Source organism: Pseudorca crassidens, chromosome 5 (assembly GCF_039906515.1).
Source record: "Pseudorca crassidens isolate mPseCra1 chromosome 5, mPseCra1.hap1, whole genome shotgun sequence".
Lineage (NCBI taxonomy): Eukaryota > Metazoa > Chordata > Mammalia > Artiodactyla > Delphinidae > Pseudorca > Pseudorca crassidens.
Genome location: NC_090300.1, coordinates 146,099,726 through 146,221,621, shown reverse-complemented (window position 1 = coordinate 146,221,621; position 121,896 = coordinate 146,099,726). Strand labels below are relative to the sequence as shown.

General features: G+C 50.3%; 2 protein-coding genes across 14 annotated transcripts; one reads left to right on the top strand and one right to left on the bottom strand.

Moving 5' to 3' along the window:
- Nucleotides 1-4,430: 4,430 nt before the first annotated feature.
- On the bottom strand, nt 4,431-86,086 carry SLC37A1 (solute carrier family 37 member 1). Of its 11 annotated transcripts, XM_067739564.1 has the most exons (22): nt 85,958-86,086; nt 83,678-83,796; nt 80,654-80,717; nt 64,119-64,308; nt 55,345-55,426; nt 48,649-48,781; nt 47,924-48,002; nt 44,137-44,272; nt 42,384-42,460; nt 41,292-41,458; nt 36,478-36,515; nt 30,395-30,475; nt 25,334-25,465; nt 22,035-22,125; nt 20,327-20,389; nt 19,794-19,879; nt 19,243-19,291; nt 18,072-18,145; nt 15,268-15,346; nt 9,624-9,721; nt 5,837-5,901; nt 4,431-5,407 (listed from the first exon to the last, which is right to left on the bottom strand). In XM_067739564.1, exons 4-22 carry the CDS (start codon nt 64,172-64,174, stop codon nt 5,392-5,394), a joined length of 1,602 nt encoding a protein of 533 aa, XP_067595665.1. In that variant the 5' UTR covers nt 64,175-64,308; nt 80,654-80,717; nt 83,678-83,796; nt 85,958-86,086; the 3' UTR covers nt 4,431-5,391. The 11 variants fall into 11 exon arrangements, 10 of the variants coding, with proteins under 10 accessions (XP_067595665.1, XP_067595662.1, XP_067595663.1 ...); XR_010943866.1 differs by lacking the exons at nt 80,654-80,717; nt 83,678-83,796; nt 85,958-86,086 and adding exons at nt 6,033-6,264; nt 70,374-70,565; XM_067739561.1 differs by lacking the exons at nt 80,654-80,717; nt 83,678-83,796; nt 85,958-86,086 and adding exons at nt 70,374-70,475; nt 71,154-71,280.
- A 1,542-nt stretch (nt 86,087-87,628) lies between these two features.
- On the top strand, nt 87,629-101,876 carry RSPH1 (radial spoke head component 1). Of its 3 annotated transcripts, XR_010943867.1 has the most exons (10): nt 87,629-87,822; nt 90,296-90,409; nt 90,512-90,617; nt 92,671-92,761; nt 93,466-93,601; nt 96,928-96,999; nt 99,008-99,164; nt 99,935-100,078; nt 100,882-100,993; nt 101,097-101,876. XR_010943867.1 is itself a non-coding variant. In XM_067739572.1 (9 exons), exons 1-9 carry the CDS (start codon nt 87,769-87,771, stop codon nt 100,932-100,934), a joined length of 927 nt encoding a protein of 308 aa, XP_067595673.1. In that variant the 5' UTR covers nt 87,629-87,768; the 3' UTR covers nt 100,935-101,087. The 3 variants fall into 3 exon arrangements, 2 of the variants coding, with proteins under 2 accessions (XP_067595673.1, XP_067595674.1); XM_067739572.1 differs by lacking the exon at nt 101,097-101,876 and having other exon boundaries at nt 100,882-101,087; XM_067739573.1 differs by lacking the exons at nt 87,629-87,822; nt 101,097-101,876 and adding an exon at nt 88,438-89,974 and having other exon boundaries at nt 100,882-101,087.
- The last annotated feature ends 20,020 nt before the right edge of the window (nt 101,877-121,896 follow it).

Sequence of the window (121,896 nt, the reverse complement as noted above, 5' to 3'; positions counted from 1 at the left end):
TAACCACGCTTCCTTAGAAGCATATCAGGAAGGCTGAGCCTTCAGGGGACAGTGACACCAGGCTGAGTGGTGAAAGGGTGACTTGAAAGGAACTGACTGGCTCAGCTGGAGAGGTAGGCCAGCCCAGCACCTGGAGGGACTGAGACAGGCTGGGACTCGGGACCCTTTGCTGCAGGGCTTCCACCTGGACAAACGTCTTCTCAAGCAACAAAATACAAAGAAAGTATAAGGGACTAAAAATAACTGCGTGCACGCACAGCTGGGGCAAATTAATGACAGCAAGATATAAAAAGACCAAAACCCAAGTGCCACTTCTGAAGAGCCTGGAGCAAAGGCGGGGCACTGCGCGTGCCCCCTGCACACACCACTGCACAGGCCCCCTGCACACACCACTGCGCATGCCCCCTGCACACACCACTGCGCAGGCCCCCTGCACACACCACTGCGCGTGCCCCCTGCACACACCACTGCACAGGCCCCCTGCACACACCACTGCGCGTGCCCCCTGCACACACCACTGCGCGTGCCCCCTGCACACACCACTGCACAGGCCCCCTGCACACACCACTGCGCGTGCCCCCTGCACACACCACTGCGCGTGCCCCCTGCACACACCACTGCACAGGCCCCCTGCACACACCACTGCGCAGGCCCCCTGCACACACCACTGCGCGTGCCCCCTGCACACACCACTGCACAGGCCCCCTGCACACACCACTGCGCGTGCCCCCTGCACACACCACTGCGCAGGCCCCCTGCACACACCACTGCGTGTGGCCCCTGCACACACCACTGCACAGGCCCCCTGCACACACCACTGCACGTGCCCCCTGCACACACCACTGCGCAGGCCCCCTGCACACACCACTGCACAGGCCCCCTGCACACACCACTGCGCGTGCCCCCTGCACACACCACTGCACGTGTCCCCTGCACACACCACTGCGCGTGCCCCCTGCACACACCACTGCACAGGCCCCCTGCACACACCACTGCGCGTGCCCCCTGCACACACCACTGCACGTGTCCCCTGCACACACCACTGCGCGTGCCCCCTGCACACACCACTGCACAGGCCCCCTGCACACACCACTGCACAGGCCCCCTGCACACACCACTGCGCGTGCCCCCTGCACACACCACTGCACAGGCCCCCTGCACACACCACTGCGCAGGCCCCCTGCACACACCACTGCGCAGGCCCCCTGCACACACCACTGCGCAGGCCCCCTGCACACACCACTGCGCAGGCCCCCTGCACACACCACTGTGCGTGCCCCCTACACACACCACCACCTAAGGGGTGGGCAGACCACCTAAGCTGCCCTTCCGGCCTGACCCCTGGACACACCCCTCCCCTCACCCCATGTAAGGAACAGCTCGCCCCCCCCTCGGGGAGCAGGCAAGCAAGGGAACCTGGGGTTTGCTGCCGATCCCGCCTGCTGCAGCAGGGGCCCCAGGAAAGCCCTGCCTGAATTTCTCGCCTGGCCTCTGATCAACTTCTATTGGTTAAGGAGACCAAGAACCCTGATCGGTAACAGGATGAGCCCAGAACCCGTGTCCGTTCCTGGGGTGGGGGGTGGGGGGTGGGACATTTCAGACACCCTACAGGAGGACGCCCACAGGCCACCCTAACCGAACGGGCTGCACGACGTGCAGGGACCGCACAGTGGCAGGGAGAGCACGCGAGCCCCCTCCTGCTGACTCTGGCCCCGGGCTCCCCATCTGGCCTGCAGGTCCTGTCTAAGCCTGGGGGGGGCCGCGGCGTCGCCATGATGGCTTCACGGGCTACGGCCGCCGCAGCCACGGGGCCTGTGCTTGGGTTTACTGCTCTGCCGTTGCTGTGTTGAGTCCTGCAGGGTGTTCTCTCTGGATCTGTGTTTGTGGTGAAGTCCGGCGGGGCAGTGTTAAGGGGCTGTAGGACTGGATCCTCAGCGGTCCCGTGATCCTGTCTCCTACCGCCCCTCCCCAGGGAAGAGGGAAAACGTTTCATATTCTAGTACTTTGAACAGCACTTTCTTCTGACTTTTGAACAAGGGGCCCATGTGTTCGTTTGCCACTGGGCTCTGGTTGGAGAAATAGACGCCTGCAGCCCGGCCAGTGAGCAGAGGAGCTGCCGGCACTCCCCAGCCCGGCAGCCCTGGGGCGCCCCGGAAGCCACACTGCTGGCGCTCCTTGGGGACACTCCACGTGACGCACAGTGTGGGTCACTCACAGCAGCCCCTGCACCCCCACAGCCAGCCTCCAAGCCATCCACCCTGGAGCCCCCATCCCCGGGATGGGGGGGCAGCCACGCAGCTCCCTGCCCTGCAAGCTTCCCTCCTATTCCGGGTGTGTCTGGTGGGTCACTGGTTACAGGTCACGATAAGATGAGCAGATTTCGAAAACAAATGGATGGTTACTGAAGGGGAAACGTGGGCTGCGGGGCGGGGAGGGATGAATTAGGAGTTTGGGATTCACATACACACGACTATATATAAAATAGACAGCCAACAAGATCCTACTGTAGAGCACAGGGAACTCTACTCAATATTCTGCAATGACCCATATGGGAAAAGAACCTGAAGAAGAATGAACGTATGTGCATGTATACCTGAATCGCTTTGCTGTACACCTGCAACTAACGCACTGTTGTAAATCAACTCTACTCCAATAAAACTTTTTAAAAAGGCTGAGCAGAGAGGGGAGTCAGCGTTCACAAACTCCTACAGCAACGCGGCAGAGTGCTTGCATGTGTATTGAATCTAATGATAAAAAGTTATGACATATTCTTTTTCCAGTTCATTTTTTCCAATAATTTATTCTTACTGGATTTTACAAGCTGGTGATCGGAGGGGGCTCTTTATCATGGCGAGTTTCTAGGACCAGTTTCTCTTTCATTTGTGATTGGAGGGCTGTAGCCCCGCCCCTGGCTCCTTCACTGCCCCTGTCGCAAGCTTGCATTTCAATCATCCTGGGCATTTTTTATGGATTGGAATAGGAAAATCTTACTGACATATACATTCAAGAAGGGCAGAGTTACATTTCCACATGAATACGAGCACGTAGGCACCACGGCTGGCTACTTGCAGAAGGATATTATCCCAGCTACTGCGCGGAATGAAACGATGATGTATTTTTATACTGAAACCGTATACTTTTTTCCTTAAAAGTCAGGATGAAATCTTCCATTCACGGATAGAGAAGGCTTCAGCCAAGCTGCTTTAGAAAATAGCCGTGTGCGAACCTCCTTTCCTAAAGGGGTCCACTCTCCCCCACAAGGGCGCTGTTTGCTGTCCCTTTGCAGGCTCAGGACGGCCGCCCCTCTTCCTCTGTGGGTTGTGGAAGATTTTCTTCTAATACCTTAGTGCCCTGGGTTGGGAAAAACAACGATCGCCTCCTTAAAAGCTTTCTGTTGCTGAACCACAACAGAGGGTAGCTATTCTTCGGGGAAGGTGCAAAATTGAATTGGGTCAACTCAAGACCTCACCTGGGCATCTGAGCAGCTCAGGCCCCAGACAGAACTGTGCTCTCAGGCGGGAGCTCTGAGTCTTTTCCTGCCCTTGCTGATGCAATTTAGTAACGAAAAAAGGACAGAGGCTGTATGGTAGCAAGGGGGCCGCAGCCTGCAGGGCACAGACAAACTCAGGCCACCACGATCCCTGGAGGCCGGGCGAGAAGGATGCTTACAGCCAAGGGCAGGGAGGGAGAATGAGGACGTGTGGGCCAGAGGCAGAGGATGAAACACAGGATGCCGGAGGGACAGAAGGATGAGGCTGAGTGAACCGTGTGTGCGAAACCGTATGGAATCCACTTAGCGTCGATGGAAATTTTACCTTTAGTAGGAGGAAGCTTTCTAAGTGTGTAAGTAACTGCGGTTAACAAAAAAAGCAAGCTCCCTGTGAGGACCAGTGTGCTCAGAAGGGCCCTCACCTCACCTGCCCGCCACTGGAGAGCGGGGACAACAAGACGGCCGTGGTCTACGGCCAGACCCTGACCACGGCCCCAGGGACAGCCTGCCTTTCAGTGCACAGGTGTTAACACTCGGCACCCTGTCTGACAAAGACGTGTGTCACCTTAGAAGATGCCTGTTCTGAGAAGGACGTCTGAAAGCCTGCCCTGAACTGTGCAGTTTTCAAGTGCAGCCCTGCTCCTGCCGGTGTGACATTTCATGGTCAAGGACAAACCTTGGGGTATTCCTTGCATCACATGATTTACAAAACATCCAGCCGCTGGGTTTGCTGGGGCCTGGGCACGACCTTCTGTGTAGACTGGGGACTTGTCCACAAGCAGGTGACCCCCTCTCTGCTGGAAACGGTCTCTGCTTCCAGCTGCAAAACCACGGACTGTGTCCGACCCTGAGAAAAGCAAGAGCGCGAAGCTCTATTTGGAAGTTTTCTTTTTTGAATGTAATGGAGACGTGAGCAGAAATAACCGACATTCTGCCTGAGTTGGTTTTTCTTTTAAACGTTTTATTTCAAAGGTCAACAGCCGAGAGGCAACACCCGAGGAAACAAGTCGTTAGAGAACAATCGGAGCTTGTCTGAATCAACGACAAGATGCCACGTATGTTCCCTAAGCTTCTGTAACACGTCACCCATTTCAGCAAATAAATCCGCTCCAGTGCTGTGTCACCGAGGACAGGCCCAGGTCTGCGCGTGGCGTCATGGGGGGAGACACAGGGCTGGGCTGGGGGCCGGGCCTCGCCGCGTCCTCCCCGCGACCCCACCCGGGGCCAGTGGCTTCGGGGCCCTTGGGGCTCCGGTGACGGCAACCCCCGGGGTTCCGGGGCGGCCGTCTGTCCTCCAGTCTGTCCACAGGCTTTGACGGCTTCACCGCAGTCCACCCTGGACCGTTTCCGGGTGGGTGCAGAGCAGGGGGAAGTGCTGGGGACATCTTTTGGGTGACATGATGGGTCTGAGCTCTGTCTTGGTTTTGATGCAGGTGTCAGCTCTGTCCTTGCAGAGGTGTCTCTGCGGTCCGCACCCCGACTGCCTGCAGCATCCTGACTGTCCCCCGGCACGTTCCTGCCATCTGAGCTCCACCCACTTGGACGTCCCGCGCTGAAATACGTGAGAGAGACCGAGGCTCCCCTGGGCGCTGCACACCAGTCCCGGCCGCTGCCACTCAGGATGCAGAGGGGCCACCCGGCGCCCCGAGATGCCAGCTCGTGGGGTTCGGCGGGCGGCAGCCAGCACCGCCCACGAGCTGCTCCACCACTGCCGGGGAGCTCCACGGCCCGGCCGACACAGTACCAGGATTTCTCAAAGTGGCTTGTGTGTCTTTCCCAGGTGAATGTGCAAAAGGCAAAGGTAAATCACTCTTTTCAACACAGGATCCTTTATTTGAACTCTTCCTTGAAAGACAGTTTGTGAAGGACTGGCCCAGCCTCCCTCCACGGGACTCGAGGGGTCAGTGCTCCTTAAACCTGCAAGAGGAGGGTGAAGCAGCAGCTGGTCTCCCAGCCTGCAGCGCTCAATTCACGCCCAAAGCGCAGAGCCTGGAGCTTCTCCCTTCCTGTCCCGAGGCCTTGGGGACAGAAAAGGGGAGAGGACACAGGAAGCGGGAGCAGAGCCAGGCTGAGCCTGGGAGCTGCTACGTTTGTCTGAAAGCTGCAGCCCAAAGAGCAGAAAAGAGGCGAATTTCCCGCACATTGTTCCCCTCCATTTTGAGGAGAGGTTGCCGGGATCGCACCCACACCAGGTATTGATTAGGGAAGGAAAAATGAGCGTGAATGAGGCGTGCAGTGCCAGGGACCACGGGTGAGCTGTGGTCTTTTAGGAGAAGCAGGTGTGGCGGCAGACAGGCCGGGCTGGCGCTCAGAGGCTGAGGGGCGCAGGGGGCAGGGCGCACTTACAGAGCTTGGTTTCCCGTCGCCGACCCCGGGCAGCTCAGCTCCTTGTGTATGAGGCGGAGCAGGAACTGCACCCAGAGCAAAGACAAGGCCACGGTTACTGCTGGGAGACCCTGCGGGTGGTGCCCTGCTGGCAGCGGGAAGGTGCCCGAGCAGCCCCGCCCCCCGGGAGCCCAACCCAGCGGGCGCTCAAGTTCACCGTGTCTGCGGCTCTCCCGTGGGGCGCGGGGGACCAGCTGCCCACGGAGGGGCCTCTTCCTCAGAATGTAAAGAACTTAAAAGCCTCAAGCAGAGCGGTGGGAGTGCCCCGCACAGCTGCCCACGGGCCGGGTCCCAGGGCAGGGCTGCTGGGCACCGAGTCCCGTGTGTCACTGCGGAGGCCGTGCTCCTGGGAATAACGCCCTTAGGACAGATTCCAGCCAGAAGGATGTCTGTTTAAAATGAAACCAGTCCAGTCATAAAGTGTCCAAATGGGAAGAAGACAGAGAGTGAGGACAAGGTGACCCATGGTCACGGTGACACTGGGGGAGGCCAGGGTAATGGAGGAGGCGAGGGTCCGCAGCCAGCAGCACCGGAGGCTGCCCGGCCACCCTTGGAGCAGCCCTGTCTCACGGGGTAGCTTCTGCGAGAGCCCCGGCCCTGCCGCCTCAGGGCCTGCTGGTCGCCCCACCAACTTCTCAGACGTGACAAAAGCGGCCGTCTGTGTGCACTGCCCAGCAGGGAGAGGGCCTCTTGGCCCCAGAGCCCGCCCAGGTGGCTGCAGCCCCGTGTGACGGGGGTCAGAGGGAGAGGGGAAGGCCCGGGGCTCGGAGAGCAGGGCCCCAGGCGTGATCACAGCCAGACAGTCCGCAGGCCCCCAGAGTCACCTGCCGGGTTTGTGGAGGTCCAGCCTCAGATGTGGAAGGTGGTGAAACTGGCCTACAGACCCCAGAAGAGAAGAGGCATGTCTGGGTTTTTTTTGTTTTTTTTTTTTGCGGTACGCGGGCCTCTCACTGCTGTGGCCCCTCCCGTTGTGGAGCACAGGCTCCGGACGCGCAGGCTCAGCGGCCATGGCTCACGGGCCCAGCCGCTCTGCGGCATGTGGTATCTTCCCGGACCGGTGCACGAACCCGCGTCCCCTGCATCGGCAGGCGGACTCTCAACCACTGCGCCACCAGGGAAGCCCGTGTCTGGTCTTTAAGGCCGAAAAGACTGTCCTCAGTGGAACCACCGAGCCGCCTGCTGGCTGTCCTCGCTCTCTCTCCTGCAGCGATTTTGGCTGGAGTCTCTCATCTAACCTAGCCGGTGCCGCGGGCTCGCAGTTATTGTTTGCCTGTTACGTGTTTTCCCTTTCGTCCTTTCTGACATTTCAGGTGTGTTTCCTGTAAGTAACTGGAGTCGGGGTTTCCAAGCCAGTCTGCCGTCCGCTGGTGACCGCAGACCCGCTGGGATCCTCTCCCACACCCCTCACTCCCAGCTCTTTTCTCTTCAACGACTGCTTCGACCTCAGGTTCTCCAGTTTCTTCCTCTGGGACTCCTGCTGGACGGTGCCGGGCCGTCTCCTCTGAGCCTCCAATCTCTATCTGCTCCCTAGTATTTTCCATCTTCCCCTTTCTGGGCTCATTCTGGATGATTTCCTTATACCTGTATGTCACCAGCTCCGTCTGTTTTAGTTCTTGTTCTTTGCACGTGAATTCAGTTCCTTCTTTGCCATCTTTAGTCATTTTTTTTCATCTTTTTTAAACTGGAGTCTGGTTGATTTACAGTGTAGTGCCAATCTCTGCTGTACAGCAAAGTGACTCAGTTATGCACATAGAGACAATCTTTTTTCATATTCTTTTCCATTACGGTTTATCCCTGCAGGTTGGATCTAGTTCCCTGTGCGCTACAGTAGGTCCTTGTTGCTTATCCATCCTCTGTATAATCGTTTGCGTCTGCTGACCCCGAACTCCCGACACTTCCCTCCCCCACTTCCCCTCCCCCTTGGCCTCCAGAGTCTGTTCTCTATGTCTGCGAGTTTGTTTCTGTTTTGCAGATGGTTCATTTGTGTCATATTTTAGATTCCACATACAGGTGACATCACATGGTATTTGCCTTTCCCTTTCTGACTTACTTCACTCAGTATGATCATCTTAGTAATGTTACAAGTGTTTATTTTGACGGTTTATGCGATAACCCTTTTACCTGCCGTTTGGGGGTCTGTTTGTTGTGCCTGTCACTGCATCACAGCGGGCCGTTCCCTACTGTTTCCTGATTTGGGAGTGTGAGCTCATCTGCAGCTGGGTGTTAGAGGCCCCACGCGGTGGGGGGTGAACTCTGTTCCTCGCACATGGTTTGGGATTTGCTTCTGCCGAAGAACCAGGTACATCACCACCCTAGAACCAACTTAATTTTTTGTAGGTGTTACATATTTACATAATGCTAAGTTAAAAAATGGAAGGTTACTGTAAGCAGGTCCATGGCTAAAAGTTCTCAGGGCAGACTTGCCCCCAGTCTGGTGTGTGGGCTGAGACGGCACACATCCTGGCTGTCTTCTGTACCAGTGTGCAAACGTGCATGCTTTCACCACACGCAGGGACCCCCGACGGTCCGGCCTTGACGAGGGGTCTCCACTTCCAGCTCCGCACCCTGGGCCAGCCCAGCACCGCGCCTTAGTCCCAGGGCTGTGGGAGGGGAGGCATAACCACCCAGCCCCTCAATTCCTGAGACCGACGACTCACCCTGGCTGCTCCAGCATCAGCCTGGGTACTTATTTTAGTTATCTTTACATTCTGGGGTCCTGGGGATAGCCTTTCCTCTCTTACGAGTTTAGCTGTGCTTTAAAAGGAAGTTTAGTGTATATATTACCTGGTATTTCTGAAATTGAAGTGTTTTCAGCCTTAAACAGCCATAACGATGAAAGTGTCACTGCTACTTGGCGGAAATGATCTGGGGACTTAATTGAAGAGCTGCTTTTAACACCTAACAGGTTCATAAGTTGAGAGTCGGTATTTGATTCTGTATGAAATGGGGGGAGCTGTGTCTTAGGGCTTCCGGGAATGAAAACATAAAGGTTTCATTTAATTGATGGAGTTGATATTTCCAAGATCCTCAACTCATTTGTAATGGGATCAACATTCGGTTTTCCGGGTGATGCGAGAGGAGACGGTGGCTTCAGGTCTGGGCCCCTGCGCGGGGTGACCATTCGGGGAGGCGCGGTGGCCACTCTTGCAGGTGGCCGCTGCAGGGCTGTGCCGTCGGGACCGGCCTTCTCCACCCTGGGGAAAGCCTCCGACCGTCGCATGCAGGAGGGGACAGACGCGGGGCGCAGAGACCGCAGTGCTCAGTGCTGCATGGGCGGCCCCGGCTCCTGTTCTGAACTCTAGAACAGTTTGGGTGCGGGAACCAGCTGCTTCCCCAGTGCGGCCGGCTGGGGGCAGGAGGGGTGTGGGAGCAGTCACGGCACCGGGTAGGAGGCCAGCTAAGGGCACCGTCCCGTTTAACCCCCACAGTAAATCCCGCCCCTGGTGCCGTTATTCTGCCCACTGCACAGGCGGGTGCTTCGGAGCAGAGGGGCTCAAGAACCCGCCTGAGGCCCACACCAGCCCCCTCTCGGCCTCTTTCCCAACCTGCTGGAAACCACCCGCTGCTGCTTCAGACATCTGTTTAAACCAGAGAAAGGGCCTAGGACCACGAACATTTAGGGGTCTGTCACCGGCCCAAACTCTGCGAAGAGCCGCAGGAGTCCGCAGGAAAAAGTGCCCCCGGTGTGTGGCTGACAGCCGCAGAGACACTCGTGAAAGCTGCCTGGCTGGAAAGCAAGATGACTCACCACTAAGGCACAGGCGTCTGCAAACACCAGCATGTAGAACACGTTGCTCCACCCCGACGGGGAGAGGAGCCCGGCCAGCAGTGGGCCCAGCGCTGCTCCTGGAACGAGGCAAAGGGACACGCGTGGTGCTGTGTGCAGAAAACTCTGGAACGTGACTACCCAAAACACCCAGGCCCAGTAAATACACAGGAAGGTGCTCGACACCTTACTCCTAACTTAAAAAAGCACGTTAAGGGGACTTCCCTGGCGGTCCAGTGGTTAAGACGTCAAGCTTCCACTTCAGGAAGTGGGTTCGATCCCTGGTTGGGGAACTAAGATCCCGCAAGCCACGGAGCATGACCCCAAAAAAGAAAAACCACATTAAACGCTAAAATCTCACTCTCACCTGTCAGACTGATCAGGGATAAAAAAGCCTGGTACTTGTACTGGTGAAGGCAGGTTTGGTCCAAGCTGTTTTTGGAGGCAAATCTAAAAATGTGTCCTCACTTTACAATATCCATTCTTTTGACCCAACAATCCCATTAAAAAATTATTATAAAGCAGTCAGAACCTAATGCACAACCTTAGACATTCTTATGCTATAAAAATATTTGGTTAAATATGAATAAGGTTCGTAGATGTTAATACTGTATCACTGTTAACTTCCTGATTCTGATCATTGTACTGTGGCTATATCAGGAATTCCTGGTTTTGGGGGAATACACGCTGAATACATAGCTATTGGTAAAAGGGGCAGCATGTCTGCGATTTACTCTTAAGTGGTTTGGGAAAAAACATGCACGTGTATATTCATAAGTATACACTCGTGTGTATGCATATGTGCCCGTGTGTGGGTGTGTACGTACAGAGACAGAGAAAAGAGAGAGGGAGGGAGGGAGAGGGAATGATAAAGCAAATGTGATTTCTTTGTACTATTTTTGAAACCTTTTTGTAAGTCTCAAATTATGTCAAAATAATTTTTAAAAAAATGATAAAACAAAAGAAAGCAAATATTCCTCAAAATATCCAGAAATATCTGTTTAAGAATGTTTGTTGCAGCAGTTGTTTATTTTCCTAAGAGAGACTGGAATAAGTTATGAAATGTGTGGAGGATGGCTCAGTGGCTCGGAACAGGCAGAAGCGTGGAGAATTCCCACCAAGTTCCTGACTGAGCTTTAACCTCTGAGAGAGAGGTTGATGAGGGTCTTTCCTACGTCAGACGTGCTAGTGTTAAGTGTTCACAAAGGGCGCTTACTACTTTTATAATCGGAGAAGCAATTGTGTTTTTTGAAAGTCACAGAAGGACTCCAGGTCAACGTGCATTGTTCACACGTGTTTCTGTCTTCCCTCCCGAACACCCCAGGATGAACCATAACTGAGTTAAAAAAAATGAAAACCCACAAGGAGACGGGTGGATGAGAGAAGGCACTGCTTTTGAGGATGGGATTTAAAGGGCGTGACTGGCATGGTTCTCCTTGCTCACGAGAAGGGGCCGGGGACTCCCAGCTCAGAGCCAGACTGCCCAAGTGCACGAGGCAGGGCCGGAGGGGCGGTAGGAGAACACGGGATCTGCCTGAGACTCTTCTATAATGAACGGTTAGATACGACCCTCCGGCCCCTCTGATCCCAGGTTTCTCCCCTCAGCATCACTACTCAGTGATTCCCCCCCCCCCCAACACCCCAGGAGAGCAGAAGCTTAACCTTGCCTCCCAGTGGCAAGAATGCTGGCCGTGAGGTCACACCCCTGTGGGTCCTGGGGGGGCGCGTCTCCTCCTCCAGACCCCAGTTGGACCCCAAAGACCAGCAGTTGACATGCGCCCCGTGCAGAAAGGGCTTCTGACGAGTTCTTAGTGGCTCCGTCTTAAATATGAATATATGATGGGATGGCCAAGGTTCACCCGTGAAGAGGAAAAAGCCTCAACGTGAAAGCAGACAAGCCGGGAGGAGGGGGAATCTGGAGGAAATAAAGAAACCGTGGAGAAGAACATTCCCCGGAAAATGTCATACCCTCGGAGAACTAACAGAAAAAGGAGTTGAATCATGCGAAACTCCCACTTTTGTGTCTGAAAACCATCCAGCTTCAGCAGTTTCACAGCATTCAATCTCACAACACCGCATCCAAGAAGAACAGGATGCACTGAAAGGGCAGGATGACACAAATGAATGTAACATGGTGATGCCTGAAATTAAAGGTTCAGCACGGAAGTTGGGAAGGAAAGCCGAGGACATCTCGGAGAAAGCAGAGGAGAACAAAGACATCGTCAGGCAAAAGGAAAAAAGAAAATTGAAGGATGAATCCAGAAAGTGAAACATCCGACTAATGGGTTTTCTAGGAAGACAAGAACAGGAGAGGAGACTTGTCAAAGAGGAAACACAGCACACTTTCCCAGGGATGCAGGGCATGTGTTTCCAGGCTGGGTGGGCCCCAGGTGCCCAGGGCATGGGGGATGCAAAGAGGCTGCAGAGGTAAAGTGAGCCTGGGGGCCTCCAAGAGGAAAGACCAGAGGTCAGAGGTGGAGGCCTGGGCTGAGGGTGACAACGGGCTTCTCTGTGGTGACAGCGGGAGCTAAAAGACACTAGAATTCTGGAGAAAAAGGACTCTCGGCTAGAATTCTATACCCGAGGGAGAGAACCGAATCCAGACCCCACAGACTCCCGAGCCCTCAAATCTGCCTCCTGCAAACGATTCCTCGGAAGCTACTAGGAGACGGTTTCCACCAAAGAGGAGAAGTAAACACGGGGTCTAGGAAACAGGGGTCCACCGTGGCCAAGACATGAAAGGGGCTTGCAGGAGGGCAGTACAAGCAGCTCTGGGATGAGAGCCGTGTCCTAGGCAGAGCACAGGGGTCACGTGGCTGCAGGGCCCCTCGCAGGCTGCCGGCCATGCTGGAGAGGAACAGCCGAGACAGAAAAGTAAACAAAAGGGAAAACAGGACGTTTGTTACTCTGGGGAAAACCAAAAACGTGCATATTAAGGGTGTAATAGTTAAAGTTTATTTCTGGGCTCAAGAGTGAGTGAAGTCAAGCAGTCAGGATGGCTGGGGAGGACGAGAGGAGGGGCCGTGGGGAGCAGGGGCCCCAGCTTCCTCACCAGGAGGACAGCAGAGAAGGTGACGGATCAAGAAACGTGTGAATGTGTGTGTGGGGAAGACGGGACAGAATGGTCGAAAGCGATGGCTTCTAGAAAGAGGGGGCGGAGGGGGCGGAGGGGGCGTGGGCAGGGGACTGTCACTTTGCATTATAATACGTTTCTAAGACTACTATCTGGTTTCTAAAGTAACACCGTGTGTTACTTTGAGAAAATAAAAATTAACTTGAAGAAATTCAGGGCTCTATTTAATCGCCCTGCATAAACATAAAGAAACGGCCAGGCTTGCAGCCCACCGGGATGCAGTTCTCAACCCTGTGAACGCACCAAACACGTGAACTGGTGTCCCTGCAACCGTCTGGCTCTGGTGAATTGAGAGAAGGCACCAGCTTGTTCACAATTAGTGGAGCTCTGTCTCCGTTGGAACCAACATTTACAACATTTAATAAACACATCAGGGTAAACGCCCTTGTGAGCAGAACTTCTGCTGGAACAGTGTGCATCTCTGCCTGAGCCTGGCTTTGCTTCCATCTACTTGGGCAGCACTTAAGCAGAGAAACAGCGGGGGAGAGACACAGTGGTGGACGTGCCTGCCTGCCGTTTCCATGGCGACCACCTCCTCTGTCCCGGTGCACTGGGGTTGCCAGAGCCCGTGGAGTCCGAGGCTCAGCCAGACCCAGGATGCAGGACCTGCAGCGAGTGCAGAGGCCGGGGATGGTCCGAGTTAGCCTCTGCCCTCCTTCTGTGAGGGGTGACAGGTGTCCAGAGCTGGGCTTTGGTTCCTCCTGCAGCTCAGAGCCTGCCCCCGATTAGACACGCAGAGCCTCTGCCCTGGGCCAAGAACTTCTGCTTCCCTCTTGTTTTGAGAAGATCAAGAAAAATGTGTTCTTTAGGCTACTTCATAATTTCCTTCTTTTTAATCCCCCATCTTCTGCTTTAAAATGCGATCAGGGCTGCCGGCCAAGCTCCCAAGTTGCTTTCAGAAAAGGGTGTCACAGTGGGCGCTGGACTGACTCAGACAGAGGCCTCTGTGGACAGGAGGTAGAGAGGATGCGGCCGGGTCACACAGCCCCTCAGAGCCGTGCTCAGCCCAGGGGTCTCCCGACAGCGCATCTTCCAGGCTGTGGGAAACTTCTCAGGGCCCATGTGAGCCCAGGGGGGCGTGCTGGCAGACCGCGGACACCCGTCACACGACACGGCCCCCTGCCCGACCTCCCTAACCCCAGACCTGTACCCCGGCTCCCAGGAGGCGCCCCCGAGGGGATGTTCTCACCGAGAACCTCAGGGTGGTGAGACCAGTATCACAGTGCGGCCCTGTCCCAGTGAGCCGTGCAGGCTGAGGCCTCTGCTACCCGGCCCCTCATCTTCGAACCCGACAGCCTGGATGGGAGACCGCCCCGCCCACCTGCGCTCTCCCATCTTAGAGCCACCGGGCAATTCCTTCCTCACCCACTTACTGAGTGCCTGCTCCATCCCAGGCACCGTCCCGGGGCTCAGAGTACAACCGAGAACGAAACAAACTCCTGTCCTCCTGGGGCTTCCATTCAGGTGCAGGGAGAGAGGACAGTACAGAGCAGACAGGTGGACGGTGCTCCAGAGGAGGGCGGGCCAGCGGGGAGAGGCCCTGAGCCTGGGCAGGGAGGGGTCCTCACGCCCCAGACAGGGTGGACCGAGGAGGGCCCAGTATTGGGTGGAACTGTGCTTACAGAGCCGCTTCTGTCCGGCAAGCGCTTGGTTTACTGCTACAAGGGTGCTCCAGACCCCCCAGGGCCCCGCCCCACCTGGCCTGCCCTCTCTCTCATTGTCCCCCTACTCCAGGGGCCTGGGGCAGCAGGTGACACATCCGCAACAGCCAGCGGGGCCACTCCAGCCCACCTCCCAGCTCCAGTCCCCGTGTCTCCAGAAAGGGGCCCTCACCGACGCAGCAGCCCGGGGCAGGCGGCTCTGGGGGCTTGGCGGGAGGGGTCCCGGTCTGTGTGCTCCTCCCAAGAGGCTCAACAAGGTCATGGACGTTGCTGTCAGCCTTCTGACTCACGGGTCAGGACAGGCTTGCTGTTGACCAGCTCCCAGCGGCCCAGCTCAGAGCCGTGAGTTGCTCCTTTTTCCCTCTGGAATATGCTGCTGCATTCTCTCCAAGATCCTTTACGGGGCTGGTAACACTCGGAGTCTTGTGCGCCACGAGACCCACCAGTTCACCTGTCATTTATATTGACATAAGATCCTATCTCCCTTGAAACGACTGTGAGAAACACTCAGCGGCCCAGAGGCCCGTGGGCCATAGTCTGCCCACCACCGGCTTGGAAGGAAACCTGGGTCCACCTCCTTTCAGACCGAGGAAACCTGGTTTTGCCAGCCACGCGCGCAGGTCTCCTCTGGAACCATCCGACCAAAGAGGATAGGCAGGGCCAGCCGCCTGTTTGCTCTGGGTTTGCCCGTGCTTTTGATCTGCTCACATTTTAGGAAGGCCAGCTGATCCTGACATCACCAAGGCAGCTGGAATCCTGGGCGGCTGTTAACTAGGATGTGACCATGTGTCTCCCCTAGGGCCACAGTGATGGGCTAAAAGCATCCACGTACCTACAGACCCAGTTCCGTCAATGATGGCGGTCACGGTGGCCAGGGCGTGGGAGTTTCCCTTCAGACTTTTATGAGTCCCCTAGAAGAGAGGGAGACACAATTGTGAGACACGTCCCAGCAACAGCAGAGGCAGAAATAAACCTACACCTCCTCTATGACAATTCACCCAAATCACTTTGCAAAGCAAAACGGGTATTTCCATCAGAAAATTTAAGTTCTGTTCCATCCCAATCTCACCTTGGAAAAAGATGCAAAGTTTCAAGTGCTTTCAATAGTAAGAACTCATCAGAAATACTTGTCCAAATATATTCTAGTTTGAAAAAGGTCTTAGAATTCTCTTCAGTAAGCAAATCTTTCCTCGGCACTATCACCGAGGCACCGTATCGGCCAGCGTGGAAAATGAAAAGATGAATATGGTGTTCGTCCGGTCCCTAAGCTGTACCAGTGCTAACGCCTGCGTCCACGAGTCTGCCTGGGGCTTTCTGTGCCGTGGCTGAGACGCCTCTGCAGCGTCTAATTAGTGGCAAGTGCCCGGGGACGGGTAACAGGGCAGGACCCAAGAAACCAACGGAGGGGGCACAAGTCCTACATGAAAAACCAACAGGACCTCTGGTTTTCAGAAAGCACACGTACAGGCTTGGGGGGAAAAAAATCACAAACTGAGGACAATAAAAGGAAAAAATGAAGCAGGAAAAATAGTGCCTGGAAGCCTAAAACTGTACAAATAAACCAAAGCTTGTAAAATACAAGTGCTTGTGTGTGTACGCAGACATCTACAGCATAAAATAAAGCACACACACACACGACGAGTTAATCCCCCAGGATCCACGTCTTCCGGAATCTGTGAAAGTCCCTCCTCCGCCTCTAACTCCATGAGGGCAAACACGCTGCTGGGCCGGTGTACACCCTTCCCGAATTCTCTGTGCTCACACAGACAGGAGCCTGGACACGCTTTGTAAAGGCAGTTTTAGGAGCCGTCTGTCAACGTGAGGGTGGGCCAGAGCCCTCGTGGGGACGAGGAAGAGAAAAGCACCCCCTCCTTCCTCTTCTGCTCTCTGCTCCCCTGTCAGGACAGGACTTCTGGTCCTGCCTGGAAGCAAAGAGCCTGGGATGCTGACGACAGTGCGTGAGGGCAGGCTGGTGGCTCTATGAGGGCCGAGGGCCAGGCAGACGCACCGCCCGCGGCCCTGAGAGAAGGGGACGCGGGAGCAGGTGTGGGGACTGCAGAGACATGGGCTTGCTGTGGTTTCTAAACGGGAGAGTGAGCTGGAGGCTGGTGGCTTCTGGGTCTGATGCAGAAAGGACTTGAGAGACGCCGAAGTGAAGAGGGGGCCACTTGAGCTGGCAGGAAAGTTCAAGGGCACTCGGGAGCTGGCTGGGGGAGGGGACGCAGGACCACATGGCTGAGACGCCCGGCCGCCCTGCCCACAAGTCTGTAAACCACTTCTGGGGAAATGCTCGCGATTTTAAATACGCTTTTAATTTTGGAATAGTCTTAGAGTCACGGAAAATTTGCAAAGAGAGAGCAGATTGTGGCACACCCTGCTGCCACTTTCCCGTGTTAACACCTTACACCTTTCGGCTGTGTTCACCGTGACGAGTGGCCCACTACCGATGCAGTACTCGTGAAAATCTACACTGGATTCAGACCCCCTGGGCTTTTACCTCGTGTCTAATTTAATCTCTCTCTGTCCCAGGATCCCACCCAGGACACTGAATAACATTTAGTCCTTGTGTCTCCTGGGGCTCCTCGTGGCTGTGACAGCTTCTCAGACTTTATTTCTGGGACTTTCCTTGTTTCTTGTGATTGGATGGGGTGTGGGTTCTGGGAGGGGGACCTCGGGCGTGAAGGGCCGTGCCCGTCACCTCTTACCCGGCATCCGTGCACCAACATGGCGCATCCCTGCTGGTGTTGATGGTGACCCCTGGTGGAGGCGTGGCTGTCAGGTTTCTCCCCTGCGAAGTTACTCTATTTCCCCCTCCCCACGCTGCCCTCTGTGGGAGGACATCCCTGTGCGCAGCCTGCACCGTAGGAAAGGGGAGGTGCTCTCCCTCCCCCAGGGCAGAGGAGCTGCATAAACCCTTCTGTGCAGGACGCCTGCCTCTTCTCTCCCGTTTATTTAGGGAAACTGCCTTCTAACGGGGATTTTGTATGTCAGTGCAGTGTGTCCTTCAGATGTCCGCGCGTGGCCACTGCACGGAGTTGACTGTCTTTCCTCTCAGGTGGATGAGACAGCCCTGCTCTCTCAGGGGCCCTAAGGTCGACAGTCAGATGGCATCTGTAAGAAGCCCCCCTCCAGGGAGAACGGGTCAGGAGCCCCCGTGGATCCCAAGGCCCTGGTGGCCCTGCCGTGGCACTACCACCCTGTACCAGAACCATTTCTCTACCATGTTGGCCTGCTACCTGGAGTGTGTCCTCCCAGGGCCAGGACCCCACTGGGCTTGTCCCTAAAGTCCTCAAGACCAGCAGGGGGCTGGGCACAGAGGGGGCAGCCGGGGTGGGCGGGGCTCTGGGGCACACGGCCACCAGCCTCCGGGGCTGCCAGGGCAGCTCGGAGGAGCGAGCCAGTTGCTGGCTTCGGACCTCGGGCCTCAGGCCATCTCAGCCCACTTGTTTATGGGACGGGACTGCCATGTCCCCTTATTTGCTTCAGAAGACTCTTGGCATCCTTACTGCTCATCTGCAAAAGAGTGCTTATAGAAACAGACCGTTTTACTAACAGAGACCACTGAGTCATGATGGACGGAGCGGCCGCCCCGGGCAGCACCTGGCCCCGGCTCTGCGCTGAGCTGCCCTCACTCACCAGGTCGGCAGAGACGGCGGTCGTGATCAGTGCGTACGGCCCGCTGACCAGGGCCCCGCTGAGGAGCAGCATGGCTGCGGGAAACAGAAACCGGGAGGGGGGGTTCAGCCAGCAGAACAGGGCCCTGCGGGAGCCTCTACCGTCTTAGCTACTCCTAGGTGGGCATCCCGGCATCACACACGGGTCGGGACGCAGGCCTGTGCGGGGAGTGGCCACTGCTGGGGCAAGCGTCACAAACATCTTCCTTCAAACTTGCCCTGAGATGTCTCTAAGTCCAATCACACTTCCCAAAGATCCAAGCGCCGTTCAGAGGACCTGGTCCCCGCCTGCTCAAACGTGATGGGCAGCGGTGTTGTCAAAAGCCAAGAGGAACTGAGAGCCCCGGCACCCGGGCACAGACGTGACGCGGGTGAGCGCCTGGATGCCACCACCAGCCACAGCCTCGTCTGTAGCAGACAGGGCTTCCTCTCTGCACCCACAGCTGCACAGCCCAGCTCCGCATGGGCGGGACCACCGAGCTCATAACCTGTCCCCTGGGCTCACTTTCCCAGACCATCCCCTGGTTCACATTCCTCCGTGTGGAAGCTTCTGGACCGAGGGGTCCCAGGAAACTCCATGGTCTCCTTGAATCAGGAACCTGCCCTGTGGATAACTTTTAACGGGGTCCCTGCCAATCCCCACTGCTGTCACGTGACAACAGAAGAAGTAGTTACTCAGTGTCAGAGCCATAATTTGATAGCGCTCCTTGCAGGAAGTTAAAAATAGCAACTGTGCCCAGGATGGCAGCTGACAGAGCAGCTAAGAGGGGACGGTGCCCCTGGGCTGGTGATGCTGGGGGTGCAGGTCTCCGCAGCCCCACCTGCTGCCTTCCGGGGCACGTGCGGCTTCTCTGAGTGCCTCCTGCACTGGGCACCCAGAGCTTCTCACCGCCCCAAGCCCAGGGGCCTGCACCCTCCCACGCTGGCCCTTAAACCTGAGGCCTCAGGTCTGGGAGCAGAAGTCTCTATGGGCCCCTCCCATCTGCCCCCCCATCCCCCAAAGAGGGACACAGGGACAATTGTAGCTACGTCGCACAAACTGCTTCTTTGTTGATTTTTAAGTTTCATTTCACAAGGCTGTGTGGCCAAAAAAAAAAAGTGTGTGAAAGTAAAGAAAGGCCTCATAGACTCACCGATGGTGGCTTCTAGACCCATTTTGCTGATGGCAGAGAATACGTAGAGCTGTGAACGGTGTCAAAACCAGAGAAAGACAAAGGTTTACTACGACTAGCTGAGAGATTACCCAGGAATGTGTATTTCTGAAAAGTGATTCTCAGGCAGCCAACCAGACAGTGGAAACCCCTACAAAGGAAGGAAGACCACGCCGCCCTGGCAGGCTACCCAGAGACAGGCAGCCAGAGTGCTCGGCCAACTGCCCCCAGGCTTGTCCCAGACACACAGGGTCTGATCACCCTGTGAGCTGGGAACCCAGGGGGGTGGCCCCACTCTGAGCTCCCAGGGGAGGGGCCTGGGTTTGGGGCAGCTCCCCCTGAGCTCCGTGTCCCCTCCCAGGCTGTCTGTCCCGAACACCAGGGCACTGATTGGGGTTGAGGTGATGCCCGTTCCCAGAAACCAGAGCCCTGAGAGGAGGGGGCCCGGGAAGCTGGCGTGTGTGCTGCGGGGAAGACAGAGAAGCTGTTTCCAGAGGCGAGGGTGCCCTGACGAGGTTGGGGGCTGGTCTCACCGTCGGGGCTGCGAGTAGCAGCATGAGGCCGCAGGTGGAGGCCCTCTTCTCCAGTCGATCGGAGATCACACCTGCCAGGATCCCACCTGCAAGGGAGAGGGAGGGTCCTGAGGGGCGTGTGTGGCCAGGGCAGGACCCCGTGGAGAGGAAGCAGGACCCGTGCTGCAGCAGTGGCAAGAAGAGAACGACCTCCTCTCTAGACCCGTTTCCACAGCCCGTGAGCAGGAAGCCGCCTCAGCGCTGCTGACCCGTGACCCGAGGGCACCCAGGTCTAGGGGTCAGCTTTCAGGCTGGCCTCAAAGCCCCTTTGCCTGTGAGGGTCCTGACACCGCCCGTCTGTCGCCCACATGAGGCGTGCCCTGGTCCCCAGGGAGCAACGCTCACGGCCCAGGATGGGGAGGGACCTGCCCTCAGAGGCCTGGCTCGGGGGCCTCCTGGTTGGAAGTCCACTCCAAGAGCGCGCGGGCCACGGGCGTTCACGCAGCGCTGCGGCGGTGAAGGCTTCAGTCAAAGTAGAACAAAAATGAACTCACCGAAGATCCCGCCCACATCAAACAAGGTGGAGAGCTCCCCGGCCTTCTTGACATCGAGGTGATCTATTAACGTGACAGCAGAGCGTCACCGCAAGCACGTCGCAGCAGCGTGCGAGCTCACACAACGCTCTTTTGTTTCAGAAGCATGATTTAAACCAGGCAGCAATGAGATCCATTATCAGATTAGTGTCAAGGCAGTAAGTACAGAGGAGAAGGAAGAAAGAGTCCGCTCTGTGGGCAGACACACAGAAAGGATGGGAACCGAACACTCTTCACCTAAAGGTGCGGATTCCCCTGGCTCCGTCCAAGCAACACCCAGCCTTTGCTCTGGGTCCCCCTCGGGGCAGCCGTGAAGTCAGACACAGCCCGAAGGCGAGGCAGGGCCTGTGGGGCACCACCTGGGGAAGGGGCTGGCCGCAAGAGCGCCCTGGACACGGACCACAGGACCCCCAGCTTTCAGGCCAGGGGCGGCTGGAACCTTCTCCTCCAGAGGAGGAGACCGAGGTGTCCTCACGCTCAGCTCAGGACCCGTCGCTGGACTTAGCCTGAGTTTCAAGCTGGATTCCGGCTGGCCAGCGCCTGGAGGTGGAGCCTCCGGACCGTGAATCAGGTCCTGCCCTTCCTAGAGGCCCAAACGGCACATACCGGGAACTCTGCTCTTTTCAAACAATCCCTCGAACGGTAAACGCCGGTAACTCACGATGTGAGCCCTTCGCAGTCACAGGAGACCGCTGGGGTGGAAGGCGCAGGGCCGGCCTATCAGGCACCCACGTGTCTACACTGTGTGCGCCTTGCCTGCGGTAACGAGTGGAGGTCTCTGGCCCGGGAAGGAAGCTCCCTGCTAACACGGGGTGGTCCCCTCGCCGCCTCCACAACCTCCATCCCCGAGAAACTCAGCCCTGCGGCCTCGGGCTCACATCCACCTCTGCTGGTCCCACGACACTGCCGGGAGTCACTGGTCTGTACTCTGGAGCCCCCATGTCCCAAATGTCTCCTCTTTTCACGTTCGCTAGAGCCCGCTCCTCCGGGGGACCCTGGTTTCTTCACTTTGTCCTCACACTCCCTGACCCCGGGGCCCAGAGCTCGGGGCCCTCCTTGACCATCCCTGTCCCCATTTAGCCGCGGCTGCGGTTCCTGCACAGGACCTCTCCCCGGAGGAGCTGCTGGTCCCTGCCCATCTTCCCGTGTGCTCACGCACGGGACAGGGAGTGGGCGTCACTGCGGGGCGAGTCTGCTCTGTCAGAATCTCCGGCTTCAGCGCCTGCTGGACTGGAAATGCGAGACAAACTGTCTGCTCCCCAGAATTAGAGCTCATCTCCAGGAAGCAATTTCCAGGCCAGTTACTCAGCCTTTCTTATCTCACATCCCTCAGGCCTCTGCTCCTGTTCACCAGCGGCTGTGACCCAAAGTCCGACGCAGCCTACATTAAAAGTATGCTGCCCCAGATAGGAAGAGCCCCATGGAGTTTGTAGCCAAGCTGGGATATGCCATGCCAACCCTTTAAACCCCATACAGGTTGCCATGATGGCAATGAAACGTTGCTGTCTGAATTCTTTCTGTCCGTACATTTCTACTAATCATGTTGTTTGATTCAAAAGCATCATGCATCCCTTTCCTTTCCAAGACTACAGACACCAGTGGATAAAAGGGAGTCCCGGTCACAGACCCCGCACAGAACTTCCCAGCTGTGACGCTAGCTAGTACTCACCAACATTTGTGATGTACAGTGGAAGCCAGAAGAGGAAGGTATAGCTGACCAACTTGGCAAACAGGAGACACAGAGAGAACTCTATCACGCCCTGAAAGAGAGAGAGAGCAGGGGTTCACCCCGAAAGTGGACTCAGCAGGTTTGCTGAAATATGCAATAGAATTGCACAGCACTTCATTCCCATAAAAACAGCCCACGTCCTGGGTCTGGTTTTAGCACCTCCAGATGCACGGATACTGTACTGCTGTGGAGGACGTGAGGTAACTGGAGAACTGACCGATATGGACTCTTACCTTTTAAGGTTGAAATTCAATGTCTTTACATCAGATCAGAGTCAATAAAAATACTACTGGTTTAATTCTCACACCATCTCTCTCTGGAACTTAGCTATTAAAGGGGTTCTCAAAGGGCACAGATGTCGTGCAGGGTCATCTAGTTACTGAGTATTTACTGGCTATTTCTTTTCCCCTAAAACTGAAATCACTGCAAAGGACAGAGATCTGGAAACACACAGCACAAACGATTCCTACCATCCTGTAAGATACACAGGCTACCTCCGCCTGCCTGGGACTAAGCAAGCTAGTGGGTGTTGGGGAAACACCCACGGAACCAGGCAGAACCCTGCAACGCCCCCTCCCCGTCCAAGTACAAAGGCCCCTGCATGCCCCTGCCTCTTGTTTGTAGAGAAGCTGAAGTCTCCCAGGCCTCCCTGAGTCACAAGGGAATAGGTTTGAGCTGCTAGTAACCAGGAGAACAGAGTCACAGAATCTTTCAGTAACTGATGCACATTCCCGAGTTGTTTTACAGATACTGTAACTGCCACCAGAGGCGAAAGCTGACTGCATGGTGACCAGACTGTAGCCATGACACAGCTGCTGCATCTTCAGCTGTACTGGACCTACGGTTAGCAGAGTTCTGAGAACTGGCCTCAAGAGAATGGGATTAACACTACTGCACATAATAATCTCTGTCTTTGTGGGCATCAGAATATTGGGTTGACCAAAAAATTCATTTGGGTCTTTCCATAAGGTGTTATGGAAAAACCTGAAACGAACTTTTTGGCCAACCCAATAACTGTAGATTGTTCTGCCCATGCACATAAGCAGGCAACTAAAATTGTCAGCAGAGAGGTGCCGCATGTCAACTTCTCCCACTCTGAGAATATGGCATCCTATGTGAGCATGAAGAAGTTATAGAAGATGGACCTTCCCCCATGAACTCATAGAAATGGGATGATGTTCTGACAAGGGAGATCTGTCAGCAGCTTTTGGAAGGAAAGAGCTCTCTGCAGGAGATGCCCCTTCTCTCGTCACTTTAGCAGAGCTGTACTGTAACTAACCTTAAACCAGGCACCCCCATGGTCTACGTGTCTCTGGCCTAAGCACACCTGTCAAATCTTTTGATTACACAATACCTTGCCTAACTTGTTGGTTCTTTCCTAGATCAAAGAAGTAAAAATGAAGAATAAGTAATTAACATCAATGGATGACCAGATCTCTTCCTTAGCTTCCCTGTCCATAAGCCTGTGAACAAGATAGCATCTAAAGAAAGATCACAAGAAGTCAACAAGCCTGCACACAAGCCTGCACACACTGGGGGATGGTGACAACTCTGACCCCTTATCTCAATGATTAACTGAGATTTCTTCTCCTTTTCTCTTTAAAAACGTTCATGGCCAAGCAGAATCTTTGGAGGTGGTTTTGGGGACATGAGTCCGCCTTCTCCCCGGTTGTCAGCTTTTCTGGTTAAAGCGACTTTCCGTTCTAACCAACACTTGCCTCTCGAGTATTGATTTTCGAGGGCAAGCAGCAGAACTGGAGTTTGGTTAACACCCAAAAGGGAGACGTAGCTCTCAGCGAGGACACTGAGGTTTGGAGTCTCACGGCTACTGTGAAACGCTTGTTTGTGTTCCATCTTATGTCTGCGTTTACAAAGAGGTGGCCCTTGTGAGACAGTAAGTCCAGATATCACTTGGGAAATTTGAGTGAGAAATCAGGTAACACTAAGGTACTGACTCCCTCCCCTGCTCCTCCCAGGTTATACTGCATAGTTACGAACATCCCTCGAAACTAGGCAAAGCACACAATATGCAATTCATGGCAGTGCCTTTGAAATTAAGCAAGTTATGTTTTCACAGTCAGACCCAGTATGAGGGTGTGTGTGGGTGGGGTACTGCATGCTTACCATGTGCCTGGCGTTGTGCTTACTGTGTAGTTAATGATCTCATTTGATCCCCAGAACAGCATTAAGTAGTAATTCAGGTCCTGAGCCTGTATTACAGTGAGGAAATGGAGGCCCAGAGTGGTTAACACCCTTGCCAGGCACACCCAGCTCGTCTGCAGCAGGGCCAGGTCAGGCCAGGCCAGGGCTCTGAAGCCTGTTCTCTCCACCACCCCACTTCTACTTATAGCGTGCACCCTACTTTTTAGCAAAAGTATTTGAGGTGGCTACACAATAAGGTACAACAGAAAAGTTACTTGTTGTTATTAGCAACATTTAAAAAATAACTTTTTAATTTAGAACCAGCATGTCCTCTGGCCAGCCCACAGAGATGTCCAGGCCTGGCCTTCAACATTCTCTTCTGGCAGGAAACCGGCAACAGGGTCCTCCACAGCCCAGTTTCATCTGGGCACTGGCAGAAGTTTCTGTTCTACAGCCGAAGTTCTCAGTTCTTTCGTTTCTGGGCCGTGAGTCTAAGGCTCTGGGTGTACCGTTTAGTTTCCAGCTCCCACACAGGCGCTACGGAGCTTCTGGGTTCTCTCTGCTGGTTTTCCCCGAGGCCAGCGTGAGGGAAGCGATCTTGCTGTATGAGACCCACGTCTGTTCCCCGGGATAGGACCCAAGGGCAGGAGCCCAGGTGTTTCTGAGTGTGGCCCGTGGGGCCGTCCATGCCGGCCCCCAGGGGCGGGGTGTGTTCCCTCCTCCCATCCTGCCTCTGTTCCTGGCTCTGTCTTCAGCACCCTCCACGGCTCCCCGTCAGCAGAACACAGCTCCTCAGGGTCCTCCGCATGGCTCCCCAGATGCTCTGCTGAGGGAGCCCATGAATTTCGTATACATACTATACACGTTCAATATATTTTATAACTAGTAAGAGGCTAACACAACTCTGCAGCCTTATTCGTTCCTGAGCTGACCTGTCTGCAACTTCTGGTTCATGCTATGGATTTCTAATTTATGGATTACGTGATCCGGAGAATCACGGATTTCTCTTTTTAAGCTTGGTTATCAACAGGCCAGTGTCTGTTCACAGGGAGCATAAATGCCCCCTTTTGAAACTCTCCTGGACACGTGTAACTCACGGGAATTTTCAAGGCCCCTACGAAGCTGATGGCCGCGACGCTGCCGCCGCCGTCTGCCGGGAGAACGACCACGTGGTTCTGGTGGCCGGAGCGCTTTCCATCCGACAGCAGTAAGCACTGCATCTCTGGGTCCTGGAGACAGATCCCGTAGAAACGATAAAAGAAAAGAAAAGAAAAGGTGTCACCAGGTAGTCTGCTTGGTTGAGGTGTGGTAAGCTGCCCCACTAAAGGCCTTGGGGAACGCCTTGGGTGACATCTGCACTGTGGCCATTGCTTTATGACCATTAACATTCACGTGGTTTTGGGAAATACTAACTAAAAACACACAAAATCCTATCCTTTGACCCAACAATTCTAGGACTCTGTGAAAAATAATTTGGGAAGTGGAAAAATACTTATGTGATAAAATTAATGTCACACCATCATTGAGAAAAATTGCTAAAGTACATCCATATAAATATCTTGCAGTTGTAAAAAAAAAAGTTTGTGAGATTTGATGACATAGGAAGGTGCTTATGATACATTAAGTAATAAGACATCATTCAAAAGCACATTTTCATCACGATCTCAAAGAATGTTTAAATATGTGCCTCTGTAAGTAGGTGGCTAAAGGATCTATTTATAGGAAGAAAGAAGCTAAATTCTAAACCGACAATGGTTATCACTGAATGGTAGAATTACATGTAATTTGTATGAAATGTCGATAAATTCTTTCCATGATCCTGTATTTTTTAAGGAGTTCACAAAGGACATACATGATCAAAAACAATATTATTTTAAAATTCATAAACAAATTCCACTATTTCATAAATTCTGATTCCAGACATCCCTAAAGGACAAAGTTTATCTTCATTAGGGCTTCCCTGGTGGCGCAGTGGTTCAGAGTCCGCCTGCCGACGCAGGGGACGCGGGTTCGTGCCCCGGTCCGGGAAGATCCCACATGCCGCGGAGCGGCTGGGCCCATGAGCCATGGCCGCTGAGCCTGTGCATCCGGAGCCTGTGCTCCACAACGGGAGAGGCCACAACAGTGAGAGGCCTGCGTACCGCAAAAAAAAAAAAAGTTTATCTTCATTAAAACAAAGAACTGTGGTCCTCAACTCTGGGTGGGATATCAAGTCAGAGCAAGGATGATCTAAAAGTGTCCTTCGTGAGTGCACTATACAGGTCAAGGATTGAAAAAGCAATGTTTCTATGTATATTGGACTTACCACAAAACCAAATAGGTTTTATTGTACTTATCTCACTATAATCTACACGAGTTAGATTAAAAAATGCAGTTAAATTAAAAAAAAAAGGCACTGCATTGCGGTATCCCACTGTTGATATTAGAATTCTCTTCCGGTGAAAGACAGAAATTGGGCAACAGGCTGGCAGGTTACAGCAACCGCAGCCCTACGGGCACTGAGCACGCAGCGCCTCAGCTCTCGGGCAGCAAGGGCTGCATCACCGAGAAGCCCAGTGCCCGCCATGACTCAGGCATTGAGAACCGGCCTTTGGTGAACATGGTCGCAGGTAGCCACGTGCTCTGATGTTTCAGGACGCAGAACATCCTCCTGACGACCATTCCGCAAAGGTATATGAAAACTGAGAATTATGATTTGCGTTTGGAAATAAAGTTTTCTCTCATGAATTACGCCGGCTGTCCAGTGTAGGAGATGAAATCTTTAGTTCTCAACCCTGGCATCTCCTGGGGGCTCTGGGAGACCCCAGTGCCCAGGCTGTACCCCACACCGAATACAGCAGTCTCAGGGGCAGGCCCCAGGAGAGCCCGATGTGTAGTCCAGGCTGAGAACCACAGGACAGACTTTTTTAACACTAAGTGGTCTGACTGGTAGACCATGAAATACAGCCAGATAAAGAGAAAAAAGAAAGTCAAGAGACTCTGCTCAGCCAGGACAGTAGTAACTGCAGGTCCAGCACAGAAACCCACCAGGTCACAGCCCTGGGTCAGCACCTGGCCCTTCCTTGCTCTGTAAACTGGCCTGGTTTAAAGCCCTGGTCCAGCCCCTCTGCTCTAAGCCACGAGCAGCCCCTCAGGCAGGCAGGGAAGGCCCTGTCTTCGTTGAGGATGGGCCTCCTGCCCACACCTGCTCATCCTTTATGCACAGTCTGGGGGGTGGGGGCCGTCCCAGCCACCCAAGTCCAGTCTTTTGCAGTGTCTGGAGGAGACAGAGGGATGTGTGAGGTCATGGCGGGTTTTCCAAAGCAAATCAGGAGAGCAAGGCTGCCTCTTCCTCGGAGCCAACAGGGACCTGCTGGGAGGACAGGGCAGGGGAAGCGGTGTGCCTGGAGCCCCCGGGGGATCTGCTGGGATGGGGAGCCCTCAGGGGGCTGGGGGCTTATTCAGCTGGGGACCCTCCTCTGAGGTTTATACATGCACAGAGTGAAAGGGCTTGTGTGATGAGAGCAAACGCACACGGGGCGTTTGCACGAATGACGGCTCAGCCCTGCCTCACCGCGTGCTGGCCTCAGATGGAGTCGCACTGGCACGCCGGGTGGAGAAACCTTCAGCGTCAAAACACCCACTCAGCGGTCTTGAAGTGGCCGCTGAGCCACAGCCAATCAGAAAGGCCCTCAGAGGGGTGGGAGAGGGTTGGACTGGGAGGTTGGGGTGAGCAGGTGGAAACTGGTATATAGAGAATGGATAAACAACAAGGTCCTCCTGTAGAGCACAGGGTACTCTAATCAATATCCTGTGATAAACCATAACGGAAAAGAATATGAAAAAGAATATACATGTATGTATAACTGAGTCACTTTGCTGTACAGCAGAGACTAACACGACGTCGTAATTCAACTATATGTCAAAGAAAATAAATTTTTTAAAAAGATAAACAAAAATAAAAATAAAAAATAAGAACACAAAATGGAAAGAATTTCAAAAGAAAAAAGATAAAGACCCTCAGAGAAGCCAAGGATGACGTGAAGGACATGCGACTACAAAGACGACAGAGGTCGACATCCCCAAGACGACACGGTAAACGCCCACGAGGGCTGGACGCAGGTCCGCCGCGTGGCGAGAGACCCCGGAGCCTCGTTCTTTGTTCACATTCTCTTCCTGGCCCACCCCCTTCTTTACGTATTTCCCCACAGAGTCTAAGAACCATGCCTGGCATAGAAGGGAATGACGCAGTCCCAGGTGAAAAGCAGTGGGGATCAGGGTCCTGGGTAAGGCTCCACTCCGAGCCCATGGATCTGAGCCAGGTCACGCGGGGAAAGGTGACACCAGCGTGTCTTGCCAACCGTGTGGGACATCCTGCCTGTGACCCAGGAGCCACCTCCAGCACGTGAGCTCTCCATGCTGCGGAAGGGCGGGGGCCACATGAAGCCTGATGAGCGCGCAGGGGCCAGCTGAGAGGGGACACCCGTCCACTGCGGCCAACACCTGCCCGGTCACGTCCACATCAAAGTCAGCCTGTGGCGTGGCTGGGCCTGAAACAGGACCTACGGGGCCTCTAAATATGTCACTGTCTCTTTGGTGACATGTTAGTAAATAGACTAATAGAAGGAGCAGAAAAGAGGAAGAGGGAAGCTATGCTCAGAAGAGAGCTAGCTTTACTGGTCAGTGACTACATTAGAACACAGAGAAAAGATAAGTCTTCAGTAACAAGCGGAGAGGAATTATAGCCATTTGGACATTGATTAAGACCTGATGCTATGGACTGACATTTGTGTTCCCCCAAAATCTGTATGTTGAACCCCCATCTCTAATATGATGGTATTAGGAGGTGGGGTCTTTGGGAGGTAATGAGGCCATGTGGGTGGAGCCCGCATGATGGGATTAATACCCTTAGAGGAAGAGACCGCAGAGAACTTGCTTCTCTCCCTGCTCTTTCACCTGAGGATCCACAGAGAAGGCGGCTGCCTACCAGTCAGGAAGAAGCCTCTCACCAGACTTCAGATCTGCTGGTGCCTTGATCTGCGACTTCCCAGCCTCCAGAAACAAACGTTTGAAATGCGAGAAGTAAATGTTTACTGTTTAAGCCACCCAGTCTAGGGTATTTTTGTTACAGCAGCCCAATCTAAGACACCTGCTTCTGATGCAAACTCAGAAGTGAGTAGAGATTTTAAAGCATTTCAGTTGAATTTCACTAAGATCTAAGAATCAAGATGTATGAGACACCATTTTTCCCTCTTCCATTATTTCAACCACCAGAAATAACTTCCTGGGCACTAAAGAAAAAAAGTAAGAAGCCTGTTTAGCACATTTATCCTTTAAGCTAACTGATTTAAAAAGAAAAGAGAATATCTTATACTTTCAAGAATTAAAACCAAACCTAAAATGCCCTTGCGGCTCCATGCGGTCAGCTAGGCAGAAGCAATGGGAGGAATTTCTTGGAAGGACAGTCATCCCTTGGTACCCGGGATCTGCAGGGGGTTGGTCCCAGGGATCCCCCGCGGAGACCAAAATCTGCAGACGCTCAAGTGCCTCACGTACAATGGCTCAGTACAGTCAGCCCTTGTATGGGCGGGTTCGCATCTGTGGATACGAGGCTGACTGCATCCTGAAAGGAGAGGGGAGGGTGAGCCCAGCGCTGGGGAAGAGCCCTGGACTGCATCCTGGCCTCCCCACTTGTGAAGGGGTGGAAGGCTGGAGGTCGACTTTCTATGTTGCCTTCGGGTCGCTCTTATTCCCAGACCACCTACGCTCTCTCCACCTGAAACCCCCTTGGGCCACGTGGGTGCAGACTCACTCCTCACCTCCTTGACAGCTCCACGCAAAGCCACCAGCTTCGGGAAGCGCCCAACACCAGGCCTGAATTAGTGCCTGCTCAGTCCTCTGGGTGGCTCTGTCTGCTGCTGGTTTTCTCTCTACCCCACACGCGTCCCGCCCCAGGATGTGAGTTCCACAGGACACTGGGACTGATGTCCACGGCACCGGTGCTGCAACCCTGAATGCTGCAGACAGCTGTCGGATGAATGAATCGCTTACAAATTGGATTCACAAACTAACAAAGGCAAACTGAAGAAACACAAGACCCTGGATGTCTGCGACAGATGTCGCTGAGGCAGGACTCTGCCTTCCTGCCTTCCTGCCAAGCGGCCTCGTGTGCAACTCACCAGAGATTTGCTCCTCTCCTCGGTTAGCGCTTGCTTCTGCAGCCGGAATCTGTGCGTGCCGTTCTCGTAGCTTTTTGGATGCTGGGAGAAAAAAATGTAGCTAGAGCAATTACCGAATCAATGGACAGAAATTACACCTAGACTCACTGCAGCAAGGACACGAAATATCTTCGCAAAAATGCTATCAAGGGAAAATAAGACAAATGATTAAAACAAAACAAAGGCTAATCAGTTTAATCTCAAGGCTCCAGACCCTCAGATAACGGAGGGTGAAAATCAAATCCTTTCCTGAAGAATAATCCAAGACCGAGGAATAAAGAAACGTAAAACTGCCGGTGAATGCAACTTAACTCTCCTTAACGGCTTTGACATTTCTAAACGACTTTTCCTCTAACCAGTGAAAAACACAGTCACTTCCTACAACAGCAGATCGCTTCAGAAGGAAGAAAACACCCTCCATAGAGAAGGAGAGCATGGCTTGCCGGACAAGACAGAGCTCGACCACTGGAGCCATGGGGTGCGCGCGTGCGTGTGTGTGTCTGTACAATGAACGTATGTTTTAATTTCTCTTGGATATACCTAGGAGTGAAATTGCTGGGTCATATGGTGACTCTATGCTTCACCTTTTGAGGAATTGCCAGACTGTTTTCCAAAGTGGTTGCACCATTTTAACATCCCCACCAGCAGTGTATGAGGGTTCCGGTTTACTATTATCTGTCTTTTTGATTCTAGCCATGTTAGTGGGTCTGAAGTGGTATCTCATTGTGATTTTGATTACACTTCCCTGATGGCCAATGAAGCTAAACACCTTTTCATGTGCTTACTGGCCATTTATTTATCTTCTCTGGCAAAATGTCTCTTCAGATCCTTTGCCCCTTTTTAAACTAGCTTGTCTTTTTATTACCGAGTTCTAAGTGTTCTTTATGTATTCTAGATACAAGTCTTTCATCAGATATATGATTTGCACATATTGTCTCCCATTCTTTGGGCTGTATTTTCACTTTCTTGATGGTACCCTTTGACGCATAAAAGCTTTAAATTCAGTGAAGTCCAATTTATCTATTTTTCCTTCCACCCCTTGTGCTTTTGGTGTCATATCTAAGAAGGCTTTGCTTAATCCAAGGTCATGAAGATGTCCTCCTATATTTTCTTCTAGGAGTTTTATAGTTTTAGCTCTCACATTTAGGTCTTTGATGCATTTAAATGTTGTGTACGCCGTGACAAACAGTTCCCAATTCACTCTTTGCCTGTGGATACCCAGCTGTCCCAGCACCACATGTTAAAAAGATTATTCTTTCCCCACTGAATGGTCCTAGCGCCCTGTCAAAAAACCGACCGTAAGTATGAGGGTCTAATTTCTGAATTCAGTTCTATTCCATTGATCTGTATGTCTACCCTTACGACAGTAATACAGAGTCGTGAATACTGCAGCTTTGTAATAAGTTTTGAAATTGGGAACTTGGTTCTTTTTCAGGATGCCTTTGGCCTCTCGGGATTCCTTAAATTTTCATATGAAATCAGGGATCGGCTTGTCAATTTCTGCCAAGAAGCCAGCTGGGGTTTCGATATAGATTACACTGAATCCGCAGATCGATTTGGGGCAATCCTGCCATCTTGACAGTATTAAGTCTTCCTGTCGGTGAACACAGGGCGCCTGTTCATTTATTTAGGTCTTCCTTAACTTCTTTCGACAATGTTTTGTAGTTTGCAGCGCATCAGTCTTGTGCTTCCTTGGTTAAATTTATCCCTGAGTGTTTTATTCCTTTTGATGCTGCTGTTAATGAAGTGTTTTTATTTTCGTTTTTGGATTGTTCATGGCTAATGTACAGAAATAGAATTGATGTTTATATACTGATCTTGTATCCTGCAACCTTGCTAATTTTTTAATTAGCTCGAATAGGTTTTTGGTGGATTCCTTGGGATTTTCTATATACAAGATCACGTCATCTGCTAACAGAGGCACTTTTACTTCTTCTTGTCCAATCTGCACGTCTCTTATTTCACTTTCTTGCCTAAATGCTCTGGTGGCTAGAACCTCCTGTACAACGTTAAGTAGAAATGGTGAGAGCAGGTATCTTTTGTCTTGTGCCTGATGTACAGGGAAAGCATCCAAGCTTTCACCATTAAGTATGACGTTAGCTGTGTTTTTTTTTTTTTTTTTTTTTTTTGCGGTACGCGGGCCGCTCACTGCTGTGGCCTCTCCCGTTGTGGAGCACAGGCTCCAGACGCGCAGGCTCGGCGGCCATGACTCACGGGCCCAGCCGCTCCGCGGCATGTGGGATCTTCCCGGACTAGGGCACGAACCCGTGTCCCCTGCATCGGCAGGCGGACTCTCAACCACTGCGCCACCAGGGAAGCCCAGCTGTGGCTTTTTATCGTCTTTATCTGGTTGAGGCAGTTCCTTTCTGGTCCTAGTTTGCTGACTGTTGCATTAGGAAGGGGTGCTGGATTTTGTCGAATGCTTTTTCTGCTTCTACTGAAAGGACCCTGTGGTTTTTGTCCTGTATTCTATTCATGTGAAGTATTACATTAATTGATTTTCAGATGTTAAACCAACTGTATATTCCTGGAATAAATCCCATTTGATCATGATAGTTAATCCTTTTTATACGTTGCTGGGTTAGTATTTTGTTGAGTTTTGCATGTACATTCATAAGAGAGATTGGTCTCTAGTTTTCTTGTGATGTCTCCTTACGTTATCAGGATAATACCTCAGAGAGTGAATGGGGACTGTTCTCTTATTTTTTGGGAGAGTTTGTGAATAGTTGGTGCTAATTTTTCTTTAAATGTCTGACAGAATTCACCAATGAAGCCATCTAGTCCTGGAATTTTCTTTGTAGTCAATTTTTAAATTAATAATTCAGTTTCTTTCCTTGTTATAGGTGTATTCAGATTTTCTATCTCTTGAGTCAGTTTTGGTAGTTTACATCTTTCTAGGAATTTTCCCATTTATTCTAAGTTATCTAACTTGTTAGCATACAGTTGTTCATAGTATTCCTTTATAATTCTTTTTCTTTCTGTGAAGTTGGCAGTAACGTCCCCTCTCTCATTCCAGATTTTGGTAATTTGAATCTTTTTTTCCTGGTCAGTCGAAAGGATTGTCAATTTTGTTGATCTTTTCGAAGAACAAATTTTGGCTTGTGGACAAAAAATGTTGTCTGCCATTTCAGTAAACAAAGAATGTTGCTGCCACCAAGCTATCAGCCGCTGCAGTCCCCACCTCAGCCCCTCCCAACTGTGTGCCCTGAGGGGAATTCAGGAAGGAGAGAAACTGGATACTGGCCCTAGATCGTTAAGATGCATATCTAAGGAATAATTTCAATGAGCCCAGACCCCTGCATCTTCCTATAGAGACAAGCAATAAAATCATTAACTTGAGATGTCTGCTTTTTGTGATTAACAGTAATCTTTCTCGATGTTTGACTACATGGCCTTTTTTTTTTTTTTTCAGCAAAAGCTCCTATACATCCTGGCTCCTACCTTACCTCTTTGGAACAGTTCCTCAGAGCTACGGAGAGGCTGTCTCCTGGGCTACAGTCCTCAGTAAGGTCCCTGAATAAACATTACTCACAACTTTTAGGTTGTGTGTTTTTTCAGTTGTCAGGCTTAATTGATTACCTCTATTTTTTTTTTTCTATTCTTTACTGTTGGTCTCTAGGTGTGCTAATGGTATAGTAACGTTGTTGTTTTTTTTTTTTTGCGGTACGTGGGCCTCTCACTGTTGTGGCCTCTCCCGTCGCAGAGCACAGGCTCCGGACGCGCAGGCTCAGCGGCCATGGCTCACGGGCCCAGCCGCTCCGCGGCACGTGGGATCTTCCCGGACCGGGGCACGAACCCATGTCCCCTGCATCAGCAGGCGGACTCTCAACCACTGCGCCACCAGGGAAGCCCCAGTAATGTTTTTTGCTGTTTGTTTGTTTTTAATAAAAGAGTCCTTAGAGTTTAGAAACATATACTGAAATAGTTGGAGACAAAATAATATGATGATCGGTATTTGCTTACAAAATAAATCATGAGGAGACGGAGGGAGTATTAGAAGGGGTACTGATGAAATAAGACTGGCAGGGTGATGGGCACATGCGGGTTCATGATACTATTCTTTTTACCTTTTTACGTGTTTTAAAATTTCCATAATGAAAACTTTAAAGAAATGGAAAGGAGAAGAACTTGATGCTGAAAATAACACCTTCAGATGGGAAATTCCCAGGACACGGCTCTACTTAGAAGTCAGCACCTGTGAGATGTCTTGCAAGTGCATCCGGCTTTGCACGGAAGCTCTGCTTACGATAAGGGGGAGGTGCAAACGGACAGAGCGGACAGAGAACCAGCCCAGCTCGCCCTCACTTCCCCAGGCTCTGGGGCCCCTCGAGAAGGCCCTGTGACACCGGTCTCTCCAGGGCCCTACAGGAAGTGAGTAGAGTTCCTGTGGGAAAGAGAACTTTGGGGCTGTGGCAGAAGCTGATGAAACGCCCCCAGAAATCAGTCCAATCTCTCCCTCTGACTGACCCCTGTGAGGAAGAAAGAGGAAGAGGAACCCCAGCTCCGTGGGCCACCCTACCCCATGTACCCTGGGGAGGCTCAGTGAGCTGTCAGGGAGGATTCAGCGGGGGAAGACGACACAGCTTGGGCCCCAGGTCACACACACAAGTGCAGGAACGCCTCTAGCACAGGTACGCTTTCCTGTACGTCTGAAGCTGTGCACAAGGATGACTCCACACACACATGTGCACGTGCACGCATACACACACACACACACACACACACACACACACAGCTGACGGGCCTGGGGATGGATGGGCCACGGGGCTGATGGAAGGAGGAGTTGGGACGAGTCCTCTGAATCCAGCCTGTCCAACGGGCGGACAGCGGTTCTCTGACTGACACGGGGAATGCCAGGGGCCTAGCAAGTTTACGGGGTGAAATAAAGAGAACATTCTGGTCATGTTAAGTCTGGGAAGACACCCAGACGCCTCTGTGGGGATGTCAGGTGGGCAGTGTGACCTATGACCACGGAGCTCAGGGCAGAGGACCATGCTGGGACTGCACATCAACGCACACAGAGGTGCCGTGAGGATGCTGAAAGCCCCAGGCCCACGCAGGATCTCCTACGGTGAGAGCAGGAACGAGGGGAGAAGGGGCCAAGGACCGGGCTGGGGGGGCTCCCATGTTTGGGGGTCTGCCAGAGTAGGGCCAGCAAAGAGCTCTGCATGTTACCAGAGAAGCAGGAGAGCATGTTACGAGCCCCCAAAGGGAGCATCGCATGGAGGGAGGAGACCACCGCATCACACGCTGGTGACAGGTCAGGGGTGAGGCCAGAGCGCTGACCACATGCGGCCAGACCGTGCTGCTGGGGGCCCTGGCGGGTGGCTTTGGCAGAGCGGTGGAGGCCAGAGGACAGGAGGGGAGCCGGGAGAGGGAAGTCAGGGAGCACGACTCGGGGGGTCTACTCTAAGGTTAAGCAGGAAACCGGGTGCAAGGGCGACACCCCTGCTGGGAGCGACACAGGAGAGAGGGCAAGCCGAAGGCCAGGGGCGGGGAGCTGGCCTGGGCAGCTCCCAGAGTTAGTTACCTGGGGGTAGGCAGAGACCTCTGCGGACGCCGGCGGGGCAAGCGCCCTTCCAGGGCCGCGAAGACCGCAGGGTTGCTCACCAGCTGGGCGTGAGCAGGTCAGGGGCGGTGAGCAGTGACAATGACTCAGGGAATGTGGTCCTGGTGCTGGGCGGTCCTAGCGGGCCACCTGCCAGGTGTGGACGCCAGGTTCAAGTGACGTCAGCCAGCTTAGCTTTGCGTCAGCCTGTAGTCACACCCGCCCAGGAAAAGTGTGATGTCCCTGCTCCTCGAGAGGCCCGGCCAGTCCCCAGCTCCTGGTTGCTCTCTGAGTCCCTAACCCAGACCGCACCAAGCTCCTCGTCTGGTTTTGGCTGTTATCATTATGATTCATCTTTTTCTAAAACTGCCCGTATTTTGAGGGCAGGACCTCTGTCCACACTTTGTTACCCACTGACAGGACAGGCAGGGCCAGGCTGGTGACAGTCATCATCACAGCACACTGAAGACACGAGAAGCAGGGAGCACGTCCTTACCATGGCCGGGGAGGAAGAGCAGGCGACGTCCTTCGGATCTGAAACACCAAACACGGAACAGTGTGAACCAGGGCTGGCTGCTTCCTCTGACACAAGAACGTAAACCAAAGCAAGGCACCCTCTGATGCTGTTACTACATCAGCAACAATTTCAGAAAAAGACAATGCACGAGGCAGCACGTTTGGTGGGGTGAGGGCGCAGCTCAGCCACCCCCGCAAGAACCCACACGTGCCTCTTCCCTCACGCGGGCCCCGTGACTGCCTGATCCCCACGCACCGAAGCCGGGAGGGTATGAAACCAGCACTGACAAACGCAAATCGTCACGAATATGAAGGCTGCTTTGCAACATGGAAAATAGTTTACAAATAAAAATAAGCAGAGCTTAAATACACTATGGTGACGAGCCGTGTAAGGTACATGCAAAGGACGTAAGTATCAGAAGGAACTAGAAAAACATGACCCGCAGATCAGAGTAGCGGGGCTCTGAATAACGTTTGGGATGAGTCATTTAATGTTATGGAATTAACTAGAAGGAAAATTAGCAGGCACAAAACATCTACCTTGAAATAGAACAAAATGCCTTTTACCTAAATGCAAGGAGGTGTGAAATAAAATTCACGTTTTACGGCAGGACAAGAAACACGTGCACGTCAAAATGCTTCTCTGCCCTTGGGCGTCCTCTGCCGCGCACCGTGCATCGTGTATCCACAGGAGGCATCAACCAAACCTCCCCCATGAGCAGGAATACCTGTGCAGCCCAGAGGAGCAACGTTCCCCCAGCATCCACAGGACAACGCCTTAAACATTCCTTACTGATCCCGTAAGGGACCACGTGACCCACCACGACGCCTCTTAGACCTGGATTATGTAAACTGTCAATAATCCCTCTGTCTCAGAAACCTTACATAACTGTGTCTTGACTTCTCATGGGCGGAACAGTCCTCAGAGCTTCCTGAGATGCCCTTCCTCGGTTACAATCCTCAAATTCAGCTTGAATAAAATGTCCCATTGTTTTCTTAGATCCACTGCTTAACTTTTTGTCGACAGAGGGAAGGACATGCGGAAGCGGACAGAACCAGAAGCGAGGCTTTCTTCATCTTCGTACTTTAAGATCACGCTGGTGTGACCGGGAACGAGAGCCGGGCTCAGGGCCACGAGTCGCCCTGGCCAGCGAACTCCACTTCTTGAGAATCTAGACAGCCGCCTTGTAACAGCTTTGCTCCTTCCCCATCACCCAGAACCCGGGTCTTTTTTTATAAGTTTTGGTGAGACAGTTTAACCACCCTGAAACACAAACCGAGCCACAGGGCTTTCAACTTCCCACAGCGGCGTTCCCTCCCGCGAGATAGAGGGTGACACCGCGGAGGGGCCCCTGGACCACATGTGCTCCTGGGCTGGGGGGTCCTCCCCGCCGCCCTCTGCGGAGGGTAGGCCTGGGGAGCCCTGATGGTCCCGATGGCCCTGGGGATGTGCAGTGACACCAACAGTTCCCCAGCCCGTGGCTTTCCCCAGCTGTGCTGTGAGCCCCAGGGTCGGTCTCGATGGGGTGCGGCTGGTCCCCAGGACATGGCTTTTCCTGGACTTTCACCCTGCAGGACATTAGTACCAGTGACCCTTGGCTGGGACACGTCTGAGGGCAGCTTCCCAGGCAGCCCTGGAGGGGCCTGTGGATGGGGTGCCCTGTCCCTTGGGCCCAGCCCCGGCAGGAAGGGGGAACAGGGCCGAGCCGGTCCCTCGCTGCTGGTCACGAGAAGGGGCGCTCCTGGGGCCTTCCCGCCCACCCTGCAGTTGGGGATTAGGGAGCGGGAGGGAGCGGAAGTAAGCCACCGAGACGCACGTGGATCCGGTCTCTCCTCTCTGCAGTGTTCTGCTCTCGGACACAGGATGTGCTGGTCACTGCTTGCAGCTGGCTTTCATCATCACTCATGCGGACACCACCTCCTTGTTACCAGGGGGAGTACAGGTACCAATCCTCTCAGCAGAGAGGGCCCGGCGGTCTGATTCTCGTTCCGCCGTGGAGGGTCTGTTAGAGCAACAGGCCTGTGCCTGCGGTGGCCTCAGGCTGACAGGTGACGTCGGGCCCAGGAGGAGAGGCCTTGTTCACAAGGGCCCGGCTCGGGCTGCGCGAGGAGGAGTAAGGGTGTCTGAGCCTGCGAACCGGCTTCTCTCCTTTCGCTGAGACACTCGTGGACAGGGGGCCCTGGGTGCCGGGTCCCAGCGTGGGAGGGTTAGGGGGCCACAGAAACGCCTCCTCCCGTGAGGCCGGCTGCAGGAGCCGCCCCCAGAGGAAAGTGTCAGAGGCACGGTCGGCGGGCGTCCTGTCCAAGTCATGTGCGCAGAGCAGTGCCTCCAGAGCCCGAGCTCAAGAGGAAGACGTTCAGCGAGAAGGTGGAGAAACGCCAAGTCCGGAAGGTGCCCCCGGCCGCACAAGCTGGGCGCTGGTGAGCTGGGCGGAGGCCAGGCAAGGAAAGCAGCAGCCGCGGGCGGTCGGACAAAGCCGGCCAGTCCCGGGGAAAGGTGACCGGCCCACGGCGGAGAGAGCGAGGACCAGGTGACTGAGCGATGCTCGCGGGACACCAGAGAGCCCTGCCCCAGCCATGGGGACAGCGGGAGGGGAGCGCAGGGGTGAGGGCAGGAAAGGAGGCCCAGGGGGAGGAAATCTTTGGCGGCCTCATGAAGAACGGGGGCACGGAACTCAACGGACGATCCTGCACAACCCTGACCACGTTTACCTTGGACACCTAACAGCTAAAGGCTAAGACTCCAGGTGAAAAGAACCGACACGGCCCAGGGGAATGCGATGGGCTGAGGGAGGAGGGGAGAACGGCCTCTGTGGCCCGGACTTCAGCCCACAGCGCCCTCCCGGCGGCCCGTGGCCCCCCAGGGCCCCGTCCGTCCTCAGTGCCCGCTGGGGCCGCCTCCGCACAGGCCAAGGAGGGGGCACGAGTGCTCATCTGTTCCCTGAGTCAGTACCAGGACATCTCCCAGGAACACCTTACGGGCCTGGGGGAAGCTGAGCGAGTGCATCTCATCCCAGAGTGGGCCAGGGCGGGGCGGGGGTGGGGTTGGGAGGGAGGGAGGCAGAGCCCCACGGTCACCATGGAAACAGGAGAGGGGGTGAGAGGACGGCCAGAGGCGGGAAAGCAACTCCAGGAGAGACCCCCGGCCTCGCGCCCCCTTGGAAGCTACAGGAGCGGCGGCTCAGTGCGAGGACGCTCTCGTTTTATTATAAACGACCAAACCAGGGCTTCCGCGTTCTTGGAAATCCTGCCCCGCCCAGGATGACTGAGCTGAACGGTGTTGGCGCTGAGAGCCCTGGCCGGGCCAGCAAACAAGTTCCCGTCCACTGCCAGGCCCTCCGCTCCTTGTCACTCCGCCCCTTTCCCCAGAGCCGCCCCTTTATCAGTTGAGGAAGAGAATAAAAGCCACCGTGGACTCTGGACCTCGGGCCGCCGAAGGCACGCGGGGGCGGGGGTGGGGGGTGTCCCTGCACTAACATAGAGGAAGCGCATCCTTGTCCAGGTGACGGTGTGGAAGCAGCCCCTGGAGAGTCCAGGTGACACGACGATCCTTCCTGGATCTCCGGTGACACACAAGCGACAGTTGATGCCGCAGGTCGGCATGTCGGCAAGGAAGTCACAATACCCACCCTCCCCCCGCGCCCCCATCTGTCTAACGATTCACTTGTTTGGGCCATTTCGAGATGTTGCTAAAAGCTTACTGGGCCCCTGGAGAAAACGGTGAAGATGGAAGCTGAGCAGCCCCGTGCCCTCTGCTCACACCCAGGGGAGGGGGGCGTCTGATTCCTCATCTAACTGTGGCTTCCTTCTTCACTGACAGCACAACGCTGGCCTGAGAGCCTCACGTGTGCTCCACTAAACGGCGGTTATTTTAAAAATGAAAAGGTTAGCATTAGCAACAAGCAAAAAGAAGTGAGAAACTTCACAGCGCCTTAACCTTTTGGAAGATAAAACCGGCAACGCAACTCCGAACGCAAAGCTGAAGCTATAGTTGGCGCTTCCCAGGGATGAGGTCATCTGACTCCGGAGCAGCCCTACCTGCGGGCTGACAGCGGGAGCCATCTAGTGCCACACGATCTCCTTTTGCTTTAAGACAAATCAAAGAGGCAAACGCGAGATACAGCATATCAGAACAGCTCGCGGGCTTGGAGCACCCTGACGCATACCAGCTAAGGGAGCACCTGCTTCTCTGTCATTAGTGTAATTGTCAGCAATGCTTGTCCTGCCGATTTCTATTCAAAAAATTAATTTAAAATTCAGTTAAAACAAAAGCCTGGGATTGAGTCTAGGATGGACCAAAGGCTTGGATTTTCTGGTACAACACTACCTAATTAAGGTATATGATCTTAAGTCACGTCATGGCTTGAAAACATTGGCAAGCCTGTATCTTATCAGAAGGCACACAGGCTGGTGAGGCCCATTTCAGTTTGTGGCAGCAGGACGGACGTGAGCAGGTGTAGCCACGTGGGCTGGGCAGCGGGCGGCGTGGCAGAAGACCACGCATGCCCAGTGCCGTGGGGCCAGAGGACAGGGCGGGAGGAGTGTCAACACTGGTTACTCCAGAAATCAGGAAACAGCAGAAAATCCAGCAAGACCAGGAGAGCAGCGGCTCATCAGGGAAGCCTATACCTAAGAAGGAAGTCTTCCTGGCAAGGGAGAGCCGGACAACCCCATCCCTGCCTGCGATGAAGCAGCAGCAGCCTCTTCTCCTAAACTCGCCGCCCCCCCCCCCCCCCCCGCCCCGCAACCCCGCAACGCCCTCCCGGGGAGAGGTCATCACCCACCGGTACTTACGTTCAATGAGAAAGAGAAAGCACACTATCCCCATGGCTGCCACGATGGCCCCAGGCACGACGAAGGACAGGCCCCAGCACGTGGACACCCAGTAGCCAGCGATCAAGGACCCCAGAATGTTGCCCACAGACGTGTGGGAATTCCAGACCCCCATGATCAAACCTCGCCTGCAACACAGCAAAACACAAGGGGGCAAATGATGTCTCGGGGCTTACACGGATCAGTACGTGAGGTTACAACAGTGCCTGCACAGCGTAAGAGCTGGTGGAGAAGTAAACAGGCAGCACAACACACCACCTCTGCAAGGCTTGGGACCAGGGGTGTTTACGAGAGGACAGTATCTTCACTTACCTCCGGCTGCATAATTACATGTCTCTGAGCTTATTCATTCTATGACTAAAAGAAGAAAGAGGCCTTTTCCTAGAATTCTTGGAAGGCCCCAAATTTAAATTTGTGCCTTTGCAATCTAAATACGATCATTTGATGAAATACCCCATTAACGAAAGTTCACGTTGAAGAACCTGCCAGACGAACGAGGCTAAGTAAGGCTGGAGGAGTGAGTTTCCTGTTTTAGTTTCCCCATCTTGTCCGGCATCTTCGACCACTTCCTAACCGTGGGCCCGGCCGTGCTGCCTGTCACACAGACGTTACGATGGAATCTGACCGCAGTGAGGTCACCAGAGGCTGGGTACAGCTCTGCTACCAGGCCCTGGGTGACCTGGACAGGTCACACTTCCCTGTGCCTTTCAGTCCTGTGAAAATGTAGCTTCTGCTTCGAAAGGCCTGGGGCAAGGCCCTGACTGCATTTCTCCCAGCTTCCCAGGAGGCCAGGTGAGGCCCGGGCTGCCGGCTGGCTGCGCAGATGACCCAGACTCCGCCCTGCCCACAACGGGGGTGGCATCTCCTGAAACAGAGGCCTGCCTGAATCTTAGACCCTCAAGACCCAGAGGTTTCAGTCATCTTATTTCATACAGTAGACTGACGTGTTTTTTTCTGTAATGAATCTAAAGAAAAACTAAACATAAAGCGGTCTGGTTTTCATCAGAATCTTCTGAAAACGAACGCTGCTGGAAGCAGGGCTGCCTTCCTTACCTCCCTTTGCCAAACCAGTTACCGAGGCAGGTGACGACGCTGGGCCAGCCGGTGGTCTGTACCAGTCCGTTGACGATCTGTGACAGAGGGCAAAGGAAGAGACTGCTGAGGGGGGACACCCACACCCGGGAGCCTGGCCTCAGGGGTCTGGGCGCCCAGCGGGGACTCTCACAAAAGGAAGGGGCAGAACCCGATTCGATATGAGCCTCGACAGCCAGACGTGTATTTTAACAATATACGCATATATCTTACCACGAGAGTCGTACGTGCCTATTGTGAAAATTTTGGAGTAAGTAGAGAAAAAAAAGAAAAGAAAATCTCTTGCTCGGAGATGAACTACTGTCAACAGCTTGGGGTCAAGCTGTCCATTCTCTTTCCAAGCTAAAACTTTATGCAAAGAGAAAAACCCTCTCCTTTTTATAGAACTGTGATGATACCATAGGGGTGGCTTGTGAATTGCACGTTTTCCCTTCTTATATCACGAAGACGGTACTGTTGCTAACCACCGAAGGGAGCAGAACCTTGACTAGTGCCTAGAGAAATGGTTTCTCCAACTTGCCAAGAGCGCCCCGAGCTCTTGTTTGAAGAAGGGATTCAGGAAGTGTATCAGCAACTGGCTCTGCTTTAGTCTCAGGGGCCTCAGGGGCAGCCTCCTCCAACTGCCCCCCGGGAAGGACCAGCCTCCAGAGGCCGACTGGGAGCCGCTGGTCCGGCCTCAGGGCCAGCCAGGCTCAGCCTTCCCTCCAGGAATGTGCTGGGACTCTGGGAAATAGGTTTTTTCCTTCTCTCCGATTTTCTGTATCACCATAAAGTGTGCATCGCTTTGGTAATGAAAACAGCCAAACTCTTTCGAGTCCTATGGTGAAAATTTTAAAAGCAAATTACATACGATGTACCCTGATGACCTTGCCACATCTCCCTGGGCTGTGTCTGGGGAGCCTCGGAAGCTGAGCGTCATTGTTTCAAGTCATTTTCCATTTCTAGCTAATATTATCCACAGGGCTGTGGGGAGGGGCAGAGCCAAGAGTTCCTGGAAGCACTGAGCCCCGCAGGAAGGGCCAGGCCGCATGCTCGTCCGGCCCTCACTCCCCTGCAGCACCCTTAGGCCCTGGCCTTTCCCCCGCCCCCTCCGCCCCCCGCTGACTGCCCCCGACAATCCCCAAGTCCCCTCAACCTCCTCCCCTCCCCACGCCCCTCATTCCCCCAACCCCAGAGCGGTCAAGTCTGACCCAAGACAGAACATCTCAAATGCACCCAAATTAAGGCAGAAGGACTCAGAAGGGCTTCATGCCTCAAGCCCTCTGCCGGGGAACCGACAAGTAGGATTCCTCAGGCGGCAACTCCTGAAACTAAGAAACATTTCACGGGGCTTCCCTGGTGGCACAGTGGTTGAGAGTCTGCCTGCCAATGCAGGGGACACGGGTTCGTGCCCTGGTCCGGGAAGATCCCACATGCATCCGGAGCCTGTGCTCCGCAATGGGAGAGGCCACAACAGTGAGAGGCCCGCGTACCACAAAAAAAAAAAAAAAAAAAAGAAAAAAACACTTCCCGGCTGCTGGAATTTCAGAGCAGAGGAGAGAAAAGGGGCCGGATGTGCCAGCGCTGACCCTGGCCTCAGCCAGGACGCGGTTCTGCGCCCACTCCCACCACCTGCCATGTCCTCTCTTGGCAGAACCTGGGACCCGTGACATTAACACCCCGTCCGGCTCATCATGGAAATCCCATACGTGGTGAGCCGTGGACCAGACCTTACCTGGGTCACCACATAGAATCCAAAACTGTGGATGTCGTAGAAATACCCTACCCCAAACAGGGCAGTGAGAGCACCGCTGGCCACCATTCCAAAAGTCAGGTAATACCTAATGGGCAGGCGCTCCCCTATTATGCCACTGGGGACAGAGAAAACAGAAAGACAAATGTGAGAAGACAAACACACCCATGATGTAAATGACCCAGCGATTCCCGGCTGGGTGCTTTCGTGCTCTGAGCTTTTAGAACTCGAAAGCACTCCAATTCCCAGTAAATTTTCATCACAATCATTTTTCAATGGAGCATTTATTAACCAGAAACTGGCAACACCTTTTAAGACTTTCTATTTCTAACAAAAGTCACTGTCAAATAATAAAACGGAGACACTCTGACATATATGATGCCTGCCAATTGAAAAAACAAAACCAAAACCTTGTCCTGCTGGCTAATCCTGTTTTATATAAACAACAGTCAGTGAACGTATATTTTTAAGAGAACCACGTTTAACTGTCGAACTGTAGACAAATACGAAAAGGGGTCACCTGTGACCTTGAGCACGTCTCTTGGCCCTCGGGCTGGCATTAAGCCGCTGCATCGGCGGCCAGGCCAGAGGCGCTCTTGCCGACGACCCTCTGGCCACAAGCACTGTGATCTGGTTTAAAGGCAGAGCCTTTTCCTTAAGGTAAAGTCTGAAACGTGGGGCAAAGCCTCCAGGCTCCCTTTGAACAGCAGCGTGACGCCATGAAGAGCTCATCTCTCTGGAGAATTGCTTCCCAGAGCTGCCTGGGTGCTCGAACGAGATAAATGCGGTTAAGTGCTTGGCAAGGTAGTGGGTGCTCAACCAAACAGCTCCAGCGCTGCCGGGGAGGGTGAGAACCTCCAGTTTCATACGGGACATACATTCAACAGGCCTCTACCACCATCACACCTCACTACCCAGTGCCATGTGAAATACGCCCTTCACTGCCTTGTAGGACATGTCACTGTGTCACACAGCTTGACACTGTGACTTAAGTGAATAAAGAGCTGGAGAACAACCACAAATGACTGTGAGCCTTCTGCAATCTCTACATACACTCTGTGGGTCTCGTTTCCTTCCACGTAATCATTCTAGGAGTCAGATAGATATGAAACGTAATGAAGGATGACGCCTGCCTGCCTGCCTGTGAACAGGACCCTGGGAACCAGCTCCAAAATTCTGGTCTTTCATCTCAAGAACAAATACCCCAGCGAGATCTTCCTTCAGAATTTACCGAAGAAGAAAAAAGATCAACCTAGTATCACGCAGATGACCTATTAAACACTAAAGCAGAGGAAGTAATTTAAAACTGTAAACAGCATTCAGGTCAAATTTTAAGCTGAGTAGAAACTGATCACATACAAACTCGAGAGCATTCGAGAGCTAAAGGAATTATCCACTTCATCCTGCTCACTTCAGAGAAGAGGGAGCATGTCCCAGAGGAGCTGGCTGACCTGCCCAAGGTCACGGAGTAAGTGTCAGAGTCAGATGGGCCTCCTGCAAGCTAGTGCCATCGGCCGGCCGGGGCTTACAAACGTCCTCTAGTCTTGCTAGACCATACTGGGACTCAACTTGGTCTCTATTTTCAAGTTTTAAAGAAAAGGCCTAACGGAATGGACAGCATTCCACGTCGTATCAGGCTCCTACAGGTAATAAAGGCCACGCCACACCTGCTTGAACCTGCCAGCAATGACCTGGGTTAGCGAAGGTGCCACCACGTCTGAGTTACCTGCTACGCTAACACCATCCATCTCACTAGCAACGTGTCATGATGTCACTAAGAAGCCATGCGAGGAAGCATGCAAGGAAGCAGGGTACACCCTCATCCCCGTCACGAGTCCACTGTGGATTTCACATTAGGTTATTATGAAATACATAATGCTATTTCACAATAAAACAAAATTATTTAATAAGAACCTTCGTTGGCGAGTTGCATGAAGAACGATCTTTGCCAATAAATAAGCGATAATGAAGCCACTTTATTCAAACCAGGTTTCTTAGCCTCAGCACCCTTGCATGTGGGGCCGGGTAATTCTTTGTGGCGAGGGGCTGTCTTGTGTCCTGTAGCACACTTAGCGGCACCCCCGGTCTCTGCCCACTAGATGCCAGTAGCACCCCCTTCTCCAGCTGAGATGACCAAAACTATCTCCAGATATGGCTAAATGCTTCCTAGCAGACAACATCACTCCCAGCTGAGAACCACCTTTAACTAGTGTTTTCTAGTGACTGAGAAAAACACACTCCAACCTTGGGGTCTTTTTATATTACTGATGATTGGTGTCCAGTAAAACTGCGGTTTTTAGAACATAAATATTTGACCGCAGGATGGAATGCAGCTGGCAGCCCGGTTGCAGCCCACGCCCTGAGGCGCCTGAGGCTTACGCTGTCCTTCTCCGCAGCTGGGCTCCCGTTCTGCGCTGCATCCGTGTTATGCATTCCACACTCGGACAAGCCCTGCAGCTCCGTGCAGATGTGCAAGTTCAACAAAGGGGTGACAGCCACTCCATCAGCAGAAACCGCCTGTCTGGGTACCAGACACCAGACGGTCCTGAGCTGGGGAGGGGGTCCAGGTCTCGGTGATAACACAGTCTGGGTGGATCTCAGGGAAGAAGGTAAACATTTACAGGGATTCCAGAGATTCCCAAAGCTCTGAAACTGTGTGTCTCTGAACAAAGCCCTCTTTGGACTAAAGGCCTTAGTCCCTGTAAGTTTTGTTTTGTTTTTCCTGTTAGACCTGGCTGGACTGACACAGTAGCAGTAGTTTTTAACCGGCCAACTGCATGTCCTGTTATTACCCACTAATGTTTACCACTTCCCTAGGCCAATTCAGAACTGGATCAAGAATGGGTTAACGGGGCTTCCCTGGTGGCGCAGTGGTTGAGAGTCCGCCTGCTGATGCAGAGGACACGGGTTCGTGCCCTGGTCCGGGAAGATCCCACATGCCGCGGAGCGGGTGGGCCCGTGAGCCATGGCCGCTGAGCCTACGCGTCCAGAGCCTGTGTTCCGCAACGGGAGAGGCCACAGCAGTGAGAGGCCCGCGAACCGCAAAAACAAACAAACAAACAAACAAAAAAAAGAATGGGCTAACGATCGTATGTAACAGGCACTGGGAACACAGCACGGGCCAGGCCCTGTTCTGAGCATTCTGCATGTATTAACTCAGTTAAACCTCACCACACTCCTGTGAGTTAAGAACTACTGTTTCCCCCATGTTGCGAAGGGGAAACTGAGGCCCAAAGGAGGTGCGGTAACTCGTCCAAAGCCACCCAAGCGGGCCGTCAAGCCGGGATCGAATCCCAGCAACGTGCCTCTGGGGTCCACACCTCCCACCGCCAGGCAGGACGGCCTCTGGCACTCAGGGGAGGCTCTGTTCCGGCCTAGCGGGCCATCCAGGTGGACACGCCAAGCACCCGCTGTGTGAACTGCTCTGATGCCAGGCGGGGTTAGGAAAGAGACGGCGGCCCCTGAAACCAGAGAAGAGGAGGCTCTGCCGTGCTCACCGGGTGGGGAGCTGCCAGGGCCCTGCTCCTGAGAGACCGGGTCCCGGCAGGGCTCACGGTGCATCCAACCCCGGGGCCAGGAAAGCCGTCCGAGGACAGTCTGCCCGATCTGCAGGACACCCGGGCCGTGTGCTGGCTTCCACCTCACCCTTGTCTCTGAGGAGAGACCGGAGGACCAGCCACCTGCGGGCGGGGCCGCGTCTTCAGCCGTACCTGAGCTGCGCTCTGCACCCAGCGGACCACCTGGGTCTTGCAGTCTTAGCCAGACCTACCTCAGGTACATGCCAACAGCGTACGCACACAGGAAGGAGTAGTCCAGGGCGCCGAGCAGCTGCTGGAAGTTGTCCTGATCTACGTGGGGCGAAAAGCAACAGGAAAAGGAGGGTATTGTTTACTTTTCACTAAACACCAATTTATGTCCGGGAGAGGTACAATGACGTACGAGACATCTGCTCTCTACGTCTGGGTGGCGTCCTCAGAAGGGAACACAGAAAATACAGCAACTGGAAATCAAGTCACCATGTTTCCAATAACCGCTACATAAACGTTACTCCCATCAGGTCAAACCCCCATTGCTGGCGGTGAGCTTGTGGGTTCTGTTCTGTTTCACATGTTACCCCGGCTTTGGTTCGGGCCCCCCAGGCCAGCCCCACACCACAGCTCTGAGATTGCTCTCTTCTCTCCACCACGGCTTACGCTCTGTAAGTCCTAACTTCCAGCTTGGACAAATGCAACCTGCAGATGACCTGCAGCCCATCTGACCACTGAGCGACACCCCTGCAGACGGCACGGGAAACGTGCCGCAGCTGAAGGTGCGAGGCTGGTTTGCTGGGAGGAGAGGTTAGTTTGCACCTGGAGGCGCGGCTGCATCTGACAGCATCGTCACCGCTGCTGAGATCAGCCAGCCGGCTCGGGGACTGCCACCTGTGGAGGAGGCCCGCAGGAATGGCCAGCTTCAGCCACGGGACGAAAGCAGGGGCACGGACGGAGAACTCACCAAATGGGGCCCAGCCACAGTCGGTCCCGTTGTCTGGGAGCTGCTGAGCGGGGGTGTCCCCGGCTTTTGGGCTCTGGCTGTGGAATCCGACCTCCCCCTCATATGAAGCCGTGCAGTAGCTGTGCAGCTCACCCTGGGACATCCACGGGGAGGACAGAAGCCAGAGAGAGAGAGAGTGCACTCAGGTGGGGCTCAGCCGCCCCTCTCCTTACAGCTGTCCTAGGGTGACTGCGTTCTAGGGGGATACGGCACCTCTGGGGCAGTGTGTCTAGGGGACCCACAGAGTGCCTGCCAACGAGGACGGTTCCTCCAGCTCCCTAGCGGCCGTCTCCTCCTGAGCACAGACACAGCGACACAGCCTGTACCGGGCCGCCCAGAGACGACTGCTCAGAGCAGCCGGGCAGCATGGGGGCCCACCTGCCCAGACGGAAGAATGGATTCATCCTGCTGGATTTATATCATTGACTACAAGTTACAGGTCCACAAGGACGAGGATGAATCTCGAAACAAAATAAGCCTGACACAAAGGAGCACATATGGGAGGACTCTGTTTACGAAGCTCCGGAGGAGGGAAATGAATAAATCCAGGTGACGTTCATCACCTAGGGAAGGGCAACAGTGACGGGACCAGACCTTAACCTGCGTGATGATTTCCCGGGTGAGCGTGTAAACATTTGCTAGGCTGGACACCGCAGATCTGTGCACTTTACTATGTGCAAATCACATGTCAACTCCCCCGCCCAAAACTAGCTCAAGGTGCTCCTTAAGGAGGCATCCACACTTCCAGAAGAGTGCCGCAGGGCAGCCGGGGCCGTCCTGGTATGGGGACCTGAGTAACAGGTGACTTAAAACACAAGGGGCAGCAGACAGGACTCCATGCGCCTGCGGTGCCACCACGTGTCCCCTCCCAGGTGGCCCCCAGCTCCCACTTCTCCCCTGCTGGGCGCTTTCTGGGGTTTCCGCTACACGGGGCTCAGATGAACCAATCCATCAGGTGTGAGCGAGGGCAGAAAGGAGGCGTCCTCAAGGTCAAGGAGGTGGCCCTCAGGGGGAGCAGAGGTCCCGAAGGGGCGGCCTTTAGTGAGCTGCGACCTGAGAGAGGCTGGGCCTGGGGGGCTGTGAGGAAGCCTGGCCCCGGAAGAAGCATCTACCCCGGGGTCAAGACACAGGGCAGCGGGCAGGGAGCTGCACCCCAGTCCACCAGGTGCGGGGCCAGCCAGGAGGCCTGTCCGCCACCTTCGCGTTGTGGGTACCCCGCCTCTTCAGGAGGGGTCACTAAAGAGGCTGATCTCCTTTAAAAGGCCGCCTTGCTAGGGCTGTGGTCAGCCGCGGCGGGACACCTGATTTTACACGGACACGTGCCCCCGAGACCCGGCCTGGCACACAGGACCCAGCCACTCTGTGGTTACGTGGCTTTGTCATCATCGCTGGGCTGCTCTGCTGTAATTTAAACACAAGGTTCCGCTAAAACTAGCCAAGGTTCCGCTTTCCAAACTCAAAGTAACCCTTTGCAGACAGCTTTCCTCCGCCGAGCTCCCACTCCCCGGTGGTGGAGGCCGGGCGCTGTCGTCCTGGGATCCTCCGAGCTCCTTCCCTGCCCGCCTGAGAAACTGTGGACGTGGCTGTGAATTTGGGACGGGGACACGGGGGAGCCCTGCCTCTCTGCATGAAGCTGGATTGCCAGCACTTCCCCACCCGCCTGATGTGATCATTTCCTTCTCCTCTTTGCCTTCAGAAGTCAGGTGTGTCCGCCCACCTTTCTCTGCTGCTTCTCTTGGAAGCCAGCCGGGCTGTCTATTCACCTTTCAATAAGGGAGGGGCAGAGACATGGGGGTGTGCACTTACCTCCCACCTACAGATCCCCTCTCTAGCATCCTCCACCCCCAGCACTGGGCAGCTGGAGCTGCAGGAGACATGTTCCCTGTAAGCTCCACACACACCGGCCCGTGCAGTCCCTTAGGCACCAATGTTTTTATATAAATGTACATTAATGAAGACTCTACGCGCTGAACTCTGAACTTGAGCAGTTTCACCCTGAGAAACTCTTTATGCGCTCATTCATTCCAAAAACATGGGCTCTTCGGTTCTCTGGCCAAGGCTACAGCGAGCTGCTCGTTGCCTGTGGGAGTGGGGAAGGGGTCCAGAAGATGCTGAGAGGGGCAGGAGACTGAGAGCCGGGGATTCGGGCCTCATCAGGAGGAGGGGGGCTGTGTCAGCTTCACTTCACCTCTGAACGACACACGGAGTGTCGTGTGTGTGCACGTACGTGCACGCGTGTGTCCATAATCTATACAGAGTGTAAATGTGTAGTAAATTTTCTAGGGTTCATTAGGTTGTGTGGGTCCATTTATTTTAACTAGTCCTTTAGACTCCTTTTATGAAGCTCTCGGTTAAAAGAACTCTCCAAAGCATTATGCAAAAGAAGTCCTAGAAGCGAAATGAAAGCTCTGGTGCCTGCTGTGCTCTGAAGGCTGGTGTTCCCACCAAATTCACGCGTTGAAACCTAACCCCCGAGGTGACGGTACTAGGAGGTAGGGCCTTTAGCAGGTGATCAGGTCATGAGGGTGGAGCCCTCATGAATGGGATTAGTGCTCTTTTAAACGGACCCCAGAGAGCTCCTCAACCTTCCACCAAGTGAAGCTACAAGGAAGCGGCCGTCTGCAAGCTGGAAGAGGGCCCTCACCAGAAACTGACCGTGCTGCACCCACCCTGACCTGGGACGTCCAGCCTTCAGAACTGTGAGCAACAGATGTCTGCTGGCTACAGCCACCCAGTCGATGGCATTTTGTTACGGCAGCAAGAGTGGATGAGACAGCGCTCAGAACAGGAAGAACAGACAACCTGGGCCCCAGCACCCAGGAGGTGGTCAGTGCACAGGAGCCACGTGAAAATGGACCAGACACACGCCTGCATATGCAAAGGTACACCCACCCACAAAGGTGTACAGAAATACACAGGGAAGCTTTCGGGTCACTGTCTTTTTTTTTTAAATGGGATCATTCTACATGGACTTATGTCCACCTTGACTCTTCTGACTCAAAAATACCTGCTGGGAATCTTTCTGAGTCGACTGGTTTGGCTCCAATTAATTCTTTTAAGTGGTTGCACATATCGGAATATGGGTGTGCCACAATTTATTCACACTTTCAGCTGCTGAGTAAGTTCACAGAATAGCCACGTTTTATTTTTTTCCTTTAAAAAAAAAATTGCAGACAATGCTACAAAAAAGATGCCTATGCAAATACTCCTGAGGGCTGGCGCTTCCATTCTTATGGACAAGATTCCCAGAAGCAGGACTGAAGGACAAGCATTTTTAATTTCAACAGGCGTTACCCAGATGCTTTCCAAAAGGCCGTAACACTTCACATCTCTATCACCCGTACCTGAAAGTCTTCTCCCGCCATCACTGCCAGCAACAGGGGCTATTACTCTTTCAGGGGTTTTGCCACTTCGTGGGTATGAAGTGGTATATCCCTATATCCCTTGTCTGTGAACGGCCTCTTCACCCCCTCCGTCCATCATTCCTTTGGATTCCCCAACTTCATACCCCTAAGAGGGACATCATCTTGTTCTTGGATTTTTACTTTTTACATTTAAATCTTTAATCCATCCATCTATTTTTTATAAGATAGGGGTTCAACTTTATTTCTTCCAGATGAATCTGCAGCTGTGTCAACACCATTTATTAGATGAACGAGACTTTTCCCGTCACCTCTGTCAGCCACTCTACTGTATGTTTCCACAGTATTTTCTGTATTTTTCTACTGGCCTCTTTGTCTGTCCTCATGCAATACCGTAATAATTTGATTATAGTGGCTTAAAAAATGTTCCCTTTTCCACACTTTCCTTGGTAATTAATTCTTGGTCATTCTTTTCACATAAACTCTAAGATTATTTTATTCAGTTAAAAAAGACATTGCTGAGATTTTCATTGGAGTTGTGTCCTATTTAAATACGAATACTGGGAACGGTAGAACTTTCCAGATGGCAAGTTTCCCACCCAAAGCCAAGGTACGCACTTCCAGCCTTTCAGGCTTTGTTTTCTGTCCGCCACTGAGGATTTCACGGCTTTCTTTTCCTGGGTCCCGTGTGTGCAGAGAGGGCTGGACATTCACACTCAGACCGGTCAATGTGACGGCTCCCCTCAGGGATCCCCTGCAGCTCAGGCTCTCCCCGAGAACCCTCTGCTTTCAGGCTTTTGTTCTGGCCCAGCCCGGGGGTGGGGGGCCAGGGAAGAGCCCCCCAGAGTGTCCCTCGGGCAGTGTGCAGGCCCCACCTGTCCATCGGCCTCCAGTTAAGAGGCAGGGCTAGCATTGGGGCAGCTCTCAGAAGACAGCGGGGTTGTAACCCCACCTCCTCCCAGCCCTGTTTTCATCACTGTCACTTATTTTTCCTTTTTGCTATATACTAAAATCAGAGAAAAATGAAAGGTTTCATCAGTGGTTAAACTAAGTCTAAACAGAGTAGCCTCGTGCCACCACGACATGTCACGTCCCTGGAAATGACATTAAAGAATGCGAATCACTTTATGATTCATCACCCCTGGTGATCAATTCCAGCTACGCAAATGTATTTTAATTTTGTTTTGCTCATAATGTGCTAATAAATGTAGGTTATAGATAATTCAGGCTGTTCCTTGGGTCAACAGCACCGTTACTACTTCTAGTTTTATAAATAAGATGAGCTAAATAAAGCACAAGGCACTGCAAAGTAACTTATCGTATGGAGTGTGACATCTTATCTATCTCAGAAGGCAAAGAAGCCCCGGGGTTCTGCGTTAGGCCAATCCACACATCCAGGCACGTCTAAGGCGCTAAGTCAGGCAATCTGCGTGTTGAAGAAAATCTGGGCGTGATGCTGCGACTGTACCCAGCTTCTTACACCTGCCCTAGAGACCCGTGGCAGGGAGGGTAAGGGCAGGGACCCTGGAGTCAGCCCGACCCTGTGGAATTCACCTGAGGTGGCCCTGGCCTGCACAGAGGAATTAGGCCCCTGAGTCTCAGTTTCCTCAAAAGGACACGCACAGGACGGCCGTGACGATGAGATTAAATAAGGGAGGCGCGCACCTTGTCAGGCGCGGGGCTCAGCCAGCGGCAGTCACCGTGACTGATGAAAACTTAACTAAGAGCCGGACCCCTCATCACTAAGCCCCAAGCCCCCGACGGGGAAGCCGCGAGAGTGGCCTGGAACAATGCCGCATCCCTTCCTGGCTAAATGGGGACCCTCGTGGCCACCAGAAGGAGACCCTCCAGTGGCCAGCCCCCCTCAGCATGCTGCCTCGGTCCCAACACGGGCCCCGCGCCTGCCAGGCTGCTGCTGCACCGCGACGCCCCCAGCAGGCCAGGACTGGCCCCAGGACCCTCGCCCGGCCTTGCAGGATCCATCGGAGCCGCAGGAAGGCTCCCGACCCCGCCGGCTCCTTCAGTTCTAGGCACTCCCTCAGGTCCCTTCAACGGTCTCCTCCCTTTTCATAACTTGCCTTTCTCTTGAGTCATTTGTGTACTTCCCTAACCAGGAAGGCAGGAATTAGTAGTATTTAAGTTGACAGGGGCGGGTTGGTCCTTGGTACTGATATTAGAGACACTGGTCAAGTGGATGACGGCCCACCCTCTCCTGTCCCATCCTTTTCTCTGTTTTGAAAACTGCATTATAAAAGGTCTGCAAAGATTGCCATAGTTATTCAAACTTCGTACATTAAAAAAGGGAGAAGTTTGCAAGCGACCGGAAGGGCCGGGGAAATTCCTGCTTACTAGGGGTCGAGGAATTTTAGGACCCTTGGAGTAGACGGATGATGTTTCACGCCCACTGGGAGTTGCTGGAGGCCGGGGAACACAGAACCGCCCAGAGAAGCAACAGCCTCGGCACCGCCTCTGCCACCGGCCGGGAGCCCGAGACGACAGCTGTCCAGCAGTCGGCCCCTCCTCCCCCCGACCCGGGGAGCAGAGGAGGCAGGACTACAAAGGTCAGTGGACTCACAGTCCTGGACCTGCGTCCCGGCCAATGAGGAGAAAGTGACGGAGGCGTAGTCGGGCTGTAAATGAACTACCTTTGGCCCTGGACGATTTCCTCGTCCCTTCTATGATAAAGGCTCAGCAGCCATTCAAGCCAGCTGACAGTCTGCAGGCAAAATGACGTCATTCCAGTGAGGGTAAGAAAGCGACCCTGCTTTTTCCCAGGTTACAGCTGGCTACTACGCAGGACTGTCTCCTTTAAGCTTCCTGTCCCCAAGTCGAGTTAAATGCCTGCTTAATAACTTCCTGCCCAGCCGCCACTCACACAGGAACTCAGTGTTCTAGGAATAATGGAGAGACACCACCACTGCCAGACTTAGGATCAAAGCCTATGACCGCAGAAGCAATTCGGGGAACATTTTTAGACTGCATATATTGGGAGGGAAAGTTCACACGAGACAGAATAGATATGTAATTAAGCTTTAGAATTCTGGGACAGTCAACGAATATAACCGAAAGTATACTACCTCTGAAATTATAAATCCCAAAACCATTTTAAAGCTATTAATTTCAGAAAAGAGAAACTAAAAACCAAAGCAGCAAAGTACCTTGCTTCTCAACAATCCATTTTCTCCATTTACCTTACTGCTCTCCCCCAAACTCCCCTTCCCCCCAACCGGCTCACTAGTTCCTTACAGAGATTACAGGCAGGAAATGACATTGGGTGCTTTTAATGATTTCTTACCTTAACTATGCTGATAGGCTTTCGAGATAAGTGAAAACTTGCATACAGCAAAAATGTCAAAATAAAAATGAAGGCTCTGTACCTGAAACACAAAACAGTGGCAGGGATGACATAAAATAAGATAAGATGCCGTATGATCCAGCAACCCCACTCCTGGGCATACACCCAGACAAAACCGTAATTCGAAAAGATACATGCACCTTCTGTTTGTTCACAGCAGCACTAGTTACAATAGCCAAGACGTGGAAACAGCCTCAACGCCCATCGACAGGTGAATGGATAAACGAGATGTGGTGCGTATATGCAATGGAATATTACTCATCCGTAAGACAGAATGTAACAATGCCGTTTGCACCAACATGGATGGGCCTAGAGATTATCATACGAAGTGAAGTGAGTCAGAAAGCCAAAGACAAATATCATATGATATCACTTATATGTGGAATCTAAAATATGACACAAGTGAACCTATCTGCAAAACAGAAACAGACTCACAGACATAGAGAACAGACTTGTGGTTGCCAAGGGGGAGGGAAGCGGATGGGAGGGCTGGACTGGGAGTTTGGGATCAGTAGATGCAAACTACTACATAGAGAATGGATAGACAACAAGGTCCTACTGTAGAGCACAGGCAACTGTAGTCGATATCCTGGGATAATCCACAATGGAAAAGAATATGAAAACGAACATATATATGTATAACGAACACACACATGTATCACTTTGCTGTACGGCAGAAATTAAACACAACGTTGTAAACCAACCATACTTCAATTAAAAAAAAAAGGTGCATTAAGAATCCATTCCAACGGGATTCTTAAATTTCCTTATGCTGTATTTTTTTTACTTAGTCCTACATCAAAGATCAATCCTGTTTATAACACCACTACAATATTTCAAAAATGTGCCACTTTTACTTTGTTAATTGAAACTATTTAAACCATCATGAGAAAAACTAACCAAAGAGAAACCTGGGACACAGATGTACACATGGGTTTACGAAGCAGACAAAAACGAATGATGATTTAGTTCGTAACGAAATCAGCTGCAAGCGACTTATAAGCCTGCTACCCTGGGCATTTAAGATCATATTTATTTTTTACTTTTTAGAAGGACACAGCAAGGCAGAAATATAACTATTTCACCGGCCTCAGTGAGAACAACTCAGTGACGCTGACAAGCTATGAATAAGGCCAATGGCATAAAAATTAGTGGCCCAAAGCCCTGCTGCTGCGCTTGGTTTATGAGAAAAGCAGTTCGAGAGGAAGTGCTGAGGTGTATGGAGACTACAGACAAGAAGATACTTTAGCAAGAAGATGAAAGTTCATTCAGGTCTACATGTGGTTCTAAATGTTTGAACCACCCTATAGAAAAGCGGCCCTTCGGGGAAGACAACGGGTCAGGAGGATAAAGTCCTTGGGGCCCCTAACCCTGAAGAACCCGTCCTGTTCTGGTCTGCAAAGGCCAATCACCTTCCAACTGCGTGCGGGCTTAAACCCGTAATGACCCAAGGCGGAGGCAGGGGCGACAGAACAGACAGGGGCCGCAGGGGGGCCACGGCCCCCGGGGAGGCGGCTCATTCAAGGCCCTCGATGAGGAGAGGGCCTTCCTCCTGTCTCCCACCCACGTTTCCAATGTTGTGATTTACTTCTCAAGGGTAGCTTTCTGGACTAACACGAAGACTCCTGAGGGTGTCTGGCTCCCTGGCCACCAGAAAAGGCAGGAGTCAAATAAATATTGCCAGCTTTTTAACAAAAGGTCATATTTCAGGTGGGAAAAAGGGCTTGGCAGTACCTGGGACTCAAACCGTCAACCTGCGGAACACCTGCGCTTAGCGAGGGCACACCACGCCGACTTCATCAAGGAAACACTGACTGATGGCTTTCCTAGGATTTTTCTCTTCGAACCCCTGCCAATGAGCAGGTAGGAAAAAAGTGAAACCGAAACCCAGTGAGTGTGTCGTCTATCGCAAAGAACACAGACTATGCAAGTACAGTGGACCTGTAACAAAAGTCTAGGCTTTTGTCCTTGTGTTTCTGAAAGTCATCTGTTTTGGGAGGGGGTGGAGGTCTCTCAATTCCTTGCTGGAAGCTCTCCACATCCCACCCCCTGCTCCTCTGCAGCAGCTTATGAAGGTTCTAGGCCACTGGAACTTTCAACACCCGAATTTCCAGCCCATAGCTAGACCCATTGGTTGCTTGATGCCCACTTGCTAGGGCTAGTGTGGACTGTGGGGGACCCCGATCGGCCCCCGTCTGGGTACAGAGCTCCCTTTTCCCATCTCCACAAGGAGTAAGAAAATACTCTCAGTCTGAGTTGCCTCCAGCCCCTCCCAAATCAGAGTCTGAGATTGGAGCCCTCAGTGATGCTACACACAACCAGCTTACAGGTGTGCCATTGGCCAGGAGACTCTGAATTTCATCATCACCCAGCTCACAAGGACTTGGAAAGAGCAGGTCTACTTAAATGGGCCTTGGGGGGCTTCCCTGGTGGCGCAGTGGTTAAGAATCCACCTGCCAATGCAGCGACACGGGTTCGAGCCCTGGTCCGGGAAGATCCCACACGTCGCGGAGCAACTGAGCCCGTGCACCACAACTACTGAGCCTGTGCTCTAGAGCCCGCGAGCCACAACTACTGAGCGGTCGTGCCACAACTACTGAAGCCCGTGTGCCTAGAGCCCGTGCTCCACAACAAGAGAAGCCACCGCAATGAGAAGCCCACGCACCACAACGAAGAGTAGCCCCCAACTTGCCGCAACTAGAGAAAGCCCGTGCACAGCAACAAAGACCCAACGCAGCCAAAAATCAAATAAATAAATTTAAAAGGAAAATGGGCCTCAGGTTCATGGTCTCCACTCTCTACCCAGAACATTCCACTTATAAATATTCTAGTTTTATTAAGTGCATTTAATATATTTATTAAATAGAATAAATAAACCCCGAAATAACGAGCTCGTCCATATGCCTCGATCAGGTCTGAAGACCCCTGGGGCCCTAACACACCTGCATTCGTTCCTAGGCTGTCAAGCTGTCCAGGTTATTGGAACCCAGCAGCCATCCCCGGGCCCTCGCCTTCTTGTCTAGCGGGCGGTCTTGCATGGGATGCTCACCTGCCCAGAGCCTGCAGGGCTGGAAGTGGTTCCCATGACCGCCCCGTGCTGGGGATGCCGCACGCTGGAGCACAGCCGTGGAAGCCCCGAGAACACCGAGGGCTACGGAGTGGAGAACCTGCCTCCAGACATTTTCAGTTCAGTTCTGGGTGGAGGTGAAACACCTTGATGAATCAGGTCCTTTGGGAAGAGTACTGGCCTGCCAGTTGGCAGGGTTCTCGGAGGGAACCTGCTCTGCAGAATCAGGGCAAAGGGTCAACCTACCCTGCAAAGCGGGAGTTTCCTAGACACACACAGAAGGTATGTCGCCTAAAGAGGAACCCGATCTTTCATTTCGCCAGGATCAGGCCAACTCTACTCCCTCTGTTTTCAAATCCTTCCTCTCTCCTTCCTCATCTTATTACGTAGGATTGGAGGAGAGGGGAAGACCCAGCAGCTAGAGGCTGAGCTTTCCACTTCTGGAAGGCCTAAACACAGCCCCACTAGTCACTTTTAAACCACTGTGGGGCTGATGGCTTCCTAGCGGCCATGGCAATACCCCCGTCCGGGTGAGCGAGCAGCCTTTTTACTTCTGCAGGGTTATCCTGGGTTATGGGGATTAAACAATCCTCCAGAAGCCCTTTCTCATTTTGTAATTCTATCCTCGTCCACCCTCTTCCTTTATCACTTGTGAAGCAAGGACTTTGGATAATATTTGTTTCCTTTTATCCATCTTGCAGTGGGTTGAATACTGTCCCCCCAAAAATTGATGTCCACCATAAATTTTAGAATGTGGCCTCATTTGGAAATCGGGTCTTGCAGAGGTAATTAGTTACGTTGAGGTCATACTTAACTCACGTACGACCTAAAATCCACTAAGATCCTAAATCCAGCTCCGTGTCCTTATAAAAGGCCAGGGGGAGGGCTTCCCTGGTGGCGCAGTGGTTGAGAGTCTGCCTGCCGATGCAGGGGACACGAGTTTGTGCCCCGGTCCGGGAAGATCCCACATGCCGCGGAGCGGCTGGGCCCGTGAGCCATGGCCGCTGAGCCTGCGCGTCCGGAGCCTGTGTTCCGCAACGGGAGAGGCCACAACAGTGAGAGGCCCGCGTACCGCAAAAAAAAAAAAAAAAAAAAAAAAAAAAGGCCAGGGGGAGACACAGAGACAGACGGGGAGGAAGGCCACGTGGTGACGCAGGTAGAGCTGGACAAGGAAAACTAGGACCGCCAGCAGCCGCCAGAAACGGGAAGAGGCAAGGAAGCGTGCTTCCCTTGAGCCTTCCATGGGAGTACGGCCCTAGCGACACCTTGATCTCAGACGTCTGCCTTCCAGAACCACGAGAAAATTAATTTCTGTTCTTTTTTTTTTTTTTTTTTTTTTGCGGTACGCGGGCCTCTCACTGTTGTGCCCTCTCCCGTTGTGGAGCACAGGCTCCGGACGCGCAGGCTCAGCGGCCATGGCTCACGGGCCCAGCTGCTCCGCGGCATGTGGGATCCTCCCGGACCGGGGCACGAACCCGTGTCCCCTGCGTCGGCAGGCGGACTCCCAACCACTGCGCCACCAGGGAAGCCCCAATTTCTGTTCTTTTAAGCCACCCAGTTTGTGGACTTGTTATAGCAGCGCCAGGACACGAATATAATCCGATACTTCAATTTCTGCTTTGTGTTACATTTAGGCTTATGAATATTAAGCAAATACAATTAAAAATGAATTATTTAAACCTTTACTTCATCAGTGTTCCACTTACTTTCTGTAACAATAGATAGCATTCTCTGTATGCACCAATACTACAAGAATAGTGTTTGGGTTAACCCCAAGTTTCTAGCAAAAAAAGCCTATCTCAGCGAGGCACCTTCAAAGCTTCCTCAGCGATGTTCTAGAATGCTGCAGGCATTCCCAGACAATTCAGAGACTCAAGGGAGAATATTCTTTCCTTATCTGAGTGTTATTTATCTCGGTCATATGCAAATAAGTAAAAAGTTCTTTAGACGAGTCACTGAACAGTATCGTTTGGCACAGAAATTAGTAAGAAGACATCCCTAATTTAGGAACAAGGAAACGAGGCCTACTGTGTCTCTCCAGAGCACCCTAAAGGAGGGCCACGACGTCAGTAATGTTATCACTGACCGCCTGGTTTAGGGGCTTTCTGCGTGGTCGCCCCTCAGAGGAGCTACAGTTTTTCCCTCTAGTAGTCAATAAGGAGTTTGTGGGTACGTACTTTGAGGTTACATAGATATCCTGTTCCTCCAACCTTCCCCCCGTCGTGTGTGTCCATCGATGATCCTTGCCTAAACCAAGCAGCCCTGATGGTTTCAGGGGGCGACGCTCCAGCGTGGACACTCCTGCTCTACTTAGCGGCTGGCGTTGTACTGCAGGAAGGAGCTTTCCTTCCTCCCGTTTATGCGTTATTTGGTTAGAGCAGAATGGACTCACTGGATGCTTGTTTTATTCAATGGGCTATAATCCATTACTGGTATCGTTTATTTCAAATCTCATCCCAGACTGGGCCAGTGAGCGCCCCTTCATTTTTAAGCACTTCCTTATTTCTGGGCACAAGATATTCCAGGCTCATCTCACTTTCCCTGCCCAGTGCTGACCCAGCCTCCAAGGATGCCTGACTGGCTCCTTCGGTGGAAAACGTTACAGCGAAACTGAGATCCAGTACCGGGTGTGCTCACTGCCGCCGGGGGGTTACTGTTCCCGGGGCCCCTCAGCGGGCAGAGAGAGGACATTTTACATACACGCACACACGACACCCCCATACCTACACACACACACACACACACACACACACACACACGTTTCCCCCACTTCCTCTCCAGTTCTTGATATCTTTAATTCCAACCCAACACCACATGGTTCATTCTGTCCCTCCTCCCCCCGCCACCAATATTCGTAACTCCTTTACCATCAGCGAGAAGCTGTCTCTCTTCTGTGTTATTCCTGACAAAGATGCATAATCTGAACCTAACCATGAGGAAATGCCAGACACACACACAAGGGACAGTCTACAAGATAAATGGCTTGTATCCTTCCTAAATGGCAAGCTCATGAAAGACAAAGGACGGCCAGGAAACAGCTCCGAAGTAAAGGCGACTAAACCCACAGGACAACCAAATGCAAAGTGGGGCCCCAGGCGAGATCCTGGCCCAGGGAAAAAAAATCTATAAAAGACATTATTGGACATTTGATATAATTTTGAGTATGGACTGTGGATTAGATAAGAGCATTATAACTGTTAAACTTGCTTATTTTGATCTTTGTGTGCAGTTATATGAAAATGTCTTGTTCACAGGAAGTACATACTGAAGTATTTAGAAATAAAAGGGCATAATGTCTTTAACTTGCTTTCAAATGGTTCAGGAAAAAGTGTGTGTGTGTGTATACGTACATCTACACACACACACACACACACACATACAGAGATGAGAGAAAGTAGGGGGAGAAGCAAATGAGGACAAATGTTAAGAATTTGTCTGCCAGTTGAACCTGGCCCCCACGGCTGGACCAGAGGCGATTCACCATTTCCTCTGCCCTAGGTTCACTCAACTCAAGACGGAAAGTCCCAGAAGAGAGAGGCCCGTAGCCCTCCTTAGGTCCTCTCCTGCCTCCTGCTGGACCTGGGCTATGGCGGAAGGTCACGGGGCTGCCATAACGGGATGGAAAATCCTGAGACTCACCTACCTATCACACCTGCACACAAAGGAGGGAAGTCAATTCCCCAAAGGAAATCAAAGTGCTGTGAGGAAGAGGCAACGCATGCTGGGTAGAAAAACAGAAAAAATGTCCTTCGCAGGAATGTTAGAAGAAAAGCTAATTCTCTTCTTTTACAGCTAAGGAAGCTGAGATCTAGAAAGGTTAAATAACCTTTCAAGGTCAAAGAGCAAGTTGGAGGTAGAGATGGAATAGAAATGAAGACAAATACGCTATCTCCTTGCAACTCACAGTGTGGTCTATGGACGCAAAGCACCGCATCACCTGGGAAATGAAGACTCAGTCACCACCCAGATCTACTGCGTCAGAATCTGCATTTTAACATGTTTCAGGTGATTCCCAGGCACACTAAAGTGTGAGAAGCACCTTTCTATCTCTGTAGGTCTCAACCTTAAAAAAAAAGAGGGGCTTCCCTGGTGGCGCAGTGGTTGAGGGTCCGCCTGCCGATGCAGGGGACGCGGGTTCGTGCCCCGGTCCGGGAAGATCCCACATGCCGCGGAGCGGCTGGGCCCGTGAGCCATGGCCGCTGAGCCTGCATGTCCAGAGCCTGTGCTCTGCAACGGGAGAGGCCACAGCAGTGAGAGGCCCGCGTACCGCAAAAAAAAAAAAAAAAAAAAAAAAAAAAAAAGAATAGAATTTGTGATTATAAGAGTTCTACAGGAGCTCCTGGTAACATTCTTATTTTCTTCTGTGAGTTTGAAATTGTATCAAAATAAAGTTTCAAAACAAGGGAAAGATAAACACCCGCTAAATAAAAGGGAACCACTTGTGGCTAGATTAGCAGTAGACGGGAGACCAGTGGACAAGCGAACTGCTGTGGCAAGAGCCAGATGTCTGAAGTCACACCTGAGATCCTGTGGGCGCTCCACCCACCAGCCTGGGCCTGAGAAGCTGCAAAAGGCGCGGAGGCCAAGAGTGCGCCGGTGAGACGGAGCTGAAGGGATTCAGAACACGCTGCTGCAGCATCAGCGTTATTTTGAGCAGAAGACGCGTGAGTCCTGAAATCGCTTATCTGCCTAAAAGCAGAGCCTCTGAGAAAGAACTCAGCTGTCATACATCCTCCCCGGGGAGCAGCCAGGACAGACTGAGTCTTAATGCCAGAAACGGGACGTGTCCACATCACACCTAAACAGACATTGGCACAACGGTATCCTAGCTCTCAGCTAGTCTCCTAAGGGCACATCTACCTTTCCAAAAAGTTACCTGTTCTCCCAAAAGCACCCTTCTCTTGCCCCTCTTCCCCTATTACGATGGCATACAATCCCCAAATTCTAAGGCCCCCTGGAGTCACGTTTTTCTGTGAACTCCCACACATACGTGGTTAAATCTGTCTTTTCTCTTGTGAATCTGTTTTTCTGCCAGTTTAATTCACATGCCCCCAATCATTCAACCTAAGAGGGGAGAGGAACAATTCTTCCTTCCCAACAGAGGTCAGCAGGGGAGAAAACCCACTGAGAGTGTGGGTTAGAGACTAGACAGCCCAGCTCTGCACTCCGCCCTCACCATCCGCCTGCTCCAGGGAGTGTGGGACTCACGAATCTCCTGTGAGAGAGCTTCTCAGAGCACACCAGGCGCTCTCAGAACACAAAGTGATCTGCGTGTAACTTGTTCAGGTTTCATTTTCTCTCTGAAAGTCCTGACCCAGCGAGGCCACTCACTAAGCTCAGAGTTAATATACTTATTTCACCCACAGCCCTTTTATTATCCTGCCAGTAGTCAGTGGTCATTTTTCTGTGGGTGGGGGCCAGGATTATCTTCAGTGGACCAGAAACCACTGAAAACCTCAAAGGTTTTCAGTCTGTCTGTCACTGTCAGAACCAAAGATGGACAGCTCAGCCGTGTTCCTGGTCACCGCTTCCACCACCAATAAACCATTCAACAGTTATGGGGAGGCTGGTCATCCACGTGCATTTTATCATGAAACTGGGGGCAGGGGGCACTGGCTGCACGGAGGCACCGTGCCCAAGGACTTACCACTGATCCCTGGAGAACGAGACGATGAAGCGAATGCCGGGGGGAAGTGGGGCCATTTACGTCTCACTGACCGTGGAGCTTCGGTCACGAAATAAGATGCTTCATAAATAGGTTCTTAATCCTGGGAAGCATGCAGGGGTGTCCTGTGGGGTCTCGCCTCCCCTCTTCCTTCCAGCAGAGGCTCGGCTCTCTATAAGGAGAAGGAGGGGTGGAAAAGTCAAGTGTTCTGACAATGGCACCGTCGGAGGCCCTGGCAGAAGGAACCGCACGTGGTGTGGTCACCCAGCCCACAGCAGAGCTGGACTTCCCTGCAACAGGGCACTCCCACCACGAGAACCACCAGGTAGGGGTAGAACATCCGTCCTCGGGAGGGGTGGGGGGCAGCTTGTTCAAAGGTCACTGAAATGAACTTCACATGATGTGTAAGAAAGAACCACTGATTACAGAAGAGCTAACACCTATCCTTCTCAAACTCTTCCAAAATACAGCAGAGGGAGGAACACTCCCAAACTCATTCTACGAGGCCACCATCACCCTGATACCAAAACCAGACAAAGATGTCACAAAGAAGGAAAACTACAGGCCAAGATCACTGATGAACATAGATGCAAAAATCCTCAACAAAATACTAGCAAACAGAATCCAACAGCACAGTAAAAGGATCATACACCATGATCAAGTGGGATTTATCCCAGGGATGCAAGGATTCTTCAATATACACAAATCAATCAACATGATACACCATAGTAACAAATTGAAGGAGAAAAACCATATGATCATCTCAATAGATGCAGAGAAAGCTTTCGACAAAATTCAACACCCATTTATGATTAAAAACCCTGCAGACAGCAGGCATAGAGGGAAGTTTCCTCAACATAATAAAGGGCATATATGACAAACCCACAGCCAACATCGTCCTCAATGGTGAAAAACTGAAACCATTTCCACTAAGATCAGGAACAAGACAAGGTTGTCCACGCTCACCACTATTATTCAACATAGTTTTGGAAGTTTTAGCCACAGCAATCAGAGAAGAAAAAGAAATAAAAGGAATCCAAATTGGAAAAGAAGAAGTAAAGCTGTCACTGTTTGCAGATGACATGATACTATACACACAGAATCCTAAAGATGCTACCAGAAAACTACTAGAGCTAATCAATGAATTTGGTAAAGTAGCAGGATACAAAATTAATGCACAGAAATCTCTGGCATTTTTATACACTAATGATGAAAAATCTGAGAGTGAAATTAAGAAAACACTCCCACTTACCATTGCAACAAAAAGAATAAAATATCTAGGAATAAACCTACCTAAGGAGACAAAAGACCTGCATGCAGAAAATTATAAGACACTGATGAAAGAAATTAAAGATGATACAAATAAATGGAGAGATATACCCTGTTCTTGGATTGGAAGAATCAACATTGTGAAAATGACTCTACTACCCAGAATCTGTACTCTACTACAGATTCAATGCAATCCCTATCAAACTACCACTGGCATTTTTCACAGAACTAGAACAAAAAGTTTCACAATTTGTATGGAAACAAAAAAGACCCCGAATAGCCAAAGCAATCTTGAGAACGAAAAACGGAGCTGGAGGAATCAGGCTCCCTGACTTCAGACTATACTACAAAGCTACAGAAATCAAGACAGTATGGTACTGGCACAAAAACAGAAAGATAGATCAATGGAACAGGATAGAAAGCCCAGAGATAAACCCATGCACATATGGTCACCTTATCTTTGATAAAGGAGGGAAGAATATACAGTGGAGAAAAGACAGCCTCTTCAATAAGTGGTGCTGGGAAAACTGGACAGGTACATGTAAAAGTATGAAATTAGAACACTCCCTAACATCATACACAAAAATAAACTCAAAATGGATTAAAGACCTAAATGTAAGGCCAGACACTATCAAACCCTTAGAGGAAAACATAGGCAGAATGCTCTATGACATAAATCACAGCAAGATCCTTTTTGACCCACCTCCTAGAGGAATGGAAATAAAACCAAAAATAAACAAGTGGGACCTAATGAAACTTCAAAGCTTTTGCACAGCAAAGGAAACCATAAACAAGACCAAAAGACGACCCTCAGAATGGGAGAAAATATTTGCAAATGAAGCAACTGACAAAGGATTAATCTCCAAAATTTACAAGCAGCTCATGCAGCTCAATAACAAAAAAACAAACAACCCAACCCAAAAATGGGCAGAAGACCTAAATAGACATTTCTCCAAAGAAGATATACAGACTGCCAACAAACACACGAAAGAATGCTCAACATCATTGATCATTAGAGAAATGCAAATCAAAACTACAATGAGATATCACCTCACACTGGTCAGAATGGTCATCATCAAAAAATCTAGAAACAATAAATGCTGGAGAGGGTGTGGAGAAAAGGGAACATTCATGTACGGCTGGTGGGAATGTGGATTGGTACAGCCACTATGGAGAACAGTATGGAGGTTCCTTAAAAAACTACAAATAGAACTACCATATGACCCAGCAATCCCACTACTGGGCATATACCCTGAGAAAACTATAATTCAAAAAGAGTCATGTACCGAAATGTTCATTGCAGCTCTGTTTACAATAGCCAGGACATGGAAGCAGCCTAAGTGTCCATCGACAGATGAATGGATAAAGAAGATGTGGCACATATATACAATGGAATATTACTCAGCCACAAAAAGAAACGAAATTGAGTTATTTGCAGTGAGGTGGATGGACCTATAGTCTGTCATACAGAGTGAAGTAAGTCAAAAAGAGAAAAACAATACCGTATGCTAACACATATACATGGAATCTAAGGAAAAAAAAAAAAAAAGGTCATGAAGTACCTAGGGGTAAGACGGGAATAAAGACACAGACCTACTAGAGAATGGACTTGAGCATATGGGGAGGGGGAAGGGTAAGCTGTGACAAAGTGAGAGAGAGGCATGGACATATATACACTACCAAACGTAAAATAGATAGCTAGTGGGAAGCAGCCGCATAGCACAGGGAGATCAGCTTGGTGCTTTGTGACCGCCTGGAGGGGTGGGATAGGGAGGGTGGGAGGGAGGGAGACGCAAGAGGGAAGAGATATGGGAACATATGTATATGTATAACTGATTCACTTTGTTATAAAGCGGAAACTAACACACCATTGTAAAGCAATTATACTCCAATAAAGATGTTAAAAAAAATAATAAACAGATGGACAGTGGAAAAAAAAAGAAAGAACCACTGAATTCCTCTTTATCTGGAAGCCCTCCTGAGATCAACCTGTTCACTCCCAATCACAGTACTCTGCAGAGCTAACATTCATATTCACAGGAGACCCATATGTGCCCAGTGGTCGCACCAGGTGCTCCACCACCAGAGTGCCAGGGAACTGGCCGTGCTCCATTCCCCCAAGCTGTGTCCCGGGCTACGTCTGAGCCAGTAACAGAGAGGAACATGGGCCTGGACGAGGTGGCAGGTCATGAAGCCCATCATCTGACTGTGGCTTTGCAACGCAGTTAAATGCACGAATGCCGTGGGAATGAACTTCAGCTCGTCTGTGCCACCTCATTTCTCACACCTGTGGTCACCTCAGCGGCCTTGGAAAACGGCCCCATCCTGTAGCAGGGCTGAAGGCAGAGCCAGACGGGAAGGAAGGCGCAGGGAGGCCTGGTCTCCTGCCCCAAAGCCAACCTCACGACTCGTGCCGTTCTTCAGTTTTTCTCCTATGTTCGGTGACAAGGAATCTTCGGGACCCATGCGTTAAATCACACAGCACACAGTGCATGCAGAAGCATGCACTGTTCCACCTTAATGCTTATCGAAAAGTCACAGGTTATATAACGGTGTTCAAGAAAGCGACTTTTGACTAAACATTCATCTCGAGTTAAAGCTGAAATGTATTCAGTGTCTTTAAACAACTTTCTTGAGAGAACAGATAAGTAATAGCAAATAGCTCCGATTTAGAGGACCTCAACTATTCCTCAGCGCCTGTGTCTTCCCGATTAAAAGAGTTTTCCATGTTCATTCCCGCTCTCCCTCCAGAGTGAGTTTTCACAATGCACCTTGCCGAGCTCTCCCACCCTCCCCACTGCCCCCACCTCCTCTCGGTGAGGCACTGAGGCCCCTCCGCTCCAGCCAGGGGAACTACAGCTTTGCTCTGGGCAGCCAGCCCGGCCACTCGGCCTGCACCCACACCCCACCGGGGCCCTAACTGTGTCACAGCCGCAGCTCTTCATCCCACCAGAGTGCCACCTGCCCCGACAGCTGACCCTGGGCTGGGTAATCCCGGGCACGCCACCGGCTTTCTGCTCCCTCACCTTCCCCAGCTAGAAAATAGGGATGATGGTACCTACTTAGGGTTGTTATAAAGATGAAATGAGCGATCTATGGACAGCCCTCAGCACAGAGCCCGGTGGGGAGGAGATGCTCCGTAAACAGCAGCTGGTGTCGTCTCAGTAGAAATCAGGGAGGAAGGCCCAGCGCTGCAGGCAGCCACCTGGTCCCCATCCCCTGGTTCAGAACCCAGCACAGAGCGAGCGGTCAGGAGATGCGCTGAACCAAGCTCCACAAGTGCTTCGCAATGTTTTTGCTCAAATCTCTATATTTAAAAAAACCATTTTACTAAAATTCTGCTCAGAATGAGTGGACTCCTGTTTGGGCCTAAATATACTTTGAGAAACAATCTTTGAGTGACTCCTTTAGAGTAAAGGATTTGGGCTAAGTTTTATAGCACCTGGAAATGGATGGTCAGAGTCAACTTTCCTCCTCTGTCCAGATGCTGCTTCTCTAGGTACCTATAGCTCATCTGGAAATATTCTATTGCCATCTATTACATCGACTAATCAATGAACCTCAATTCAATTCTGGTAAAACTTGTAATGTTAAAAAAAAAAGAAATCCAGAAGACATTGGAAAAGTCAGCAGGAAAAAAAAAATATCTTGATTTCCTTTTAAAACCATGGTTCTTACCTCTGTAAAATGGGTGGACTCAAGCGCTATAAGTTTTCACTGTAAGTGCAATTAAGACGTGTAAACATAGAGATTTTACACGTAGGACATTAGGAGCTCTATTTAATGAGGCCCCTTCCTCCAAAGCCTGGACGGTGCCCACTGAAAATCATTCCAGCGACAGCCAGTCAAGACCGCCAAGGTCATCAGTGACAAATTCCGTGCTCTCCTGTGAGCCCCACTGCCTTGTCGAGGAAGAGGCCCGGAGGCTGATCTGGGTTGGCTGGACGCTGTGGGGCAAATTCAGGTTGGTCCAGTTTCCCTCAGTGCTCTCCTCCCTCCAACCTGCTTCCTCTGGGCAGGTCTCCTCCAAAGAGAGGGCGGCAGAACTGGAGCAGATCACTTGGTTTAAGCCCCGTTTTTGGCACATAATCCAAGCACATAAAAAAGAAAACGTACTTTTAAAAAAACGGCTCTTAATAGGCACCCTTGGAACTCACCACTCCAGTAGGGAAAAGTGTCAGAATACCCAGTTTCATCCTACTGTTAAAGATAGCAACTTCAGAAACACCCCATTAGAGCATCTCTCTTACAATCTAAAATATACATTTTTATACCCATGTTCCGGAAGTGCCCAACCTACTCTATAAACTACATAACTATAAAATGGGATGACCTGAGGGCAATACACATTCTGGAGCCCAACCCTCAGCACACTACCTGGGGAACAGTTCGTACTCGCTGGAGACGAAAATGAGTCTCAAAAGCAATGATGCGCGTAACACTGAAAGGGGGCGGGGGGAATGCATGTTCCCCAAACAAGTTTTCAGACATTTTTCTTTTAGGGGAGAGAGAGAGAGAGAGAGAAAGAGAAAGAGAAACACAACTTCCTTTTCAGAGAAAACAATTTGTATGGTCTGTGCTTTAAAGGCTGTAAGCAATATTAAAAATTAATGACAATAGCCAGTATTTCTTTCCTGGGCTTAAATACAAAAAGGAATCCTCTACCTGTACCACTTTCTCCCACCAACAAACAGAACCTCAAGGTGGCGGGTACAACACAGAACATGCAAATGCCGTTCCAAAACCACAAGGTGAGACACTGGAGGTCTAGAGCCCTGGGTTCTCAAGGTTGACCTTAAAAGACATTAAAGAAGGAGCCATGGGGGGAGGGGGAGATCTAATCTAGTTACCAACTCGAACATCCTCACACAATTCAGATTCAAGGGCAGGTGGGCACTTTCCAGACAGAAAGCTCAGGGAGAATAAAGGGAAGGCGGGCTTTGGAATTCCACCCGGAGAAATTCAAACCTGGCGGTGTGCAGAGGGGCCTTCCAGGATCCTGGTCGCAGTCCTAGGTCGCCAGGTCCCCAGGATCAGCAGCGTGGCTGCAGGGGCTGGGAGGGCCGGCGGCTGGGGGGTGTTGGAAAAAAGAGCCTGACGGTTGGGGCCCCGAAGCCGGGTGACTTTCCGGGGCTTTGAGTCCAGTCAAATCCCTCCAGGAGGCTCACCGGCTCCGGGAACCAGCTGCTCAGACGAACAAGCCGAAGGCCCAGGGAGCCGGCGCTCCGAGCCTCCCGCCGGCTTTGGCGTCGGCTCCTCCCCGGCGGCCCGTCCCGGAGGAGGACTGGCGGGCACACCCACGTCCCGCCGCGCCGCCCACCCCGCGCGGGGCTCCCCTCTCGAGCCCCAGGCTGGGCTGTCACCGCGGTCGCCCGGTCGGGGAAAAGGCCCGGAGGACGGCTGGGCTCGCCCCCGCCCGGGGCTCCGCTGGGCGGCTGCTGGCCGGGCACCGGCTCCCCCGGGGTCCGCTCGCCGGGTCCGGGGGCGCCCGGCCGCTCCTCCAGCCCCGCCCCCGCCCGCTGCAAGGGCCGCCCCGGGCCCGGGGCCCGCCGGACGCCTCCGCCCCGGACGAGCACAAAGACGCGCGCCCGGCGCAGGGACCCCCGGCCTCCCCGCCCGTCGCCGGCGCTGGCAGGTGTCGCTCGGCCGCGGCGCCCGAGTCCCGCGGCCCGGCCGGCGCGGGCGGTGGGGAGGGGGTCCCCGCGCCGCCCGCTCCCCACCGGCCCCCTCCCGGTCCCCGCGTCTCACCTGCGCCCCAGGCCGGCGCCCCGCTGCCCGGCCCGGGCGCCGCCGGCGCTTCCTGCTCGTGACTTCCTGGGGCGGCGCGCGGAGGCCCCGGCGGCCCTTTCACTTTCCTGAGGCAGCGGGGCGCCCGGCCGGGCGGTGGCGGCGGCGGCGGCGGCTCGGCCCCTCCCCCTCATCCCCTCGCCGGTCCTCCCGCGGCCCCGGAGCGCACCCGGAGGCCCAGCCAGCCCCGGGGAAGCCGGGCGGGGACGCCGCCACGAGGAGACCCCGGGCCACCGCCGCTCAGGACTCCTCCCCGCGGTCCCCGCTCCTTGCACCTGCCTGCGGGCGCCCCGGCTTGAGTTCGAAACTGACCAAAGAAGAGCTCCCCAAGGACCCTTTGTCCTCAAGGTAAGTCCTCCCGGACAGCAGCGGAGCCGGGCTTCCCGAGAAAGGACCGGCACTAAAGGGGGCCAGCCTTGGTCTCCTGGACATTATTCTTATTACCTCCTCTCAGGGGTCAGACTCATGAGACTAGCCTCGTATTAAGTGAAAATGGGGCCCACGATCGGCTGTGGTGAACCATCTTTGATCACACCTGTGTGTGTGTGTGTGTGTGTGTGTGTGACACGCCCCTCACGTGGCTGTGCTGGAGAACCGCACTGGGTCTCAGTCTCCTGAACCAGACGGACCCTCCCCGGTACCATAACAGGCTTCCCACCTCACCCAGGAACAGCGTTCGCGAATCCCACGCTCACTTCTTGCCAAAAAGTGACCGGGCACCGCCCCGCACAAGCCTGATTATTTTCCTGGGGTACCTGCAAAGCACCCGCGGTAGACACATGGCATCTAAATCCAGCCCAGGTGCCCAGCTCCTAGGAAAGCACCTCCCTGGAAGGGCCCAGTGAGGCAGAAAGCATGTTTTGCAGAAGAAATTGCAGGAAGAAGTCTCCCCCTTGTTAAAACAATGCTTAAAGTTAAAACCAATCCAAGCAGGAATAAAGACGCTGACGTAGAGAATGGACTTGACACAGGGAGGGGCAAGGGTAAGCTGGGACCAAGTGAGAGAGTGGCATGGATATATACACTACCAAATGTAAAATAGATAGCTAGTGGGAAGCAGCTGCATAGCACAGGGAGATCAGCTCTGTGCTTTGTGACCACCTAGAGGGGTGGGAGAGGGAGGGTGGGAGGGAGACGCAAGAGGGAGGGGATATGGGGACATATATATACATATAGCTGATTCACTTTGTTATAAAGCAGAAACTAACACCATTGTAAAGCAATTATACTCCAATAAAGATGTTAATAAATAAATAAAACCAATCCAAGGCCTGGCAGTAACTGCCCAAAGAGGTCAGAAGGAGAGTGCGCACAGCCTCCTGGCAGGTACCCACCTCCTGCCAGGCCTGCGCTTGGGGACACCCTGCTATCCTTTCCCGTTGGCTAAGCTGGGTGTCGAATGCATCACTTCTGTAGGCCTTTGAGAAGCGTTCTCAGTGCAGGAAGGAGACTGGCCAGCCTCACTGTAGCCCTGAGGTTCAGCCGCAGGATGGGTGCCGGCCCCTCATCCTGCAAGGGAGGTGGCCCGGCCTCCTGATTCCTCCCTCCCCCTGGCGAGGTCTCTTTCCGCAGACCTCCTCTCTCACAGTCCTCCTCCCTCCCTTCCCTAACTCTCCATCCATGGTGATGCAAGCCTGCCCACCCTGGCACACCTCTCTCTCCAGCCACCCCAGGCTCTGCTCCGGGCTCCTCCTCTCTCCCTGAGCGTCAGCCTCCCTGCCTGCAAGCTCTCCCCTCCCGAATCCACTCCTCCAGCCCTTCACATTGCCCTCCTAAAGCAGATGGGACCCTGGCTTTCCTGATGAGAACCCTTCGAGATCCCCCTCCGGATCAGGAAAGAGCCTCAGTCCTTAGTAGCTGGAAAACAAGACCCTAACCCACTCTCGACTTCACGACCAAAGCTCAGGACCGCTCTTTTAGTTTCCAGGACTTTCTCACACGTTGAGTGGCTATTTCTGCCTTAGCCCTCCAGACCCCGGCTCTTCCTAGTGAGCTCAGACTTCGAGACCCAGGTCAGGTGTTTTGTCTGTTCCTTTCCCAGGGCACTGTAGATACCTCTTGCTCCTGACTTAGCACACCCAACTGGTACTGGTTATTTCTAAATCTGTCTCCTGGCCCCTAGCCTGGGACTGGAGGGGTTCTCGGGGCCTTGCCCTACTCAGAAGGTCGCATCCACGTTTGCCGAGTGCATGAACAGGTGCGGAAGGACTCAGCACAGGGATGCTCCACGTTTCCACACCATTTCTCACCTGGAAAATGATGATGTTTGTACGGCACACTGGGGAAAACCAGACGGACCTGAGGTGGTCTATATAACACTTGCCGAAAATATTCATCTATGAATTTTACAAAGATTAAAGTATTAATCTTTTAGAAAATATTAGTTTCTATATTAATCTTTTGTATGATTGTAAGAAACACCTAAAAATGAATTAAGGAAGTTAGTAAATTTCTATGAAATCTCCAAATAAAACGGTTCACATTTTGAAACGAAAACGTGTGATTGCTTTGATGATCGTATCAGGTGTTATGCTTGAAATGACTGCACACAAGCTCAGGACGGAGCACAGCTGGGATGTCACTCTGGACACTCTTTCTTGGCGCAGGTAGATGATAACTTTAAAGTCTTTTTTACAATCACACAAATTTCACAAAAGTTGAAATTATTTTTAAGAATCTGACACTCTTCCTTTTCTTTCTAGGTGTAATGTTGACATTTCTTGTGTGAATCAATAAATGAATTTCCAACCCAGTTGAACTTTTCATATCCAGCTTTTCGAACTTATGACACAGCGTGGGGACCGGTGGAGGTGTGCCCTCAGGCTGCCGCTGCCACAGCCCATGGCCAGGGTTCCAGAGAGATGAGTCCAGGGTGCCCAGACCTGGGGCTGCCCGCTCAGCACACCTGCCTGGCCGGGCCTCTGCTTTAACTCGAGACTTCGACGCTTGCTTTGAATTTATTTTGATTTTTATTTCAGAACAAGAGGAACAGACCAAATGAGAGGCACATTCACTCTTATCCGACAGATGTGTCTTGGGTGCCTACCAGGGCCAGAGCGTGCCAGGCGCTGAGGCCTCAGTCAACTGGGGCCTTGCCTTTGCAGAATCCACAGAGCAAGAGGCTTGCGGCAAGAGTGGAAGGGACTTGGGTTCATATCCTGGGGCAGCCATAACTAAAGACCTCAGACTGGGGGGCTTAAGACAATGGACGTTTATGGTCTCACAGGTCTGGAGGCCACAGGTCTAGATCAAGATGCTGGCGGGGCCGTGCTCCTTCTGAAGCCTCCAGGGGAGAATGGGCTTCGTGCCCTTCTCTCAGCTTGCGGCGTCGCTGGCAATCCTGGGTGTTTCTTAGCTTGTAGGTGCATCGCTCTAATAGGCCTCTGTCGTCACCTGGCCTGTCTGTGTTCACACCATCTCTCCGTGTGTCTGTGTCTCTGTGTCCCCCTCCTCTTGTAAGGACACCAGTCATGTTGGATTTAGGCTGTACCCTACTCCGGGAGGACTTCAACGGAACTGACTGTATCCGCAATGATCCTATTCCCAAGTAAGGTCATGTTCAGAGCTTCAGGGAGGGACGTGAGTTTGTGGGGTGGGGCAGGGCGGGGCCGGAGGGGGACATTATTTAACCCACTACGAGGCTAAATAAGTCTGAGCAGGTGGTGGAGAAGGCACTCCCAGGCCAGAGGCAGCAGGAAGTTGGCACCCGAGGCCTGAAGAGGCCAGGGAAGTGAGCCATTACTGGAACCCAGGGCGCTGAGGCTATAGAGGGACCCCCTGGACCAGGGCGGCACTTTGGTAGAGAAGCGGCAGCGGGGAAGAAGCAGGGAGTCCGCAGCCCCACTTCCCCTCCTGCCCTCCAACTGCCCTGATCTAGTAGGGGGGCGGAGGCCGGGGGAGCCCCCCTGACGCAGTTCAGCCCAGGACAGATGTGGTCCTTCCCCGCCAAGAGCTCCCAGCTAGTGGAGAGGTCAGACGACAGGTCACCAGCGATCATCACAGCACTGTGTCACACAGTGCAGTAGGGGACATGGGGTGCAAAAGAGGGTCACCTGACCCAGACTTGATGGTCACAGGAGGTGACATCTCAGCAGCATACAAGGAGTTGGCCAAGCGCTCGGGGAAGAGAAGGGACATGGTCTGTGCAGAGGGGGCACAGCGTGGACACGAGCCCGCAGGCTGGTATGGGGAGCGGGACGGAGCAGGGAAAGGGAGGGGGGAGGCTGAGGACCCTGGCAGCAATCCAGCCCGAGGATGGTTGTCTGGGAGCACAGACTTAAGGAAGGCCCAAGAGGTTAGAGAAAGCAGAAGACGGAGCTGGGATGACACCCAGCTGTCTGGCTTGGGCAGCGAGCTGGATGGCGGCATCTTCGTGGAGCGAGGTGACAGACGAAGGACAGGCAGACTTGAAGGGCAGGGTGCGGGCAAGGAATTAATTTATACTTGTTGAGTGTTTGGTTCCCGTGGGCTGTTAACTGGGGTTGGATGTGTGAGTCTGGAGTCTCTGGAAGAATCCTAGGTGGGTGAGAGAGGCCTGGTACAGACAGCAGGGGAGGAGAAAGCTTGCCCGGGGCCCAGAGACTAGGGCTGAGCCCCCAGGGGTGCCAGTATCTAAGGGCCAGGCAGGGAGGAGGGCCTGGAAGCTGTGGATGGAGCAGAGGGAAAAGCCAGAGAGTGTGATGTCCAGGAAGCCCCAGCAAGTCAGTGTTTGCTGATGGGGAGGGAGCCGGTGTGGAGCTGGAGGCTGCAAGGAAGTCATTGTCTACTGGCCTCACCCTGGAGGTCGTGAAGCTTCCTGGGTGGGGGGTGGCAGAGGCCTGGGTGGGGGTGAGGAAGGAGAGCAGAAAACCATTTCAGGAAGGTTGGCTGCGCTGGGGAGAAGTGAAGGGCCCAAAGCTGGAGAAGGACTCGGGGAGGAAGGACATTTCTTAAACGCAAGGACATTTTCTTCCTTCCTTCCTTCTTTCCTTCCTTCCTTCCTTCCTTCCTCCCTTCCTCCCTCCCTCCCTCCCTCCCTCCTTTCCTTCCTTCCTTTCTTTCCTTTCTTTGTTTTAATATTTCTTTCTTTAGGCTGTGCCGGGTCTTAGTTGCAGCGTGCATGGGGGATCTAGTTCTCCCTCCAGGGATCGAACCCGGGCCCCCTGCATTGGGAGTGCGGAGTCTTACCCACTGGACCACCAGGGAAGTGCATGGGCATTTTCAAGCGTAGACAGAAGTCGAGAGAACGTTAGAACGAAGCTCCAGGTATCTCCTGCCTGGCTTCATCAATGATCAATGTGCCACCGATTTTGTTTCCTCTGTCTTGACCCACTTCCTCTCCCAGGATATTTTGCAGAAAATCCCAGACGTTATATTTCACCTGTAAAGTTTCAGTGTGTATCTCTAAAAGATACAGTTTTCAACATAATCACTCTACCGTCATGAGGGCTCCCCAAGCAAGAATAATTCCGTAATAGCATCAAATCCCCAGCCCGTGTTCTCACTCCCCTGAGTGCCCTATAGATGGTCTCACTCTGTCAGTGTATGTTCGGATGGGGACCCAAACAGTCCACACATGTATTGTCTGATGTGTCTCCTAGATCTCTCCATCTGGAGATTCCCCTGCATCTTTGTCCTAAGCAGTTTCTTGCTGTTGTCACGGAGGCCAGGCCGTTCTTCCTGCAGAGTCTCCTACGCTTTGCACTGTGCTGACCCCATCGTTGTGACAGGGTCGAACATATTCTTTATGTACTTCCTGTACTACCTGAAATTGGCAAGGAGCTCCCGAGGCGTGATCAGATTCGGGACGATTCAAGCCAGTGAGGCACCTGGTATCTGGTCATCTTCTGCCGTACTTAGACGTTCCTTGCCTAAGTTCATTAATTCATTAGAAGTAGAATTCATAGTTGTGAAATGGACATCATAATTTCATTGTTTCCTTTTTATTTGCTAACCTACTTCTATAAAGAGAAACTTCCCCTCATCAGTTACTTAGTTAACTCTGAAGCACGGTTTATATAGGAGAGGCAGGATACACGTGGAATTCCTTTATTTGCCACTTGTCAAAATAATGAGTTGACTTTCTACTATTCTTCAAAAGTTAGCTGTGAGATTTCCTTTGTTCTGCTTTTTTATTCTCCGCATGAGTGGCCTGAGCCACAGTTGCTGTATTTGCATCCATTCCAGTTACTCTCCTTGTTGAATCGCATTGGCCAGTGAGTCCTTCTGACGTGACCCGGGTACCTTTGATAGTGTCCTTGCTTTCTAGGGTGACAAGATGTCCTCACAAGCTCATCCCATGCACCTCCTGCCCCAGACCTGGAAATTAGCCCCTTCTCACGGGAGGCCCAGGTCCCAGAGCAGCCAGAAGGGAGGGTGGGTGTCCACACGTCCAGGAAAGGGAGCTGCGTGCTTGAATGACACGTCCCTTCAGAGGCGGAAAGACAAGGAATCCAGAACATGTGAGGAGGAATGAGCCTCGGGTTGGAGAAGAGACGATGGAAAAAGGGGGGAGAGCCGTCACTTTGCCGGTGGGCAGGTACGAGGGGAGGGTTCCTCCCTCTGTCCCCTTTGTCGCAGAAGGGAGTCAGTTGTGAAAGTGAAGAGGGAGGTGTTTTGGGGAAATGGAGAGGGTTCCGGGGAACCATTGGGAACCCTGGGGAGGGGACAGCAGGTGTGGGCCGGAGACAAGACGGAAGGTCATGAGACAATGAACTTCTCTCAGCGCCCATCTGAGAGGTGGTGGAAGCGTGTCCGTGAGCCCCAGCGGCGCTGGGAGAGGACAGACAGGTGGACAGCTCCACTTGGAAGTGTCGGCTTTTGCGGCCCCCAACTCTCAGGGAAGACTCACTCCTGTTCCCTGGTCTTAAGAAAGAGGCAACTCTGCCACCTGCTGGAGGGTTGGGTCATCCATGGTAGAGAGGCACTAGGAATGCAAACCTACTATGCGCAAACAAGCTCTGTGCTAGTGCTGGGCATTGCAAGGAGAAATCAGACTGGGAAAAAGGACCTTCTGCCCAGAAGCTCTGTCTCTGCAGGAAAACCACGAGGCGTGTGCATCCAGGGGGGAGCAGACATCGCCTGGGGAGGGCGGAAGCGGGCCGATGGCTCCCTGTAGGGAGCTTTGAGGATACTGGGCTTCAGAGCTCGTGAAAATGCCTCCAGCTTAGAAAGCAGAAAAGCATGAAATATTATTAGAGAGATAAGGAAACGGAACGCGTTTCCTGACCGTGAAGGAGTTTCATTTTATCTCCACTGATCAAAAAGCAAGGATTTTAGCAGTATGGGGCGCTCAACCGGTGAGCCGGGGAGATTTTTGGTTCCATTGCTAATGTTGTTGGTAAAGAACCGAATGAAGAGCCTCCCACTAGAAGCACATCTTGTATTCCAGGCAGACAAGAGTCCACACACCAAGGAGCCATAGCCTGACCGAGAATGGAGGAGCAGGTCTGCTGGGTCCCCAGGGGCCCAGAGAGGAGACGGCCAGGCCTCCGGCTGCCTCGGGCTGCAGATCTCTTGATTCGACCCTAGTTGACTCACGTATTCTGTGAGTCACCCCTTCTGTCCCCACCCAAGGCTCTCCTCCTGGATGGGAAAATCTCAGGCAGCAGCCTTAACAGCACTTAGAACTATCCTCGGGGACGTCAGAGAGCTAGATCTCGTCTGCAGAGCAAGAGGTCTAAGCTGGGCAGTAAAGTCGCGGTGTACTCATCGTCTTTGGAAACGTGGAGAAAAGGCTAAGAGTGGGAAGCGGTTGCCTCTGGGCTGTGAGAAGAGGCACAAAAAGGACAAAGCCGTGTATTTTCAAACAGAATAAAAATAAACGTCAATGTTAAAAAAAAATAAAACATAGAACGACGTGCTTAGCCTAGGCAGCGGCTTGTTAGCGGTAGGATTTTAGACCCCGTGATACCCGAGTTGGGACGCATTTGGGGGAGAGGAGCCTTGTGAGTCCTACGATAACACCTAACACTTGAGACAACTGCCATTTGCGAGGGCGGTCCTGGGCGAACTGCTCGTGTAAGACAGGTGGGCAAAGGTCCCTGCTTCCAGGACCCTGGCAGTTTTTCCGAGTTGAGAGCTTTCTTGCTTTTCTTCTGTATTGGGGTGAGGGGAGTGGTCGCTGGAGGATGCCCGAGAGCCTTGGGCGTAGCTGGACCCTGACTCCAGCGGGGTTGCTAGAGAGGCTTGCACCGGATGCAGGGACTGTTGCTTCCATCGGCCAAGTGTTCCTGGCAGCGGAGCTCCCCTCTGGAGCTCACATGTTGCCCGAGCCCATGCGCTGTAAGTTCCTCCTAGTTTTAAACCTATAAGGTCATAGCAGGTCGGGGAAAGGGAAATAGGAAACCGGTCCATCAACTAGGGAGTCACCCCTCAGCTGAGCTAGTGCAGATAAATAGGATAACCAAGTTGGAATATTTTTATACGGTCTTCAGCAAGGCTTAGTACTTTTCAGCCTAGGTGTGGTTTGGTAAAATACGTGTTATAAACCAAGGGACTGTACTTTAAAGGTCCCTCTGGGCCTGTACATACAGACAAGCAGGTACGCCAGAGCCACGGAGGAGAGGCCAGCACCCAGAGCTGAGAAAGGACCCCTCAGGGGGTCATCCCAGAGCAGGGGGGAATGAGGTACCCAGAAAAGACACCTGAAACGGTATTTTCTTAGTAACACAATGGAGTACAATTTCCTTAGGTAACGCCCCCTACATCCTTCAAACTTGTATTAAACATTCCCATTCATTCTTTTATCAAATCTTGATTGAGTCAAGATAATTTTGGTATATCCTTAAGGTGACATACTTTTCAGTCTTTTAAACACTTTTGAAGAAGTTTGGACATGTCACCCCATAATGGTAAGTGATAAATAAAACGACTTCAATTAAGCACACACATTATATGTACCCATTCAAAAAGCCCGGGAGGACGCGCACCACATGCCAGCAGGGGCACCTCTCTCTGGGAGGTGGGGTTAGTGGTCCTCTTTACTTTCTTCTTTGTACTTTACTGTATTTCCCCAATTTGCCAAGAGCGTTTAGTAATTTTTAATAATCCGAGCCTAGGCTCTGCGCTAGACTGCAGGGGTCAAGGCCCTGGGACCCTTAGGGAGGCTGACCCCGAAACACAAGTCACAACTATGCAAGGAGGGCAACAGGCACAGCCAGAGGGATGGTCAGCGGGGCCTGAAGCAGCCGGCAAAGGCGTCCCCAGGAGGTGACATCTGGGTAAAGTTGAAGAACTATTCCCCAGGTAGAGAAACAAGACCCAGGTAGGTCTTGCATTTCAGAAAGAGAGCACGACATACACGGATCTCTGAGGGTGTCCTGGAGACATGTGATCTAAATAGTTAACAACAGCTAATGGAGATGGAGAACGAGCCTTAGGGAAAAGTGCTTATCTTCACAAATAATCAAGGAAGTACAAAGTAAAGGCACCAGGAGACGCTGTTTTGCCCAGCAAATTAGCAAAGAAGAGAAAGGACTTACAGCAGACCAGGCAGCAGCAGGAATCGGTCACTCTGCTGGAGGGAGCAGGCCCAGGCCGGCCGTTCTAAAAGGCAATGTGGTAGTAGGTATTTAGTCTTAAGGTTCCTTCCCACCGGCCCAGTAACTCTTCATTCTCTATAACCAAATTCTACAGAGTCGGATTTGAGGTGTGGACAGAGATCTCTGCACTCAGATGTCCGTGGTGATTCTCTTTATTTCTTCATTCATTTCTTTATCTGGGGAAGTAGGTTCCCGGGTATTTGTGTGTGACTTTGCTACATCACTGACACATATGAACATGTATTCTTCTGTTTGCATCAAATATTGTACAATCAGTGAATTAAAAATGTGAGTTCAACTTACACATTACGTTTCTCCAGCATCTGCCGTTTCCAGAGCATTCTCATCCTCACCGTCTTATTTGGTCCTTACGACCTCCTGAAGGTTGGGTAGGGTGAGCCCGACTCTGGGAAGAGCGGCCTGCAGCCTCCCCACCTGCTCCTTGCTCAGAGAGACTGCTCCATCCTTAGGCCTAGAAGGTGCAGCCCCTCGTACCATGGGCTCTCCCACCACCTCTACCACTGGCCAGAGCAAGGTGACAGGTAATATCAAACACAGAAGCAACCTTCCTATCCACTAGTCGGAAAGGACATCCATTCTAGGTTGAGGCACTAACATGTAGCCATCAGATATCATAGTTTTGGTAATTTTTTAAATAGCATGGATTAATGTCAAACTTGCCCCAAATGGGTCTGTACTTTTTCTTCCCTCATTTCCTCATAACCCCTAGTATATGACCAGCGACCCAGCACACACTAAGCCATAGTTATTTAACTGACATACTGAGAGAGCCCCTGGAAAATGGAATCTGATTTAAGGAGAATAAAAGAAACAAGATAGAAGAAAAAAAGGATGAGAAATTGATATACTTTACCTTTTTTTTCTTTCCCAAGTGTTGCATAAAGTACAACTCTGTTACACAATGCTACTTAACACCACGATCACAAGCTTCTTTGATTGAGGGCTTGCTATGTGCCGGGCACTGCCATGGGGCTGGGGGGAGCACAGGGGAGCACACTCTGTGCCCTCAAGTTGCTGCCTAACATAGACTCGAGCTGGCCCAACTTCTGATGTCTCCTGGCTCCACCCTGCCTGACTGCATGAACCCGTCCGCCCACTGCTGCTGCTGAATTACTGAATAATCCCACTACCTGGATGGAAAAGAATTTACTTCCTTTCTGGACTATAGCATTCTCAATATCCTTCCATGAAACCGCATACCTCACGTAGGTGTGTAGGGGTGTGTGTATCTGTTTATTTCCTCCTTGTCAGTTGTCACTTTTATAAGAGACATAACATCAAACAGTTAAAAGAGTTCCTTTTACGTAAGAATCTACTCGTCAATATCTTTCTAGAAGCTTCGGTCTCTTCCCATCCTCATGTGTATCAGTGCTAATGGATATAAGCATTAAACATAATCTGTTTTTCACAGACTAACTTCTGATTGTCACGATTACCTGGTTGAACCATCTTTGGCAGTCTGATCCTCTCCGGGAAGACACAATTGAAAATGACCAAGACAACCTGACGTCAGAACTTCCCCAAAGACCCATGGATAGACAGAACGTGCTTGGTTACTATGTGAGTAACCACAGTGTAATTATTAACAATAATAGCTAACATTTACTAAGTGCGGAGTAACGATAATACAATGATTAGTAATAGCTAATATTTACTAGGTGTTTTATTGTGTGCTAGGCCCGTGCTAAGCTCATTATAAACATCTTATTTGGACCTCACAACAGCCCTAAAAGGGCAGTGAACTATTACCTCCGTGTTACAGATGGGTAAATTGGCTTCAGAAAGAAGCAAACAGAGCTAGGATTTCAAACCTGGGTCTGACTCCTACCCACTAAATGCCATAAAAACTCCATTTTAAAAAAGAAGTTACAAGGCCTGTGTTTTTATATCTACCTATAGATATACCTAAAAGTGTATGTTTATAATTGTGCGTATATACATATACACATAAAATAGTTCCATTCTCAAGAACACAAGTGTTTTAATAAACAACCACACGTTTCCACACCGAAGATGGGCCTGAATTCCTTTTGTTGAAAGTCCCTGCTTTTTATCTGAGCAGTTTGTAAACAAACACAGAAACAACCCTGTTCGCACTTTGCCGACCCCCCTCTGCCTTGTCCTCCACGGTCCAGAAGGGACAGGCTCAGGGCCTCAGCCAGTCGCCATGGCAACTGCCAGGCAGCCCCGACCCAGCTCGGAGGTGGGTCAGAAAGCTGTGGAACACGGGAAGCGGACCCCCAGGAGGCCTCCAAGTCACCTTCCTCCCCCGGGGCGGTCCCACCGTAGGAGCCGAAGCCACTATCCCCAGCCCCTCTGGGCAGAACCACGGATCGGGTGTCCTTCACCCCTTCTTTTGGCGGAGATGGGAGAAGTAGAGAGAGGAGGGTCTCATTTATATTTAAGAAAAGCAAGAAGATAATTTCTGCCTGGGGGAATGGAGCTGGGAGGAACCGTGGTCCTTCACCTCCGCGGCTCACCTGAAGCCCTGCCGCCTCGCCCCTCCCTTCTCCACGGAGGGCTCATCTGCGCACGCTCCCTGCGGTGGGGGGGGGAGGGGGAGGGGAGGGGGGGAGGGGGAGGGGAGGGGGAGGGGAGAGGATGGGAACCCCCTCCTGGGGGGTGATGGGAAGGGCCGGCTGGGGGAGTAGGGGAAGTGCCTCCCTGTCAAGGTTGAGAAGTAGGAATTCCTCCTTTTTCCAGTGAAGAAACTCCTCCTAGTGAGGCCTCACCTTTTTGTCTCCGGGAAAGGAGGATGAGCTATGCCACAGTTTCGCAGGCCTTCGGATTTTGAAATCGCTGCTTCTGTGATCACCAAGTACTTGCGTGTCACGTGGGGCTTAAGGGTCAGGGAGTTTGGGGCTGCCCGGCATCAGGCTGGCCGAATGAGGTCTTTCTGGACTACGCAGGTCTCATAGGGAGAGGGTAGGTGGGGCTTCCTACCTGCCGTGAGCGGGGAGCAGCCTCTTTCTGGAAGGAGTTTCTGGGCTCTGTGCTGCAGGAGGCTGGGAGGCCGGTCCTGATGTTTACCTGATCTTGCCTTATTTGGACGATTGTTAAACCTGCAGGGTAATGAAATTACTATAGATTGACTGAAAGATTTGGTGGGTGGGGAGGATGACTAATTTGCATAAGCCGTAAATCCAGTTGTAAATTTTAGGATCTAATAATTCAATGGCTAGGCACCCAGCTGCTTATGATGTGATCCAGGGCAGGGTGTGCTTAAACCACTTTCTGAGTCTTTTAATCGAAGGCTCTTTGAGCCAGTGGTTCTCTGCTTGGTAGATGGTTAAAGTCACTCCCAGAAGAGCATAGTTATGCCTTTAAATCAGAGATCTGGGGGGGCAGTAGAGTGTAGTGATTTACAGCAATAGCTTGGGTCAGATGGTATGGTTTGAATCCCACTGGCTGTGTGCTTTTGAGCAATGTCTTTACCTCTCTGTTGCTCCGTTTCCTTAGCTGTACAATGGAGAAACGACAGTGAGGATTTGTTAAGATAATTCATATATAAAACTCTTCAAACACTGCCAGCACAGAGTCAGAACTTAGCAAACATTACTCACTGGCATTTTTAGAGAAAATTTGAAAATTGAATTCCTGACATTTATTTTTATATGCAAAAAAGCTAACATCTGGTTGCATATTCTTGATTGTATTACCATTCCAGATCTCTAATATTTAAAATATTTTGAGGTATTATTATAAAAAGACACACCCCACTGTAGTAAATGTGGCAACTGACAAGTATAAAGAAGAAAACCATAGTCATCGGTCCTTCTAAAGTCCCCACTTTTTCCCACAAGAAAAACTGTTAATTTGGGGTGTTTACAATCTTTTTCTCTTTGCAACTAACAAACAATATAATTGTAGGGTCTTGTGTGTTAATTTGCCTGTACATTGTTTCTTTTTTCGGTAAGTGATGGATTTGGGCCTGAGATGCGGTTGAGATTGCAACCTTCCATTATGCTGTTGTTTCAGAGGGAAACGTTGGCATGCTGTGTGTCTTCTGGAAGATCTGTTGATTATTCAGCCATTCACCTCATGGATTTGGCCTTTGTGTTTCCTCAGGCACTGCTACCCTCCCCCATCTCGCCATCCCCCAGCAACATCACACGACACACCTGGGAGGGGGGTGGGTGGGTGCGAGGAGAACTTTCTATTAACGATATGTGATTTCTTTGTTAGATCTTCATTGATGGCATTATATAGCTATCATAATAAATAACGATACATTAATAAGGTACCATTTTTGATCCCCAGGGCAGCTCTTCGAGTTTGGAAGGGTTTATTCCCCTCAGTTTACAGAATAGGAAACTGAGGCTCAGGGCAGGTGAGTTGCCTGAGGTCACCAAAGCGAATAGGCCATGGGAACCCAGAATTTGACATTGGGCATTCTGGCTCTAGGGGAGTAATATTTCCACTAAATGATAATGACTTTAAGACCTGTTTTCCCTCCATTTAGATCAATTTTTTAAAATACTTAAATATTAGATTTAAATAAACAAAAAGTTGGGGTTATTGTTGAAGGTATTAAATCTCAAAAGCAGCTAAGAGCACCATACAATATTTAGATTTAAGATGAAACACAGTTATTTGTATAATTTGCAAAAACACGTTAAAATTGGATATACAAATGTACGATGGCCAAACCATATATAGAAATAGAACTCTGACCCACAAGTTGCAGCGACAAAGCCCAGGAAACCAACCCACTATCTACAGTAGCCATCGCAAGAAGCCAGCCTACTGTAGGCCAGACTGGCAGGAAGTCAGTCGCTAGCTCTACTAGCTGATCTAGCAACAAACAATAACCCCTTTAACAATGGGCTCCAAATGGCCTGGACTTGATTATAACTGAGAGGCACCCTAATTTTTGCCCCCCCCTTCCCCCTTAGGACCAACCAGAGAAAGCTGAATTTTTACTGTAACCAAACTCACGGGCTGTCTCGGTTCTCGTGAGCCCTCTGGCAGCTTTCCCACACCCACAGCCTGCAGTCAGGGCACCAACCCCCTTCCTTTTTCCCACCATAAAGCTTTCCCACTCCTCTGCCTGCCTTTGAGTCTCTGCCGAAATGCAAGTGATGGTGGCTGAGTCCCTTGCTATAGCAAGCCGCGAATAAATAGTCTTTGCTTGTTCTCATTGGGTGGTCTTTGTTTACTTCCACACACAAAACAGAGATTCTTTTAAGTAAAAGTGATAAAGGAGAAACATTTCCATCTCACCAGGGGATCTAAAGGCCCACATGGACTGGATTTCCGTGGCTTGGTTGAGCATCCACTGTGTGCAAAACATGAGGTGCTGAGGGGGAAACGAAGGTGAGGGCGGCATGGCTCCTGATACCCAGATGACCGTCACATGAGACAGAACTTGTCTTGTGTGTTTGATGAAGATGGCTAAAGGTACGATGGGAATTAAGAGAGACACAGTGAGCACAGCTAACTTGAAGGATCAATAGAAACTGGAGGAAGGTGTCCAACATTTAGAGCAAAAAGTTAAAAATACAGAGAAATATGGTTATTATATACTAATAAAAACTCACTACTTAAAATTAAATTTTGCATGTTGTCACACTCAGACCTTTAAAATATATAGGTAGATGGATGGATGATAGCCAGATAGATGATACAGAGCTGAAGTCCTTTCCTCTTTCTCTAAGCCCTATTCCCCTCTTCCTCCACGAGGGCACCCTTATCATGAATTTGGAGCTTTTTCTGGAAGTGGTCTCTTATCCAGTCTTTGATGAATGGCTATGACTTTTGATAGGCAGGGCTGGGGGAAGGGAGACTTTCCAGGGAGGGTCTGGCACGGGCAGAGGCATAGAAGTGGGGAAGTGAAGGATGTACTGGGGCAAGTGCCTGTGGTTTTCTTTTGTCTGAAGCATCTAAACCAGTATAGGAAGGGGATGGTGGGCTGTGAGGCTGAGAGGATGACTTAGGGCTTGAACATGGAGGGACTGAACGCCAGTGGATAAGGCTGGTCTGCATTTGGGCTTCGGAGTAGAGGAGGAACGTGATGTGGTGAAGAGTACCAAAGGCTGGAGCTAGAGAGGCTGAATTAGAGACCACTGCTAGAACTTACAGGCTGGGATCAGGGCTGGTGACAGACGAGTTGGAAAGGAGATCATGAGGGGCCCTGGGCAGGCCGAGGGTCAGATGACCGGAGGGAAGCTAGGAGGAGGGGCCCATTAACGAGTGGGAGTGAGTGTCCATGTGCAGGTGTATGTGTGCGCGTGTGAGTGACTGTCTAGGCGTGTGTGAGGGAGCGAGCTCCATATGGGAACCCCAGGGGGCTGGACTCACACCTAGGGTGGAGGAGAGACGTCAAACCCTGACGGGCATCAGGGTAGATTGCATCTGCTGGTAGGTCGGAGCTGACTCCTTGAGTCAGGAGGAGATGTTTACAAACACGAGAAAAGATCTCGAAGAACACATCTCTGTGGACCGCCAACACCGAAGGATCAGAAGAGAGCTCAGAAAGGTGAAGAGGGCCTGCCGAGGGATCCGAGGAACCAGTGGCCGGGGCTGGGAAGGGGCAGTGCCCAGCCCTAGGCAGGGGTGAAGGCCTCAAGTGAACTGGCCCGACGCGCTTCCTGCACCCCTCCTCGTTGCAGCATCACTCAGCAGCTGGTTAAAGGGGGCAAGCCACGTGGTGTCCAGGTTAGCGAGCAGGTGGGTACCTAGTAAGCCTCAGGCCCCGCCCCCTCCCTCCTCTTGCGCGACGATTGGCCGAGGCTCCCCTTCTCGTTGCTATGACAGCCCCCGAAGGCTGCCATTGGCTTCTCCCTACGCCTTCCCGCCCCAGGCCCCGCCTCTCTCCCGTCCCAAGCGGCGATTGGTGGATGCATCCCGTTGCTATGACAGCATGCGATGGTTAACAGTGACTCCTACCCCCACCTTTCGGCTTCTACGCCCCAGTTGGGAGGAAGGCGGGCCTGGCCGCGTCTCCGTGGCGACGGCGGACGCGGTGCAGGCAGCTGGTACCTACCGACTAGAAAGGCTCAGGCGGCAGCCGGGATCCAGACTGGGGCGGGATCATGTCGGACCTGGGCTCGGAAGAGTTGGAGGAGGAGGGAGAGAAATATCTTGGGGTGAGATCTCCGGGTAAGGGGGGGGAGCTCCCAGGGGTGCGCGGACCCTTGGAAGCCGGTTTCGGAGAGTGGGGTGGCCTGGAGGCCAGCCACAGTCCCACTGGGAGGCCCAGCCGAGAGCAAGGACCACGCAGGCCACAGCGGGCGCTGCGTCCTGCAAGATGGCTGTGAAAGGTGAAACGTTATGACGTCCGCCTGCCGAATCCCTTCTCGCTCCCCCCTCCACCAATTCCTCCTATCGTTAAAGGCAAAGATTTCCAAATCCAAGGCTTTGGAAGCGTCCTCTTCCCTGCTGTCACCCTTCATCGAGGCAGTTTCCTTGGATGGCTGGGTCATCCCAAGCTACCATACTATTCTTGAATGTATTTTTGCATATTATTTTGAAACTATTTCTGTAATGGAGCCTGGCTCCTCAGGATTAAAGGAAGATGGAGGAAAGCTGTTTCCTGGCAGCCTTCAAGAAATGCTAAGGCGGTCCCAGGCTCAGCGAAGGCTTCCTGATGTACCATCATACAGGCCTGTAATCACATGTGCTTTCTTCACTCTTGTTGGAAATGACCCGGGTCGTTGGAAATATTTCCTGGTTTAGACAGCGGAGAGGAGGTAAGGGATGCACATTCAGTGACGTGAGCTGGGCTCCATGTGGGCATGTTTGTGCTGCCCGAAGCCAGAGGGTGACTATTGCCTGGCTGGCAGGTCGGGAACCTCATCCGCTGTGTGTGTGCAGGGTACAGAGTTGAAATAGTTTCAGAATTACCTGAAAAATCTAGCACCCCTGCTGAGATAGGTGTGCTTGCTCAGACCTTTTTTACTAGCTCTGCACACCCATCTTCCAGCTTCTGCCTGATTTGCTGCTCAAGACAAGCACCTCTGTGCACTGGAGCCACCTGGCCAGTAGGGAGCAGCGGAAGTGCCTGGGATGTACGCATCCCGGGACAGCCAGCAGCTAGTGCTAAAAGGCAGGACAAACTGCAGTGATCTACACTCCAGAAGCCCCTGTGCAATGAGGCTGAGTCTGGGACATCACCCGACATCACCCATGCTTGGCAGCCGCCTCTTTCACGTCTGTTTTCGCACCCCCTTTGCTGGTTTCTCCTGGGAGTACTTAAAAAAAAATCTCTCTCCAAGGTCTGCTTCTGGGGAACCCAAGCTACATCACCTTCCCAGTAAGCTTTCTAGTTCATCCCCTCAAATGGCCCTACCGATCTGTAACTTTTTAGTGTCCATAATTTTCAGGTTCGATTCACAGTTGGGGTCATTTTCAAGGGTTCTCTTCCTATTCAGGCACCCCAGCGTCTCAGTACTGGGTGTATCGAGAGGTCTTTGGGGCGGCAGGAGGAGCCTTTTGTACACTTTGACGTAGACTAACCCTGAAACAAGTTTGTAAGGTTATAAAATTCTGCGTTATAATCTGAGCATGAATTTCTGAGCCAAACGGTGCTAGAAAAGCACAAGAACTGCAAAAATGTTTGTTTCTGAAGCCCTTGACTGAATGTGTCTGAGCTTACGTGTAATGTCTATCCAGATCCAGCGCCATGTCAAGTCATTACTCTATGCCATTTCATTTCATTGCTCCTCGCCATTTCATCATTCATTGTTTGCACTCTACGCTCATGTATTAGGTGCTTGAGAAACGTTTATTTCATGAAGGATGGAGAAAATAGGGAAGCGACAAGCTTGTATTATGTTTTTTATTGATTTACTTTTAAGATAGATTAATTATCGATCTTAGCTATGAGCGTTTGAACCTTAAGTCTCTTGATAAGGAGTTTAAAAATAAGATAAACTAAATTGAGTTGGGAGACTCAAGTTGACAACTGAGCCCAGTTTATTCCTCAGCTCCCCCGCCCCTCTCCCACAATCCTTGAAGGTCAAAGCTGTCTTCAGGCCACAGACACCCCAGGGATGATTTGCATTTTAAGTTCTGTATTATTGGAGGAAGGTGGGTTTAGGACACGTTCCACCCGCAAATGCTACTTCAAATGTGTTCCTATAAAGAACACAACTTGGTGCACCTCGCATTTTCCTCAAAATGGTCAGTTTTGTTTACAGTGTAAAGGATTATCATAATACATTGGAGGGAGAGAGTGAAAGTCCCACCATGGACAGGTGCCAGCTGTGTGACCCTGGACAGATGCTCCATGTCACCCAGGTGTGGTACCTACCTCACCTGTAAGACAAGGCCAAGGATTGGGAGGAGGCAATGGAATACTATTTATAAAATGCCTAACACATAGTTAGTGCTTTTATTTATTTTATTCATTTTTTAAAAAATTTATTTTGGCTGCGCTGGGTCTTCGTTTCAGCACGTGGGATCTTCCTTGCAGCATGCAGTATCTAGTCCCCCAACCAGGGTTCAAACCCGGGTCCGCTGCTTTGGGAGCGCAGAGTCTTACCCACTGGACCACCAGGGAGGTCCCTGGTTAGTGCTTAATAAATGGTAACTGTGATCATCTTGTTTTCTTCGGTCCAGGAATACGAAGGGGAGCGGAATGAGGCCGGTGAGCGGCATGGACATGGGAAAGCGAGACTGCCCAATGGGGACACGTATGAAGGGAAATACGAATATGGTAAAAGACACGGCCAGGTCAGAATCAGTGGCTTGAGTGGGTGGTTTACCCAATTTAATACTCTGTTAGCAATGATTAAATTCAGGATTGATATGAATTCTATAATCAATGTGTTTCAGGGGACCTACAAATTTAAAAGTGGTGCGCGGTACATTGGAGAATACGTTAAAAATAAAAAACACGGTCGAGGCACTTTTATCTATCCAGACGGATCAAGATATGAAGGTAAAGTATTACCACAAAGCAGACTTCCGTGTTGTGGAGGACTTGGGGATGGAACTTCTCTGGGAATGCTGAGACACACACGAAAGCTTCAAGTTCCCCAGTCATTCAACAAATACGATCTATGTTCCTGTGTTCACAGGGTTGATGCAGAAACCAGAGAGCCTTGTAATTAGTGAACTGATCCACAGGGGGACATGTGACTGTCCCTGTGGCCTGCACATTCCCTCCTGGGGGCCCATGTGCTGAGAGAGGCTGCTGGGCGAGCACGGACCTCGGGGGGTGGGTTGGACCCAGGTCAACTGGTGCTCAGTGTGGTAGAGTTTCCTTGGAGCTGTTCTTGCTGTCTTCCATTGCTGACCAGCCCCTCTTCTGATGAGCACGCTGTTGGTTTAGATGGTGGTTCCTTCACGGAAGGCTTCTGATCTGGGAAGCGTTCTGCCTCGTTAACGTGGCGTTCTTACCTCTGCCGCAGTGCGTTACGTGCCAATGTTATGTGGCTCAGGAACTCTTGTCCCCTTATTTCCAAGAACCGCACTGCCGCCCCACCCACCATTGTCACCTGGTGTGACGACAGTGTGACGTCTCACCCCAAAGACCGGTGACGGCCGTTCCTAACCCAGGGAGAGAGACGAGCGGGGGTGGGCTGTGAGCCTCGCCAACGGTGTGCAAAGGTTATGTTCTGGGCTGCTTTTCTGGGAAGTTATCTAGTTTTCATCAGATTTCCAAGAAGGTCTGTGAGCCCAACCCTGGAACTGGTGTGACAGTAGGTGTGACCTGGTTCAGGGGACCCCATCCCTCCCTGCCTCAGCCTTCTCCCCTGCAGTGCGAGGATCAGAGGAGTGAACACACGTGAGATGCTCAGAACCAGACCTGACGGATCGTATGCGTTCAGTAAATGTCGGTGGGCCACAATGTAGCTTGTGCGATAGCGGCGCTTCTTACCACGGATTCCACCCTCTGAGGGTGTGGGCTGGAGCTGCGGGTCTGGTGGCCACATAAAACCAGAACCGAGGCATCCTCAAACAGGGCTTCTGCTGGAATCCGACACCTGGGTGGACAGTGTCACTGCTGTTCCTACTAGAGATGGAATTTCTCTTTGGTTTTGTTTCGTAAATCTTAGAAGCCTGGCTCCAGACGTAGGACCCATCTGCTTTTTAAATCAACTTGACACAATCTAATTTAGGATTTAATTCTTTCCAGATTCTGATGAACCTAATCTCATTATTGTCATCTTGAGTTCAGCGTGGATGTTAATCTAATTTGAACAACGTATCTATTTATATATATTATATATGTGATGTATGAGAAGATATATGCATATGTGGAGATACACATATACGCGCTCAGAGTAGGGGGTTGAAGGAATTTTTACTGCGAAGGTTATTAGCTAACATATAAAACGCCTTTGGAGGCAGTTGTAAGTTGTCGTGTCCCCTTATGGGTTTGTACCTTAATGGGTGCAGGGCGCAGTCACTGCCCAGGGGTTTCCTCTCTGAGGTCGGAGGCTAAGTACTCATTTTAGCTCAGTAAGTCCACAGTCTTCCAGCCCAAAGCCCAAGTTAACATGGGACTTCTTCGCCGCTGCTTTGGCCGAAAGGGGCGCAGACCGGCTCGCGGCCACTTGGTGAGGATGCTCCACACAGGTGTGCAGGGGGTGCGGCCCCAGGCGCCGGAGCAGGTGCGAGGTGGGAAACAGATGGAAATGCCGGCACGTGGCTGAGAATAGACCACCGAGGCTCCAAGTTGTTGCTGGATCACTGAACGCACACGAGGCAGCAGGGGTGTGGAGCTGGGGCCACTGTCCATAGGGCAGCAAACCCTGGCTTGAAGCCTTGCTGTGCCGCCGGCCAAGTGGGAAAAAGTGGCCCAGTACATACACCTGCCAGCCCGTCCCCCCGGAGGCCCGGCTCAGCTTCCCTCCGCCGGCTCCCCACTCCAGGTGTCCATCGGTCCGGCCGAGAGGCAGGGATGGAGGGGGGTCAGAGTGGGCAGGGACAGCGGTGAAGGGCGGAGCTGTTTCCTCCTGACCCCTGCTTTTGTGTGGCCCTTCCAGGGGAGTGGGCGGACGACCTGAGGCATGGCCACGGCGTGTACTACTACGTCAACAATGACAGCTACACCGGGGAGTGGTTTGCTCACCAAAGGTTCGGTTCTCCCCCTGGGCCCGCAGATCAGTTCACGTCATGAGCACATGACGGTGACTAAGCAACAGAATCATGACTGGAGAGCCCGCTGGCCAGCTCTGCCCCATGGTTCATGGCTTTAAGGCCAGCGTGGGGGCAACGTACTGCTGCGCGGCTGCAGGTTCCCGGGAACCCACCCAAGGGCCCCAGGCCGCGGAGGGCACAGGAGAACCTTCTGGGCGCTGAGTTGCAGCTCCCAGGAGCCCTGCCTTTTCCACGCGCCAGCCGGCTGATAGGCAGGAGGCCGCCGCTGTCCAGCAGGGATGCCTGCTCTCAGCTGGGGCCGCGAGCAGGCGGTGTGCTTAGATTGGGCCCAGATATAGAAGCCACTGGTGAGCCCACCTCAGCCTAGGCCCCCTTGATTCAAATGTGTGTCTCAGGGCTTCCCTGGTGGCGCAGTGTTGAAAGTCCGCCTGCCGATGCAGGGGACACGGGTTCGTGCCCCGGTCTGGGAAGATCCCACGTGCCGCGGAGCGGCTGGGCCCGTGAGCCATGGCCGCTGAGCCTGCGTGCCCGGAGCCTGTGCTCCGCCACGGGAGAGGCCACAACAATGAGAGGCCCGCGTACCGCAAAAAAAAAAAAAAAAAAAAATTGTGTGTCTCATAAACCTGGAAGGGTTTTCACTGCAACGGAACCGAGTGCATCGCGGTCCTCATCTTCATCAGGCACGGGCAAGGCACCTACTTCTACGCGGAGACGGGCAGCAAGTACGTGGGTACCTGGGTGAACGGCCAGCAGAAGGGCACGGCCGAGCTCATCCACCTGAACCACAGGTACCAGGGCAAGTTCTTGAACAAAAATGTAAGTCAGCGGGCAGCGATGTTTGCCAATGAAATAAGCAACACCCTCCTCCCCGAGCCTGTGTAAATGTGTGAGCAGAAAATAGGACAAACCCAGGCAAACCCTCCCACCCCCTCCAGATAGGGAAACAGGGCAGCTGTGCTGAGCTCCGAGCCTCACTGATACCCACAGAGGGCAGGGCGGGGGCGGGGGCAGCTCAGCCAGTTTCTCTGCATCTCAGTACCATCCATGCTCTCTCCCAGCAGCGGGAATCCTTATAGCACTGGGGGCATCTTGACCTTGGTCTCATGAGTAAATCGGATTTGTCTGCAACGACGGAGCATTTCCTGCAGTTGAGCCTGTGGGTGTTTTGACTTTCTTTCCCCCGGGAGGCCCGCAGCCGGAGCCGCAGGGAGGAAGACCCACCAGGTCCTTCCTGGAGCCCCACGCCCACCCACCTGCTCCAGGTGGTGGTGGGACTGGAGGCCTTGGGTCTGAAGGTTTCCGGTTCGCAGTACCCGTGATGGGTCATTTCTGTTTGGAGGACTCTGTGGCCTTACCTGTCCTTGTTGCCCGAGCCCTGATGGGATGCAGAGAAACCCTGAATAATTTGAAACCTACCTACCACCCTGCATTTGCCATGTAGCCTTGATCAGGGGTTGAGCAGCAACTTTCCCCGAAGAAAGAGTTTGCTGAGCAAATGAAAGGTGTTAAGAGTTTGACAGAGGAACATCTAACTGATTTAATAAAGCAGCCTCAGACCCTTAAAACTCAGTTTCATTTCCATGTAATTCACACCCTAATCGCAGACTCTGCTTTTAGTCTTTGTAAGTGTAGGCACGTTCTCCTCAAATCTGTACATGGAATACGTCACTCCCAGCAAAATCTCATGAGAGAGTTTTCGGCACACGGAGGTGGGTGGAAGAAAGAGAATTTGATACGAGTTAATTGGGAGGAACCAATGAATGCTGCGAACCTAGACTCATCTGAGGAGTAAGAGCAGAGTGGGGCTTTGTTCTGCTAGTTAGAAAAAGACTTTAAAGTCGTGCTAGAGCGTAGTTCCACCCGTGAAACGCCCAGACTCTGGATCCCACCTGCCCACCTCAAGCATCGCAAAGGCACAGACTTACACGTACAGCTTATACAGAGTTACAGCGTGGGGATTTTAATTACATAAATAGAACCACACTATATCAGGACACAAAAATATACCCCCCAAAAAGCTATCTTTTTGTGTATTCAGAAGTTTTTATGTAGGTTAGTTACTGGAATTGCGAAATCTACAAGTATTGATACTTTAAATGATGATGACTACGCTAATTGTCCTGAAAAGCTAAGCCAGTTTATACTCTGGTCAGCAGGCTATGGGAGTCTCTTCATCACTTCTTCCATCAACATTGGATAGTATTAGTCTTTAACATTTTCTTTTCAAATCTGGTGGGTAAAAAAATGTTATCTCATAGTTTTAATGTGGAATTTCCTGATTCCCGGTGAGGCCCAGCACCTTTACACACTTTTATTGCTGGTTTGACTTTCTTCCTTCAGACAATTACCTGTTCACATCCTTGCTGACAAGTTATGAAAACACACTATAAATCTTCAATAATGAAAACAGTGTGATACTAGGATAGAGAAATATAGATCAGTGAAGCAGGTTAGAGAGTCCACAGACAGATCGAAGTATATAAAATAATTTAGCACTTGAAAGGATGTCATTTCCAGTTAAAAGGAATGGTGGGGAGAAGTCAAGAAATGGTGCTGGGAGGGCTTCCCTGGTGGCGCAGTGGTTGAGAGTCCACCTGCTGATGCAGGGGACCCAGGTTCGTGCCCCGGTCCGGGAGGGTCCCGCATGCCGTGGAGCGGCTGGGCCCGTGAGCCATGGCCGCTGAGCCTGCGCGTCCGGAGCCTGTGCTCCGCAACGGGAGAGGCCACAACAGTGAGAGGCCTGCGTACCGCAAAAAAAAAAAAAGAAAGAAATGGTGCTAGGACAGCTTGATGACCATTTGGGAGAAAAAATAAAACCAAAGTTTGTCCTCCAGCATGTAGAGGAAGATACTTACTAGAAGAAATAAAGATTTAAATGCAAACAAGAAAGCCACAGATAGAAGAATAAGTATTTATGACCTTTGGATTGAGGAAGAGGACTTTCTATACAAAAATAGAAAGGAAAACCCAAAAGGTTTCACTTGATAAAAATAAGCCAGTATAGATTAGAGAGCACCATAAAGAAAATGTAAAAGATATCTGACAAAAGGGGTTGGGATATTTGTAACATTTAATTTGTAAAGCACTTAATCAACGTGATTTAAATTTCAAAAATGTTGAAAAAAAATTCAGCCTTACTAATAACTTAAAAGGTGTGACTTCAAAGGATGAGGTCCTGTTTTTACATGTATATAAAAAATGTAAAAGCATAACAAATGTTAAGCCCAGAAAAAATAAGGGTTTGCGGACGAGAGGCTCTTAAGTGCTGTTGTGGGAAAGAAAATTATTAGAGCCTTATTCTGGTTTAAAAAAATATATATATATATAAATATAAATATAAATATAAATATATAAATATATAAATATATATATATATATATATATATATATATATATATATATATATATATATATATATATAAACACATACTGTTATCCAGAAATTCAACTTCTGAAAATTTACCCCGAGGAAAATGCCACGGGCGGACCTAAAGATTTAACTCAGAATATGTTCACCATAGCATTTTTTTGCCAAAGTATCAGCATACCAAATGTCAACAATAGTAGGTGAGTAAAACAGATTATGATTCTTTGATGAAATAACATACCAGGTTGACAACTGATGTTATGGAAGAATATCTGTGATATGGGAGGTCATTCATGCCCTATTTCTAAGTAAAGATAGAATAAGAGTCAGCACGTGTAGTTACGGTCAGATTTTTATTTAAAAAAAAAATCTCTGTATTAGAAATAAGGTTACAGAGACTACATCAAAATATTAGTAGTTCTAACACAATATTGTAAATCAACTATATTTAGATAAAATTAAAAAATATCAATAGTACTATTTTTAGCTAGTTTGTGTGGGTCAACTAAGTGAAATTTTTGTCATAAATACATTACTTTTGTAAGGAGATAAAATGTAGTTAAAGTTTTTTTTTAAAACAAACAAAAGGGGGCGTTATACTTTGCATTCCATTAGCCATTAGTTCACAAAAGCATCTTTAATCCATACTGAATTTTCCCCAGTTCCATGATTTGGGGTAGGTTTTATGAAAGTCACATTTATAAAGCATTTTGTACTTTCTACTGGGTGTTGACGCTCAAGAGTGAAGTATTTCTTGGTTTCTCTTTGCTCGTAGCCCGTTGGCCCTGGAAAGTACGTGTTTGATATTGGCTGTGAACAGCACGGGGAATATCGCTTAACAGATGTGGTAGGTTGCAGAGTCTATATCACTCCTACGTTCATAGGCAAACGAGCTGCTTGGTGATACTGATCCTACAGATCTGCGTCGGGACCAATTGCCCTAAGGGAGTATAGGAAAGGGGATTGGGCAGAAGGGGAAGCTGGGTTCTGACGGGACCCCATGGGAGCTCTGAAATGGGATGACCCTTCAAAGTGTCCTGAATGGAGGCCAGGACCTGTGACCCACATGTGGACCAGTCACCGGCTGTGGGCTGCCCGTGGACAGGGGCATGAAACCTGGACAATGTGGCCTGCTTTGATGGAGGGCAGTTCCTGGGAGGAACTCTGTTATGAGCAACCAGCTGCCAACACGGCCAGCAGCTGGAGGAGTGAGCGCCTGAAGGGCGGGGGAGGTCACATGATCACACAGGAGCCAATGAGAGAGCAGACACCCTTGGGGGCGGTTCTCAAAGCGCAGTCCCTGCTCTGGCCCTACCTGGGAATCTGTTTGAAATGAAGAGTTTTGGGCCCCACCCCATTCTTCCTGAATCAGAAACTCAGGCTGGGGCCAGCGATCTGGACTTCAACAACCCCTCCACGGGATTCTGGTGCTTGAGCACCACTGTCCTGGAGAAACTCAGACATTTGGACATGGAGGAATACAGTGCGTTTCCGAGTGACTCAACGGAAGTGACAGGCAGGGGTCTGTCACTCTTTGTCACAGGTATTATCATCTTTGCGACAGTGAAGTTTTCCATATTTATAGATTGATGTTCAATCTTTGGAGTTTTGTGATAGTTACAAAACTGAGACGTAGACCAATATGCTTGGTAAGATTGCCACATGTTGGCTGTTAACCTTTGTTGGAATTATTCATTATTATAAATTATTCCACGTTTGGAACTGATGAACTTTGTCTACTTCCACTGCATTTTATTTTTCTCTCCATAATCCTTGAGACGAGAGCTTCAGGGTTTATGCCCTTCCCTGTCATTCCATGGATGTCTTTGTGTGTTTTTAGGCTTTTTCTTACAGTGATGTTGATACCGAAACGTGGCCTCTGTACACCTGTGCTGAATCAAATCTCAGAGGCAGAGTTTGGGGTGAAGCAGAAAAGAACAGCTTTATTGCTTTGCCAGGCAAAGGGGGACACAGTGGGCTAATGCCCTCAAAACTGTGTGTCCCAACCTGGTGGAATTTGGTGAGGAATTTCATAGCAATGGTTCAAGGGTGGGGCTGCTGATAAGGATCAGGGTGTGTGCAGGACCTGCGCTCCTTTAATCTGGCCTCAGGTGGTCTCTTGATGAGCTTCTCAAGGTTATCAAACTGTGACCTTCTCTCTGGAATGAACAATGTTTCGTCAAGTAGTGATGAAACATTCCAGTTTCATCAAATGCACATCTTCAAATGAACATCTTCCATTTCTTGGGGGTTTTAGTTCTGCAGAAGGGCTCAGCGACATTGTTTTGTGTATCCCTTGAGGCAGAACGAGGACCCTGCCCCAAGGCTGCACCACTGTTTCTTGGTTCCTCCCCTCTTAATGTCTGCATCCCCTCCCTTTCCTGATTAGTAACCGCTTGAACCTGCCCTTTGGAACTCAGGGAAGGTCATGGAGGCTGGGCCCTATTCCCTAAAACAAGAAACGGGGGACACAAAGGCTTTGGTGTCCAGGAGCCCCACAAGGTCCTGCTCAGTTTCAGTGTTTGTTTTGTTATGTTTAAGGAATCTTAGAGCTGAAATGTGGCTGAGCGGCTGCAAAGGGCACTTAGTCCTGGTCATTTCTTAACTGGGAAGCGTTACGTCTTTTGTGCCGTCAGCAGAATGAGTACAGGAACTGCCTTGCCCTCACCTTCGTGTCTCATCCTCGTTCTTTCAAGATTCATTTTCAGCCCTTGGACTATACTATGGAGGGTTGGCAATTACTCTGATCACTGAATCCTGTTATAAAAATGCCCCAATGCAATTCAAAACCTGTCCCGTCTCCCCTCACTTTAAATGTCCCATGCATGTTGGTCAAGTTACATTTTTTAACTTAGGAAAGAGGAGAAGAGGATGAGGAGGAGACACCGGTAACTGTCGTTCCAAAATGGAAAGTGACCAATATCACAGAATTGGCCTTGTGGACCCCGCCCCACCCCCAGGAGCAGCCCGCTGCGGATGGACCAAGCCAGGGCGAGGCCCCAGGAGCTGAGGGTATATGGAGGCCCTGGGGGGCAGATGGAGTAGGGCTCCCCGGGAAGCAGGCTCTGAGTCCCTCCCCTTGGTCAGTGATTGGGTGGGTGTGACCTGGGCAAGGCTCCGACAGCAGCTGGGATGACAGGTCCTTCCTAAAGGGGATCTGGACAGTGTTTCTCTGTGACCCTCGCTGGGGGCTTCCTAAGAAGTCCTCAGGGGGCTGTGGAGTGTCGAAGGTAGGTTACACTGGGCAGGAGCCCTTCTGTTGCAAGTGATTGAAGACCAGTTCCAATTGGCCTAAGTGGAAAAATACTGATACTAATTCATTGGTTCATACAACTGGAGCGGTGGGGGGGGGGGGAGAGAGCCTCAGGTGTGGCTGGATCAGGGCTCCGCGCCCGGATGTCCTCTCTCCTGTGCACTGGCTCTGCTTGCCAGCATCCTCTTCCCTTTGGCGACCAAAGCTCAGTGACTTTATCAGATTGCCACCCAATCCGCTCAAGAACCCTAGGGAACAGAGAGCTTCTCTCTCCAAATGCTCATCAAAACCCTTGGGATATATACTGTATACTTAAAATAGAAAGCCCTTGGGAATTAGCGCTTCAGAGCAGTGATGCCCATCCCTGAGCCTATCACTGTGATGGGGATGAGGGAGCAGATGCCAGGCCTGGGTGGAGCTGTGACTCTGAGTTAGGGGGTGGTCCCCTGATGGAGAAGCGGGCACTGCTGTCAGCAGGGTGGGTGTGGCAAGGCGTCTGCTGATACCGGTTCCCTTTGTTCCATCTCAGACGGGGGAGAGCTGGTGGAGGAGGTCCAGCCTCTGACCGACGACATGTCAGAGGGGGAATTAGATTCAGTGCATCCTGGAGAGGAGGAGGGAGACGCCAGCAGGGAGGACGGAGAGGAATTCCACTACGACAGCTTAGATCAGGGTGAGCCTGCGCTCTGGGGGCCAGGAGGGCGGGAGGGAAGGAGGCACCAGGCACGCCGGGGTGGGCGCAGGGTTTTCTCTGCCTTTGACCGAGGCCGTCCTTGGGCCAGGCCTGAGAGATGGGACATCTCAGAGGACCTGCCCTGGGAATGTCGCTCCTTCTTAGGTGTCCTGGTAGGGACAGCCGTGCGATGCATGTTCTCTCTAACTGGGTCCTTGCTAATCTGCATTTCAGCAATACGGCATGCCTCGGGCTGCAGGTCCCAGTCGATTGATCCCACGGCTTCACTTTACTACATGCTTTTCACCTTTATAACGCTTTATAATAATGCACGTATAATAATATACAGCAAACACCTTCAAAATTTAAACCCTTTTACCATTTAATTTTTCAGCATTAATACACAAATGCTCTTACGGGGGTGTGGGAGGAGGGTGGGAAGCGTGGAGTACAGCTTCCACAGAGATCAGAGTTTCAACAGTGTTACTTATAAATTATAGTCCAGCAGTTTTATTCACTGATGAGTGCGCGCAGGCAAAAGATAATGCTGGACCTTACTCTCACTTACATGGATGTTCTTTGTCTTAGCATTTACTCTGAATAAACCTTTTGCTTAGTTTATTACTGGTACCAAAAGAAAAACTATAAAAGCCTGTATAAGATAAAATTTAACGTTCCATGATTTTGCCTGATAAATAGAAATGTTTAATATTTATAATACCTATTGCAAAAGATCTGCTAGCAAATCATGCATTTTTAAATAGAAAAAAGGTAACACACTCACATTTCCTTTTTCTTCCCAGGAAACGTTAATTTTGAAGAAGAGGAAGCCAGACAGCCAGAGCTGCTGGATTAAGATGAAGCAAAAGCCCGAGTGGTAGGAGGTTGAGTCTTAAAGATGCTTCTGTTACCAGGGTAGTTATTACTCATCTATCACTAATCTTTCTTACTTAGTTGTTTGTTAAGATGTTTTACAGTTGCAAATAAATTTCTTCATTATCCTTTGTTTATGAAATAGCCTCTGCTTCCAGTTCTTTAAAAGTTACCTGGTTGGGGCTTCCCTGGTTCCACAGTGGTAAAGAATCTGCCTGCCAATGCAGGGGACATGGGTTTGAGCCCTTGTCCAGGAAGATCCCACATGCTGCCGAGCAACTAAGCCTGTGCACCACAACTACGGAGCCTGTGTGCCACAATTAATGAAGCCCGCGTGCCTAGAGCCCGTGCTCCGCAACAAGAGAAGCCACCAGCCCCTGCTAGCCACAACTAGAGAAAGGCCGTGTGCAGCAATGAAGACCCAACGCAGCCAACAAAAAAAGTTACCAGGTTATTTTGCCATGATTTTTTTAGTGCTGTTTTCTCCTAGGAGAAAGAAAAACATCATATGACTGTAACTCTGCTGAAGATGGTTAATGGAAATGGATTCTGGCTAAGTTAGCTGAGTGACTAGATAGTGAAGTCCCTCTCTCAAATTACCCTCAAGTGAGCCAGGAAAACACCTAGAAAATAAGAATTCCTGTGTGCAATGCTCATAAAACACAACGTAACAAATACATGTCAGGCTTGGGTAAGAAACCCTCAGGTGCCGCCGGAAGGGGCGCTCCCATCCGTTCTGCGCCTTCGGCATCTCGGCGTGGGCTTTGGGGCTCCCTGCCGGGAGGTCCCCGCAAAAGGCTGAGGGGCAGGGCTGGCCGCAGAGACGGCTTTGGCCTGTGTGTGCGCTCTTCAGGCCTCCTGGTGGGCTGGGGGCTGGCACCTGCGTCCCATCCAAGTGCCTTGCGTACGGGCCCACCTTGTTTTACTGTGTTTTTTTACAGATTGAAGGTTGGGGCAACCCTGTGTCAAGCAAGTCTATTGGCACCATCTTTCCAAGAGCATTTGCTCACTTCACGTCTCTGGGTCACATTTTGGTAATTCTCACAATATTTCCAACTTTTTCGTTATTTTTATATTTGTTGTGGTGATCTGATCTGTGATCTTTTTTTTTCTTAAATGAAGTAGAGTTGATGTACAATATCGTGTCAGTTTCAGGGGTACAGCAAAGTGATTCAGATATATATATATATATAACAAAATATCGAGTATAGTTCCCTGTGCTGTACAGTAGGTCCTTGTTGGTTACCTATTTTATATATAGAAGTGTGTATCTGCTAAGCCCAAACTCCTAATTTATCCCTCCCCCGACATTTCCCCTTTGGCAACCATAAGTTTGTTTTGTATGTCTGTGAGGAGTCTGTTTCTGTTTTGTAAATAAATTCATTTTTATCTTATTTTTTTGGATTCCACATATAAGCGATATCATATGATATTTGTCTTTCTCTGTCTGTCTTACTTCACTTAGTATGATAAGCTCTAGGTCCATCCATTGCTACCAATGGCATGATTTCATTCTTTTTTTATGGCTGAGTGATAATTCCAGTGATCAGTGACCTTTGACATGACTATTGCCATTGTTCTGGGACACCATGAGCTGCACCCATATAAGATGGCCAACTAAATGGATCAATGTTGTGTGTGTTCTGACTGCTCCACTGACCGGCTGTTGTCCCATCTCTCCCTCTCTTTGGGCCTCCCTGTTCCCTGAGACACAACAATATTGAAATTAGGCCATTGAATAACCCTACAGTGGTCTCTAAATGTTCAAGAGAAATAAGAGTCACATGTCTCTCCCTTTAAATCAAAAGCTAGAAATGATGACGCTTAGTGAGGAAGCCATGTTGAAAGCCTAGACAGGCCAAAACCTAGATCTCTTGCACCAAACAGCCAAGTTGTGGATGCAAAGGAAAAGTTCTTGGAGGAGATTAAAAGCGCTGCCCCAGTGAACACACGAATGATGAGAAAGCGAGACAGCTTTATCGCCGGTATGGAGAAAGTTTTACTTGTCTGGATAGAAGATCAAACCAGCCACAATATTCCCTTAAGCCAGAGCCTAACCTAGAGCCAGGCCCTAACTCTCTTCAATTCTGTGAAGGCTAAAAGAGGTGAGGAAGCTGCAGAGGAAAAGTTTGAAGCCAGCAGAGGTTGGTTCATGAGGTTTAAGGAAGAAGCCGTCTCCTGACATAGAAGTAGGAGATAAAGCAGCAAGTGCTGATGTGGAAGCTGCAGCAAGTTATCCAGAAGATCTAGCTAAGTAATTAATGAAGGTGGCTACATCTGTTATCCAGCGTAGACAAAACAGCCTGCATTGGAAGAAGATGCCGTCTAGGAGTTTCATAGCTAGAGAGGAGAAGTCAGTGACTGGCTTCAAAGCTTCAGAGGACAGGCTGACTCTCTCATTAGGGGCTAATGCAGTTAGTGACTTGCAGTTGAAGCCATTGCTCATTTAACATTCTGAAAATCCTAAGACCCTTAAGAATTATGCTAATTCTACTCTGCCTGTGCTCTGTAAATGCAACGACAAAACCTGGATGACAGCACATATGTTTACAACATGGGTTACTGAATATTTTAAGCCCACTGTTGAGACCTACTGCTCAGAGAAAAAGATTCCTTTCAAAATATTACTGCTCATTGACAAGGCACCTGGTCACCCGCGAGCTCTGATGGAGATGTACAGTGAGATTAGTGTTGTTTTCATGACTACTAACACAACATCCACTCTGCAGTCCATTGATTCAGGAGTAATTTCAGCTTTCAAGTCTTACTATTTAAGAAATACATTTTGGAACGCTGTAGTTGCCATAGATGATAGTTCCCCTGATGGATCTGGACAAAGTAAGTCGAAAACCTTCTGGAAAGGGTTCACAATTCTAGATGCCATTCGTAACATTCGTGATTCATGGGAAGAGATCAAAGCATCAACATTAACAGGAGTTTGGAAGAAGTTGATTCCAGCCCTCATGGATGACTTTGAGGGCTTCAAGACCTCATGGAGGAAGTAACTGCAGATGTGGTGGAAACAGCAAGAGAAGTAGAATTAGAAGTGGAGTCTGAAGATGGGACTGAATTGCTGCAATTTCATGATAGAACTTAATTGATTGAGGAGTTGCTTCTTATGGATGAGCAAAGAAAGTGGTTCCTTGAGATGGAATCTTACTCCTGGTGAAGATGCTGTGCAGACTGTTGAAACGACAGCAAAGGATTTAGAATGTTACATAAACTTAGTTGATAAGGCAGCTGCAGGATTTGAGGGGATTGACTCCAACTTTGAAAGAAGTTCTACTGCGGGCAAAATGCTATCACACAGCACTGCTGCTACAGAGAAATCATTCGTGAAAGGAAGAGTCAGTTGACGTGGCAAACTTCATCAGGGTCTTCTTTCAAAAACTGCCACAGCTGCTCCAAACTTCAGCAGCCACCACCCCGACCAGCCAGCCGCCGTCAACATCCAAGAAAGACCCTCCACCAGCAGCAAGATTTTGACTCGCGGAAGGCTCAGATGACGGTTAGCAATTTTTAGCAATAAAATATTTTAAAATTAAAGTATGTACACTGATTTTTATTTTTAAAAAATTTTATGGGAGTAGAGTTGATTTACAATGTTGTGTTCGTTTCTGCTGTACAGCAAAGTGAGTCAGTTATACACATACATGTATCCACTCTTTTTTATATGCTTTTCCCATATAGCTCATTACAGAGCATGGAGTAGAGTTCCCTGTGCTCTACCTGGTGGACCCTGGTTCCCTGTGCTATACTCGGCATCCTTATTAGTTATCTGTTTTATATGTAGTGGTGTGTATATGTCAATCCCAACCTCCCAATTTATCCCTCCCTGCCCCTCTCCCCCACCTTCCCCCCAGTAACCATACGTTTGTTTTTCACCTCTGTGACTCTATTTCTGTTCTGTAAATAAGTTCATTTGTACCAGTTTTTTTCGATTCCAGATAAAAGCATATCATATTCGTCTTTCTCTGTCTGGCTTACTTCACTCAGTATGACCATCTCTAGGTCCATCCATGTTGCTGCAAACGGCATTATTCGTTCTTTTTTTATGGCTGAGTAATATTCCGTTGTATATATGTACCACACCTTCTTTATCCATTCCTCTGTTGATGGACATTTAGTTTGCTTCCATGTCCAGGCTATCGTAAATAGTGCTGCAGTGAACACTGGGGTGCATGTATCTTCTCAAATTATGGTGTTCTCCGGATATACGCCCAGGTGTGGGATTGCTAATTTTAGTTTTCTAAGGAAACTCCATACTGTTCTCCATAATGTTTGTACCAATTTACATTCCCACCAACATAAATTGTTTTTCTAGGGCTACTGCACACTTAATAGACTGCAGTATAGTGTAAACGTAACTTTTATATACACAGGGAAACCAAAAAATTCACGTGACTAGCTTTACCTCGATGTTCGCTTTATTGCTGTCATCTGGAGCCAAACCTGCAGTCTCTCTGAGGTCTGCCTGCGTTGGTCCCTCCTGGCCCCGCCTTTCTCTCCCAGCACCAGTTCAGGCCCCACTGCTCTGAAATCATGAACTCCGGAGGAGCCCCCGCCTCCCATTTCTCCAGCTCGGCTTCACCCATCCTCCCCTGTTCCCAGAGTCACTCAGAGGGCAAGGGTCTCCAGCTCACCCCAAAATGTCCTTGGGAGCCGGTCTGCCCAGCCCCAGGTCACGCACTGTATCTGGTGGTTATGCCCCTGAACGTGGGGCCTCTGTAAGAAACAGCACACAGCACTATGGATATAAAGTTACATGAAGCAAATATTTATTCAGAATGAGAAATTTCAAAATGATTATGAGCTAAAAGGTGACAAATCCACATATAGCACAACTAGAAAACTGTCAGACTACTGCTACTCATTCATTGCCTAATACAATTCTCTAGTATTTCTTTTCCTACAATTTTTTCGCCGGCATGTTCTTTGATTGCCTCTTCTTACGACAGTAATTTTGTAAGGTTTTCTACAGGGACATTAACAAGAAAATTAGTTGTTCCTTGAGCGTGGTTTATGAAATACCAATGGTCGAGGGGCACAAAACGCTTATCTTCCCCTGCGGGCGTGTTGCTACTCACAAAATTGCTCCAGCGTGGCATTTCAAACAAGCACTGTGATAAACCCCACTGCGTGTGAGTCCCTCAAAAATTGTATACGCTGCAATTAACATACATACACTACTATATATAAAATAGGTAAACAGCCAGGACCTACTGTATAGCACAGGGAACCATAGTCAATATTTTGTAATAACTACAAAGGAAAAGCATCTGAAAAAGAATATATATATATATATATATATATATATATCACTGAGTCAGTTTGCTGTATACTTGAAACTAGCACAACATTGTAAATTACCAATACTTCAATAAAAAAAAAAAGAAAACAAATTGTATACATTGTATCATCACATTCCCCACAGGAGATACTCTGTTTTGATCTGGCATCAGTAGTAACCTCCCTTACAGCTTTGCACATCTGATGATTGAAATACTTTCCCATAGCCTGGAGCCTGTACTCCTTGTCCACTCCCACATCTATGCTGCTGGACTCACCAGACAAGTTCAGACTGAGACTTGACCTTTGACCCCACGCCCTGGGGTGTCAGAAGCCTGGGTAAGTTATCCAAATGGCTGGCAGGAGTGTTTCTGGAAGCTTTTCCAGAACAGCTAGCAATGACAGAACTACACGTGGAAGTTACTGCAGACGTGTCACACACAGATACATGTATTCCACCAAACCCAAACTCCTAAGTCTATCCTCAGTTCAGCTCACTCAATGCTCCCTTAAATGGATTCTAAAAATGCCCCTGATTGTTCAAGTGACCCCATCGTGAGGACGTGTCTGAATGAGCCGGGAGAAAAGAGACGGAGGACGCAGGTGATTATGGTTAAAATACTTCGCTTCCGCAACTACACAAAAAAAGTCACCACATGAATGCACAGTCAGGGTCTTGGAAGGGCCCAGGTTGGTGAGCTGAATTCACGATAAATCCCCTCTGCCCTTCGCACTCTATTTTGTACAGTCCCTCTCACATCGCTGGGGTTTTTTGGTTTTGTTTTTTGTAATGTTTTTTTAGCAACACTGGTTTTGAAGAAACTGAGCCACTCCCTGGCAGAATATCTGACCTTCTCCATGTGTCTGGATTCTCTTAGCTTGTTCTTCTGTCCCCATATTCCTTATGTTCTAGAAGTTACAGCTAAAGGCGTGATGATTCACCGTTTGTGGTCGTGTGTACTCCCCACTTCATTAAGCAGAAGGTGTGGTGAACCTGGCTGACCCGCCGTCATGGTTGACCCTGGTCCAGCACAGTGGCCGATACCCCTCTGGTCCCCTTTGCTGCTCAAAGTGTGTGCCAGGTGTGATTCTGGCTCTGTGTGCCCGTCCAATTCCCCACAGTCACTTACCTGACAGTTTCAACACTAGTGGATAACCTTCGTCTGAGTTAATTTCATTATTGTCTTGGTTTCCTAGGGCTGCTGTACAAATTACCACAAACTGGGTGGCTCTAAACAACTAAAACTTATTCTCCCACAGTTCTGGAGGCCAGACATTCAAAACTGAGGTCCCGGCAGGGCCGTGCTCCCTCAGAGGCTCCGGGGGAGGATCCTTCCTGCCGCTTCTGGTGGCTCCCATGTCCCTTGACTCGTGGCCACGTCACTGCGTCGATGCCTCCTTTCACATCTGTATCAAACCTCCCTCTGTCTCTCTTACAAGGACACGTGTGATTAGGTTTAGGTCTCTCCTGGATGATCTAGGATAATCCCCAAATCTTTAATCACATCTGCAGAGATCCTTTTTCCGAATGAGGCAACATTCACAGGTTCCAGGGTTTAGGACCTGCTATCTTTGGGGCCACCACTCAGCCCACTACAATTACGGTTTAAAAAAATGGTTTTTCTAACTACCGTTCCGTCTGCATTTGTCAGGCTGTAAAATGTGCATTTATTTGGTTCCCATGAAATACAGTCCTCCTGGGAAGACAGGGTAAATACTTAATTCCTTCCGTTGAATTACCAATGTTAAAAGCAAGACATTAGTTCGATAAATGCTTCAAATGGTAACAGATTAGTTTGTTCTGGACCTCTCTTTTCTGAGCAGTCATCATGGACTCCTGGGTTTTCATGGACTCCATGTGTTTTAATCCACTACAATTCTTATTCTTTATCGTGCTGAAACAGACACAACTTTGGCCAGTGGTAGCCCTTCATGCTGGCTTCTGGTCCTTCGGGCACAACTCTGTTAGCCCTTGAAAATTTCATTACATCTTCCTCAGTGTTTTTATAATTTATTTTTATGTATTTTCAAATTTACAAAAACATCGCAAGAATAGTAAGAGGAACTCCGCTATACTCCTTAACCAGGCTCAGCAATGACTTGATTACTTACATCTTTGCCCCATTTTCTTTAGAGACAGAAAAAGAGAATAGTATGTATAGTATCTATATAGTATCTATACTATATATACTATAGTATAGTATATATACTATAGATATACTATATATATCTATACACATACTATTTCATATATATATACACACTATTATATATATTATATATAGTATATATTATATACTATAATAGTATATTAATAATATAATAGTATATTATATACTATTATTTGTATATATATGTATATATACTACATACATGTGTATATAGTATACATACATATATAGTATATATATACACTATTTCTTCAGAACCATTTGAATGTAAGATATGTCTAAGTTTTTCAGTGTATTTTTTAGAAACAAGGACATTCTCTTACATAACCACAGTAGAATTATCCAAATCAGGAAACTTCACCTTGATGTAATTTGGTATGATTCCCCCAATCCCCACTCCTTATGTAAATTTCATCAATTTTCCCCTTAATGTCCTTTTTAGCTAATATTAACGACTCAGCATTTATTCGTGTGCTTATTGGATATTTACATAACATTCTTTGTGAAATGTTTGTTCAATATTTTTTCTAGTTTTTAACTGGCTTGTCTTATTTTTTGATTTGTGGAAGTTCTTGATCTCTTCCGGATGTAATTCCTTCATCAGACACGCGTTTGCTTTCCGTCTGTGGCTGGCCTCTTTTCTTTTTTTTTTCTTTTTTCTTTACGCGGGCCTCTCACTGTTGTGGCCTCTCCCGTTGCGGAGCACAGGCTCCAGACGCGCAGGCTCAGCGGCCATGGCTCACGGGCCCAGCCGCTCCGTGGCATGTGGGATCTTCCCGGACCGGGGCACGAACCCGTGTCCCCTGCATCGGCAGGCGGACTCTCAACCACTGCGCCACCAGGGAAGCCCTGCCTCTTTTCTTGACAGTGTCCTTGACAAGAAGATGTTTGAAATTCTGATGATCTAATTTGGGCAGATTTATCCACAGAAGTTGAGGCTCCTCTTTTCTGGCTTTTTCTGCTCCTGGATTTTCTGCTCACTTTCCAGCAGCTGTGGTGGCCCTGAGCCCGGTCCTCTAGCTCTTCAAATCAGAGAGGTGCCCTTTTCTATCGGCATCTAGTCACTCTGTGTGGCTACCACTGCCCCAGGCTAAAGTTATAATCATGGAAGCTCACCCTTCTATCTCCTCTCCAGGTGTCAGCTCTCTGTCAGGTCCTGGCCAGTTTTTGTTCACTCCATTGGCATCAGATAGTTGTTTGGTGACTTCTCCAGAGTTTATCTCCTGTTATCTGCAGGAGGGCTAGGTCTGGAAGGAGCTTACTGAATTTGGAACCTTCAGTGCGTAATGCTGGGTAGAGGAGAGTTTTGTTCACCGAATGTCTTTACCATAAATGAAATGAGTAAGACATTCATCTTGATCTCAAGATGTGAGTGATTCATATTTCAGGATTTCTGACACCCGGGGCTGTCCCCGGCCTCGGCCAGCTCCGTGGGTTCTGGCGTTCTGGGCCTCAGCCCAGGGCACCTCCTCAGAGCTGCCCCCTCTGCTGGAGCCCATCCCGGGGCCCTTCCCTGCATAGTTGCCTTCCCGAGTGAGGTGTCTGGGAGCCCACCTCAGAGAAGCCCCTCCACTCTACCCATTCTTCTCTCCGCCAGCCCAGAAGGGTGGTCTGGATGCTGGCTCACCCCTCCTCACCAGCCGGGGGTCCAGCTTCCTGGGCTCTCCTGCCAGGTGCCTGCACACTGGTTCTTGGTTGTTGATTTGGTTTGGTCCCAGTTTGGGGTGGGCAGGCAGGGGAACAGGGGAAGAGGAGGGCCTCCAGCGAGGCTGCTGTGAATGAGCAGGAAGCAGAGAAGGGAAAGAGGGTGGAAAGGATTGTAGAAAGAGAGGCATGGAGGGTGAATGGAGCTGCTGCTGGATGTCTACAGTAATGGAATCTCACCAGCAAAAAACATCTATTTCTGCACCTAAAAAGAGCGTGCAGCACAGGAATTCTGGAAACCCTCCAGCAAGGCTGCAGACCCTGGACGCTGCATGATCCTTCAGCCACTCTCCTCGGGCAGCATGTGAACCCAGGGGTGCGGGGCTGGTTCAGAGGGTGCAACGTGTTTGTTCCCTGTCTCCTTTGCCATCATGCGAGTTACAGACAAATGCCACCGGGGTACCTCACCAGCGGAGTCTGAGTCTCCCGTCTCTGATTTGTACCCGCTGAATCTTGACCCTTTAGCCCCTGCCACGCCCCCTCTAAAGCCACATGTGTTAGGAAAAGCTCCATCTACCTCCTGCATTTCTCCTTTACTCTCCATGACTGCCACACTCACAGCACTTCTGACACGGATGTGTGGGTTTCTCCACACCCGGCACTTCTGTGACCCCAGCTGGTGTCCTACGACTGAACTCAGTTCTGACACTACCTACCTGGAGATGGCATCAGATCCCACAGGCTAAGGGCTCAGTCCCACAGGACTGCCCCCCACACACTTCAGATGCCAATGGCAAGGAGTGGGTCCCCAGGTGACCCACAACTTCTGTCCGACTTGGCTACAGATCGGAGGTTCCCATGACTGCCTCCCTTTTGGATGCAGTAATTTGCAAGAACAGCTCATAGAACTCAGGGAAACACTTATTTACATTTACCAGTTTATTAAAGGATGAGATAGGGGACACGGATGAACACCCAGATAAGGAGGTACAAAGGCGAGGTCTGGGAGGTCCCTGAGTGCAGAAGCTTCTGTCCCCATGGAATTGGGGTGCATCACCCTCCAAATGCACAAACTGGGAGCTCCTCAAACCTCATACTGTTGGGATTTTATGGAGGCTTCCTCGCAAGGGCATGATCGATTATTAACTCCATTTCCAGCCCCTGTCCCATCTCTGGAGAATGTTGAGGAGAAGGGGCTGAAAATTCCAAGGTTCTAATCATGGCTTGGTCTTTCTGGTGAGACCAGCCCCCATTCAGGAGCCCAGAGTCACCTCATTAGAACAAAAGACACTCCTATCACCCAGGAAATTCCAAGGGATTTAGGAGCTCTGCGGTCAAAGACCAAATATAAGAACAAATTCTAATTGTCTAGTTGTCTTAATTGTTGACAAACTGTCAACAAGTTCACCTTGTCTTATCACCTAGAAAATGACTAGGGTTTCAGGAGCTCTGTGCCGGGAGCAGAGACCAATTTATATATTTTCTATTATTTCACACCACCCTTATCTTTCACCTCTTCACAAAGGCCTTCTTTGACCCAGTCTCTTTTAGGCCCCTCCTAATGTCCTATCTCCTAGCACTCTTTTGTTTTTCTTTATGCCATTTCTCATAATTTTCAATTCATTCATTCAACAAATACTTCCTGAAAGCCAGCTGCTTGCCAGGTAGTGTGTTGGAGGTAGGGCTTAGAGTGGGATGCTTATTCCTAGGACCCCCCGTTACACAGTGAAGCAAAAGGGGTCTGGCTTCCTTGACCGTATTTGCCACTGCAGCGGCCACTTCCAGAACGCATCCTCACTCAACACCCAGCCCTGGTCAGTGCTGGCATCTTTCTGCCCTTGACCATCATGCCCACACTTCTGGCAATCAGTTTTTCTGATTGTCATATTTTCCACAATACAATATGAGTCTATTACCAACAGATGGCAACATGAAAATTTGAATCTTGCAAAAGATGTAGGATTTCATGGAATTGATTAAATTTATGTTGAATGACTGCTCAAATCACATACAAAGCTGGGAGAGGTTCTGGCAAAGTTAGACTGAATAACAATAGGGTATAAGGACATCAACAAAGGGATAAACCCAGTTTCTGGGGTAAACCTCACTTGGTCAGGATATATCACCTTTTTTATATATTGTTGTATTTGATTTGCTAAAATTTTGTTAATACGTTTTGCAACTATGTTTATGAGGGATATTTACTTGTAGTTTTCTGATTTGAAATGTCTTTCTCTAGTTTTGTTATCAAGGTAATGCTGGCTTCATAGAATATGTTGGTGAGAGTTCCCTTCTCTTCAATTTTCTGGAAGGGTTTGTTTAGAATTGGTATTATTTCTTCCTTCATTGTTTGGTAGAATTCACCAGTGAAGTCTTCTGGACCTGTACTCTTCTTTGTGGAAAGGTTTTTAACTACAAATTCAATTTTGTTATTAGGTATAAGACTGTTCATCTTCCTTCATTGTTTGGTAGAATTCACCAGTGAAGTCTTCTGGACCTGTACTTTTCTTTGTGGAAAGGTTTTTAACTACAAATTCAATTTTGTTATTAGATATAAGACTGTTCAGATTATTTTTTCTTTGTTGAGCTTCAACCGTTTGCATCTTTAAGAAATTTTCTATTTAAGTTTTGGAAATTGTTGGCACAAAGTTGTTCATAATGCTGTCTTTGTTTTTTTCCTATTTTTTTTTTTAGAAGATGTTGGGGGTAGGAGTTTTATTAATTTATTTTATTTATTTTTGCTGTGCTGCGTCTTCGTTTCTGTGCGAGGGCTTTCTCTAGTTGTGGCAAGCGGGGGCCACTCTTCATCGCGGTGCGCAGGCCTCTCATTATCGCGGCCTCTCTTGTTGTGGAGCACAGGCTCCAGACGTGCAGGCTCAGTAGTTGTGGCTCACGGGCCTAGTTGCTCTGCGGCATGTGGGATCTTCCCAGACCAGGGCTCGAACCTGTGTCCCCTGCATTAGCAGGCAGACTCTCAACCACTGTGCCACCAGGGAAGCCCCATAATGTTGTCTTTTAATATCTGCCAACTCAGTAGTGATGTCACCTCTCCTGATAGTGGTAATTTGTCTTTTCTCTCTCTCTTTTTCCCTCTGGTTAGTCTGTTGGAGGCTTATGCATTTTCTTGAATGTGTTCAAAGAGCCAGCTTTTGTTTTCATTGATTCTATTAGTTTTTCTGTTTTCTATTTCATTGATAAATCCTTGGATTTGTATCATTTCCTTTCTTTGGCTTATGTTGGGTTTAATTTGCTGTTATATTTCTAGTTTTTAGGGTGGAAGCTAAGCTCATAGCTTTTAGACTTTCCTTCTCTTCTAAGAATGACATTTAATGTGCTATAAATTTCTTTCCAAATCGTGCCTTAATGACATCTAACAAGTTCTGATACCTCGTATTCTCATTTTAACTCAGTTCAAAACTTTCCATTTACCCTTTTGATTTCATCTTTAATCCATGCGTTATTTAGAGATGGGTTATTTAGTTTCCAAATATTCTAGATATTTTACTGTTATCAATTTCCATTTAATTCCTTTTTGGTAAGAAAACATACATTTAATGACTTGAGTACTTTTATTAAACTTACCAAGACTTGTTTTTTAGCCTAGAGTATGGTCTATCTTAGTAAATGGCCCATGCACACTTGAAAAAGATGTGAATTCTGCGGTTGCTTGGTGGAGTGTTCTATAAATATTGATGAGGCCAAGTTGGTTGATAGTGTTGCCAAATTCTATGTACTTACTTATTTTCTGTCTACTAGTTTTTATCAATTATTATGAGAGAGATTGAACTCCATGACTAGAATTGTGGATTTTTCCACAGTTGCAGTTCTATCAGTTTTGGAAGCTCTGTTATCTGTAGTACAAATGTTTGGGGTTGCTATATTCTTTGGATGAGTTGACTCATTAATTATTATGATGAAATTCCTTCTTTATCTCTGGCCATAATCTTTGCTCTGAAATGTTTAACATCAATATAGCCATTCCAGCTTTATTCTGAATAGAGTTAGCAGGGTATATCTTTCTCCATTCTTTCACTTCTAATAATTTTTAAAGAGAGGCAAAAGAGGTTTCACGTAGGTAGCATGCAGTTAGGTCTTGATTATTTATCTTATCTGTTGAGCTATGCTGTTTAATGGGTATGTTTAGACTACTGATGTTTAATGGTATCATCGATATGACTAGGTTTAAATACCAACTGTCATTTTATTACCCTCTCCCCCCCTTTTGTCTTCTTTTAGATTGTTTTTATGGTTCCCTTTATCTCTGTTCTTGGATTATTAGATATAAATCTTTGTCTTCTCTTTTAGTCATTGTTTTAGGGTCTACCGTACACATATTTAGTTCTTCACGCTCCGCTTTCAAGTGATAGTATATCAGTTCTTGTGTAGTATAAGAACCCTATTTCTACTTCTCTGTTCCCAGGCTACTGTTGTCTTATATTTTAATTTACAGATATTATAAACCCCATCCTACATTGTTATTATTTTTGTTTATGTATCCCACAGTCTCTTAAAAATAACAATAAGAATAAATATTATATACTTATCCATGCAGTTAACGTGGTAGATGCTCTTTATTCCTTTGTGTACATTCAGATTTCCATCTGGCATCATTTTCCTTCTGATGAAGAATTTCCTTAAGATTTCTTGTCCTGTGAGTTTGCTGGTGATACCTTTCTTTAGCTTTTTATATTTGAAGAAGTTTCTGTTTCACTTTTATTTTCGATGCACATGTTCGCTGGGTATAGAACTCTATGTTGGCAGTTTTTTCCTTCAGTACTTAGAGATGCTTCGACGTTACCTGTATTGTTTCTGACAAAAAGTCTGCTGTTATTCTTAAATTTGTGTCTCTGTCTGTTCTGTATATTTTTACTCTCTCTGCTTTTAAGATTTCTTCTAATTCCTGGTTTGGAACGATCTGCTTATATTTTTTTCTCATGTAATTTTCATTATATTTCTCGTGCTTGGAGTTTGTTGAGATTCTTGGCTGAGGGCTTGTGGTTTTCATGAGATTTTAAAACATTTTGGCTCTTGCGTTCCAAAACTATTTTTTCTTCCCCCATCCCTTTCAGGGACTCCAGTTCTTCACGTACTAGCCTGCTCAATATTTTCCTACAAGTCGCTGATGCTTTGTTCATTTCATCTCTCTGTTTCAATTTGGTTAGTTTTTATTGTTATGTGCTCATATTCACCAATCTTCTTCTTCTGCAGTTCTATCCAATGTGTTTTTAAGTCTTAGTCATTATAGTTTTCATCTCAAGAAATTTGACTTAAGTAAGTGCTCTGCTGAATAATTGAAGTTTACCATCCACATGTCCCTGGAGCTCTCTCTGTGCCACTCTCTTGTCTGGTACTGGTGAATCCCTGCTGCCTTGTCTCTACAAACTCTCACCCCTCCTCATCTACTCAGGCAGACCACTGGGCTTACCTAGGTTCTCGCTCTCTGTACTCTGACCTGGAAACCCTCTCTTCAGTCAGTAAGATGGACAATTGCTGGACTGCCCGTTGTCCAACATCTGAGAAAAACCTGTTTCAGATATTTTTGATGAACCTTCTCATTGTTCATGGTGAGAAGGCGAGGGCCATAGCAATTACTTCCAGGACCCAGTTTCACTTTTGATACTGGATCTAAATGTTTCTAAACCTGTACCCATCTCTTCTCACCTGGGCTCCATCACTTACGAGGTATTTGACTTGAAAAGCCACACCTTTTCACTGATACTGAGATGGTATTTCTCATCCTCTTATAAAGTGTTAAAAGCATAAACTGAAAGAATAGAAAATGATTCAAGAAAATAAAAAGCATTCTGTAGAAGCTACTGTTATTTGTCATCTTGCTCTTTTCAGGAGCCATTTTCTCTTCTAAATTGCTCTAACTTTCTGATTACAACAAATGACTACTTTACCTTTTTGTATATAATTCTTTTAAATCCAAGTGCATAGAAAAATTGATTTAAATCAATTTTCTCAAGTTCTAGGTCCTGCTTCCCTCTCGGTTCACAATACCCCATGTAAATATCCCTTAAACACTCCACATCTAGGCTCACAGGGCCAGAGTGGAAGAGGGAATCTAGAAAAAACCTGAATGGTTTTATTGGTAATCGAAGCTACGATATAAAAAATAACAGAGCTTCCAACACAAATTGAGATCACTGTGTTCTAGGCATTATGCTAAATATTTTATGTAAAGAACATTGGTTAGCTTCACCTCACAACGATCCTATGAAGGAGGTACTAACATATGTCCATTTTTTAGGTGAGAAAATAGAAGTTTAGATAATTAAATGACTCCAGGTCACAAAGTAGGTGAGTGTCAAGTGTGGGCTTAACTCAGAGTTTTCTGACTTGAAACTTGTGCTCTTTTTAGCTCCTCTGCACCACCGTGACCTAATGACCAGATTGGGCCACTTCACGTGCTCTGATGTCACCCACGCCAATCATGACTGCAAACAGTCCACAGAGGTTCCCCAGCTCCAGTGTCCTGCTCCGTGCTCTATACAAGCGAGATGGAACAGGAAACTCAAGAAGCATAGACATGGCAAGATGATTTATGTCCTCCCCAGATGACGTCCTGGCCGGGCCGTAGCTCTGCTTCCCTCCCTTGTCCCCTGCGCCTGCTGGCAGGGTGGCTGGAGGCCTGGATTCTTGCAGGGTGAGAGCCCAGGGTGAGCTCTCCAGCCCCGGAGCAGGCCTGGCCCAGCTCATCCACCCATCCAGCCCACAGATTCCAGTGTGTCCTTCTTCCTGAGCCTCTACAGGCAACTGTCAGGTGTGATAACCAAGCCCCCGTCCCCTGCACTGCTCCTGAAAGATGAGTCCATCCACCCAGCAGGGCCCAGGACCACGTTGGGTTTACATCCTGAGTCGAGAACCAGTCTGCTGTGAACAAGGACTGCTTGGTCCACTTTTCTTTCTTTATAACCCCTGGGGTGGACAGCTGTACTCAGTTCACTGGGGTTCAATTTGGGGGCCGGCTCTCTTTTTGAGCTTCGTTTCATCTCTAGCTCACATGAAGTGACCAGTGTTTTCTCCCAGCCTCCTGGTTGGCTATCTTCCCGCTGCTGCTCAGGCCTCCTCGGTGGGGCTGGGCTGCAGAGCCAGAGGACACGACCGGGATGACGTTTATGTAACAGCGAATGGGCACTGGAGATGTGCCCATTCAGACTTGATCAGGTGAGGCGGTCTCCTTGGGGCTCCCCAGACCCCCGCACGCCCCGATGATGTCCCATTGCTCGCTCACCCATGCATGTCCTGCGCACGGCGGGGACTGAGTCTAAGTTTCTGTCTCCAGGGCCTCCAGCTGCCCATGTAGATGATGCCCATGTTCATCTCACATAAACTCTGAGGCTTCCGAGGAGGTCTTAAGGGCGGAAGAAAGCTTTCCCTCTAGTGGTAAAATCTGGGTTCACTTATCTTTTATTTTTATTGAAGTCCAGTTGGTTTACAGTGTTGTGTTAGTTTCAGGTGTACCGCAAAGTGATTCAGTTACACATATATTCTTTTCAGATTCTTTTCCATTACGGGTTATTACAAGATATTGAATATAGTTCCCCGTGCTACACAGTGGGTCCTTGTTGTTTATCTATTTTATATATAGTAGTGTGTATCTGCTAATCCTAAACTCCTAATTTATCCCTCCACCCCTTTGGTAACCATACGTTTGTCTTCTATGTCTGTGAGTCTCTTTCTGTTTCGTAAATAAGTTCATTTGTACCGTTTTTTTAGTTTCCGCATATAAGTGATACCATGTGATATTTGTCTTTCTCTGTCTGACTTACTTCACTTCGTATGAACTTCTCCAGGTCCATCCTCGTTGCTGCAAATGGCATGATTTCATTCTTTTTCGTGGCTGAGTAGTAGTCCATCGTGTACATGCACCACATCCTCTTTGGGTTCACTTATCTTAAGGAAGGAAGGAAGGAAGGAAGAGGACTAGTTAGGAAGACGCTAGAGCAGTCAACTGGGACCTCAGAGGCTCAGGGCGTGGTGGCACATTTCTATCACAAATGCTGTGTCACCATCCCTGTGTTCCCTTCTCTGCTGTGTCCCTTTTCATCTTCGCATGGCACGTGACATAATATATTTTCTTCAAGGCAGACAGCACCTCTTCACGTTCACTTCATGCAGACCCGCTGGGGACTGAGTCAAAATGCAGCTTCTGACCCAGCAGGTGAGTGAGGGGCCTGAGACTCTGCACTTCTAACACGCTCCCAGGTGATGCCCATCCCACTGCATGTTTGAGAAGCAAGCTGATAGATGGCTTATTCAGGGTTCCTTGCTTTTCCTCAAAGACTGGTTGTGTTTTCCCAGATAATAAGCTCTGGGACCCCCGGTTTTTAGTAATGTCGACGTGAGCCAGGGTAGAGGGTCCTCCCTTCTGTCAGCACCCCGAGCAAGGAGAGCAAAATGGTCCAAGGATCACTGAAGGCAGTAAAACGTGTACTTTCCAGAATGAACCGCTAAAATCAGCTGGGCTGCCTTTCTGGGAAGGGTTTTTGGGGGAGAGCCTACCTGCAGTTCACTCAGAGCATTTCTCCTTTGGGATTTATGTGCTGTAGCTTCTTGGGAAAACACTTTGCTTATTGCACTAACAGATTCTCACCTTATTGTAAGTGGAACAGAATGAAAGATAATGAGTTACCAGTTGAAAGAAACACTTTTGGAGGGAGAAGGAGAAATCTGACATTTCCAGATCATTCATTTTTGGAATGATTTCTCCAAGAACGTCTTTGCTCCACTGAGGAGATCATGTGTGTGTATGTGTGTGTGTGTCTAATTCTTAGCTTTTGGGGGGGCTTCAGTTTTAGAAGCAAATGGTATTCAACAGCTGGAAGTGGCATTTACTTGGAACCAAACAGGGATGAGAAGCTAAGGATTCTGGAAATTTTCTGCGGAGACTTGCGAAGACCTTTCGACACAGCTGAGTTCCTACTACCCTTTGCGATGGAGAAGCCTGTAAAATCTGTGACGTCTCTAAAAGTCAAGTTCAGCTTGGTAGTTGGCCATCTCCACCCCCCAGACTTTACTCAGTGCGTGGAGTGTGCAGGCTTTGTCTTGCCTTGGAGGAAGTGTGTGGTTTTCTCGTGTGTGTGTTGGGGGGGACAGCAGGTCAGGAGCGGGTGGAAGCAGGTGGTGCCCAGTTGAACAGGGAGACTGGGTACAGGCAAGCGGTGGAGCTCCCTCCAGGCAGAGTCCAGGCGCCAGAGTCGCTGGTTGGACCCGGAACCCGGAAGAGACACAACCTTGGAGGGATCCTAGGAGCCAAACGTCTGTCCAGAGCCCAGCACACAGCATCTCACTTGATACCCCCTGGCCCAGCTCTTCTGCCAAGTCTTTCCTCCCAGCCCAGGGCCATAGTCTCCTCACTCTCCTGTTCTGGCTCCCTCCTCCTGCCCGTCCCCCTCTTTGTGAAGGAGGCTTGTTTTCTTTAGCAGGAAGTGGGCACCAGCCCGAAGCACATGGCTGCGATGGTGCCCGCAGGCCCGTCGAAGCCCCTCTCACTAACCCTGACGTCCCCCCACAGAGCAGTGGTGGGCTGCAGCCGGCTCACGCCAGCTCAGGAGAGCGGCTTTTGATATTCTCAGGTATTTTGTAAATCGACTGTTAAAACGCTGATGGCTCAGAATCCACCACGGTGGGAGGAGCATTTGCATCATGGAAATGGGCAAACGCCACAGACACCCCAGCTCAGCCCCCCAGTGCTCACTGCTAAGAGGGTGCCACTTCCTCCTGAATAGCGGGTAGGATGCTGTTACCCAATGCCAGGTCACAGTGGCGCACGCAAAACACACAGAAATGGTACCCGAGGTCACATGAGTAAAAGACAGAATCGGAGCTCAAACCCAGGTCTCCCAAACCCAATTTAATTCCTCCGGACAATGCTGGTGGTGACGTTGAATAATTAATGTCTCCTTCGTTATTGGAAACTATTTCTTGCCATTCTATTAATTTTGTGTGTATCCATTGTCTGCTGGCCCTTGGGGCCTGGGGGAGGGAGGAAGCACGGGATAGGGATTGGGAAGATTACTCTGATTTGGGACCATGCGCTGTGTCCAAAGACTCTACAGCCATTGGGCGTTCGTGGCAGACTTTCATATGGTATCACTTATACGTGGAATCTAAAAGAACGATACAAAGGAGCTTATTTACAAAACAAACAGACTTAGGAAACAGACTGATGGTTACCAAAGGGGAAAGGTGGGGGGTGGAATAAATTAGGAGGTTGGGATTAACATATGTAACTACTATATATAAAATAGATAAATCAATGAGGATCTGCTGTATAGCACAGGGGACTCAATACTCCATAACAACCTGTATGGGAGAAGAATCTGAAAAAGAATAGATATATGTACATGTATAACTGAATCACTTGGCTGTACACCTGAAACTAACACGACATTGTAAATCAACTATACTCCAATATAAAGTAAAAATTAAAAAAAACAAAAACAGACTTTCAACTTCTAGAATTTGGTTGGAGGTCTCGGTCAAATGGACTAAAAGACTAGAAACAAGGCTGGGTTGTCACCAGGTCTCGGCCACCCGGACAGAAAGACCCACTTGACAGAGCTCTCCCCTGCTGGTCTTGGCCACCCCTCCGTGCAGACCCCAGGCTCACACAGCTGTTCACAGGTACCCCCGGGCTTCCTCTGTCCTGTGATGCACAAAGCCCTGCCCTTCAGAGCAACACAAGCTGCTCAGCTCAAGATAGGGACCTATTGGTTAAGGCATTTGTCTCCATGATAGCACGTGTACCCAGCAGGGGTTCCACCCACACACGTGTGTGGGTCCTGGGGAGCCCGGGTGACTTCACGTGTCATCACCTGGGGACAGGGCTCTCGGCATCTCTGGGAAGGGGATACATCAGTGGTTCTCAACTGGGGTGATTTTGCTCCCCCAGACACATTTGGCAATGTCCAGAGACGTTTCTGGTTATCATCATGGGGAGGAGGGGTGCTTCTGGCATCTTACTGGGTCCAGACCAAGGATGCTGCTGGATGCCCACAATGCACAGGACAGCCCCCACAAGAAGCAATTACCCCTCCCCAGTGTCAGCAGTGCCGAGGTTGGGAAACCCTGGACCACGTAAATGGAGCAGGTTCGCAGGTGAATCACTGTCACAGAGGTGACGGGGTGCCACTCCCTGCCCAGGTCCTGGGCTTGCGGTGAACTTGGCACGTGGTCACCGTTGCACCCTTTGAAATAAGCAATGTCTACACAAACAAGTGACAGCAAACAGCAGAGCGAGGCAGAGCATGGCTAAGGGCATCGGGGTCCCTGCGGTGCAGAGGGAGGAGGCTGGGTGGGCTGGGGGTAGGGTTACGCTTGTAGTACTTTTAAATTTTGTACTTTCCCAGCTTGTACTTTTGAACTTTGTTTAAGGTGCTTTTTAAAGCAGAGTTGAAGAATATTTTAGTTGAATTTATCTATTTTTCCTTTTATAGTTCCAGATTTCTGTGTCATGGTTACAAAGGCCTTCCCCCCACTCTGAGATACTTTTAAAAAGTTCTCACATGGTATCTTCTAGTACTTTTACAATTTTACTTTGTACATTTAAACCTTTGATTTTTTTTTTTTTCCCTTGCAATGAGTGAGGAACGACTCCAACCTTCTCTTCCCCGGATGGCGACCCTATTGTCCCAACATCACTGACTTAATCATCTTCCGCCCCACCACCCAGTCATTCCATTACCCAGTTTAACATACATAAACGCCTATATTTCAGGGCTGATTCCTGCCTTTCTATTTATACCTCTGATCGCTCTGCCTAAAATCCAGCACTTCTGCCACACTGTTTTAACTACAGTAGCTTTATAATGTGTTTAAGGGGCTTCCCTGGTG

Excerpts from the sequence above, each read along its gene's own strand:
- RSPH1 (XM_067739573.1), top strand. The coding sequence starts at position 89,855 with ATGGTCAGTTTTGTTTACAGTGTAAAGGATTATCATAATACATTGGAG. Across the intron at positions 90,618-92,670 it reads AGACGGATCAAGATATGAAG|GGGAGTGGGCGGACGACCTG; the intron begins GTAAAGTATTAC and ends TGGCCCTTCCAG. Across the intron at positions 93,602-96,927 it reads GCAAGTTCTTGAACAAAAAT|CCCGTTGGCCCTGGAAAGTA; the intron begins GTAAGTCAGCGG and ends CTTTGCTCGTAG.
- SLC37A1 (XM_067739564.1), bottom strand. The coding sequence starts at position 64,174 with ATGGCCCCACTTCCCCCCGGCATTCGCTTCATCGTCTCGTTCTCCAGG. Across the intron at positions 48,003-48,648 it reads CTGTGGCTGGGCCCCATTTG|ATCAGGACAACTTCCAGCAG; the intron begins GTGAGTTCTCCG and ends CGCCCCACGTAG. Across the intron at positions 15,347-18,071 it reads CCGCCGTCTCTGCCGACCTG|GGGACTCATAAAAGTCTGAA; the intron begins GTGAGTGAGGGC and ends CCTCTCTTCTAG.